The 128,074-nt window shown below is 45.8% G+C and overlaps 2 protein-coding genes across 2 annotated transcripts; both read right to left on the bottom strand.

Annotated features, from left to right (window-relative positions):
* Nucleotides 1–39,222: 39,222 nt before the first annotated feature.
* LOC129556545 (putative guanylate cyclase soluble subunit beta-2) lies at nucleotides 39,223–99,513 on the bottom strand. The gene is given in 19 exon segments (XM_088842830.1): nucleotides 39,223–39,327; nucleotides 39,770–39,975; nucleotides 40,790–40,882; nucleotides 42,951–43,102; nucleotides 46,253–46,407; nucleotides 53,685–53,846; nucleotides 54,594–54,630; nucleotides 54,632–54,740; nucleotides 56,372–56,692; nucleotides 59,885–60,101; nucleotides 61,594–61,697; nucleotides 63,351–63,462; nucleotides 64,486–64,506; nucleotides 64,577–64,737; nucleotides 65,797–65,896; nucleotides 69,617–69,777; nucleotides 83,571–83,665; nucleotides 97,829–97,902; nucleotides 99,442–99,513. Coding segments are annotated over 19 exon segments (2,457 nt in total).
* Nucleotides 99,514–109,954: 10,441 nt separating this feature from the next.
* Nucleotides 109,955–127,209, bottom strand: C13H13orf42 (chromosome 13 C13orf42 homolog). Its single transcript, XM_055426807.2, has 4 exons — nucleotides 126,805–127,209; nucleotides 113,878–114,025; nucleotides 111,107–111,338; nucleotides 109,955–110,129 (listed from the first exon to the last, which is right to left on the bottom strand). Exons 1-4 carry the CDS (start codon nucleotides 127,207–127,209, stop codon nucleotides 109,955–109,957), a joined length of 960 nt encoding a protein of 319 aa, XP_055282782.2.
* Nucleotides 127,210–128,074: the final 865 nt, after the last annotated feature.

Genomic DNA, 128,074 nt, shown 5'->3' with positions numbered 1-128,074 from the left:
CTTGATGTCATTTGATGAGCATTTTCTTAGGCTATTCTTCAAAAATATACTTTTTAATGACAGTAATTTTTAATTATTTGAGTGTTTCATTATTTAATAATCATGGCCCTGTTTTTTTTTTAGATGTGGGCTTACTGATTCATAACTAAGTTTTTCAAATATATACTTGTGGGAATATATTTCAGAGAAAGGTTATAGGATCTTGCACTCTAACAAATGATGGTATGAGTTCTTATTAGCTTTGAACAGTATCTTTGCAAGTTAATGGGGGAAAAAAGTAATGTTAGTGTGACTTTAACTTATATTTTCCTGATTAGTAATGTCAATTGAAGAAAAACCCACACAACCTACAAGTTGAGTTACGTTTTATTCGAGGCCCTTACAGTTTACCTTGTGTATCCTCTTGATTAGATTACCTTTTGAGCACCCACAGAAGTAGTGCTGTGTCTTTCTTAATGCACCATGTCAAGTCAAGAGTCACATGACCCAATACTAGAGATGTTAACTTAAATCACTTAGTTAAGGTGGTGTCCACCAGGTTCGTTCACCATATTATTTTTCTCTTTGCAGTTAATAAGTAATTTGTGGGCAAATACTCAGGGACTTAGAAGTATTATATTCCTCATCCAACACTCACCTACATGTTTTAAAATAAACCTACTATCAGTTTTTCCAACTCCATCATTTCTTCCAAATTTATTCCTTTTACATTTAGTTGGCACTCCATTTATTTATTCATTTATGAGTTTATATCAATATGGACTTGTAGGTTATTTTATCCAGTGAGTTAAATTACAATATTCTGTTCCTCATCTTGTTCCAGAAGGGTCAGTGAGAGTCCCTTCAAGCTGGCCACTGTATCTTTTTGCTATGTTTCCATCATTTTTAAATACTTATTTCTTTTGCAAGAGAGTATCCCAGGCTCTTTGTGTATTTTCCCTATCCAAGCCCTGGAATCAGCCTTTTTCCTAAGGAGTCAGGGTTCCTTATAGAAAAGAATGGTATTTAGAAACCAAGATCCAGGCAAGAGGTGTGCTCATTGCTGCTATTGATCTATGTGTGTGATTTTTTTGTAGATTCCCTTTATCACGCTGAAGAAGTTCTCTTCTGTTCACTGAGAACAGAATCATGAACAGGTATCAAATTTTGTCAAATAATTTTTCATCATTTATTGATGATCATACAGTGTTCTTTAGTAAAGGAATATCTTTCAGTAGGGCTACCCAGGTGGAAGAGAACCCGCATGCCAATGCAGGAGACACAGGAGAACGTGGGTTCCATACCTGGGTCAAGGAGGACCTCCTGGAGGAAGAAATGGCAACCCATTCCAGTATTCTTGCCTGGGAAATCCCAAGAACAGAGGAGCCTGCCCATGGTGAAGAGGAACTAAAGAGCCTCTTGATGAGGGTGAAAGAGGAGAGTAAAAAAGCTGGCTTAAAACTCAACATTCAAAAAACTAAGGTCCCATTACTTCATGGCAAACAGGAGGGGGGGGAGTGGAAACAGTGACAGACTTTATTTTCTTGGGCTCCAAAATCACTGTGTGTGGTGACTGCAGCCAAGAAATTAAAAGACGCTTGCTCCTTGGAAGAAAAGCTATGACAAACCTAGACAGCCTATTAAAAAACAGAGACATCACTTTGCCAACAAAGGTCCACCTAGTCAAAGCTGTAGTTTTCCCAGTAGTCGTGTATGGACGTGAGAGTTGTATCGTGAAGACTGAGTGCTACAGAATTGATGCTTTCAAATTGTGCTGGAGAAAAGTCTGGAGAGTCCCTTGGACAACACGGAGATCAAATCAGTCAGTCCTAAAGGAAATCAACCCTGAATATTCATTGGATGGACTGATGCTGAAAGCTGAAGCTCCAATACTTTGGCCACCTGATGGGAAGAGTCAACTCATTGAAAAAGACCCAGATACTGGGAAAGATTGAAGGCAGGAGAAGGGGATCACAGGATGAGATGGCTGGGTGGCATCACCAACTCAGTGGACTTGAATTTGAGCAAAATCCAGGAGATAGTGAAGGACAGGGAAGTCTGGTGTGCTGCAGTCCATGGGGTCACAAAGAGTCAGACACGACTGAACAACTGAACAACAACATCTTTCAATATGTGAAATACAATGATTGATTTTTGAATGTTGAACTTTACATTCCTGGGATAAACTCTACTTGGTCTTTTCATATTTAGTATTCTGTTTTACTGCCTAATATTTTGTTAAGGATTTTTGTATCTCTGTTCGTGAGGGATATTGGTCTAGTTGTCCTTATTTGTAATGATTTTGTCTAGTTTTGGTATCAGAGTAACACTGGCTTTATTAAATGAGTTGGGGAATATTATCTCATCACCTGTTTTCTGAAAACATTGTGAGATTAGTATTGTTTTTATGTTGGCCATAATTTACCAGTAAAGCCATTTGGCCTGTGCTTTTTATTTTTTCTGAGAAACTTTTAAATTACTAGTTCAATTTCTGTACTAGACATAGAACTATTCTGCTGCTGCTAAGTCACTTCAGTCGTGTCCAACTCTGTGTGACCCCATAGACGGAAGGCCCACCAGGCTCCCCCGTCCTTGGGATTCTCCAGGCAAGAACACTGGAATGGGTTGCCATTTCCTTCTCCAATGTGTGAAAGTGAAAAGTGAAAGTGAGGTCAGTCAGTCGCGTCTGACCCTTAGCGACCCCACAGACTGCAGCCTACCAGGCTCCTCCATCCATGGGATTTTCTAGGCAAGAGTACTGGAGTGGCTTGCCATTGCCTTCTCCGAGAACTATTCTAATTTTCTCCTTTTTCATGTGCCAGTTTTAGTAATTTATGTTTTTCAAGAAAGGTATCTATTTCATCTAGTGTCAGATTCCTTGGCATAAGTTGCTTTTTATATTTTTATGTCTGTGAACCTGTAGCGGGAGTCCTTCTTCCGAACCCGCTTTGGTTATTTATGTCTCTGTTTTCTTGATTATTCTCATCAAATTGGGATGTTTCTGGCCAGTATTCTTTAAATACTATTCTGTTCTTCACCCGTCGCCCTTTTTCTCTTCACCCCTTGGTTTTTGGGACTCCGGTCACAGGTATGCTAAACCGCTTGATGTCCCATAGATCCTTTCACTGATTTCTGTTCTTCTTCACGTTCAATTTTACTCTGTCTTCAGCGTTTCATCTTCTGTTAACCTCAGTTAGTGAATTTTTATTTCATATATTGGAATTTCTTCTCTAGATGTTCCTTTTTTTTGTATCTTCCCATTTCTCTCCTCATTGTGTTCTCCTTCAGATAGTTTGTTATAGTTCCAGTGCGTGTGTGCTAAGTCACTTCAGTCATGTACGACTACGTGTGACCCTATGGACTGTAGCCTGCCAGGCTTCTCTGTCCATGAAATTCTCCAGGCAAGAATGCTGGAGCGGGTTGCCATGCCCTCCTCCAGGGGATCTTCGCAACCCAGGGATCAAACCCATGTCTCATATCTCCTGCATTGGCAATAGCTGCTCAAATCGATGACATTTCTGTGTTTATTTATTTCTTCTCTTTTGTCTTTATCTTTTGAAATAATTTTAGACTCATAGAAAAGTTGCAAAAGAGTAGAGAGTTTATATATACGCTTTACCCAGCTTCCTCTAACCATAACATCCTGTGTAACCAGTACAGTTAAAACCAGGATCCTTACAGTAATACAGTTCAGTTCAGTCACTCAGTCGTGTCCAACTCTTTGCAACCCCATGGACCACAGCACTCCAGGCCTCCCTGTCCATCACCAACTCCCAGAGTTTACCCAAACTCATGTCCATTGAGTCAGTGATGCTATCCAACCATCTCATCCTCTATCTTCCCCTTCTCCTCCTGCCTTCAATCTTTCCCGGCATCAGGATCTTTTCAAATGAGTCAGTTCTTCACATCAGGTGGCCAAAGTATTGGAGTTTCAGCTTCAACATCAGTCCTTCCAATGAACACTCAGGACTGATCTTCTTTAAGATGGACTGGTTGAATCTCCTTGCAGTCCAAGGGACTCTCAAGAGTCTTCTCCAACACCACAGTTCAGAAGCATCAACTCTTCAGCACTCATCTTTCTTTATAGTCCAACTCTCACATCCATACATGACCACTGGAAAAACCATAGCTTTGATTGGAAGGACCCTCGTTGCAAAGTAATGTCTCTGCTTTTTAATATGCTGTCTAGGTTGGTCATACATAACTTTCCTTCCAAGGAGTAAGCGTCTTTTAATTTCATGGCTGAAGTCACCATATGCAGAGATTTTGGAGCCCAAAAAAATAAAGTCTGACACTGTTTCCACTGTTTCTCCATCTATTCGCCATGAAGTGATGGGACCGGATGCCGTGATCTTAGTTTTCTGAATGTTAAGCTTTAAGCCAACCTTTTCACTCTCCTCTTTCACTTTCATCAAGAGGCTCTTCAGTTCTTCTTCACTTTCTGCCATAAGGGTGGTGTCATCTGCATATCTGAGGTTATGGATATTTCTCCCAGCAATCTTGATTCCAGCTTGTGCTTCATCCAGCCCAGTGTTTCGCATTTTCTATTCTGCATATAAGTTAAATAAGCAGATTGACAATATACAGCCTTGATGTACTCCTTTTCCTATTTGGAACCAGTCTGTTGTTCCATGTCCTGTTCTAGCTGTTGCTTCTGGAGCTGCATACAGATTTCTCAAGAGGCAGGTCAGGTGGGGTGGTATTCTCATCTCTTGAAGAATTTTCCACAGTTTATTGTGATCCACACAGTCAAAGGCGTTGGCATAGTCAGTGAAGCAGAAGTAGATGTTTTTCTGGAACTCTTGCTTTTTTGATGATCCAGCAGATGTTGACAATTTGATCTCTTGTTCCTCTGCCTTTTCTAAAACCGGTTTGAACATCTGGAAGTTCACAGTTCACATATTGCTGAAGTCTGGCTTTGAGAATTTTGAGCATTACTTTACTAGCACGTGAGATGAGTGCAATTGTGCAGTAGTTTGAGCATTCTTTGACATTGCCTTTCTTTGGGATTGGAATGAAGACTGACCTTTTCCAGTCCTGTGACCACTGCTGAGTTCCCAAATTTGCTGGCATATTGAGTGCAGCACTTTCACAGCATCATCTTTCAGGATTTGAAATAGCTCAACTGGAATTCCATCGCCTCCACTAGCTTTGTTCGTAGTGATGCTTCCTAAGGCCCACTTGACTTCACATTCCAGGATGTCTGGCTCTAGGTAAGTGATCACACCATCGTGATTATCTGGGTTGTGAAGATCTTTTTTGTATAGTTCTTCTATGTATTCTTGCCACCTCTTCTTAATGTCTTATGCTTCTGTTAGGTCCCTGCCATTTCTGTCCTTTATTGAGCCCATCTTTGCATGAAATGTTTCCTGGTTTCCTCTAATTTTCTTGAAGAGATCTCTAGTCTTTCCCATTCTGTTGTTTTCCTCTATTTCTTTGCACTGATCACTGAGGAAGGCTTTCGTATCCCTCCTTGCTAGTCTTTGGAACTCTGCATTCAAATGGGTATATCTTTCCTTTTCTCCTTTGCTTTTTGCTTCTCTTTTCACAGCTATTTGTAAGGCCTCCTCAGACAGCCATTTTGCTTTTTGCATTTCTTTTTCTTGGGGATGGTCTTGACCCCTGCCTCCTGTACAGTGTCATAAACCTCTACCCATAGTTCATCAGGCACTCTGCCTATCAGATCTAGTCCCTTAAATCTATTTGTCACTTCCACTGTATAATTGTAAGGGATTTAGGTCAGACGTAAATGGTCTAGTGGTTTTCCCTACTTTCTTTAAGTCTGAATTTGGCAATAAGGAGTTCATGACCTGAGCCACAGTCAGCTCCCAGTCCTGTTTTTGCTGACTGTATAGAGCTTCTCCATCTTTGGGTGCAAAGAATATAATCAGTCTGATTTCGGTGTTGACCATCTGGTGATGTCCATGTGTAGAGTCTTCTCTTGTGTTGTTGGAAGAGGGTATATGCTATGACCAGTGCGTTCTCTTGGCAAAACTCTATTAGTAATACAGTATTATAACTAATCTACCTTATTTGAGTTTCAGCTATTTTTACACTAATGTTTTTTCTATTCCAGAATCCAGTCCATCCTTCCACTTTCCATTTAGTGAGTATATCCCCTCTTTTTATAATGTGTCTCTCAGTTGTCTTTCAGTGACCTTAACACTTTGATATTACTAGTCTGTTGTTTTCTGACATGCCTCTTAATTTTTGAGATACCTTGAAATTGTCCTGATTCTCATATGATCATTTCATAATACTAGTAATTAATGATACTAATGACAATAAATACTGTGTAGCTTTTATGTGTTTGATACTGTTCTGAGCATTTTACAAATAATAACATTTAATCCCTACAGCAGCTATAGTTGTAAGGCAGGGTGCCATAGGAGCCAAAGAGCACAGGTTGAGGGAAAGGCTGCTTAAACTCCTGGATTATCAGCCCTGCTGTAGGTAAGCTCCTTCAGAGCAGGAACTCTGCACTATTCACATTTGGTTTTTTCCATAACATTTCATGGAAAAATCCAAACTTTTGGGCCAACCCAATACATGATAGGTGGACAGGTTGAGTAATCTAACCGGTGCCCTCACTAATTGAGACTTAACTTTTTTCCTCCAAGGGTCAGAGTCATGATCTTCGTCTGTCTTGGTCTTTTAAAATGTCTAAGCTATTATATGACCTTCTTTTTGGTCCTTGAATGTGCCACACTGTTCCCACATCGGTGCCTTTGTGTGACCAGTTTATCTCGTATGCCCTTCCTACAGATCTTCACGTGATTGCTTCCATTATGTCATCACTTCTTATCTCAAACATCAATTCTTCAGAGACCCAGTTCCTGACCTTCCTCCCTTGCTGCCAGCCCTCCTACTTGTCACTCTCCATCCCATCTTCCTCCTCACCCTCCACAGAGCCTTGCCTAAGTCACAGTTAATGTCCAAAGCACCTCACATGGGGCAGCACAGAGTAGGCCTTCTATAAAGGCATGAGATAATCAGTTGATCAATTAATCAGTGTGAACTGAACACCTCCAAAAATGATCTGCAGTACAGCATTGGGTTCCTTGACATGTTATGGCTGAACTTTGAAATTCAAGTTTGATTCGGATTTGTTTTCAGTGGTGTGTTTAAATTTGAAGTCTAAGGACATATTCATAAACTCCTTGTGTAGGCTTAATAGAAATGTGTGTGCTAGCTCAGTTGTGTCTGCCTCTTTGTGACCCCATGGACTGCAGCCCACTAGGCTCCCCTGTCCATGGAATTCTTCAGGCAATAATACTGCAGTAGGTAGCCAATCTCTTCTCCAGGGTGTAATAGAAATAAATAGGTGTAATCTTCAATCTCTGGATGGAGGGCTGTGAATTTTCTTCTGTCAGTTGATTAAACTGCTCTTACTGTAATCATTTTATCTGTGTCAGAACATCCACAGTTAGAATACATTGTTTATATCTGTGCTAGTGTTAATAAATTTGCCTTTACATGACATTTAGAGATTATTCATATAAAGCCCATAACCTAAGTTATTGAAGTTTGAACATATATGTGGTCTGTATATCCCGTCTTCACAGAAGTTTTTATATTTTTCCGGCTTTATTGAGGTGTAGTTGACAGATTTCCGTTCTGTACTTGAAGTGCGCAGTGTGCTGCTCTACTGCACATGCGCATTGTGGAGTGCTGACCACACGCAAGCTAAGCAGCCTGTTTATTACAGCGCACGTGTACCCATAAGAGGAGAACCCGAAAGACTGGTATTCTCTCCAAATTTCAAGCATATAATACAGGGTTATTAACTGTAGTCACTATGCTGTACATTAGACTCCAGGAGCTTTAAATAAGCACTCACGTCATGACTTAGATTAAATGGGAAGTTGTGAAATCATCAGTTTTGTCTTCCATATTTGAATTTATCCTTGATGTCAAGATGAAGATTCTTACTTGCAGTGTTAACTAGGAGTTGACTAGTAACTGAAAAATGAAATACTAAACGTGTTACACACGCCACGTGCTCTTTGGGGGAATAATATGAGGAACAAATCAATGTGGGCTTATGTATACATGCCAGTAGACACAAATAGACACACTTCTGGTGGCTCAGAGGTTAAAGCGTCTGCCTCCAATGCGGGAGAGCGGGGTTCGATCCCTGGGTCGGGAAGATCCCCTGGAGAAGGAAATGGTAACCCACTCTAGTATTCTTGCCTGGAGAATCCCATGGACGGAGAAGCCTGGTAGGCTACAGTCCACGGGGTCACAAAGAGTCGGACACAACTGAGCGACTGAACGGAACGGAACGGATGGAAACCCCAGACTTACACAAAAAAAGACACGTGCACACATATATCCTATCCAAGTGTAAAGAATTTCAAACTAGAGACTTTAGACTTTATTACTCAAACACTGGGGTTCCATACCTTCCTCAAATCCTTTGGTGCTTTGCTTCTCTTACCTACCTCATTTATCTTTTTTATTAATGTGCCAAGTTTGGAGAAAGCTTCGAAAAATTTCTGCCAACTGTAAATCCGCTTGTGTACACACAAAAGAGCCTCCATCATTTTCATCAACCACATGCATTTCTGAAACTGATCTCAGATTAGCAGCCTTCTCTCCTTTTTTGTGCCTGATTTATCTTCAGTTTAAATTTTCCTTGTGCTCTGGCTCTCAGGCTCTCTCATCTTCCAGGTTTGTGCTTCTCTGGCTCTGACTCCCAAGGAGAGTCCCTCCATCAGGTTTAACGTGGATGTCAAGTGGGGCCCTGTTTCGTCGGTTCGGGTGTTTTTACTGTGCCACGGTCCATTCCCAGGATTCTGTTTCTCTTTTGGGGTGCCTTAGCTAGACACCAAGGCGATTTGGAAATGAGAAGCTAAAACGGACCCATTTACTTAGTAAATGCAGTGTCTGCACTGCATGCAAACTTACAATAACAGTAAACAGATGGAAGTGAGTCAAATGAAGCATGACCAGCCGTGTTTCAAATTAAGAAGTTTACTTTTAAAAAAGTAAAATAATTGGTCTGAAAAGACCAATTAATTTTAAAGAACTGGATTTAGATTCCTAATCCTGCCTTAACTCTGACCTGAAGACAAGCTACTAGCAGGGCTGGCCCTCAGCAGTGTCTTCCATGTGAGATGAGACTAGGTCACTGGGTTGTTTGATGTTCTGCCCTGTGGTCGCTGGCTGCTCCGGAAGCCTCTTCTCCATACTGTGAGGAGGATGCTGTTAGATGAGCATCTGTTTCAGGCTCACCGAGCATCAGGCCCTCCTCTGAGCTCCTTGGGTGGATTATCTCATCTATTTCACTGGAAGGAAATACACCAGCATGCTCTCTCTGGCTGTTGTGTTCCTGGTATAGATTCGTTTCTTGTCTTCATTTTCCATAGATTATATTACTTTGCAGTGGAAAGAAAGCAAATTCTTGGAAAGTAATAATAAAGATCGACAACGTGTTTTGCCCTTCTTAAGTGCTTTTCACATGCATTTATGTGTTTAAAATCCTTCCAGAAACCATGTGGCACAATTGGTATTATTTCCCCCATTTTACAGTTTAGAAAGTAAGGTCATCTTATTTGCCCAAAGTCGCATGGCTAATAAATGCACCAGAAGCTAAACTTAGGACTTCTGGCTCCCAAACTCCATACCAAATTAATTCCCTTTCCCCTAACTTCAACTTTTGTTATATGCTGAAAAGTCATCCCTTCACCAGATTTGAAAGACAACCTTTTCACATAGGTTAAGATTGACTTTCTCAGTTCTTGCAGGTGGTTGAAATTAACTAGCTGCCTTGTATCACATTTTTTTGTTTTTTGGTGTTTTGTTTCTTTTTCCCCAAACAGTCCTTTCTCCAGGACTAACCCAAAATTTGAAGCTCTCCAGGTTTCGTTGCATTATACAGTTGAACCTCTTGGTGAAAAACAAGAAGCTCTGAGTCTAGGAAGGCAGGTAAAAGGCTATTTTTAGTGTCCTTGGAAGATGTCCACAGGCTTTGACCTCATCTTAATAAGGAAGAAACGATTAGATTCATACACCTTTTTATACACAGATTTATATACTCCTTGGGGTCATTAAGACTGATGAAAAGTACCTTGTTTAATAGTTTTACAGGTTTTATAGCAATCCTGTATCGTTAGTTAAATTAATCTTTACCACAATCTTCTAAGGCAGACCAGAAAGGGGGTGCATCCCTGTTTTACAGATGGTCAAAATGAAGTCACCCAGACCGAGTGGCCACGCCAGACACTGTCCTTCCACCCTCAAGCCCAGCCCTCTCTCTTTTTTGCCTCCCCAAGGTTCTTATCATTGTGTGTACAGCTTTATGGCCATTTATCCTTCAGTGCCTGAAGTAGGAAATGGCAACCCACTCCAGTATTCTTGCCTGGAGAATCCCATGGACAGAGGAGCCTGGCGGGCTGTAATCTTTGGGGTCACAAAGAGTCGGACATGACCGAGCACAGATCCCTCAGGAATCTGTTTTAATTGTGAATTTTATCCTAAGAAAGGAAAATCAGATTTAATCCTGCTTCTGTTCATAATGAATTCTGCAGGTCACTTTATCCTCAGCAGTGCTGAGCCAGAATTCAAGTAAAGCTTCCACTCAGCCCATGCATTTGCATGTCAAGTCTCTAATTCAGCTGTCAACTTTTTAGCAGTTACTGTACTTTGGTTAATAAATGTTTTTGATGGTCTCACACTAATCAAGGCTATTTGAGGCAGGGAGGGGGCGGAGGGAAGCACCAAATTTACAGATAATCGGAGCCTCTTTATGATATTAAGAGAACTGTTGCCTTATACATGTGTTTTGATCAGAATGTGTAAAATTAAAGTTAGTCAAGTTCTTAGTTCTTTCAAATAAAAAAGGAGCCAAGGAATAGGGCTAAGATTCATTTATTCTTTTAAGAGCACCCGCTTTTTGCCAGGGTTGTCTGGGCACTAGAAATGCAGCTGTCCACATGGCAGACAAAAATACCTGCCTTCAAGAAGTTCTGCTCTAGGGAGGTGGAGAGAGGGGCTGTCAAGCGTTGCCCGGGGCTGTGGAAGAAGCCAGACAGGGAGGTAGCCAGAGTCCTGGTGAGGTCGGTGGTCAGGAAAGGTCTCGCCTCTGCCCCATCTTATCCGCATTATGGCATAGAAACCTGGCTTCCATCAACATCTTTTTTGATAACATAGCTCCACAATAATTATGTTTGATGTCTAGTCCTCAGAAACCAGCTTTCAGTAGTCACACTTGTTCCGTGACATTCTTCAGGGGGATATTAAGGACTACTACTTCCACCAGCAAGTCTGTATTCGTTTTTTTATACATTGGATCTGCATGAGCAAAGAGAAAAATTGTTTAAGAATTATCCATCTTAGAACCTTTCTTCATGTATTTCTTGAATTCTTTTTTTTTTTTTTCCCCTAAAATGAGGGAGGGTGTCCATTCCCTGACTATGGGCAACCTGAGTGTTATTTTGTATTTCACTCCCTTTGAACACTGGAAGGAAACTGGGTCTCACCCTGCTCCTGCATTGTAACATTGACCCTAGAATGAGGTTGCTAGATGGAAACCCCTTCCTTTGTCCGAAGGCTTCTTTTTATTTACCATCTGAGCCACCAGGGTAGCCCGTTTATATGCATATATATACATATATGAAGAAGTGAAGTCGCTCAGTCGTGTCTGACTCTTTGCGACCCCATGGACTGTAGCCTACCGGGCTTCTCCGTCCGTGGGATTCTCCAGGTAAGAGTATCAGAGTGGGTTGCCGTTTCCTTCTCCAGGAGATCTTCCCAACCCAGGGATCGAACCCGGGTCTCCCGCATTGGAGCAAACGCTTTACCATCTGAGCCACCAGGGAAGCTCATATACATATATATATGTATATATATACATATATATGTAGGAAATGGCAACCCACTCCAATATTCTTGTCTGGAGAATTCCATGGACAGAGGAACCTGGTGGGATTTAGTCCATGAGATCGCGAAGAGTCGGGCACAACTGAGAACTATCACTCAATATATTTGTTTTTTGGCTGTGCTGGGTCTTAGTTGCTGCGCGGGCTTTCTCCAGTTGCAGCGAGTGGCGGCTACTCTTCATTGCGGCGCGCTGGCTTCTCACTGTGGCGGCGTCTCTTGCGGTGGCGCACAGGCTCCGTAGTTGGGGCTCCCGGGCTCTAGGGCGCAGGCTCCGTAGTTGGGGCTCCCTGGCTCTAGGGCGCAGGCTCCGTAGTTGGGGCTCCCTGGCTCTAGGGCGCAGGCTCTGTAGTTGGGGCTCCGGGGCTCTAGGGCGCAGGCTCCGTAGTTGGGGCTCCCGGGCTCTAGGCACAGGCTCCGTAGTTGGGGCTCCCGGGCTCTAGGGCGCCAGCTTCGTACTTGGGGCTCCCGGGCTCTAGGGCGCAGGCTCCGTAGTTGGGGCTCCCGGGCTCTAGGGCGCAGGCTCCGTAGTTGGGGCTCCCGGGCTCTAGGGCGCAGGCTCCGTAGTTGGGGCTCCCGGGCTCTAGGGCGCCGGCTCCGTAGTTGGGGCTCCCTGGCTCTAGGGCGCCGGCTCCGTAGTTGGGGCTCCCGGGCTCTAGGCCGCAGGCTCCGTAGTTGGGGCTCCCGGGCTCTAGGGCGCAGGCTCCGTAGTTGGGGCTCCCGGGCTCTAGGCACAGGCTCCGTAGTTGGGGCTCCCGGGCTCTAGGGCGCAGGCTCCGTAGTTGGGGCTCCCGGGCTCTAGGGCGCAGGCTCCGTAGTTGGGGCTCCCGGGCTCTAGGCACAGGCTCCGTAGTTGGGGCTCCCGGGCTCTAGGGCGCAGGCTCCGTAGTTGGGGCGCACAGGTTTAGCTGCCCCGCAGCAGGTGGGATCTTCCTAGATCAGGACAAACCCGCCTCTCCTTCACTGGCAGGCAGATTCTTTACCACTGAGCCACCAGGGAAGCCCCGAGGGCTTCTCTTTGAAGCCCAAGTGACAGCTGCTGGTCTCAGGACTAAAGCCGCCAGCCTTGCATTCCTGTTTTGAAGGTGCGGACGGTCCTCGGGGTTGCAGGTCTCCTCACCAGGATACAACGTCTGCTTTCCTTTTCTCCCTAGGTGGCAGCACGAAGACAGAAAAGGGACAGGTGACAGCAGATACACGCAAGGCTCTTCTTCTCCTGTGATTTAAGACACTCCCAAAGAGCTACATACAACTTCTTCTGCACTTTCTAGAAAATCACCAAATGCCAAAAGAAGCATTTTAAAGGACTAACCAGGAATGCTTTATTTCTATGAGCAGTACCACTAGTCCCTTCAAGCAATGGCAACTCCTCGTGGAGGTGACTGTCATGGAACTAGAAAGCACCCCAAATGTGAACCTGCCCTGAGGAATTCAGGCCACACCAGTGCTCTGCTGATCTACCCGCCATAAAGCTGTGGACTTTTACAGCCTAGTGCTTCAGACTGCAGCACATCGGGAGGAGAGGCTCATTGTGTTTCAGGTCATTTCTTATGCCCAACCCCACTGACCTGCTCTGCTTTCCTGGGGTTAAGAGCACTTTTAGGTTGGCATACTGCAAGGAGATCCAACCAGTCCATTCTAAAGGAGATCAATCCTGGATGTTCATTGGAGGGACTGATGCTAAAGCTGAAACTGCAATACTTTGGCCACCTCATGCGACGAGTTGACTCACTGGAAAAGACTCTGATGCTGGGAAAGGTTGGGGGCGGGAGGAGAAGGGGACGACAGAGAATGAGATGGCTGGATGGCATCACCGACTCTGTGGACATGAGTTTGAGTGTACTCCGGGAGTTGGTGGTGGACAGGGAGGCCTGGCGTGCTGTGGTTCATGGGGTCGCGGAGAGTCGGACACGACTGGGCGACTGAATTGAACTGTGGTGACTGTAAGCACTAGGTTCCACACCAGAAGCTTTGACAAACGAAGTTTCTAGACTTATTTAAGAAAAAAAAAAGGGATTTCCCTGGTAGTCCAGGGGTTAGAACTTGGAGTTTTCATTCTGTTCCCCGGGCTCAATCCCTGGTCAGGAAACTAGGATCCTGCAAGCTGCTCAGTGTGGTTTAAAAAAAAAAGCCTGACCTTTCTTTACTCTTTATCAATTTTGGCAGCTTCTAGTTCATAACAATACCTGAACATGTGCATTTTATGATCTGCTGGGGTTGTAAACTTTGCTTCATTTTTAAAAGACTTGTCCAATATGTGCATTATTATTATTATTTACAGTGAGGGCATTAGATATGGGGGAAAGTTAGAAGTAGATGCCAAAAAGTAATTTGGCGGAGAATTCTGTGCGTAGTGAGTATGGTTAAGGGGCGGTGGGAGGTTTTGTGCAAACAGGTCAAGGAGTTCATGAACCTGGTGAGCTTGCTCTGCAAGAGGTGGAAGCCATGCGGGTGATCGTCATGCCTCAGACAGGACCCCAAACCTCTTCAGGAAATAATTTTGCTTCTGATTGTCTTCCTCCATCAGGTAAGTAGATTCTGGAAAGTATGCTGTAATTTTTTATATATTTCGTTCACACAGGGACCTTCAACACTCCCAGGCTTCTGGAGCTGATGCTGTGTTATATTTGTAGGGAACCCTCACCTCCAAGGACTTCCCTCGAAGCTCAGTCGGTAATGAGTCTCCCTGCAATGTAGGAGTCCCAGGTTCGATTCAAGGGTCAGGAAGACCCCCTAGAGAAGGGAATGGCAACCCACTCCAATATTCTTGCCTGGAGAATCCCATGGACAGAGGAGCCTGGCAGGCTACAGTCTATGGGGTCGCAAGTGTCGGACAGGACTGAGCAACTAAGCACACACACATACTAGTCTCTAAAAACCCAGTTCTAGAAGTCTGTTGTGGAATTCAGGATGTATGTACCACAGGCTTCCAAGAGGGGCACTCCATAGACCTCATCTATTTGATAAGCCAGACCACGTGGATAAGAGTCAAGAGCCTAACATATAGTTTAATACACAGTTGTGGAGTTAAAATCCAGCTTTTCTGCCCTCTCCTCGCACAATCTGAAACTCTGTTCTTGGAGGTAAGTGGCCATGTATTTTGGCCCCAAGTTTCCTTCTCTAGCAGACGGTAACCAAATAACTCAACTCTCGGGTGGGAACTGAAGACCCCGTCCGCCTCCCCATACCCACACCCCGGCCTCACTTCCCGTCTCAGCCATTCCTCGCTTACGGTGAAGCGCCCCGTCCTCCCAGGACCTCAAGGCCTTGCCTGCCGGACCTCCAGCTCTGTGGTGTGTGCCAGGCACCTGCTTTCCTTCCGGGACTCGGAACTTGGGAACGTGCTGGCCAGGGGGTGCCCACGTGCCCAGCGCCCCAATAAAGACCTGAGCCCAGAGTCTCCGCTGGGCTCCCAAGCGGTCACCACATGCCTGTGGCCGCACTTGGCTGTGGGGTGTGCTCTCAGGGGAGAGAGGGACCCCTCTCTGGGGGAGACAAGCCTGAGGCTTGAAGCCTGCGCCCGATTCCTCCCACTCCGGCTGCTCTTTTCACTTGCTGCTCGGCTCCGTGTCCTCACACCATTGCAGTAAATCTCCGCTGTGAGGACAATTGCACAACTCCTCTGAGTCCCCACTGCAAATATTCGAATGTCAGAATAGTTTTGCTCAACACACCATGGTAACCCAGAACCCTGCACAGTATCTGACACCTCATAAATGATGTACTGGGCTTTCCTGGTGGCTCAGACAGTAAAGAATCTGCCTGCAATGCCGGAGACCCAGGTTCGGTCCCTGGGTTGGGAAGAGCCCCTGGAGACGGAAATGGCAACCCACTCCAGTATTCTTGCCTGGAGAATCCCATGGACAGAGGAGCCTGGCGGGCTCCCTAGGGGAAAGTTAAGTCCATGGGGTCTCAAAGAGTCGGACACGACTGAGCAACTAAATACTTCACTTTTTCAAATGATTTACTACCTACTTTTTGAAACAAAAATGACCTCAGAAGCCAAGGGCTAAGACTGTCCCAAGGAAATTCTCAAAAGAACTAAGAAATATAAATTATCAACTACATTCTAATGACCCAAATAAAGAATGTACATACTTCTGAAAAAGGAAGAATAAAAAATGGTTCAGGAAATTTAGTAGCGTCAAAGCCTGTCAGAATGTCTTTCTCATGAAGATGAATGTTCTTTATTTGTGATGGGGGTGAGGGAGCCCTGGGCCAGGACCTGCACCTCCCCCCAACCCCAGGCAGTTTCCAGCTTCCCTGTCCCCTCCCTCCCTCACCAGGTCTGTACATTGTCAGCCAACTGGATCAGGCAGAGTGAAACTCGGTACTGGATGCAGAGAAACTTTGGAATCATCTGGAAGCTTTAAAAAAGACTGATGCTGGGCCGCAGCCCTAGAGATTTGGGTATAATTAGTGGGCAGCCCGTCCTTATACCTCCATTCCCCTTCCTTTCCTCCCTCCCCCCATCTCCACCTTGACAATCGTATTTCCCAAGGTCCAGGCTCACACTCAGGGCCAACCGATTCTTATTTTTGGAAGAGTTCTTATAATTTCTGTTTTCTGGTCTTCTAGCTCACAGGTAACAGGCAGGCACAGTGATCAGAGGGAGAAGTAAGTCCTTTTATCTCAACAGTACCCAGGGGGAGCCGCTAGGGCAAGCAGGTGAACCCAAAACTGTAAAAATCAGATCTGTGTCAGCGTGGTCACAACTAAGAACATCTTGACAGTGCAGAACAGTCATTCCTGAGGATATTTCTAACAGTGCATGGCTGCCCCCTCTCCCCATGCATGCTTCACTGACCATGCTTCACTAACTAAATGAAGTTAGTTAGTTTTATTTTGAATTTTTGATAAGAGCTCATTGTCCATGATGAGGGTGTACATGTCGTTTACTGTCTCAGGGAAGTGCTGTCGTCCAGTGAGTGTAAACCCATCCCTTGCCAGTCCTCCACTCTTCTCTGTGAAAGACAGCCAACCCTGAGATGCATCAGTGCTAATTGGCAAAGCTGTGACTTCTCCTTTGTAACATCCAGCAGGGCTGCTTAGGGAACCCGGTGGGGAATAAACTGGGTGAGGAAGGTTGTCCGGGTCTTCAAAGTCAGCAGGAGAGTTTGGCTTGTCAGTGGATGAAAATATAGGTTCTTGAACAGAAGAGAGGATCTATGAAAAGATGGAGGGCTCCATGGAGAAGCTGGACCTGGGCCGGAATGATAGGATTTAGGCAGGCATGGCCTAAGGCCAGGTTCACAGGAGCAGAGAGAATTAACAGTGAATGCACCTACGGGGACGGGCAAGCCTGGTGGGCTGCTGTCTATGGGGTCGCACAGAGTCGGACATGACTGAAGCGACTTAGCAGCAGCAGCAGCACCTACTGTGTGGGCTTCCAGTAGGTGGCGCTATTGGTAAAGAACCTGCCTGCCAATGCAGGAAACCGAAGAGACAGGTTCGATCCCTGGGGTGGGAAGATCCCCTGAAAAAGGAATGGCAACCCACTCTGGTATTCTTGCCTGGAGAATCCCCATGGACGGAGGAGCCTGGCAGGCTACAGTCCATAGGGTTGCACAGAGTTGGACACGACTGAAGCGACTTAGCACACAGACACACACCTACTGTGCACCCCCCTGCCCTTTGCTCAGAAGGAAAACTGGAAATCCCTTCAGAATATGATTTCACTTCTCTTCTGCTGGATGCCGTGGCCTAAAGGTGGAAATGCCAAGGTAGGCTGTGGTCATAACCTCTGCCCTGGAAGAGTCCACAAAGGCTACTGAGGAGGCCTGGGAGGACATGGCCTGTCCAGGGGCCCTGGGGTCAGGCAGCCCAGGTGGGACAGAAGCAAAGTCAGGAGACCTCATTCACTCAGGTGCTAAGAAAGGCTCACCTTTCAAAGCCCTCCAGTCGCTTTTACATTTTAATAAGGAGGGCAGAGGTGACAAATCATTGAACAGGCACTAATCATTTTGTGGCTCATTTATCTCCCCAGCAAATACTTTTCAACACGAGCGTTTACATTTCCAGAGAATAAAGACTTGTAAAAAGACTGTTGGAGTTTATGGCTGCAGGAAACTGGCTCCCAGTTCGCTCTGCTGACAAATTTATAAGGCCAAGGAAGTTCATAAGGTAAAATCAATTTCTAAGTAAATGTGTTTTCAGGAAATGAATTTTTTACCTTTTATAAAAAAAAAAATACCAAACTTATTTACATTGATTTCATCAGTGAACAAATGAAAAGTGGTCAAAATGCAGTGTCTTATTTCAACATGCTCAAAAGCACCAGTAGGTTTTTGTCATCTTTTTAAAGAAATGATTGGGGTAAAATATACTTTGGAGACAAAGGTATCTATTTGGTCTATTTTTTAAACAGATGATTTGTGTAAATAATTTGGTAAAGTGTTTGTAAATGAACACCCTGTTGTTTATTTTTTTTAATTTTTATTGTGTATCGGGATATAGCCAGTTAACAATGCTGTGATAGTTTCAGGTGAACAGCGAAGGAACTCAGCCATACAAATACATGTATCCATTCTTCCCCACACTCCCCTCCCAGCCAGGCTGCCATGTAACATTGAGCAGAATTCCCTGTGCTGTACAGTAAGTCCTTGTTGGTTATCCATTTTAAATACAGCAGTGTGTACATGTCCATCCAAACTCCCTAACTATCCCTTCCTTCCATCCTTCCCCTCTGGCAACCGTGAGTTGGTTCTTTAAGCCTATGAGTCTCTATCTATTTTGTAAATAAGTTCATTTTTACCGTTTCTTTTTAGAGTCCACATGTAAGGGTTGTCATACGATATTTCTCCTTCTCTGCCTGACTTCACTCAATTACCCTGTTGTTTAGAGCATAGTTTCCAGAGCACTGGCCTGAACAAGTAGAACCCGTTCACTTTAACACAGTCTGGATCTACTCATCAAGGAACCAAGAGCAGAGGGGATCTTGTTATTTTGGTTCCATTTGGGGCTAGAAGCTAAGTCAATACATATTAAAAGTATGAAAAGGCCTGGTTTTTAAATAACTGCTATGGAGATGGGAAGGAAGGCAGGAGGCAAGGGTCCTGGAGCCTGGGAATGTTCCCTCAGTCCATGCATGTCTTTACAGGGCAGGTTTACACACATGTGAGACTTGCTCTGGGAAGAACATTTGACCCCCAAACCAGGAAAGCCAGGATTTCAATCCTGGCTCTGCCATTCTGGATAAATTCTCTAACCCCTTGAGCCCCTGTTATCATGCCTCTAAAATGGAGCTGGAAAGAATACGTGCTCCCAGGAACATATGTAAAGCTCCTAGCCCAGAGCCAGGTCCTAGTAACTTCTCTCCACAAGTTAAGTTCTCTGCTTTCCACTTTAGAGCCCCAAACTGTTCCCCCATCCAAGTAGCCTGGAGCCTAGATTCTACCACTCAAGATTCATGTCGTGCTATTAAACCTTAGATTATCCATCCTGTCTGAAGGTTTTAGAGAGCCCTTCCCCTCATTGGAAAAATGAGGTCCAAAGAGATGAGATGGCTTGCTCAAAGGACAAGTTAAGAAAATACCCTAAATATTTTAGCTCTGAAACCGTGTCATCATCAGTTAATCCATTTCGCCTGTAACCCGTCTTCACACATCAAGATGGTTTTAATTGTTGCTACAAGACTTGCATGTCCTCCAAGAAGTGTGGAGCCTAAACAAGGTTTGCCCAGGAGTTATCTTCCAGAAACTTGGCTTCACCTGTGTCTAGTTGGAGCCAAGCCAGTTAAGACTGGTTGGGACTGCTGCTGCTGCTGCTAAGTCACTTCAGTCGTGTCCAACTCTGTGTGACCCCATAGACGGCAGCCCACCAGGCTCCCCCGTCCCTGGGATTCTCCATGCAAGAACACTGGAGTGGGTTGCCATTTCCTTCTCCAATGTGTGAAAGTGAAAAGTGAAAGTGAAGTCACTCAGTCATGTCTGACTCGTAGCGACCCCATGGACTGCAGCCCACCAGGCTCCTCCGTCCATGGGATTTTCTAGGCAAGAGTACTGGAGTGGCTTGCCATTGCCTTCTCCGTGGTTGGGACTACCAACTCTCCAACTGGGCATATGCAAGTGTCCTCTAGATGACCTTATGATTTCAGAGGGCCAAGAACCCCACGCTCAGATGAGTCCAAGTGCCTACATTTTTGAACTTGTGAAACGTGTAACTTAGTTGCAGTTACCCACCTTTTCCCAATCACTTTGTCGCAAGCTCCCCACGCCCCAGACCGCCCAGCTACTTTATTCTTTATCCCATAAGTCTCTGCGCCCCGAGCCTTTGACAGCCAAATTGGAGACCTCTTTGCTCGGCTGCCTCTGTGCTGCAGGCCTCGGCATCTCGGCGTTTTAGTTTGCTGGGCGACAGGGAAATGAACCTGGCTCAGCAACAAATCTACCTGAGGCTTCAAGATGTCTATATACTCTGGACAAATGAATCCTCTATCCTTTTCTTTTTCTTTAAAAGATGTTGAGAATTAGCTGCTTCAAGCCTTTAGTCTTTTCATGCCGGAGTTTGCAAGATTAAGGTCTAGGTAGTTTTCTGGCCTAAGATGAAGGGGGAGGGGGCTGTCTTTCTTCTTTGAAGTTGTAAAAAGCAAAAGGAAAACAAGAAATGAAGATTAAGTTTCCATTTTTGGGAAAAAGTAGGAGGGGAGTTAAGAACAACAAAGCAGGTGGAGATGGGCTAGAAAAAGCATGCAGCAGTTAGGAGGAAGAGCAGAGGTGAGTGCCTGACTGCAGGTATCAGGAGAAGTCAGCAAAACGCCTTTGGTTAAAGAGGTGAGGAACAGAATCTAAGCCTCCTGTTTACAGCAGAGGGACAAAGTACAAGCAGGGCAGCAAAAACTCTCCTGGACTCAGTTTAGTTGTGTAAAGTAGAGGTGATGGGGTTTTAAAAATCACACATTTGCAGGGAACGCCCTGCTTGCATGCAGCAGGGGAAAGATGGATGCTTTTTGACATAGGGAACAGACTTGTGGACACAGCAGGTGGAGAGAGTGGGACAGACAGTACCATTGCCGTATATACACTGCCGTGTGTGAAACCACAGTGAGAAGCTGCTGTATAGAACAGGGAATTCAGCCTGGTGCTCTGTGACCGAGGGGGTGGGGGAAGGGAGGTGGAGGAAAATTGGGGTGTAGGGGGCATTGGGAGGGAAAGTGGGTGTGGGTGGGAGGTTCAGGAGGGAGGGAATATATGTATACTTATAGCTGGTTCACGTTGTTGTAGCGTAAACCAACATAACATTGTAAAGCAATTATCCTCCAATTTGAAATACATTTTTTTTAAATAAACCAAAAAAGATGCTTTTTGAAAAACCCCATAGCTGCTTATCTTCACTGGCTGGGGAGAAGATATTAGTATCTATAGCCAGCATAAGGCCTTGGTTCATAACGACAATTCCCACTAGGCTAGGATGTGATCTGCAAATTTCTGGTCCAAGAAAAACTTACCTGCCTCAAAGATGAGACGTCGAAAAGAACAAACCCAGCTTATTTCAAAGCTATAAAACCAGAAAAGATCAGGAAAAGTAAATGGCAGATAAAATGTTGCCAGAGAGCCGATGAAAAAACTGTAAAATTATTTACTACAAATGTAAAATACTTAATGAAGCAGTTACTGCTACAAAGGCTGGGCACAAAACAGACACAAATCTATTGGCAGTGATAACAAGACAAGACTGTGTGAACTGGCCGGGTCCAGGGTAGAAATGGGAGGACAAGAAAGAAACAAGGGTAAATTGGAAGGAAAAGGAGACAAAAGTTTAAGTAAGGAACTTAGAGAATCAAAATGAGAAAAACCAAGCAAAATGAAATGGATATGAGTATGCTGCTGCTGCTGCTGCTAAGTCACTTCAGTCGTGTCCGACTCTGTGTGACCCCATAGATGGAAGCCCACCAGGCTCCCCCGTCCCTGGGATTCTCCAGGCAAGAACACTGGAGTGGGTTGCCATTTCCTTCTCCAATGTGTGAAAGTGGAAAGTGAAAAGTGAAAGTGAAGTCGCTCAGTCGTGTCCGACCCTTAGCGACCCCACGGACTGCAGCCTACCAGGCTCCTCCATCCATGGGATTTTCTAGGCAATAGTACTGGAGTGGCTTGCCATTGCCTTCTCCGGGATATGAGTATAGAAAAGATTTATTAAACAGGACACAAAAGGTGGGCATAATAGTGATATAAAAACCTGGTAATGTGTACAATTGAAAAAAAAACTTAAAATGATGCAAAAATATGATCAAAATATTACCAAATGTGAGACTTCCTTGGCAGTCCAGTGGTTAAGATTCCATGCTCCCAATGCAGGGACCCAAGTTCAATCCCTGGTTGGGGAACTAGGATCCCTAGCACATGCCTTGGGTGCCCTGCCTGCCAAACGATAAATTTTTTTTTAATTACCAAATAGACTCCAGCGACTGAAAAGAATTAACACAGTGTGACAAAGTGGGTTTTTTTTCCAGTGCAAAGGTAGCTCTGTTATCAAAAGTGGGGTCGGGCTGCTCGCCACTCAAAAGCTAAGAAAGAGGCAAGGTTGGTAGAAAGGGAAGTTTGCTTTAGTTCGGAGGCTGGTGACCAGTTGGGGTGAGGTGGTAGGGTGGGGTGGGGAACTCCCGGCCAAAGGCCACCACCCCCCACAACCAGCAGGCAAGAGCCTTTATAGAACAAAGGGAGGGGCTCCATGCAGAAGCAGCAGTCAGCTCTGACAGTCATCTTGAAAGTGGTCTGATTGTTTTAAGTAGTTAGTCTTCATTTGCAGGGTTGGTTTGTTCCCATTTCCTTGAGGCTAATCCTTAGAATTGTGACTGCTTATGTCTTGGCTCCAGCCTGGTCATCTGTGTCCTTAACTTCTTCCACCTGGTAGGGGTTTCAGTCTCCACAAGACAGCTCACAGGATGTGGCTCAGAATATTCTCTCTAGCCTTGAGAAGGAAGGTCCTTAACTTCGCTTACTGACCATTGTCCTTTTGTCCTGTTTGACCACTTCTCTTTCTTTCTTCTCTGATTAGACTTTATTCTTTGGCTAAATTTTTTCCACAGACAAAAGGCAGGCTGAGGATATAGCAGAGGTAGGGGGGAGGACCACAGGGCCCTGCTCTGTTTCAGTTCAGTATTAGGAAGTCTAGTTTATATGAATTCACCATATTAATGATCAAAGAAAAATATGTACTAATCTCTTTAGATGCTTAAAAGTAAAATTCAGTGTCTCTTATTGATGGAAATTCAGCAGTTAGGAACAGATGTGTTCTTCCCTAACACAAACCAAATTGAACGTCAGCGTGTTTAAAGGAGAAATACCAATAGCATTCCTATTGAAGTCAGGAATAAGATTTAAATGTTACAAACAGCAAAGAGAGAAATTAGACATATAAAAATTGAAAAGTAATCATAATTTTTATACTTGGATAACCCAAAGGGATCATCTGAAGAAAATTATAAAAAGATTTCGGTAAGGTGGCTTAATAGAAAATCAATATACAATTTTCAAATGCTTTCATGCATTTAAACAACTTGTTAGAAGATGTAACCCAAGAAAAGACTTTTCTATACTTACAGTAAGGACCAAAAAAAGTTAAAGTAACTGAGAATAAAGCTAAGAAACATTCCAGTATGTGTGCTCAGTCGTGCCCAACTCTGCGACCCCATGGACTATAGCCCATCAGGCTCCTCTGTCCATGGAATTTTCCAGGCAAGAGTACTGGCATGGGTTGCCAAAACGTTCCAGATCTATATGAAAAAATCTTTTTAAATTGATCCTGAAAGATACAAAAGCAGACTTAAACAAATGCAGAGGTATACCATATTCTGGAATAAAAGGAGTGAATTTCATTAAGATGTCAAATCCCCCTAAATTAAATGTCCCTATGTATAATACTACCAAGATAATTTTGTAACTAGTAACTATATGTATGCATAAGAACAAATTCCAAGTGGATCAAAGATTAAATACTAAAAATAACAGAAATTTGGTAGACAAAATTCTTTATTGCAAAAATCAACATAAAGTTCAAAGACAAGTGGGAAAAAAATGTACCTCATATCACACAGAAGTGATTTTCTGGAAACTGAGATGTAAAAGAACAAGCCAATGGAAAAATGGGCAAGGAAACGGACACCAAATGAATAGAAATAAAGCAGATTGCAAATGCATTTTTGGACTCAGTTTCAGTTCTGGGAAATTATATACTTGCAACAGCATAAAAAGATATACAGGCAACAAGATGAACCATTACATCTTTGGTTGAAATAAAAGACTGGCAACAACCTGAATGTTCATCTATGAGGGGTTAATTAAATAAATCACACGTACCTGCATATTGTGTTCAGTTTATCAACTGCTGTGTGACAAAGGACCTCACAATATAGAATTGAGAACAACAATGTCTTCTTTCAGGGTTCCATGGGTTGATGGGGCTCCGCTGGCAATTCTCACTTAGGAATTCTCATGGAGAACAGCTGAGCTGGAATCATGAGTTCTCTAGTTGTCCCTGCCCTGTCTGGGGTGTGAGCCAGCATGGCTGAAATAGCTGGGGACCAGCAGAGCATCTCTGTTCAAGGTCCCTCCACATGGCTAGCTTGGGCTGCCTCACAGCATGCAGGTTTCAGGGGCATCAGACTTCTCCCCGGGGACTCCTGACTCAAGTGATGGGAGGCAAGAACAGACCGCTTCACTCCTGACCTACAAACAGCCTCACTTGCACTGTATTCTGTTGGCCAAAGAAGTCACTAAGGCCACCACATATTCAAGAATTCACCTGTCAATAAGACAAAGAGTTGGGGGCCATCTTTAACGTGCCACATGATGAAATCATGCATGCATGCTAAGTCACTTCAGTCGTGTCCGACTCTTTGTGACTGCAGGACTGTAGTCCCCGGGCTCCTTTGTCCATGGAATTCTGCAGGCAAGAATACTGGAGTGGGTAGCCATGCCCTCCTCCAGGGGATCTTCCAGACCCAGGGATCAAACCCGCATCTTCTGCATCGCAAATGGATTCTTTACTCACTGAGCCACCTAGGAAAGCATATGCAGTTATAAATCCTCTATATACCAGCTTGGAAAAACTGGGTTTTGTTGTTGAGTGAAAAAAGATAAGTGGAGAACAGTGTAAATAGTATCTTTTGAGTAACACGGGAAGTGGTGGGGAATACACGGGAAGTGGTGGGGCACACAAATGCCTCCATGTGTTTACTTCTGTTTTCTTAAAATAGAAACAAAGCAATAAAATAATGAGAACAATGGATGCACAGGTGTGAAGATAGAAGAGAGACCTCATAAAATATGCCCTCTATATTATTTTGACTTTTGAAGTGAATTGACAAAATACTTGGATCTTAAATCCAAAGCAGCTCAACTTTGCTCCTTAGAGCGCTGGAGCTACATAGGAAAGTAACATCGGGTCCTACTTGTTTCATAATCCTAGATATTTTCAAGGAATCTTCTCTTTTAGTTACCTCCACAATAATTAAAGTTAACTCAGAAAATGGTCCATCAGTTATGGCTAGTTACAGCTGGTAATATTGCCTACAAACTGTCATACTTGCACTGGCCTGAGGTTATGGCCATTGTCCTTCATTAAACTACCCTTTAAAGTGCAATTTATAAAATTGTCAAAGTGGAAGATAGCCAGCGGTGTGCTGGCTCATGAAAGCCATTTGTTAAATATTCACGGTTTCACAAGCAATTTGTTAAAAACAATTGGTAGCTTAACATCAACATGACAGCTAATCCCAGTATATAAGGAAATGAGTTTCAGGGTGCATTGAGTGTTATGAATGAAAAACACAGGGAAGTGTATCAGAGAAGGGACTGGAGGGAGTGCTCACTTATACGTGGAAATCAGGCAGTGTAGCACATGAAAATAATACAGTCTTCATCAGTGAGACAAGATTTCCACTTTTTGCCTGTTTTTGTAAGAAACCATACAGACATGGGCTGGACAATGATTTTTTTTTTTTTAAAGCTAACTTTTATGGCATAATGTGCATGGCACTGTGTGCTTTGTTAGCATTATCTTGGTAATGATCATAACTTTTTGATGTAGGCTGGGTTGGTTGCCATTCTTCAGAGAGAAAACTGAGCATCCAGAGGTGGGAGGTGACAATGAGCAGCAGAACCAGAATCCAAATCTGGTGGCCTGGCTCCATTCCCCCTCACTTCAGTATCTCACTGAAAGCCCATTACATTATAATTTGGAAAACTCAAAAACACATAAAGGAGAAAAATAAAGTCACCCATAATTCTCGTTCCTAACGATGACCACTATTAACAGTTGATCTAAATCAGAGGCTTCCAACCATTTCTCCACCCTGGTCCATCTGAGAACTGTGACACTTCCATGAGTAACCGTGGCTCGGTCTAAATAGATTTTCTCCAGGGTATGAAGACTGAAATCTGAAAAATCTCACATGTGATTTTTATATGGTCTGCCCCATCTCATTTTCTTTCAATAAAGGGCATGTTTTTTCAAAGGTCACATTTGCCCATGATCACGAGTGAAGAAGTTTGATATGTTTTTATTAGGATGGTTAATGGAAAGCTTTCCTGCTCTGTTGCAGGCAGGTACTGATTTCAGTACTTTCATGGGCCAGCAATTTGCTTTACTTTTCTTAAGATGCTAAGGTGGGGACTTCCCGGTGGTCTCGTGGTTAAGACTCCACGCTCCCAAAGCAGGGAGCCTGGGTTCAATCCCTGGTCGGGGAACTATATCCCACATGCTGCAATTAAGACCCAGAGCAGCCAAAAAGATGCTATAATAGAGTATGCACATACATACAGAGTCACGATACAAACGTTACCTGAGAGGTTGGTTAATATATTAATACACACACATTCTTTTTTTTTTTTTTGAAGAGCTGGGTCAAAACCAATTCTGATATTGCCAGTCAGAATCACTTTGAAATAGTCACAATCACAAGATTATAATATTTTCAAATATGTTAAAGAGAAAGTGAAAGTGATATTTTAAAGAGAAGGAAAGGTAAAACCAAGTCCTTTTTAATCAGAGGGTTTTAAATTGTTTTCTGACATTCGTTGATGGCCACAAATTTTGAATGGTTTTCTAAATGTGTTTAGATATTTGGGAAGCTAAACTGACTAATGATTTTATGCATGTGTGTAAATTTCTGATGCTCAGTAAGCACAGGCAAATTCATAGACTGTTCAGGTTCAATTAATTATCCCTGGAAATTTGGGCATCTTAACCTTTCAAAATGGCACTTGTTGAACCTGAGAAAGTGTTAGAGGCTTCTCTATAAACTGATAGTTCTTTTGGTCAAATGCTTAATTTAAAAAAACTTCTTGACGTGTGAAGAACTTATAATGACAGTTTTCTTTGTGGAAAGATATACTAATAATTAATCACAGACGTTAACCAGTTGAATCACATTAGTTATGACAATATACTTTGAGGCAACCTCTTGATTTACTTGATTTAAAAAATTTTAAGTTCCTGATTTTTAATTGGTTTTCCCATTTTCTTTGCTCTGATTTTTTTCCTTTTAGTTTGTTAGTGCTCATCAGCCCTTCCTGTGATGGGGGTGGTTCAGTCTGGCGGGTTCCACCCACGAGATGATACTCTCCTTGCTTTGTTGAGCTCCTGAGCGATCCATTTCTTGAATGATTTGTGACTTTGGTCTCCTTTTTGCTTGTCAGTCGTGTTTCCAGCCCTTTTAAATTCAGTCCTTTATTGAAGAAGATATTTTAATGATGTTTTTCATTCCTGCAATGCAAGTTTATAAGAGTATTTCCAAACAAATGTGTTCAATAGAGATGAAGAAAGTCAAACTAGCTTTTCTGTAAGCGGAAATTTTTTCCTGACAAAGCTAATGCTCTAAATGATTTCGGATCTCCTTTAAAGTTTTTCTACCCTTGAATAAGATAAAACAAGTCACAAATGGACTGGTGTTTATGAGTCGCTGGCAAACTAGTGGACGTTTCTGGACACGCCCTGCTTTGTTTGATTGATATATTCTTTCTATCATGGGACCTCATTGGCATTTGTTGATCTGAGAAAGCATTAGAGATTCCCACATAAACCTATTTTATTTACTTTATCCTATGCTTAGTTTACAAAATGCCTTTTTATAGAAGATAAAATGTCCTTCCTTTTTCTCAGTTCCAATTGGCATCAGCCTAGCCTAGTCCAAGGCCATGACGTAGTGGGGGAACTCACAGGCTGTGAAGTCCAGAGCCTCGAACCAAAGCCTGCTCTGAGTTTTTTCCTCCAGGACACTGAATAGCAATGGCCAGGATTTGGGGACACCTGACTTTTTGGTAATATGGTTCATTCCAATCTGGTCTGGGACACATTGACCAGTAAATCTTACTGTATGTTTCAGGTTCCAAACTAACCATTTGTTTAAACAGCTGGATATTTTAGGGGAAAAATTCAAGTTCAATCTTTTCTTTTTTTAGGTCTCTCCTGTGTGTGTATTGTGTGTTAGTCACTCTGTCGTGTCAACTCTTTGCAACCCCATGGACTGTAGTCCACCAGGCTCCTCTGTCCCTAGGATTCTCCAAGAAAAAGTACTGGAGTGAGTCACTCCAACTCTATGCTTGTAACTTAGGTGCTTTCTAAGGGTGCACGAGCTACCATGTGTCTGATGTGTCAGGAAGGTACAAACCACTGGCCAAGAGCTAAGACCAGAGTCAGGCAGGGCCAGACCTGAAGCCCAGTTCTTAACTCTGTGCCCATTTCCCCATCTGTAAAATGTGGGTAATGGTGGACCTACCTCACACACACAGGATCGTCCTGGTGCCCAGCAAGTAACAAGTACTGGCCCAGTAGCCGCCACGATGATATTACCACCATAGTTTCCTGCACAAGTGCCTGTGTTTAACACTGACCATGGACCGGAAGCTGCTCTATCAGGTAGATACCAGGCCAGGACCAGCCCCTCTTCTCCTTAAGCCCACTATAGCCCTCTCCACAGGGGAAGCCAAACAAGAGAAAATACTGTGAGGCTTTGCACTTGGAAGCTGGAAAACACATGTGCAGAGCAGCACCTCTGTTTCAACTGCACATGTGACGGGTGGGCTGATGGCGCCTTTACACGGATGAGTTAAGTGCTTCGTTGACATATCATCATCACGTTTTGAAGTTAAACTGCCACGGGATCCATGAACTCTCATCACACAGTCAATTATTCCTGGATTTCTCTGCGCTCTTGAAACATATTCTGTTTATTTAACCATCCCCTGGGAGTGCGGGCTGCCTTTGTCCCCACGACACAGCCAGTGGTGTAAAACCCCTGCATCTGTCAGATTTCTGCGTGTGCAGCATAATTGCCTGATTTCCATTTGAAAGTACAGCCCTGACGTTACCACCGCATAGACCCACCAATGATCACAATGATGTCCCGACACCTACAAGGGGATAGGGGTTGCGGGGGTGAGGGCAGGGGCCTGATGCCATAACAAACGTGCACCAGATGAATACTCGCCTTCAGACAGACCAGGTCTGAGTTTACAGCTGCAGCTGAAGTGTGCCTTGGGAACAACAACAAAAAAAGAAAAGACGAAAGAAAAAGAAATCAGCAGATTAGCATCAGCGTGAGTCTGGTGGAGCCAGATGGCTCTCTGTGGAAATGGATCTTTCCCGCCTTCTTCCAGTAACCCTGACCCGCAGACAGCGAGCGTGCTAAGAGGAGAGAAGAATGATCTCACGCCTCAGCCAGGCACACGATTCGCCTTCTTTCTCTCACACACAACTCAAGCTGAAGGAAAGTTGGAAAAGAAGAAGGGATGAAGAAAGAAGAGAGGGCGGGGGGTGTGGTGGTTGGGTTGCACTGAAGAACGAGCTGGTCAGAGCCCAGAGGAGGGTGAGGCGCACGCTCCCTGGCCAGGCCAGGGTGCCGGAAAGGCAGGCTCAGATATCCACGGAGGGGACAGCCACGCCGAGGGAGGACCGGGCGGCGGGAGAGACCCCTGGCGCGTTGTTAGCCTCTCTGCACATGTCCTCAGCTTGTCCACGGGGGCGTGGTGTGTAAGAGGCCGGAGGTGGGTTAAGAAGCAGTGGGATCAAGCTGCGTGCTCCCTTGGGAAGCACAGTGGATGGTGTTTTCAAATTTTTGCAAAGTCACTTCAGTCTTTATCTGACTCTTTGTGACTCTCTGGACAGTAGCCCACTAGCCAGGCTCCTCTGTCCATGGCAAGAAGACTGGAGTGGGTTGCCATGCCCTCATATCCACCTCTCTCTGAGGGCTGGAGGCCAGAGACTTTGTAATAGTCCTTGAGCTGCCAGACATGGTCAAGAGCTGGACCAGAGATCTGGGGTTCCAGTCCATGGCATCCTGGGAAAGGGGTTGGAAAACCAGACAGGGTTACTGGGGAAAAGGAACCTTTCACAGGCTGTGGCTGTGGGAGGGGGCGTCTCCAGAGTCGCTCCACCTCTCCGGCTGAGCGGAGCATTTGCTGCTCACAAACAGAAAAGAAGTCTGTTACCTGCAGTGACAACCAGACCTCGGACTGCTGGCCACGAGGCGGGCCACCAGATGTTGGTGCCCACACACAGCCCTGGCAGGGGCCAGCAGGTGCCGGGGTCCTGCCAGCTAATCTAATGTGCCCTCTGAGCAAGTGTGCACACACACCCAACCTGGCACCAAGGGCTCCAACCCAGAAAGAATGCTCCCCTGAGAGTGGCAGGGGCTCGCAGTCAGCCTGGCGAGGTTTCCTGGGCACCCGAAGTTTGTCTCCACCAGTGTTCACTCCAAAGAATAAATAGTGGGCTCCAGGAGAGGCCAAATGCAGGCTGTAGTCATTCAGTTACAGCTGGAGATGATTACCTTGATCATAATAAACACAGAACAAAATCCTCCCCATTTTCAACCAGGGCTGGGACACCTGCTTTGCCATTTCTGGCAGCCTTTGGTGGAGCTGAGCATTAAACTGGCATAGTCTGTCTGGGCCAAGGAGGCAAAGCAAGCTGCCAGCTGGGAGCCGGGGCCGCAGGCTCCAGCTTTTCCCCTTCCAAAAACAAAAAACCACTACTCAACCAAGCAACTGTTTTGCCCTTCATCTCTCGGGCAATGCTACCACCTAACCATGTTCCTAGTTCTAGGCGGGCTTCTCTCCCTCACAACTGGGCTGAAGGATTTTGAAAAGAAAGCACACAGGGAAAGTCACAGGAATCACAAGGTGGATCAGCTCTCCTTGGCCCCACTTGAGCAAGAAGACCACTTAACAGGAGGAGCATTTAAAAAATAACATTTACAAAGGGATAACTAAATGTCAGTAACTTTAAGTGCTTTGTGGATGTGTCATGTAATTCTCATGACACCCCTACAGGGCAGGTCCTCTGATTACTCCCATTTTACAGATGGAAACTTCAGGCACAGAGATGTTAAGCAACTTTCCCCCAACACACGCAGCTGCCGAATGGTAGAGCAAGGATTCAAACTGGGCTCCAGGGTCCACATCCCGGCTATTCTGCCTTTTTGACCATAAATGTGTTCCACTTAAGCTGTCAGCCAGTGCCAGCACTGTGGGCTAATGAGTCTCCTGCAGTTGACTTTCTCATCTGTCAGTCAGGGACTGGAAACCCTGGCTTATTATGGGGTTGTTGCCAAGAGCAGAAATAACGAGTCACATACATGCAAGGTCAGTGCCTAGCATTTGGTCGAAGATCTATACATGTTAGTAATTACTATTGTAAATATCAAGGGCAGCTTTGTGCTTTTGCAGTTCACTGTGAGCTCGGTGGAGCAGCTGTCCCTAACCCCATTTTACAGGTGGTGAAATTGAGGTACCAAGACATCCAGCAGCAGAGTCTGGACAAGAACCCACATCTCTCAAGGCTGCATTCAGTCTAATCCTGACTCACTGTGAACTACGGGCCGCACCCCCTATTTCTAGAAACAAGACACACTGTCATCTAAAAGGACAGCAGAGCAAGGAATTCAGCTCTTGTCACCTTCTCTTCCTCTTCTGCTTCCGGGATTGGTGGCCACAGAAGTCAAGTCTGCCCTCCCGGAAGACAGTTAATGCCTCTGGGGACGAGTAAGGTTCTGGCAAGAATGAATCGCAAAATTCTGGGTGCCCTTCGTGTGGGTTAAAAATACTTGTCTTTTCACCAAAACCAAGTGCAGATGCAGAGACCCCTGGACCACTTCTCAGTCTCTCGCACCCAGGCCTCCCAGAGCGTGTCCAGCACTGACCGCCACCCAGGTGTCCCCACGCCCACAGCTAGAAGCAGCAGAGGAAACTCGAGGCAGAAGAGGGACAAGGGACCTGGTGGGCCGGCCGCACTTTGCCTTATTTCCCCATCTTCCCTGACTCTGCCCTTCCGGTGATTTTCACATTTTCTCCTCCCTTTTACTTTCAGAAAAACCTCTGGGGAAGGCAGCTTTTGTTCCGTGGCTTCATGTAATTCCCAGGGCTGGGGATGAAAGTGATTTCCTTTCGCAACCCCTGGCTGAGTGCCTTTCACATCCTGGCTGTGTTGTGGGGTGATTTATCAACGGCAGGGGCCGTGGCTCCTTCCTCACCCTCCCCGCTCCCACCCTCACTTAGAACAAGACCGTGCCCACGCCCGGCTCCAAGGCCAGGGCGTCCTCTCAGGTCGGCTCTGAAGCCGGGCCTCGGTGGAACCACCGTGATGAGAGGCCGTTCACTCTCCTCCGAGAGAACAAACACGGCCTGAAGTCTCCAAGTGTTGGGGCTGGCTTTGAACCGAGACTGTGAAAGCACATTTTCCCAAACTTGTCGGGATCGTGTTTCATTTCTAGACCTTTATTCTCCGAGGGACAATGAGAAAGAGACGCAGCTTAAGAAGTCTTGGGCTGAGAAATGAAGTTCCTTTTCTTTGCCACCATTAAACCGAGCAGGGGAAAAGAGAAGCCGAGGGGCTCAGGTTTCGCTGTCACAACGAAGCGCAGAGGCCAGACAGCAGCGGCCCACTGGGAAGGCCGCGGCCTGGCTGCTGCCTCCCCGGGTTCCCGTCCCTCCACCAGACTCCCTTTGGGTGTCGACCAGTCAGAAGCTGAAACGAGACAGAGTGGTGAGCTGAACGGTTGACCCCAGACCAATCCCCGGTCAGGGGGGTTCTGTCTGCACCTGGCCCTGGGATACAGTGTGGGCACCGTGGGGTTACCATACCACCTCCTGAGGCCGAGAACATCTTCCCAGTGAGGCCCGAAATGTCCATTCAGACCTCGGCCTTGTTGCTCAATTATTGGTCTAACACTGTATCACTTTGTTGGCCACTTATCAAATCCTGACTCGTGCACAGCTCTCATAAGAGCCCCAAGCCTCCAGACCTGCTGCCCCATGACTGTCTACACGAGGCCTGAGCGTCACCACACACAGAGTTCAGAGCCACGGCTGCCACTGCTCATCACTACCCTCTCCAGGCCTTGTTCATCCTCATCTAAAAAGTAGGGAAATGCTGAAGCTCCAATACTTTGGCCACCTGACGCAAAGAGCCAACTCATTGGAAAAGACGCTGATGCTGGGAAAGATTGAGGGCAGGAAGAGAAGGGGACGAGAGAGGATGGGATGGTTGGATGGCATCACCAACTCGATGGACATGAGTTTGAACAGGCTCCGGGAGATGGTGAGGGACAGAGAGGCCTGGTGTGCTGTATTCCCGGGGTCGCAGAGTCAAACACAAGTGCGCAACTGAACAACAGCAGCAGTTATACCCTCCTCCCGGAGTCGTCGTGCTAATTCAATCAGACACCTTTTATAAAGTGAGTACCCCGTGCCCCCCACAGGGCACAAACAAAAAGATGCCCATTCTTATTTTGAAGTGTGGGAAGGGGCCCGTGGAGGAGGTGCTGGGAAAGAACCCGGGACTGTGAGCCTCAGCAAGGATGGGGAGGGAGTGGGACTCAGAAGGAGTGGAGACCGGGAGGCTGGGTGGAGAGCATCTCCTGCTTGCCCTGCAATTTCATTTGGAAACGTCCACATTGAAGATTTTACAGTCGTCCATCATTTCCATTTCTTTCTCTTTTTACACTCATCATTGTTCCAGAGACATTCAAGTTCAGAGGGGCTCCTGTATTTGATTTGAGGCTCTAATAGTCTAGAAATCAGGGAGTGCAGGCGGGGCTTCTGGCTCCAGCCTTTTATCCTCAGATAATGAAAGACTTCCTTCACCACGGGGGCTGCCACTGTCTCCCTTCCTCCCCAGCCTGGATCGGTTATCACCTCTGCTTTTAGATTCTAAAAACTATGGGTAATGTTCAGCACAGAGAATTCAGGCGGCAAGTTCCATTTGCTAATGGACCGGTCATTAATGAATGTAAGTGATGACACACACGTGGGAAAATGTGGGTGACTGGACCTGTTCCCAGGCTCGCTCAGGCTCAGGATAAGGTGAGAACTTGGCAGATCTAGAACCATGTCACCGGGGCAACTCTGAGGGATGATTCATATGGAGTATTTAACTCCTGCAGAAGCCGGGGCTAAGCTGATAAGGTCAATAAACCCCTCAAACTCAGCATTTGTATAACGTATGGCTTGAGACCAGAGCTGGCTAAGTGACGATGTCATAAACTACAGGTTCATTTGAGCATTGTGGTACAGCCCACTCCACACTACCCCCCACACACACCCACACCCACATGCAAAAGACTGACTCCTGCTCAGCAGTATTTTATGGTCTTTGGAAATAAATTATTCCAATATGGGGTAGGATTTGTGCTTTGTTTTTGCTAATTCTCTGCTAGTTTTATTATTCCACATAGCCTTTATCCCTTTCACTTTGAATTACAGAGTTGATTGCAGTATTGTTTTTCTTTGACATGTAAGCCCAAGGATGAGTTAGAAAGGAATTGAATTTTTCAAAAAGGGAAATACTCGGGATAAATGTTAAAGACAGTGTGTTTGAAAAAGCTGAGTTCAGTTTTGTTTGGGCATCATCGCAAATAAAGGAAAAAAAGGAACCGGTTACAGACAGAAATTGTAGTGTTTCGGTTTTTTTTTTTTCCTACTAAGTGTAGCACAGCCTCCAGGTTGCCCATCAGCACCAGGAAAGGCTGAACCCTCCCCATCTAGCTTCTCCCTGTGCCTCCCCTGTAATGGGTTCCTAGACCATACGTCGTCTCCTACTCAACCAGGGAAATGTTATAAGAACCCGCGAGAGTAAATCTCCACAAAACAGTACTGTGATCACAGAATGTATTCTGTGTCTTTGTAACTATACCCAAAATAGCGGTTACCCTGATAAAAACTGAACAAGAAGGAGCTGGAGTTTTGTTTTGTTTTTTTAAAAAGAGGGAATGCAGCAAAGAAAAGCTGCGTCTTTCCGTCAGCAGTCAGGCTCTGTTTCTGAGGTGCTCCGGCATCGAGATGGCACCAAGACTTCTTTTGTAACCAAGAGGAATAATCTATTTTATGACTTAACCTCTCACAGGTAATCCTGGAAGTAAACAACACTAGGAAAGAACATTTACAGACCTCTTAGTCTCCCCTTTATGCAACGCCTTCCTTCTAATTTCTCTTGTCAAAAACAAAAAAACGTACAGCTGAGCTTTTCACTTCTGATTTCCTTTCCTTGCATCCGCAGCACAGTTTTCTCTCGCCGTACTTGGACGTGTCTTGCTTTCTCACTTAGGTCTTAACCGCAGTCCCCCTCCTCCTCTCCCATTTCTACTGCCGTTTCCTGTGCTTTTGAAGCCTGTTCTCCCCTCTTCCTTTCTCTCCTTGAGGACAAGTTTCTTGAGCATTAGTGAGACCGAGATGACATACTAGGACTGTGTTGGGGAAAGAGCTGAGACTGCCTATTGAAAGCTGCTGCTGCTGCTGCTGAGTTGCTTCAGTCGTGTCCGACTCTGTGCGACCCCATAGACGGCAGCCCACCAGGCTCCCCCGGCCCTGGGATTCTCCAGGCAAGAATACTGGAGTGGGTTGCCATTTCCTTCTCCAATGCATAAAAGTGAAAAGTGAAAGTGAAGTCGCTCAGTCGTGTCTAACTAGTAGCGACCCCATGGACTGCAGCCTACCAGGCTCCCCTGTCCATGGGATTTTCTAGGCAAGAGTACTGGAGTGGCTTGCCATTGCCTTCTCTGCTACTGAAAGCTAAACAGGCCCAATTTGAATGATGCTGCCTGACAATTTCAAATGAGAATTGGTCAGCACAGAATTGCAAGACTCTCTTGGAATCTCTACACATATGTATTTGACATTTTAAGTTCAGTTCAGTCGCTCAGTCGTGTCCGACTCTTGACTTTTTACCCCAATCCAATTTCACAGTCTGGATGGTGGAAGAATCTCCTTGTTTACTTGAGATAAATTCTCACCCATCATCCTTTGTTCCCATGAGACCACTGCTCATAGCCCTCGAGGACTGCCTCGCAGGACCCTCACGTTGCTACAGTCGAATGCTCATTATTGTGCACAGCTAGGAAATGCAGCATCCTGATTAATTTCGTGTTCTAACTGAGAATTACAATGTACATCTTCTAATCTAAATACAAAACCTAAATGAACTAGCTAAGTCCTTGGAAAACTCAGAGGCAACTCAAGGAATATCAAGGTCACCACAGAAGTGCTGCAGATCTGCACAAGGACAAGATAATTGGGGTTTCCACTGGATACAAAGTAAATGTAGCTTTTGGTGTGTAGCATCAGGGAGCGAAAGTAAGTGCACCATTTCGAGAACATGATATATATATAAAATTCGAAATGTTTTGAAACATTTCATTTCAAAGGAAAGAAATTCATGGCCTGCCAATTTACAAAACAATCTCTGCGTGATAATCCCAGGACTGTAAGAAAAAGTATATATGTACACACATATACACATACCCTCACGCACTCAAGTCTGGGAAAACAGCCACCAAAAATTTAACAATAGTCTCTCTGGGTGATGGAATTAGAGAAGCTTTTGTGTTCTTCTTTTGTTTTAGCTGCACTTTCTAGTTATAAAAGATAAGAGTTAAATATTCCTTCCATAATGTAAATGAATAAATAACCTTAGTTGAGCAAACCAACGTGGCCCAATAAATAATTAAAGGCAACACAGAAACCCATTTCAATGTAGATTAAGAATGGATTAAATGAAGAGTGGTAGCAGAAGAAACCTTCCTGTTCAGAAAACAACCATCACACGAGCCGTGCTGTCAAACGTGGACCTGGCTGGGGAGGGTGGCGCAGAAGTGACATTGAGGTGAAGTGTGGGGGACTGCCACTGCCTTGGGGAGTATACACGGGATTTGGGTCATTGCCTGGTTGTTACAGGCAGGGCTTTGCGAGTCATAAAGGGTATGATTATCTTGGGGTCACAAGAAGGGATTCTTACGTTTGCAATGAAAACAATTCCTTGTCTGCATTTCTGCATCTGTTTTTAACTTCCTAAACAGAATCAGATATGGGAAACCACATCTTGGTTTCAATACTGATTCTCCCCCACTGAGGGGGGAGGGGGTTTGACTTGAGCCTGAAGTCAGATGCCATCGGGTCTCCCTAGGATCCTGTCCTGCTTCCCAGCACAGGGATGCTTGCTGGCCTTCCCATCCCACCGGTTCCTCCCACCCCGGCTTTTACTCTCCAGGGTCTCCACGTGTTGGGGGCATGTCATCTCCTCCCCCTTGGTTCCATCAGGGTTAATGTTCCAAGAGACTGACCTGCTCTGAGGAAAAGGCAAGCTGATGATACCACAGTGTTCATAGGTGTGAACAGAGAAAGGAGTCACGGGTTCTGGAAGTATTTGTGGAGGGAGACACCATGGGTGAGGGAATCTTATAAAAGGACTCGATGGCGCTTCCACATTTAGGGCAGGCGTTGCCATTCTAGGATCACCTACCCGCTTGCTTCCTACATCTGTCCGTAAGCAAAAGAGACCATGCCCTGGAGGAACGACATCTCCAGCTTCCGGAAGCCCCTGCGTTCTCCAGGGGTCAGAACAGAGGCCCCACCCCCGCTCTGCCCTGTCCTGCCGTCACCTGCCCTCCCCTGTGCTGTGTCAGACTCTTTGCGACCCCACAGACTGTAGCCCGCCAGGCTCCTCTGTCCAAGGAGCCCTCCAGGCAAGAAGACTGGAGTGGGTCGCCATTCCCTTCTCCAGGGGATCTTTCTACCCCAGGGATCGAACCTGGGTCTCTTGCATTGCAGGCAGATTGTTTGCCATCTAAGCCAGGGAAGCCCGCACCTCCCCAAGAGGCTCTCAAGTCCTCAGTGTACTTGCTGTTGGCCCTGTAACACCTCGCGCTGGCCCGCGGTCCTGAATTCCATGGGGCTCTGCTACACCCGCTGATCTAAAGCTCCCTGTGTATGGCAGACCAGTGTTCTTTTTTTAACCCCTGTAGTACCTCTTACAGTTTTGTGCCAAGACTCACCTATTTGTTAAGTGAAAGGATTCTCAACAATAGAGTCCATAAGTGATGAAGAATTGGCATCCTTGACCTTTATGTTTTTTAGCACTTTACAGCTTTCAGATGATACACAGCATCTTGCATGTTCCTCAAAGCGACCTCAACCTCTTACAGCAGGCATTCTATCACCCCTGCTCTCCAGAGAAGAAAAATGAAGCAAAAAGGGTGGCCCAAAGCCACCCAGCTAGTTACTGGGAGCAGACCTGGGAATTCTGATTAGGGGCTAATGCTCTTGCCACTATGACAGTGGTTCTGGAGCCGGGTAGCTCATCCGACTGCCCTGGGGAGATGGTAGAGAAACCAGGGTAGGACACACCCCGCTCTGGACCTGCGGAGACACTCGGCATGAGGCCCTGCCACCTACATTGTCAACCATAGGTGACTCTGACACCGCCCCCCCCCACAGCCTCCCCACACCCCCAGCTCTGACGCTACACCCCCATCTGTGACACCAAAGCTGACAACCAGCGACTTTACAGGCTAGCCCTGACCCGGAAAGCCAGTTCATTTACACCTCCCAGGATCTTCCTCCTTTAGAACATCACTGGATTAACAGCTCAACTTCTAGAAAGCCCGAGGTTAAAAATGACCATGCCTGTTCATCAGCCCCCAGCAGAAGGGGTCAGGAGAAGGTGATAGCCGTGCTTATGAAGGCCTCAGAAAAGCTGCTGAAAAGCTTTGGAGCCAAGAATAAGGGCCCAGGTCTGTCAGCCTGGCTCCAAAGCAGCTGGACCTCAGCTCGTGGGACAGGTCTGGGAAAGACCCTTGTGTTCTCAAGACTCTGTAAAGCCAGGGACAAAGACCCTGACAATTAAGTGACTACAAACCCATCCAAGAATTACCCATGGAGGGTGGAGGATTTGCGTATGGTGGAAAGTTCTTCCCGTCAGGAAGGAGTATGTTAAATGTGAGGGCAGCCTCCCCAGCAGGCAGACTGCTAAGAGCTCAGTCAGGAGAGAGACCTTTAGCACTCAAGTCTCCAGGACAATTAAGAATTGGTGCAAGAAGTCCTCAGAGCTGACTTAACCTGCCCTGAACCTGGCGAGTGGACATCCTCAGCCCATGATTTATGGGGGAGCCCGGGCTCCCTGCCTGAGCACCGTATATGGGTCAGCCTGTAACCCATTATAATAATCGTCGGGAGAATCAGCTTGGAGACAAGTTGAAGCAAGCTGAAATTTGAAAAACACATTAACAGGGGTCTGAAGGGATGCCAGAAGAGCCTGCCAGCAGGGGCAGCTGGAAGGCCAATTTTTCAGTCAATACTGAAAGGTGGTTGCTTAAATCTCTGAGTCAAATACACAAGATTTTCTCTCCGGCTCAATACTCCCATTTAATTGCTCTGGGGAGTCTCTCCACTGAGAGACCCAAACACCGAGCATCGAACACTCAAATACCAAGCGGGGAGGGAGAGGAAAGCATGTCATTGGCGTGCACATGAGGACATGAGGTCCTGGGTGCAGCCTGGGTCCTGCTGAAGCCTCTCCTGCACTGATTGCCCCACCCTCCCCAACCCCAGGGGGGTCACCAAGGCCCCCCTCAGTAGAGATGGCTGGGGGTGGGCGGGCGTCACCCCTCAGCTTCCCTCAGGACTCTGGGGGGGCAACTCCTCACCCCTGCAGCTCCGGGGGGGGCTGACCAGGCCCTGAGACAGTCTCCAGGAGCCAGGGTTTTCCCAGGGGAGAGAGTGACAGGGGGCTCGGAGCCCAGAGCGAAGGAAATGTTTGCCACTGGAGAGCAGTCCCACACTTGACGCCCAGGCAACAAGCTGGTGAGGCTGACGGCAGATGTGACGGGTGAGCGGAGCCTCGACAGGGGTCCTGAGATTGGGGAACAGAGGGGTCTCTGAGGGAGTGAGACCCAACAGCCTGACCTTCAGAGGGAGTCCTGACAGGAGCCCTTACCGTGATGACGCCCACAGAGGAGCCCGGGGCTTGGTTTTCATTTCTGCGAGCCTCTGGCTCACACAGCACCGTTTCTCATTCACCCACAGAGTGGGGGCCATTCCTTGTCCACACCTCGGCTAATCACACCCAACAATCAGAAATCCATTCACATGGGGCCCAGATGATCTGACAGAAACATGGCCGTCCTGAAGCCAAGAAGTCCAAGTGCAGCTGCCTACACTTGGGGGCCTTGACTGTGTCCGTTCCTACAGGAGGGCTCCCGTGGTCTGTCCCAGACTGACAGCCTGAAGGGCGAGTCCAGCTTCACCCACTCGCTGGTTATGGGACCTTCGATAAATCATATAACCATTCTGAAATTCAAGCTTCCCACCTCTCAGGGGATTAGCCATGTGACTGACATATAATGTGACTTTTATGGAGGGTACCACGTCCAGAGAAACCTCATTTTGTGGGTTCATGGGGACTAATAAGCTTTTCTGAGTATTAGAGGTTCTTCTGGAGGAGGGCAGCAAGGGCCCTTTCAGAAGGGGGGGCCCCTACTTGGGACACTTGGGATGGGGAGGCGGATTGGGTGGAGAGCATAGAGAAAAGCTTTCTCAAAACACAGAGAACAACCATCAGAAGCATCCTGCCCAGGGGCCCCTCTCTGGCCCTTTCCCCTCCCCTGGGAGCCGGGCCTCTGGCCCAGTGCAGTCTGGGGATCTCTGCAGCCATCTGGGGTACTCACCATGGGCTGTGTCACCCTTGGGCAGCTGCCAGCTGTCCGCATATCTCATGACAGCCAGAGTCTTGCCATCCTGACTTCCCTGATCACTTGCTTCTGCAAAAAAGGTATGAGTACGGGTCAAGATGGGGCCTTTCTTTGAGCCCCTAGGGACTCCCCCATGCACGCGTGCACACACACACACACACACGACACAGAGGGTGCCCATACCTCCCCATTGCACACTGGAGATGCCTCCAGTGCAACCCTATCTGACCATGAGGGGGAAACTCCCACAGCCCCTGGAGGTTCAGGGGTCACATTCTCGAGTCCCCCCAGACCCCAACCAGTGTCAGCGTGGGGTCTTTCCTGAGGGATCCCAGTCTTCCTGTTTCTGGTGGGGATAGGAGGGGCAGACACGCCAGAGCCTGACAACCAAGGCCCAGCATCAGAAATCCTAGACTGATGGGGGGAAAGGTGAGGGGGATACCGAGAAGCATGAAAATCAAAAGAGGTGGAGATACTCCTGCTTCTAGGTTCCACACACAGGGTTGTGTTTCTCTGCACAGGGATTCCTAACCAGGGGTTTGGCTGGGGCTGGCATTCACCTAGAGGAAGGGGGGTGACTTTCCTCTATTATAAGCCATGTCTGGGGGCCACCTATGCCCAAAGAATGCCTTTTCCCGTTTTACACCCACACGCTGTTTGGGGTCTGGGAGGGGCTGTCCCCTCACCTTTTCACATCCTTTCTTCCTCCTCTTTCTAAGGGTCCATCACAAGATCTGTAATCAAGAGACCCTTACTCATTCCTCTTTTGTTTCCAGCTCAGAACTGAAAGTGGGTTGGATTCTACTGGCCTAGCCCAGGTACTAGAATCCTGTTTCTCAAATCTCCAGCTCAAGCACCCTCACAGGGAGAAAATGGGAAGAAGTGGTCCAGGGTTTGAGCCAGGTACACCTAGAATATTTATCCTGTACAGCCCTCCATCCTTCAGGGAGGACGTGCTGGTGAGAAGGACAGGTGATGTAGACGGGTGAGGCACCCAGAGCCTGGAAATTCAGAAACTGTATTAAGGGTACCTCCTGGTCTTTATTAACCAAAACTCTTTCTACTTTTTCATTTAGATCTTTCTATCTCAAGTGTCTCCAGCAATAAAATGTGGCCAAAATCAATTACAGCTCCCAGGCACACTAAGGTGAGCTGGTATTAGAATGACAGTGCCACCAAAGCCATTGAAAAAGTTCTCAAATTCCCATCTCTTCATTGGTATAACCCCACTTTTAAAAACAGGAACCGTAATTCATGTGTCCCCAAGTGACCTCCCGCATAAATGAGGGAACAGGGAACCTGTGGATTTAGAAATTTTTCTCTGCAGGCCCCAGGAGCAATTAAAGATTAGTTCCAATCAGAATGAATGCATTTCCTTCACCAGTTTGCTTCAGAGGTTCAGGAAGCTTTGCTACTGGATTAGTTTTAACCTAAACTCACCCTCTTGCCATTCCTGGAACCAGGTGAGTTCACAGATTTTATCTTTCTTCCCAGTTTCGGAAGCCAGCAGACAATGGGGAAGGTAGAACCTTCCAGTGTGTGAAGAGAAAGCCTGTCTGGAGCCTCCCTGGAGGCTGAGGACCAGAGGGAGGCTCTGAAATCCTTCCCCAGCTGCAGGAGAGGCTGAAGGGGAAAGCCCCTTTCTTAGACCCGGAAGAGCCTTGAAAATGAATACATGAGGGACCCTTTAGGCTGGGTGTGTCAGCCCAGCTTGAGAAACACCTTAACATCCAGGATGCAAGAGAGGATTCAGGCACACTGGTCACATGACTCATCAGGGGCTGTGACTGAGTACAAGGTCATAGCCTGGGGGTGGGCAGGATGGTACCCAGGCTGGCCCTCAAATACGTTTGTTGCTGTTGTTCAGTTGCTAAGTCGTGTGACTCTTTGTGACCCCACAGACTGTAGCCCACCAGGCTCCTCTGTCCATGGGATTCACCAGGCAAGAACACTGGAGTGGGCTACCATTTCCTTCTTCAGGGGATCTTTCTGACCCAGGGATTGAACCTGCATCTCCTGCATCGGCAGGCGAGTTCTTACCACTGAGCCACCAGGGAAGCCCATTAAACAGAGCTGAAGCTGTCAGTGGGAAAAATATCCAAAAGGAGTATTGATGAGGCTTCTCTTTCTTGCTTACCCTTGGGATCAAGCCGAGCCTCAGGTTTCCCCATGATCTCATCCTCTGAGGCCTTCAGGTTTCGGATCAGAAAGTATGTGGTCATCTTCCCTTTCCCTTTCACTTCAATTTCACCCCGCTCAGTTGTTTCAAACCCTTGATTCTCCAGGGCTCTGCACAGAGAAGAGAAAATAAAAATGCCCCAGCTCTGTGACTCAAGAGTGGGCTGCAGTGGGCAGGGTGATGTGCGAGGAGAAGCCTGAGACCCAAGTGAACAGGGAGGGGCCCGTGCAAAGGGACAGGGCTGCGGGGTGACTAGGAAACTGCACGTGTCCATGTATTTACTGCCTGTGGAGAGACGCTGAAGACACACCGCCGACCAGTGCAGACTAACATCACGTCCAGTTCAGTCAGCTGCCTCAGCCAGGACCGGCACTCGTCAGTCTTCTTGTCCTTGGCTTTGGCTGGTTTCGTGGAGATTTCAGACCTTCACCAGGCTCCCCACATCCCTCGTTGGGGGATGAGCTCCTCGCCCACATGCTGCTGACCGTGCATCCTACCGCGTGACTTGTTTAGTTGCTCCGTCGTGTCTGACTCTTCACGACTCTATGGACTATAGCCCACCAGGCTCCTCTGCCCATGGGGACTCTCCAGGCAAGAATACAGGAGGAGTTGCCATGCCCTTCTCCAGGAGATCTTCCCAACCCAGGGATCCAATCTGTGTCTCCTGCATTGCAGGCAGATTCTCTACCATCTGAGCCACCAGCGAACCCACTTTGTGACCTGATCTATCCACAAACTGGAACCCTTAGAGTCAGGACCCTGCACCTTCTCATCCCATTGACCACACCTGCCCTTTCCTCCAACTCCAGAGGTTGAAGTATCTTGTTGAAGGGCACCCACCCAAGATCCATTCCCACCTCCTCAAGGCCCAGCCCCCGGACCACCTCTTCTTTGATCTTCAGCTCCCTCTCCATTTGCCTCCTCCCCTAAGCCTAACCAGCTTGCTAAGGTCTCTTCCATCCTAAACAGAAGTAAAAATCTTCTTACTTGTTCATCTTCTGCTTTAATGCCATACAGATGCTCGTTCCTTTTATCCTTCAACCCACAATCCAGTGTCTATTCATTCCCCTGCCCCTCGTTGACCACAGTTACTTCTGATAATGTTCCCTATCCTCTATTTTTCACTCCTGGCCAAGGAATCCATCAGAGAGCCACCAGGGAAGCCCAATTATAGTTGATATTTTTGTTCCATTCTTCCTCCATAAAAAGCCAGAAGGGTGCTTCTCTTCCTGAATTCTCTGCTTCTCCTGCCTTTTCCATGACTCCTTCCTCCATCTGCCAGTGAAATGTTGGTTCTTTCCATTGTCCTTCTCACACAGCATCCCTCTGCAGGTGATCTTACCAACTCTCATGGTTTAATTACCACATCTGTGTTATTACTCTAAGTCTGGTTCTGCAACCAGCAGCCTGACTCCAAATCGCACCCAGCGAGTTAATGCCACCTCTCTCTGGATGCTTCCCAGTTCCTTTTATTCAATATTTCTAAACCTGAGCTCATCATCTGCCTCCTGGACTGGAATCCCTCTCCCTGGTCGCATCTCAGATGATGAGATTCAGGCCCAAGTTGCCCAGGATGGAGACCTGGGAGACAGTCAAGGCTCCTCCCTCTTTCTCAGCCCCCTTTTCTAGCAATTACCAAATTTAATTGATTTTATCCTCAGATTCCTACAACGAATGTTCTGGTTCAAACCAAACTCCTAGCAAGTCTTGTCTTTCCCATCTCCTGATGCTCACATCTGCCCTTACGTGGCCTTGAGTGGTCAGAGTCAAGCAGGACCCTGGCCTTGCCATTGTGTCCAAGCTCACACTCCTTAGGGGCTCATACTCTTCACGGTTGGTGTGAACCCTGCTCCTCAGGGAGGCACACACAGCTCTCCTCGTTTTCTGCCTCACAGCTTCCACCCCAGCAATGCTAAATCATTTGCAGTTCTCTGCAGTCCATGGGGTCGCTGAGGGTCGGACACGACTGGGCGACTTCACTTTCACTTTTCACTTTCACACATTGGAGAAGGAAATGGCAACCCACTCCGGTGTTCTTGCCTGGAGAATCCCAGGGACGGGGGAGCCTGGTGGGCTGCCGTCTGTGGGGTCACACAGAGTCGGACACAACTGAAGCGACTGAGCAGCAGCAGTGGCAGCGGCCCTTATTCTAGTCTGTGTGGATATTCATTCCAATACCCCAGTTTGGACTAAACTCTGCTCTGGAACTCCTTGTTCAAGACTCAGGTCAGGAAACTCCCTTCTCCACACAGAATCTCCTTGCTGGGCTCCCGTGCTCTACAACACACACAGTAATTCCCACAGGCGTGGGAATGGATGGTTAAAGCCTGACTCCCTGGGTTATATCCAGGTCATTTTCCTTCCTAGCCAACTTGTGACCTGAAGCAAGTGAATTACCTCTTTGTGCCTGATTTTTTTTTTCTCATCTGTAGATGAGAACGATAATAGTATATCTTCATAGGGTTGTTGCAACAGTAAATGGATTAACACGTTGACGAGGGCTTCCCTTGTAATTCAGCCGGTAAAGAATTTGTCTGCAGTTCAAGAGGCCCGGGTTCAATCGCTAGGTCGGGATGATCCCCTGGAGAAGGAAATGGCAACCCACTCCACTATCCTTGCCTGGAAAATCTCATGGACACAGGAGCCTCATGGGCTGAAGTCCATGGGGTCACAAAGAGTCAGGCACGATTGAGCAACTAACACTTACTTACTTATGTTGACAAACTTAGAGAATATGGCCTCTAACAAGTTCTCAGAAAACTCTAAGTATTGTTTCATGCATATCGTGACCACTGCACTTCTCACACTTTAAAAATAATTATCTGTGAATATTTCTTTCTTCCTGCACTACACAGGGGTCAGCAAACTTTTTTTCTTCATAAAAGACCAGATAGGAAATATTTTCAGCTTTAGGGACCATGGTCTTGTTACAACGACTCAGCTCTGCTGTGGTAGCATGAATGCAGCCATGGATAAGATGCAGATAAAATCCCGGCTGAGTGTCAATAAAACTTTATTTACAAAAGCAAGCAACAGCTGAGATAACGGCCCATGACTATAATTTGTCAGTTCCTGAACTGGACCACATGTTCTGTGAGAGGAAAAATTATCTCATGGTAGAGGCTCAACAACATTAATTGTCTGCCACAAGGTCCTCTGTAAGCGTGGCTGGAAGTACACTGCCCCCATCTGATGGCTGTGAGGTACTCTGTACCTTCTGGAAGAAGAAGGGGCAAAGAGAGGCATGAATAAGTGGTCACCTGTAGGTCGTAGGGCTGAGATGCACTTTGCCGGGAAGCCCATGACTTTCCATCCGAGAGGCTGTGTTCACAGTGTCGCCAAACAAGCAGTACCGTGGCATCTTGTCCCCTACAACACCTGCCAAGACTGGTCCCGTGTGGATCCCCACTCTGATCTGCGCAGAAAGAACCTGACTGAAAAGGGACCATCAAATACCCTTGCTTTTACTCTTAAGTTGAGGCATAATTTACATAAGATAAAAAAAGACTTTAAGGTATTTAGCTCCACCAGTTTGGCAATCAATCAAAATTGACTGAGCCACCAATCAAAATCAAACACAGACTGTATTCATCACCTTGCAAACTTATCTTGTCCCCTTTCTAGTTCCATCTCTCCCTGCAGAGGTCACCACTTTCTTATTTCCTCTCCCCAAGAGGAATTTTCCTGCTCTCCAACTTCACATACATGGAGTCATGCAGCATATTCTGTTTTGTATCAGACTTCATTTATCAAAATCCAGGTTTTTTAGATTTGCCCACATTATATGTATCAGCAGTTCATTCTTTTACTTCTAAATACTATTCTTTTGTAAGAATTACATCACAATGTATCAGTCCAGTCTTCTCTTCATGAACATTTAGGTTATTTCCCATTTGCAGCTGTTATGAACATTCTCATACAGATCTTTTTGTGGACATATATTTTTCATTTTTCTTAGGAAAATATCTAGAAATGGAACTCTTGAATCACAAGGTAGATGTATATATGGAGGACAAATATTTTTCCCATTCTGTGACTTTATATATACCTTTTTCCTTAATAAGCAGACATTTTAAATTTTGATGAATATATTAGTCTGCTAGGGCCAATAAAATGCCACCACTAAGTGGTTTAAACAACAGGAATTTACTTTCTCACAGCTCTGAAGTCTGGAAATCCAAGATCAAGGTGTCGGCAAGTTTGATCCTGAGGTCCCTCTCCTTGGCTTGCAGATGGCTGCCTTTTTGCTGTGTTCTCACACTGTCTCTTCCCTGTGTGTACACCTCCTTGGTATCTCTTCCTGTCTCCAAATTTCTCTTCTTCTTAAGGACACCAGTCAGACTGTAGTAGAACTCACCCTAACAGCCTGATTTTGACGTGTTCACCTCTAATAAGGCCCTGTCTGCCAATGCAGTCCGATTCAGTCACCTTCACGAGGTAGCAGGGATTAAAGCATCAGCATATGAGTTTCATATGTACCTCAGAGCAATGTGTCATGGTTCTCTTTCCCTAACAATACCCTTCCATGGGCCAGCGACTTGTGTTTGGGGAAGGCCCCATATACTTCTGGAACTGGAGATCTCTCTCAGGTCTCCTCCCCTATCCATAGCCTTTGACCGAATGAACTTATACATTCGTGAAGATTTGTGGGGAAAATACTGGTAAATGTGTAGAGACTCTGTGGCTAGAACTTATCAAAGTTGAGCTCTTTGGGACTCTAAACCGTCATTCCAGCTCCAAGGTGGCCATGAAACTGTCACTAAGCTTTAGGTGGGTTTCGTCTTAGCCTCCCTTTGGTGGCTTATTTCTGCTGCTGTTTCCTAGGGAAGAACCATCATGGGTGTCCTCTTGAAAGGTCTTGCCACTTTCTGGAATTTGGTTCTTTTCTATTTCTTTGCTATGTGATTTTTTTTTTTAACTACTCCAGTGGCTCAGCAGTAAAAAATCTGCCCTCAATGCAGGAAACACGAGAGACTTGGGTTCTTTCCCTGGGTCGGGAAGATCCCCTGGAGGAGGGCATGGCAATCCACTCCAGTATTCTTGCCTGGAGAATCCCATGAACAGAAGAGCCTGGTAGGCCATAGTCCGTGAGGTCACAAAGAGTCGGACACAACTGAGCATGCGTGTGGAAGCAGAATTCTCTTGCAACTTTCTGCATCCCAGTCAGGTTTACTTGTCTTTTCATCTTTCCATGCCAGATTTTCTTTTCCTTAAAATAAGCGTTTAAACTCTTTTCTCTGAATCCTTTAAAGCACCTTACTTTCATGCAAGGGTGACCTCAGCAAATGTGGATTATAGGCTTTACAAGTGACAGAATGAAAGATCTCAATGAGTATTAATTTTTAAACTGTAGAGGTAGCAGCACAATTCTCTTAAGGGAGAGGATGTCTCCAGCCTTTTCCTCTATTTCCTTAAATAAGCTCACATGATATGCAGTTTCTGGTGGATATTTAATGAGGCTCCTATGTCACTTTTTTTTTAATATTTATTTGGCTGTGCCAGGTCTTAGTTGCACATATAGGGTCTTTAGTTGCTGCATATGAGATCTAGTTCCCTGACCAGGGATTGAACCCAGGTCCCCTGCATTGGGAGAATGAAGTCTTAGCCACTGGACCATGAGGGAAGTCCCTATTCCCTATTTCTATCCTTAGAATTGATAACATCTTTTCCTCTTTTTTTTCCCCCTTGGTAAGTCCACTCTGAAAGTTTCCAGGAATTCATTGTTCATTTTCAATCATATTGGTGTAACACTATTACCATCTCTGCTGCCATGCCTCTTTCACAAGCAGACACTCTATTTACACAACAGTGTATTTTCCATATTCTTCAGTGGCTTTCATTGGGGGTTTTTTGGTGGCGCTGATGGTAAAGAACCTGCCTGCCAGTGCAGGAGACATAAGAGACACAGGTTCAATCCCTGGGTCAGGAGATCCCCTGGAGGAGAGCATGGCAACCCACTCCAGTATTCTTTTTTTTTTTTTCTCTAATTATTTATTTATTTGCATTACAATAGTTTAATATGAACAATCAGAACTAATGAACAGTATAACAATATTTTACAACTGAAATAATTAAAATAAACTATAAAATTACTACATAAAACAGGTCTGATCTAGCTTATTTACTTTCTATAATCTCTTCAGTGCTGCAAAACCATTTATTTCTTTTTTTTTTCATGTTTTAATAAACACTTCGTCTTTTTGTATTGCTTTCTTTTTCATCACAATAATAGAAATATAACACCATATATCACTGTAAAACACATTTCCACATAAATGCTGATAAGCACAAAATATTTTTCATCATTTACATTTTAACTGTAATAATATATGGCAGGATTAAAGCTGCATCCATCATGTGTCTAACTAACCTTGCTGTAATGAATTTTTAAATGTAATGGTTTCTGTTGCAAAGTAAAATCGTACATAATGTCTAGTGACACAGTACGCTGGTGAATGGGTGGTTTTGGAAAATGGAAATGCAACTTCATTTTTAATTAGATTAATAAACTTCACCACCTCCACCTCCACCTCCAGCCAGCTTCCCAACCCTCCCTCCCACCACCATTATTTATTTATTTATTTATTTTAAATGAGGCTTTTAATTAATGTTTGACAGAGTTGATTCAGGTTGAATAGACTAAATTTCTTTAAACAAACTTACTTATACTCCAGAGTCCTTTAAAAACTTAATAGCATTTATACATTGAAGGTATTTGATTTTCTTGTAACTAGCACTTCAAATGCAACAAGCATTTGAAGCAACAAGCATTTGACCCAACAAGTAAAACTTTCTACAGTTCATAACTTTTATAAATAAAATAAATTAAATGTACAGTGAATAAGTTCTCTGAAATATTTCAATATTTCTGCAGGTTCAGTAACATCATAAAATACATATCAACTAAAATTCACAAATCTAAAAACCTGTTAGGCATTTTTAGGAGTTTTAAGTTGGAAATGAAGACCAATGTTACATCGTAATATGCCAGTTACAAATAGTACTTCAAATAGCAAATACTAGTTTGTCCCAAACTTTAAAAACTATTCATGAACTCAACACTGAACTATTGATGGCTATGAGAATTGTTTCCTAGCCTTTTTGAAAATTTCAACCCATTTACGTTTAAGGTAATTATTGATAAGTATGATCCCACAGCCATTTTCTTTATTGCTTTGGGTTCAAGTTTATACACTCTTTCTGTGTTTCCTGTCTATAGAAGATCCTTTAGCATTTGTTGGAGAGCTGGTTTGGTGATGCTGAATTCCCTCAGCTTTTGCTTGTCTGTAAAGCTTTTGATTTCTCCTTCATATTTGAATGAGATCCTTGCTGGGTATAGTAATCTGGGCTGTAGGGTATTTTCTTTCATCACTTTAAGTATGTCTTGCCACTCCCTTCTGGCCTGAAGAGTTTCTGTTGAAAGATCAGCTGTTATCCTTATGGGAATCCCCTTATGTGTTATTTGCTGCTTTTTCCTTGCAGCTTTTAGATTTGTTCTTTGTGTTTGATCTTTGTTAATTTGATTAATATGTGTCTTGGGGTATTTCGCCTTGGGTTTATCCTGTTGGGGACTCTCTGGGTTTCTTGGACTTGGGTGATTATTTCTTTCCCTATTTTAGGGAAGTTTTCAACTATTATCTCTTCAAGTATTCTCTCATGGTCTTTCTTTTTGTCTTCTTCTTCTGGGACTCCTATGATTCAAATGTTGGAGCGTTTAACATTGTCCCAGAGGGCTCTAATATTGTCCTCATTTCTTTTAATTCGTTTTTCTTTTTTCCTCTCTGTTTCATTTATTTCTACAATTCTATCTTCTAGTTCTCTAATCCTGTCTTCTGCCTCTGTTATTCTATTGTTTGTTCCCTCCAGAGTGTTTCTGATCTCATCTATTGCATTATTCATTGTATATTGACTCTTTTTTATTTCTTCTAAGTCCTTATTAAATCTTTCTTCCATCTTCTCAATCCTTTTCTCCAGGTTATTTATCTGTAACTCCATTTTGCTTTCAAGATTTTGAATCATTTTCACCATCAAAATTTGAAATTCTTTATCAGGTAAATTCCCTGTATCTTCTTCTTTTGTTTGTGTTGGTGGGCAATTATCTTGTTCCTTTACTTGCTGGGTATTTCTCTGCCTCTTCATCTTGCTTATATTGCTTTGCTTGGGGTGGCCTTTCCCTCTTCTTGCAGTTTGTGGAGTTCTCTTTATTACGTAGTTTCTTCGCTGTGTGTGGGGTTGGACGGGTGACTTGTCCGGGTTCCCTGGTTAGGGAAGCATGTGTCGGTGTTCTGGTGGGTGGAGCTGGATTTCTTCTCTCTCCTTTAGAAGACAACGGGCTGCTTTTCTGGGAGCCTGATGACCTCTGCCAGTATTCAGAAGTTGTTTCGTGGCCTTTACTCCACGTTCAAATGTTCTTTTGATGAATTTGTGGGGGAGAAAGTGGTCTCGCCGTCTTATCCCTCCGCCATCTTGTTCCTTCCTCCCCAGAACACTGGATTCTTATATTCCACTTGGTCGTGGAGTATCTCTTCCCAGCTGCTCCAGCAAGGTGCAGCCGCTGTACCTTACCTTGGACGAGGGGTATCTCCTCAAGGCTGCCCTCCTGCTTTGAATGTGGATCAGCTCCTCTAGGCCCTCCGGTGCCCAAGCAGCCACCGCCTCCTGGACGTGGTACAGCTCCTCTCGGCCACCGCCCTAACCCTGGGCGCGGGGCAGCTCCTCTCAGCCACGATTCTGCACGTGGTCGGTTGCGCCGGAGCCGGGCGTCTCTCGCGTCTGCGCCGCCGGAGCCGGGCGTCTCTCGCGTCTGCGCCGCCGGAGCCGGGCGTCTCTCGCGTCTGCGCCGCCGGAGCCGGGCGTCTCTCGCGTCTGCGCCGCCGGAGCCGGGCGTCTCTCGCGTCTGCGCCGCCGGAGCCGGGCGTCTCTCGCGTCTGCGCCGCCGGAGCCGGGCGTCTCTCGCGTCTGCGCCGCCGGAGCCGGGCGTCTCTCGCGTCTGCGCCGCCGGAGCCGGGCGTCTCTCGCGTCTGCGCCGCCGGAGCCGGGCGTCTCTCGCGTCTGCGCCGCCGGAGCCGGGCGTCTCTCGCGTCTGCGCCGCCGGAGCCCTAAACCCACTCTTAACTTGACGGTTACAGGGTGAGTAGCTCACACCAACAAGCTTAATTTAGCCAAGCCCTAAAACCCCACTCCAGTATTCTTGCCTGGAGAATCCCATGGACAGAGGAGCCCGGGGGCTACAGTCCATAGAGTCACACAGAGTTGGACATTACTGAAAGGATTGCACAAACGTGCGCATGGCTTTCATTAGAATTCTTTAACCAAAACACTTATCTCATTTCTGACTTTCTTGTCTCTTCTCTCTCATTACCTCCCTTCCGGATTTTTTATATATGACATTGGGGATTTTATACATTATACAACAGCTGTCTCTGTGTGTTAGCAATGGGCCGGTATCATGGACATGACGTGTGACCAGCTTTTGCTCTGAAGACTGCCACAGACACCACTGCCAGTACCTGCAGTGCTTCTCAGCTTCTAAATCGTTAAGGTGATGGTGAATGTGGCACATTTCAGAATCCCCCATCCAGGGGCTATCGCTAGGGAAAATCCTACTCCATCTCATAGTCGGCTTTGTTTTTAGCTGGCTGTCTAGTTGACTGCACAGAACTGACTGACAGGAGCTGCGAAGGGACTTCGATTTTTAGAGGACAGAGGCTCTGCTCCAAACCACCTCGGGACCGCTGGGATCAGCTGAGCAGACAGAAGATGGCATTTACTTTTCATCATCAAAAGCGTCCAACTTTTATGGTGTGAACAAACTTCTATACTTGGAAAAGCAGCTTCCTGTGTTCCTGTGAGAAAGGCGAGCAGATGTCTCGCTCGTGGCCACGTGCTGGAGGGAAAGCTATTGTGAATATCTTATGGCACCATGGTGTCTGGCCTGCTGGCTGGAGGCAGTTTCACACCTCAGCCTGAGTTCTGAACCCGTCAGACGGCATGTCGGATACACAGCTTCCCTAAGCAAAGACAAGTTGGCTGTTGAGTCAACCTGAACCACTTGTTGAAAATGTTCGAGCAAAAAGGCAGAAATTGGAAACGAGCTGGCTCCCTAAGGATGGAGATCCACAAAGCCAGGGTTAGGGACAAAGGAAGCCTGTGTTAACCCCATCATAACCCCGAACTCTGAAGCCTCTTCTCAAATTTGAGAGAAGCTGAGGCAATAACCTGGAGAAGGACATGACAACCCACTCCAGTGTTCTTGCCTGGAGAATCCCAGGGACAGAGGAGCCCGGTGGGCTGCCATCTACGGGGTCGCACCGAGTCGGACACGACTGAAGCGACTTAGCAGCAGCAGCAGAGGCAATAACACCCTAATATCTCTGTTACTTTAACAGTAACAGTTAGTTCAGGGTTATGATGGAGTTAAATTTGGACTGCCTCCAGCCAGCAGGCCAGACACCGTGGTGCCGTAAGATATTCACAAGAGCTTTCCCTCCAAGAGAGGGAAAAGGATGCAAGAGAAGAGACGAGTTGGGAGAAATGACCCATTTTAATTACTGTCACATACCCAGGAGCCATCTGAACAGACTAATAGAACTTTACTATAGGATAGGGAGGCCTGGCGTGCTGTGATTCATTGAGTTGCAAAGAGTCGGACACGACTGAGCGACTGAACTGAACTGGTATTAAGCAAAGAACTTGGTTCCTCTCTTCCTGGATGGGTTCTCCGGTAACAGGATTCATCACTTCTTTTGCAGAAATCCTCATCCCCAAGGCAAAGTTCGCTACCCTCTGAGCGTGGCTTCCAACAGGCACTGGTACACCCCCCACCACCATATAAGCATCTCCTATTGTTTCTACCTATAAGGGGGGAAATATGAGGGAATTCAGAGGGTTTTCTTAATGGTCTAAATATAACACTACATATTTTTTTTTGTCATTCTCTGGTAAAGAACCTGCCTGCCAATGCAGGAGAACCAGGTTTGATCCCTGGGTTGAGAAGACGGCCCCCCTGCCCCCGGAGAAGGAAATGGCAACCCACTCCAGTATTCTTGCCTGAAAAATCCCATGGACAGAGGAGTCTCGTGGGCTACAGTCCCTGGGGTCACAAAGAGTCGGACATAACTGAGTGACTAACACACACATATGACAGAAGGACCATATTAAAAGCTGGTGGTTATTTTCTATGGATGTGAGGAGCATGAGGGAGGGTGAGGTGAGAAAAAAAAAATGACTCAGGAGATGCCACAAAGGAGCCAGAAGTTCTTTCTGCTTTTAGCAGAGGCAAGTCCCAGCGAGGACGAAGCTGTCTATTAGATCCACATATAATGCTATGTATTAGATACACATTTAGGTTAGACTTGCTGCTGAAGTGAAGGCATAGTATTCTCTGGGAAAACAGTATGCCTCTTGAAGGCAAGTTTAGCATTGGGCAGTATAGAAGGATTTTTTAAAAACTTAAATTTTTAGCTCTTCCTCCCATCCCCTCTGGCATCCACACCAAACCCTAGATCAGTGAGGGGAGAGGAAAAATAAAGACCCAACACCAGGTTCGCGCCCTGCCCCGGCACACAGGGACACACACAGCCCAGGGCACCACATGCTTACCTTGTAGACCTCATGGACGCTGGTTAACCTGTCAAACGGAGTACATTGAATTCAGCATGTTCACTATCTGGATAGGCTCGCAGGCAGCACAGATGTTCGTAAACGTCACCACGTCGCTAAAGAGAATCGTGCAGGTTTTAAATTCTCCTGCAACATAAACCAGGTGTCAGGGAGAGTCAAGGATGCAGAATAACAATTCTATTAATTCTGGATTCGAGTAGCCTTTAGGAACCAAATTTGACCATGGCACAGGGAGAAGGAGCCAGGTCCGCATCGCCATTCACAAGCCACCCACCAGACATCTGTTGCGTGTCTGTTACGAGCTGGTCATCGTGCTGGGGGAATCGTGTGATATGAAGCAGACGGGGGTGCTCACCCATAAGGAGTGCCTAGTCTAGGGAAGGAGACAGAGTGCAAGCAAACAATAGGATATGCAGACCGCCAGGGGATGTCAGGATGGTCTGGTGGGTGCTGGCTTACAGAGAGGTCGGTGAGTTAAAGCAAAGCCTGAACTACATACAGGAGACGCAAGGGGAAGGGAAAGTTCCATGGAGGGGAGACTATTACCAGAGGTACAGCAGGCACTCAGAGGTACACCCAGAACTCAGCAGGCACTTCACCATGTACCCCTGTACCCAGGTACAACACCCTGCAGCGTTTACCCTCAGAGTGCCTTACCTTGACTCTTGCCATTCTCTCGACATGCCTTTCCTTCTTTTCTTTTTTTGCAGAACTCAAGGCACCCCAACTCAGGTGCCACACTCTATATCAGCCTTCACCCCACACCTAACCCCTGTCGCTTTCTCTTCGGACATTTATAAACCATGAATTTCTGTGTTATCTGTGTTTCCAGAGGAACTTCCATGGTGGGGAAAGAAGGACGAAATTTGGAGTTAAATGGCCTTCTGATCGGTTTCCTGCTCTTTTACTCATGAACTGGAGTGAATTTGCTCCACCATGTTAGCTAATAACACCTCCGTTCCGGAAATGTTCAGAAGATTAAATGAGAGAGCTTATATAACCTGTCTAACAGAGATCCTGGCAAGATAACTTCTCCTTAATGCACATAAATTTCCTTTTTTTCGGTCACCCCCATTAATGTATTCTGTAGGTACCAGTCAAACTCACAAGACTTTAAGCTTCTTTGAGTCCCAGCACCCAGGACAGCACCCTGGCACTCAGCTTCCCATGCTTGCCTGGTGAAATGAACATTCGCTGGTGACCAGAGGAAAGTGAGTTTGGAATAAACATGGCCTTCTTCCCTCTAGAAAAAGGTTGCTTTCCCAGAATGGTTCTTAGGGACATCCCTTTATTTATTTAGCATGAATGTATCAGCTTCCCTAGTGGCTCAGACAGTGAAGAATCCGCCTGCAATGTGGGAGACCTGGATGCTGGGGACCTGGCTTGGGTTCCATCCCTGGGTGGGGAAGATCCCCTGGAGAAGGGAAGGGCTGCCCACGCCAGTATTCTTGCCTGGAGAATTCCATGGCAGAGGAGCCTGGCGGCTACAGTCCATGGGGTTAGAGAGAGTCAGACATGACTGACCCACTGACACTTCATTACCATGTCATTTCCAATTGTGGTGAAGAACCCTGTATGGTCACTGCATTATTCTCAAGGTAGAAAGAAGAGAGCTAGGCTATGGAGCTTAAGTTAAGGAGCCCAAGACCACAGTTGCTAACAAGCGATGGAGACAGACTCCAAACCCTGATCCGCCTGGTTTCAGAGTGGGCTCCCCCAGCCACCAAGGCGCCCTGTGCGGGCCTGGCACCCCACACCTGCGGCGACCTCCCTGCCCTCCTTCAGCTGGTTGGCCACACGCTCAGGCAGCGTGGCGTACAGCAAGCTCTCGGTCTTCTTCTTCTCTGCGGCCAAGTGCGTGCAGAGGACCCGCAGCTCCTCCTCCTTCATCTCCAGCTGGTTGGACAACTCGATCTCCGCCAGGCGCTGCTGGTTGAGGAGGAGGAGGTCCCGGGTGGGGTCGTGGGGGGCGATGTCGGAGAGGTGCATCCGGCGCTCCTCCAGCTCCTGCAGGCTGCAGAGCCTGGGGGAGCACAGGAACAGCATGCAGCGCAGGAGCTCCATCCAGATCATCTGGCCTTCCCGCCCGGGAGAGAGATGGACAAGGCGGCCTGTCACACGGCGCGCCCCGCTCGCTAGGCTCCGCTCTCCGCCCCTCTCCTGCCAAGGTCCTGAAAGGCCTCTCCTCCTTTCTGTCTCTGCGGCCTCCACTCCCGCTCTGTCCACGGCAGCTCTCTGCACGGCTGCTTTTCTTACCTTGAAGGGACTCCCGTCCATGACCTCCAAACTACCCTTCCTGTAACACAAGTCTTTTCCTCGCTCGACCCTTCCGCCATTTAAGGGCGTAGAGCTAATCCTGCTTCCTCGAATCTCACTTCTGGGGACTTTTCTGACCCTGCTTTCACTTAGATTTCCCCTACCTCTTTCCATCTCTCCTTTAGGACTTTCACTCACCCCTTAGGTGCTGGCGTCAGCACGCCCCAGCTGCACTCCTACAGTGAATTTATGGAAAAACCTTGCTTCCTGGGCTCAAGACACCTATTACTTTAAAAAATTGATGTCTATTCTCATTATAAAAGCAGTAGACATTCACTGCAGAAAATGCAAAAAAGTGGAAGAAAATAATAAAAACCACCCACGATCACACCACTGATAATTACTGTTAATATTTGGAGGTATATCTTTTTACTCACCAAAAATGGGATTATCAGCCATCTTTGTGTAATCTGAATTTTTCACTTAAGTCCTGTAAGTATTCTTTTATAGCATTAAATATGGGTAGGTGTTATTGTTTGCTGGATACATGGATTATACTGTATTTAAGCAATAAGCTAACATTGATTATATTATGTCTATTTCATCATTCCATATACAGTGAACTACCTTGAAGTACATCATTGTGCATAATTGTGGCTATTTTGTTAAAGGATATATTCTTAGACAAAAATATGCTCATTTTAAGATTTTTGATACATATTGCCAAATTGCCCTCTAAATTGTGACAGTTTACAGTCCTTGTTACAATGATTTATTATTATTATTGCCTATTAGGTGTTTATACATGGATGTCTGCAACTGGACTCACCTTTAGTCCCATCTACAAATCTCTTTTTTCTTAACTCTTTTATCACAGACATTTTTAGTTCCTATCATGACTCAGGCACACTGCGTAGGTGTGGAAGAGGATACAGCAGTGACTCAAACTGACAAAGTTACACTCAAGTTGTCAATACCATTTTTCCCTAATCACACCTTTATGACCAGTTACCTAAGCAAGAAAGCTAATAATTACCCAAATATTCTCTTTTTTAACCTCTACATCCAGTCACCAATTTCTGCCTTAACTCCCTCATGAGTCTCTTCCCCCGTCACCACCCCAGAGTCCCTGATTGGCTGCACTCAGCACTCTAAGCTTCCCTCCTGCTCTCCAGGGGCGGCATCCCCTGGCCTCCCGGGATCCATCCTCTCAACACACTGGTCCATCCTTCACATGGCTCCAGAATGACCATTCTAAATCTCAAATCTGATCATGGTAGACACATTAAAAAATGTCTCCAACTACAGGGTAAAGCTCAAGTCCTCATCTCAGCAGCCTCTTCTTCCATGATTCCACTCTAAAGTTCAATCAGGGTTCCCAGAGCATGTCCCCGCCACTCTGCCTGTGTTTATGCCTACAATACCTACTAGTCCAGTAGAAAGCTCAAAGTATGTGCGCCTTGTAACATGTTAAAAAATTAATTTAGAATGGGTCAAAGACCAAATGTAAGAGCTAAACCAATAAAACCCTTAGAAGAAATCGTAAGAAAAGCTTCACGACTTTGGATCTGGCAATGATTTCTCTGATGTGACACCAAAACCACAGGCAACAAAAGGAAAAATAGGTAAATTGGAGAATATCAAAATTAAAACGTGTGCAAACAATACAATCAACAAAGTGAAAAGAAAACCCACAGGGTGAGAGAAAGTATTTCCAAATCACAAAGAGTTAATATCCAGAATATATGAAGAACTCTTACGAAACAACAATAAAATCCAAACAACCTGACTGAAAAATGGGCAAATAATTTGAATAGACATTTCTCCAAAGAAGATATACAAATGGCACTCTACATCACTAATTGTTAGGGAAATGCAAACTAAAACCATGGTGAGATACCACTTCATACCCATTAGGATACTATTATAAAAAAAAACCCAAAACAAACAATACAGAAAAGAACAAGTATCCATGAGAAAGCAGACAGATGGGAACCCTTGTGGACTACTGATGGGAATATGAAATGGTACAGCAGCTATGGAAGACAGTATGGCAGTTTCTATTAAAAATAGAATTAAATTCTGTTAAAAATAGAATTGCCACATGGTCCAGCAATTCCACTTTCGGATATAAACTGAAAGGAACTGAAAGCAGGGACTCGATCAAACATCTGTACACCCATGTTCCCAGGAGCGTTATTCATTATTCAAAAAGTGGAAGCAACGCAACGATCCACTGACAGATGAGTGAATAAGTAAAGTATAGTCTACACATGTGGGAATAATATAATAGTAATTCAGCCTTAAAAAGGAAGGGAATTCTGACATGTGACACCATGGATGAACCTTGACATTATGCTAAGTGAAAAACGACAGTCACAAAAGGACAAATGCTATATGATTATATGAGGCACCTAAATTAATCAGATTCATGGAGACAGAAAGCAGAGTGGTGGTGGTCAGGATGTGGGGTTGGGGAAAACAAGGAGTTGGTGTTTCATGAGCATAGAGTTTCAGTTTTGCAAGATGATTCACTTCTGGAGATGGATGGTGGTGTTTGCACAACTTCGTGAATGCACTTACCACTACCAAACTGTACACTCAAAAAGGGTTAAAATGGTAAACTTCACATTCTGTAAATTTTACTATAATTGAAACAAAGCCAAAACAAAAATGTGTGCCCTATTAACAGTAGGGCAGATGATCATGTTACCATATAAAGGATTACTTGAGTACAAATAGTACCACCTGTATTCTGAAAATTCTGGTAACAGAAACCAGAACTTTATAATTACATATAAATATAATCAGAGTTCCTTTATGCCTAAACTAGACATGGTTTGAAGAAATAAAATATATTGCTACCAGATGAAGCCAAATGGAAAAAACATACGCTGCTGTCAATGTAGTCCCCCAATTTTTAGCCAACTTTTTTGAGGAAATTAAAAAACTGCTTCTTCCCTTTCTGTCTGGTCTCCCAGGGCAGAGAGCAACCGGGAGGAGCAAGTTACTACCTCGGAGTTTGAGCACGGGCTGACTTCTCCAAGCTGCAGGCAGCATCTCCCTGCGCACCTTCAGGACAAATTGACTGTTGATAAATTTGCAGATGCTGAAAATGTTGAAGGTGACTTGGGGATGGACAATGGAGAAGTACTCATCTAATCGAATCTTCTGGGTTTGGAGACCTGGGACGTACTTCTGAATGCTCACGCCAGCTTGTTTGACCTGCAGCTATCCACAGGGGACACACGTGAGACCGCAGAAGAGACAGCAGCCCGAACAGTAAACATTCCCCTAGACATAACACACCCCACCATGCTTTGTGACTTGCTGGGGGTGAAGGGAATGAAATAAATACCACGGTAGTAAGGAAGCATTTAAAAGGCAAACCTGCAGCTGACCTCTGAAAGAGGAAAGAACAGCACGGGAGCGACTGAAAGCACATTCATTCCTTGACTCACAAGAAAGAGGTTAAAGCTGCCCGTGGGGTAATAGTTCTTTCCGAGCTTTAGTCCTGCCTCTCTTCTGTCTTTGCCTCTGTCTCTTTGGAATTAACCATTAAAGGAATGAGAAAATTCTGTAGCTTGGACCTGACACCTAGATCTGGATGAAGAAAGGAATTCATGATGGAGATGGGGTCACCTTTCACTGCCATCTCCAGGGAACACACAGAAGGAAAAAACAAAATAATAAGTGTATGTCCTTTACATAAAAAGTCCAATACCAACCCAGGTTATCCAGGAACACTTAAATTAACTTCACTCTGTCAGGCTATAGAAATCAACCTAACCATATGGAATAAGGGTCATTAAGTTGTCTATTTCTGTGCCCAGAACCTAAAAAGAAAGGGAGTGTTTAAGTAGATCAGAATTTTAAATGTTAATAGTAGCAGTAATAATAATAATAGTAAATACTAATATCCTCATGGCATTGGGGGAAAGTCACAGTATATAGCTTTGTAATGTATAGTTATTTCACACAGGGGTGTTTGATTTTCTCAGATCATAAATTCTTTTCAGCCAGAGATGACCCTCACGTGATGTTTACTCAAACATCACAAAATCTGTATCCAGCATCTACTGGTAAGGGATCATGTGACATATATATGCATTCACATAAATATCAGAGGAAGTCAGAATGGCTGAAGGCATTTTTAACTGGCAATTTTTGGACCAAATTTATTTTGCCCTTAAATGAGTTTATAATTCAATTTTATCAATCACTTTTATCCAAGGAAATTGATCACACTTAAATGGTCACTGTCTACCACCCCTCCCACAGAACAGTGGGTACAGGCCTCGCCCCTGCTTCAAGATGCAGAAAGACAAGCCTGGTGGAACTCAGCCATCCACGGTGGCTGCAAAGAAGGGGAGTGGTCACATTTAGAATCCCACCCTGCCACTGTTGCTGTGGGCTTTTGTCTCTTGCTGGAGTGACTTCAGTGTCCCTTTTCTTTTCTCTAATGGCAAATATGCTCATGCACCCACTGGTTCAAACCCCCTGGAACTGCTCCCTTCCGCACACATCAAGAAGATGCTGCATTCTGGTTTCTGGAAGATGCCACAGTGAACAGGAAGGTAGCAGTCCTGCCAAGCTAAATCCTAGCCTCCCAAACCCTGGGTACTCCTCAGGGACTTGAAAGTCCCCACCAGCTGTCAAAGACTATGAGACTTACTCCCTTCCCCAGCCTATCCCTCGTTCAAGAGAGACAAGTCCCCCTTACTGATTCATCAAATACCACGTGGAAGGGAAAAGCAGTGCAGAAGGTTTTCTCTTCTATCCAGAGCCGCTCGGGATAAACTGGCTCAAAGGTATCCCTGAGATGCCCTGGATGGAGAAAAAGAATCCTGTTCACTTACAGGCAACACTCAGGCCACCAACCCCAGAGACTATCTCAAACGTTTTCCCAGTGAAGCGCAGTCCTGCCCCTCAGCATCTCAAGCTCCCTCAGCATCTCCAGATGGCCACGGCAATTCTGCTTCCAAATTAAAATAAACAGAAAACTTGCTACCAGGTTGAGAAGCGCCCCCCTGCCCCCTGCCAAGTTTCTGCCCACCGCTCAAGGGTTCCTGGGCCAATTGAGTGTGTCTCGCCATGAAAACAGGGCTGCATTGAAACGCTGACAGCCAGACAATGAGCTCGCAGAGTGCAGTGCGCGCGCCCTGCCGGCGTCAGGGACATTTGCCATGGAGCTCTGCAGACTGACAGTTTTGGGTGGCACATGAAAATTTCATCCAACAGCCCTGTTTGGCAGGGCATGGAGATTCGAAACGGAGCCTTTTTGATATGAAAATCTCCTAGACAAAGGATGTCAATTGCATGTTTGACTCGCTTGCAGAGGCCTGAAGGACTCAAAATGCAATCCTTTGAGTGCAGTTGATCTTCTCCCAGACACATGTCATCACGACCCATGGTTTATGACCAGGGGTCTCCAGCCCCCTGCTCTGACTCAGGTCTTAGGTGCTGATCATGAGACTGGACATGGCGGGACGTGGGGGAGGGGGCTTCGAGAGCCTGATACCTTCACTTCACAGGTGGAAGATGGAGCACTTAGGCTCCCCAGGGACACGGCCAGAACTCTGTGATCCTGGCTCCCAACACAGTGTCCTTTATACTCCTGGACATCATGGTTTTTATCTACAGACTTCCAGGCCAGAAATGCCTTGCAGTCCCGAAGGCCTGAGGAGCTGCGACAAACTCCTGTTATTGCTAATACGTCGGCATTCATCTGCCTCCTCTTCAACAGTCACCAACGGGAGCTCCGTCCTGTCTCCCCTCCAACAGCCTCCCCCGATTGCAGGGGAGACTGTGCCTCCATGTCACCCCCAGCACAGGTGAAAGGGGCAAAGGAAGGCAAGTTAGAGCTAGTGTTTTGAATCTATAAACCATGCCCACCAAATCCAAGCTCTGGAGAAATCAATGACCAGCCTCAGGATTCACGCCAGGTGGGTCTTCCACCAGCTTGTACCCTATCCCAAAGGGGTTAACCTTCCATATCTGTTTCCCATTGCTTCTCAGGAAATGTTTGTTTTTTTTTTTTAGTAGATTTAAAATGTTGTGTTGGTTTCTGCTGTCACAAGGTGGGGTGAAAGTCGCTCAGTCTTGTCTAACTCTTTGTGACCCCGTGGACTGTAGCCCACCAGGCTCCTCTGTCCAAGTAATTCTCCAGGCAAGAATACTGGAGTGGGTTGCCATTTCCTTCTCTAGGGGATCTTCCAGAGCCATGGATTAAACAGGTCTCCTGCATTGCAGGCAGATTCTTTCCCATCTGAGCCACCCTGCTGTACACCATGGTGAATCCGTTATACGCATACATATATCCCCTCTCTTTTAGATTATTTCCTCTGAAATGCTTTCAATTGATTTAGTAAACTAGATGAATCCAGGGTTGAATCCTGAGGGTAGAGGACTTGGCCCCTTTGTGTGCAGGAAACCATTAGCCTGGTCTCAGAGCTGAGGTCAGGAGAAGAGCCCACTCACCTTTTCCGAACATGAGTATGTTCCTCACAACTTCCCAGCGGGACTTTTTCACGGCATGAATAGAGACACTCAGATATTTCTCTTTCATCCTAAGGAAAGCTGCCTCCGGGGTCTGCAGATATCAGGGAGAGAAGCATACACCGCTGGTCATGTGACTGGTCATGTGACAGGAGGTGCACGAGCCCCTTTGGCTAAGATGGGGCCAGAGGAACAATGGGGCCATGCAAGGTCAACTTTAGCAAGATTTCATAAGACCCAAGGCTGTTATCCAATTAATCCTCATGCGGTTCCTCCACCAAAGGCTGCATTATATAAGGCAGCAGATTATAAAATGTCAAGGCGGGTGGTGTTGGTGACAGGAAAATCACCTGGTGACTTCTCTTCCTGTGGGTGAAGATTCTGCTGTGAGCAAAGCAAGCTTTGAACACTCTGCGATGCAAACATTGTGTGCTCTAGGGATCACAGACTTCTCTGGATATTCCTATGAGCTCTGTGGACACAGAGAGCCTTGCACCTGATAGATACGGTACCTAAGCTAATAGTCACTCCACAAGCTGCAATCAAGGCAGCCAATCACAGGCTTCTGGGTTCACTCCAGCCCCCAGCGTGGCCCCACCTGCAGAAATGGGCACTTAGGACTTGAAAGGTCAATTTGCATCATGGGAATTGCAAAATAAGCCACGAGCTCCAAATTTCAAGGCCTTTATGTTGATATTTTTTTAACAGGCAAAAATGTTCCAGGCTAAGATCCATTCCCAAAGACCCTCCCAGTTTTTATTCAAATAACCTTAACCCAGTGGTTCTCAACCAACAGTAAATTTGTTCCCCACTCCTACCCTGAGGACATTTGGCAGTGCCCAGAGACATTATTGATTGCCACAACCTGGGATGGTGGGGGAGAGCTAGGTGACACTATCATCTAGTGAGTAGACCAAGGATGCTGCTAAACTCCCACAGGACCACCCATCATAACGAAGAATTATCTGGTCCAAAATGTCAGCAGGGCTGACTGAAACACCCTGCCCTAACTCCACTTTTAGAAGTTCTAGTTGATTCTGCTCTTTGCATCAATTGTTCTAGGACTGGTCGCTCCACAGAGAAACTACGCTTCCTGAAAACACAGCACACCCGGTACCTCTTGGTCTCTCTGGCTGTCCTGACTATCTTGTGATCCCTTTGGCTTTGCCCTTCTCATCTGTCTGTGTGACTTTTGCACAATCAGAAACACCACGTGGCTTTGCCCTTCTCATCTGTCTGTGTGACTTTTGCACAATCAGAAACACCACGTGCTCCTTCTTCCCTGTCCTCTCCTCCTCCTGATTCATGTCAAGGATATCCATGGTCACATCAGTGTCGAAGAAATCCTTGGCCACAGCTTCAATGATCCCTGCAGCAGAAAGGCAGGTTGAGGGATGGCAGAAGGCAAAATCTTAAAGCAAATTGTTATACAACTTTTGATATATATTCCTGAGTCCACCAAGCCCAGGCCCTGTGTCAAAGCAGGCAGCACATGACAGATTAATAAACTAAAAATAATAACTTATAAGTGGAGATTTCTGTAACTAGGCACTAAATATATTCCCACCACTCTTATTTCTAGTTTGGCATCTATTCATTGGTTTGTTTTTTCCAGGAAGGCATGCAACTCATTAAACAAACTCTAGAGAAAATATAAGAAAAAGTCCACTATAAAAGTATTAATGATCATGTTTTTAAAAGTGTTCCTCTGGGAATCTATCCCAGGGTTTTAATATAAAACATCAGAAAAGCATACATGAAGATGTTCGTTTCAGCACTGTTTGCAATAGCAAAAGAGTAGAATCCACTGAAAATCCAATGATAGGTGACTAGTTAATTACGATATAGAATATGATTCAGCCATTGAAGATGTGGCTTTAAATACTCTGTGAGGGGCTTCCCTGGAGGTCCCAGTGGTTAAGACTTTCCCTTCCAATGGAGGGGGTGTGGGTTTGATCACTGGTCTGAGAGCTAAGATGCCTCTTGGCCAAAAAAACAAAACATAAAACAGAAGCAATATTGTAACAAGTTCAATAAAGACTTTAAAAATGATCCACAGCAAAAAAAAAAAAATCTTGAAAAAACAATAAAGACTGTGAAAATCTGAAAGGATACCTTTTCTATAATACTGAATACAACCAAAGGATACAAAATAATATGCAGAGTTATCACAATTACGTGAAAACTCACATGATGAAAATGCTGAAATGAAGATGAAAATCATTCCTTCGTTTGGTACTTGGAAACTTATTTTAAGGCTCAACTTTGGGAGTTATGGTCAAGATAGGAAAAAGTCAGGCTGCGAAAGAGATGGGACTTGAACTTCCTGCCCACAGCTGACTCCTACTCATCCTGGGGAATCCATGGAGAAAGACATACTTACTCCGTAGACCTCACAGCTCTGGGTCTGGTTAAACCATCCCCATACCTGGTACAATGTGGCACAGACCGCTTCTATCAGAGTAGTAATGGAGAAGCATCTTCCCCTCTGCCACTCTCTCCACACGAAAGGATGGTGCATTCATCTCCTGTTTAAAAGAGACGGCACATTTTTCTCAGTGGATACGGGTTGTCTAAATTACGCTCTTGAGACTTTGTGAAGCAACAGTACTTACTTATCACGTCACATAGAACTGTGTCCCCAAACCCCTTCCAATCACATCCAGTGGAGAGTGGCCTAGGTCCCTACAGGTCCTTAGAACAGTCAGGGAGGAAATTTCTACACATCTAGGATAGTCTTTGACCCTTGTCTAGCAGGAAGAAGTTTCATAAGAAAAGACCTCCAGCCCCATACCCCTTAAGAACAAGGGTATAGAGTCTCTCCAGGGGAATGAGACAGGCTGGGGCCCTTTGCTGCAGTTCCTGCAATGCTTGAAACCTATACACACCTCTTCTCAAGCAACAGAATACAAAGAAACTGTATGGGGCTAAAAATAACCATGTGCATGTAAGCGGTTGGGGCAAATTCTGTACAAAAGATACAAAGACATCCAAAACCCCCTACTGCTACTTCTGAAGAGCCAGGAGCAAAAACTGGGTGTCAGGAACAAAAGCAGGGTCCTGAGCGAGCCCCTGCACTCAACACCACCAGAGGGGTGGGCAAAACGCCTAAGCCAACCACCCAGCTCAACCCCTGGACACACCCCTACCCTCACCCCATATGAGGAACAAGCTTTGCTCCCTTTGGGGAGTAGGCAAGCAAGGGAACCTGTCATTTGTTCTTGCTTCCCCCTGCCTCAGTGTTAATAAGTTCAGTCTTGTCTGACTGTGAGATCCTGTAGACTGTAGCCCGCCAGGCTCCTCTGTCCGTGGGATTCTCCAGACAAGAATACTGGAGTGAGTTGCCATGCCCTCCTCCCTTGCTGCAGTAGGGGCTCCAATAAAGCCTTGCCCCCCCCAAAAAAAAACCCACGATTTTTCAGCCCCTTAAATTTGGGAATTTTATATTATACCTAATCACCTAACTAACTCTATATGCAAGTATTGTTGCTATTGTTGTTTAATCACTAAGTCATGCACAACTCTTTTGTGACCCCCTGGACTTTAGCCCGCCAGGATCCTCTGTCTGTGGGATTCTCCAGGCCAGAATACAGGAGTGGGTTGCTTTCTCCTTCTCCAGGGGATCTTCCCGACCCAGGGTTTGAACCCATGTCTCCTGCATTGGCAGAAGGATTCTTTACCACTGAGGGACCAGGGAAGCCAAGTGCAAAGAGGGGGAAATTATGGCTCAGGGAGGCTAAGGCCAGATTCACTGCAGAACATTCTGGACCCCAAATGATTCTCTCCACCATACCATGCTGCTTCTGTCTGTACTCTAAGGGGTTGCTGGCTGCACGCTTGGCCCATGACCAAGTGACCATGAGCATCTTCAGTATGAATGGTCAGGAGCTTGGAGGAACTGGCAAGTGGAGAAAAGTTCGTCTCTTGCTCCGGAAACATAAGGCCGTCTGTGCTGCAGTGTTGCACATCAGAAAAATCAAGGCTACATCTGAAGGGACCATCTTGCTCTGGGAATAAACGTTGACCTCCAAGTCTGCACCATCTCACGATAGATGGTGCCAGGATGTCAGGGTAATCCCTAAGCATCTGTGAAAATTGTGGGTGTTTATTTTTTGGGGGGGATGTCTAGGGGAATCCCTGAGAGAAGCTCTTTTCTTGCTCGCTTGGGTAGTAAGCAGCTCAGCACCTGGGTTCCCAGCTTTTGGCCTGAGTGAGGGAAGAGATTAAGGAAGTGGGTTCCTTCTGAGATTTTTGTTCTCTCCCATAGTGGTGGTGGTAGTGGGGGGTGGGGGTGAGAGAGTCAGAAGGCGGTAAAGAGGGGTGCTGCTTAAAATGAGGGCTTTCCCCAAGTATCTATCTTTCCAAAAGCATATACATAGAGTACGGATGGGCATGCTTACATTTGAATCATCTGAAGAAGATTTGAGGCAGCGCAATGTAAAAATACGATAACACAGAAAAAATACTTTAAAAAATTATATCCAAATCTTCCCTAGTGAAAAATAACAATAATAATAGAATGCAAAAGGGCTGAAATGAAACACAAGCTTTTGCTACCATGTCTACCCTCACTTCACACTGAAGCCTCAGCTACTTCCTAGACACAGTTCTTGAAGCTGGTGTTTTAATCCTTCTGGTCATGTCTCCAACTCTCTAAATATTAAGATTGTGCTTTTATATTTTACTTGAAATGTGGTTTTATAAAAGTGGAGAATCAAGGCAATGGGAAAATACTGAGAAGCCAACTAGAACATTGTTTTTGGAGACAGACACACCTGGGGATGGGTCCTTACTCAGCCCCCACAACCTGGGCAATTTGGGACAGTTACTTTGCCTTTCTGGACCTCAGTTTTCTCATCTGTATAATGGGAAAAATGGGAGTGCCTAATCTTAGGGGTAAGAGGATAATTCAGTGTTTTTACACTACTTAGCCCAACATCTGTCTCATAATTGGCACTCAAATGAAAGTCAGCTAAAAAATAACAAGATTAATGGCACAGTTAAAACCAGAAATACAAGCCTTAAGATTCTACCAAATTACTGGAGATTAAGAAAAAGTCAGCTTTATCTTATTGTACTTTTGCCTTAAAGAGATAATTCATAATCTTTTGCCTGGAAATCTATCAGATATCATTGCATATATTTTATTTCAGCTCATATAACATTTATATATTTTATTTATCTCATTATGTGCAAAATGTCCTCACTGACGCCAGAGAAGTTCTAGTCTATTGCTTCTCTGATTATTGTTTAGTCGCTAAGACATGTCTGATTCTTTTGCGACCCCATGGACTAGCCCACCAGGCTCCTCTGTCCATGGGATTTCTCAGACAGAATGTTGGAATGACTTGCAATTTCCTTCTCCAGGGGATCTTCTCGACCTGGGGATCAAACCCTCATCTCCTGCACTGCAGGTGGATTCTGTACCACTGAGCCACCTGGAAACTCCCTCACGAGTAGTTTGAGCATTCAATATAGAAATGGTGAAGAAAAAGCTTAGCAAACTGTAAAGGGGCCTAAAAACAAATATCAACTCTTTTTATATAAAATAATAAGCTATTATTATGACATGTGCAAATACCACTTTGCCTCTTTAATACAGCATTTTCTTTTTTAAAAAAAGGAAAAGTGAGTCTGGCCATTTAAATTTCCACCCATGCCTACAAACAAGAAAACCAAGAACTCAACTCCAGCAGGACAGATCCCAGTAGGGAAATCAGTTTAGCACCTCAGGCAGTCACGCCATGGGTTAGTCAGAGTTGGGTGGTATCTGATTCCAGCTCTTGGCCCTGTCAAGACATTGCGTCTAATACATGAATAGATGAATCTGGCTGCACAAGTTATTTATCAGCTCCTTCCAGGCCAGGAAACCTGAGGAGAGATTTTGCAAATCCCCTGAAACCTGACTAGTTCCCAGTCTTTGCTCCTGTTGTAATCAATCTTTAAATCTTCTGGACTTAATGTCAAACCCCCAGCAGCTACCATCAACAGAGGCTGTCCCCCAGCACAAAGTCAACCTCTCCAGCATGCCCTTCTTTGATCATTGCAGCCAGTTTATAAAAGTAGCCAACAAGTTTTCATTTTCCGTTCGTCCCCCCAGAAAACTCAGCCCACTGATGCCATGTACCAAGGATTCCACAAACCCCTGGCTACTGCAGCCTCTTAGGGGAGGTGGCGAGATGACCCAGGACTACTAGAAGCACCTGCTTCCCCTCAGGGCCACTGAGCTCTGACCCAGATGGGCTTACCTGATAGGAGTGCGCCAGGTAGCTGTGGAGGGCGTCTAGGTTTTCAATAAACTCTGTGAGGTTTCCTCCCAGTGTCTGTAACATCTGGTCATAGCCAGACATTTTGCAGAATTTAAAGAAGTATTCCCCAAAGAGTTTCAGAATGGCTTCCATGGAGACCCCTGTGGAACCCAAAATAGAAGCCCCGGCCAGGTGAAGTACTAAATTCCACTCATGTCTTTTCCAAAGGTGATGAGCCCCTGGGAAGAGACCTTCTGAAAAGTGCATGGACACATGTGGAATTGTTCCTGCCTCTTTCCTGCTTCCACCCGTCCTTTCCTGCTATTAATAAATCTAGCTTGTTCAAGGTGAGAAAAAAAACAGCTGTGTTGTGGGCCCCCTAGTTTGGAGCTCTGAGCAGATGCATCCTGTCACCTGCTGGGAAAACATAACCCCAGAGGCCTCCCCATCCCCAGGACCTCTGTCAGGAGGGCTGGGCTGTTTGCAAGACAAGCAAAGTTGGGTCTTAAAATGGCACTGCGCTCTGGGCTGGTGAACTGGGACGACCCTGAGGGAGGGGATGGGGAGGGAGGGGGGAGGGGGGCTCAGGATGGGGAACACATGTACACCTGTGGTGGATTCATGTCAATATATGGAAAAACCACTACAATACTGTAAAGTAATTAGCCTCCAATTAAAATAAATAAATCGGAGATGAGCTACCCCGCACCCAGGGTTAGGGCGGTGGCCGAGAGGAGCTGTACCACGTTCAGGAGGCGGTGGCTGCTTGGGCACCGAGGGCCGAGAGGAGCTGATCTACATTCAAAGCAGGAGGCGCGGCCTTGAGGAGATACCCCTCGTCCAAGGTAAGGTACAGCGGCTGTGCCTTGCTGGAGCAGCTGGGAAGCGATACTCCACGACCAGGTGGAATATAAGAATCCAGTGTTCTGGGGAGGAAGGAACAAGATGGCGGAGGGATAAGATGGCAAGACCACTTTCTCCCCCACAAATTCATCAAAAGAACATTTGAACGCGGAGTAGAGTCCACAAAACAACTTCTGAATACTGGCAGAGGACATCAGGCTCCCAGAAAAGCAGCCCATTGTCTTCTAAAGGAGAGAGAAGAAATCCAGCTCCACCCACCAGAACACCGACACATGCTTCCCTAACCAGAGAACCCGGACAAGTCACCCGTCCAACCCCACACACAGCGAAGAAACTACGTAATAAAGAGAACTCCACAAACTGCAAGAAGAGGGAAAGGCCACCCCAAGCAAAGCAATATAAGCAAGATGAAGAGGCAGAGAAATACCCAGCAAGTAAAGGAACAAGATAATTGCCCACCAACACAAACAAAAGAAGATGATATAGGGAATTTACCTGATAAAGAATTTCAAATTTTGATGGTGAAAATGATTCAAAATCTTGAAAGCAAAATGGAGGTACAGATAAATAACCTGGAGAAAAGGATTGAGAAGATGGAAGAAAGATTTAATAAGGACTTAGAAGAAATAAAAAAGAGTCAATATACAATGAATAATGCAATAGATGAGATCAGAAACACTCTGGAGGGAACAAACAGTAGAATAACAGAGGCAGAAGACAGGATAAGCGAACTAGAAGATAGAATTGTAGAAATAAATGAAACAGAGAGGAAAAAGAAAAACGAATTAAAAGAAATGAGGACAATATTAGAGACCTCTGGGACAATGTTAAACGCTCCAACATTCGAATCATAGGGGTCCCAGAAGAAGAAGACAAAAAGAAAGACCATGAGAGAATACTTGAGGAGATAATAGTTGAAAACTTCCCTAAAATGGGGAAAGAAATAATCACCCAAGTCCAAGAAACCCAGAGAGTCCCCAACAGGATAAACCCAAGGCGAAATACCCCAAGACACATATTAATCAAATTAACAAAGATCAAACACAAAGAACAAATATTAAAAGCAGCAAGGGAAAAGCAGCAAATAACACATAAGGGGATTCCCATAAGGATAACAGCTGATCTTTCAACAGAAACTCTTCAGGCCAGAAGGGAGTGGCAAGACATACTTAAAGTGATGAAAGAAAATACCCTACAGCCCAGATTACTATACCCAGCAAGGATCTCATTCAAATATGAAGGAGAAATCAAAAGCTTTACAGACAAGCAAAAGCTGAGGGAATTCAGCATCACCAAACCAGCTCTCCAACAAATGCTAAAGGATCTTCTATAGACAGGAAACACAGAAAGAGTGTATAAACTTGAACCCAAAGCAATAAAGAAAATGGCTACGGGATCGTACTTATCAATAATTACCTTAAACGTAAATGGGTTGAAATTTTCAAAAAGGCTAGGAAACAATTCTCATAGCCATCAATAGTTCAGTGTTGAGTTCATGAATAGTTTTTAAAGTTTGGGACAAACTGTAGTATTTGCTATTTGAAGTACTATTTGTAATTGGCATATTACGATGTAACATTGGTCTTCATTTCCATCTTAAAATGCCTAAAAATGCCTAACAGGTTTTTAGATTTGTGAATTTTAGTTGAAATGTATTTTACGATGTTACTAAACCTGCAGAAATATTGAAATATTTCAGAGAACTTATTCACTGTACATTTAATTTATTTTATTTATAAAAGTTATGAACTGTAGAAAGTTTTACTTGTTGGGTCAAATGCTTGTTGCTTCAAATGCTTGTTGCATTTGAAGTGCTAGTTACAAGAAAATCAAATACCTTCAATGTATAAATGCTATTAAGTTTTTAAAGGACTCTGGAGTATAAGTAAGTTTGTTTAAAGAAATTTAGTCTGTTCAACTTGAAAAAAATAAATAAATAAAATTGAAAAAAAGAAAAAAATAATAAAATAAATGAATCTAAATTTTTTTTAAAAATTAATAAAGTGGCAGTAGCAGCCTTGTGTAGAAACACTGTCTGCTTGAGTCTTAGGTTCTATAAAGGTACAAAAATCCATGAAGTTGCTCTTCCAAACACTGGTTATTCTGTTTCTGGCCATCCCGCTCTGTTCATAGGAAAGGACCTCTGACTGTTTCTTGAGCAAGCATCTTGGGTTTGGGTGTGGTCTTTTCCATCCGTGCTGGGCTTGGAGCTTCCTCTAGGATTCGTAGTTGAGAATGCTTGTCAAGGAGAAGACAAAGGTCACTTTTCAAAACCAACCCCTGCGTTGTGTAGTTATTAGACAGTTTCCCTTCAGTGAATTTAGGATTCCCCGAGTTTTCTAAGTCACAGGACCTCAGGAATGTGTAGGAAATGATAAGACAATGCAAGAAAGAACTAACCACAAGTTGTAGATGCCTTAGCATATTTTTTGACAGTGTATAGGAGAGTCTAAGACATACCTAGCATTCTGTCTTTTGTGTAGCAAATAAGGGGCAATAAGGAAATATGCATCTATCTGCTTATTTGTGTAAAGATAAACTCCAGAAACTACTGAGATTGGCTACCTATAGCAGTGGTCCCCAAACTTTTTGGCACCAGGGACCAGTTTTGTAGAAGACAATGTTTCTACAGACCAGGAAGGAGGGGGATGATTTCAGGTTTGTTCAAGCACATTTGGAAAGCCCCTGATGCTGGGAAAGATTGAGAGCAGGAGGAGAAGGTTGGTTGGCATCACAGACTCAATGGACATGGGTTGGGTGGACTCCGGGAGCTGGTGATGGACAGGGAGGCCTGGCGCGCTAAGGCTCATGGGGTCGCAGAAAGTCGGACACGACCAAGCGACTGAGGTGAATGAGCAAACTTGTTTCCATTATCATTACATCAGCTCCACCTCAGATCACCCGGGATTAGATCCCAGAGGCTGGGGATCCCTGACCTACAGGGCACTGGGAATGGGTGGAAATAGAACAGTCGTGGAGTGTGCGTGCATGGGCAGGGCACTTCCCCGAGCAAAATTTTTGCACAGTTCTGGTTTGGGGCATCATGTTAATGATCCTTATACTCGAAGAAATAAATAAGGATAGAGAAAACTCTAAGATGGAATACAAACAGAAACAAATGAACAAAATAGTATTTCAACAGAATAGTTCTGAAGAACCTAATAACCCAGGGGGCAACCAAATAGCCCAGGCAGCAAAAAATTAGTGAACTCTGAACATAGGATTTCGACTCTGTCCTTTAGGCTAAAGACAAAACGAACTTTAAATAAATATTTGACTATAGTGAGTAGGCTTCCTTCCCACAGCGATGTGAGTTAGCAAATCTGAAATGACTTTCTGAATGCCCAAGGATTAAACCTATAAGTAAATATGTGGGAAATGATGGGAACCAGGTTTCTCTTTGTATGAGAAAGAAGAAGAGCAGAAGGAAGCCTGTGGTGTAGATTAGGAAAGCTACCTAAGAAGACCACAGAACCCGTCCCAGCTTCGGACAGGTACAGATAGAGAATCTGAGTGTTAGAATAACAAAATATAAGATTATAGCCTATTTAATAAAATAAGAGTAAACAGTTCACACTGGCATAGATAGGGAAAATTCTTCCTGATAGTAGAAATTCAATTAATGAATCAAAAGGAATGGTACGCTTAGAAAGAAAATCACCACTTGACCGTATTATAATTATTGATTCAAATAAGAATCACCAGTGAATACTAAAATTAGGGAAGGGAGAGTTTGAGAAGCAAAAAGATATAAACATAGTCTGAAAGTATCTCTCACAAGATACTGATTTCAAAGGGGGAAAAATAATAACTTGACACTGGAGAAACCTGGCAGATTCCATGTAAACCCAGCAATCAGATCAGCACCACCGATGGGACGAATAGGCATAAGACGCCTCCTCTGATGAACTGGGAAGGACAGAACATAACCCTCTGGTCTTCCTGCCAAGAAAGCACAGCCCAAACTGAATCACGAGAAGACAGCAGATAATCCTGAACTGATGGGCATGCCACAACACAGCTAGCCAAGGGGACTTCCCTGGCAGTCCTGTGGTTAAAATCTTGCCTTCCAGTGTAGGTGTGCAGGTTCAATCCCTGGTCAGGGAACTAACTCCCACATGCCTCGTGGCCAAAAACAAAACAAACCTCACAAAAACAGAAGCAATATTGTAACAAAATCAAAAGAGACTTTTTAAGAAACGGTCTACATCAAAAATTTTAAAAATAGCTGACTAGAACTTTCTAAAGATGTCAACGTTATAAGACACAAAGACTCAGGGACTGTTCCAAACTACAGAAAGTCAAAGAAATGTGACAACCAACTTGATCCAAGGTTTTCTTTTGTCCTACAGGACATTACTGGGAAAGCTGGGAAACCCTCAGTCAAGTCTGTAGGTTAGATAATAGCACCATAACAACATTCATTTCCTGAACTGAACTGGTTACATAAGAGCACTTTTGGAATAAAGAGACATCACTTTGTTAACATACCAGCAATTGAGGGAAAAAATACAAATACAGAGAGAAGGATAGAGCCAACGCGGTAAAATGTTAACATTCTGGGAATGTGGATGAGGAGCGTTCGGCGATTCTTTGTACTATTCTTACAATCCTTCTGCGAGTTTGAAATCACGTCAAAGTAAAAGGTTCCACTGATTGTCCTGAAAAAACCTTAGGAAATCTAACATCGGAAGACCACAGTTCTCCACCACCAGCTGAGGTACAGCTGGCTCCCGGGTCTCTGGAACATTCAGAATTTTGCTAGGTAAAATCAGGGCATTACGATTATGCCTTAAAATACCTTTATCTTGTTAGAGATTCATACTGAAATATTTACGGGTACAATTATGGGAAACTTGAGATTCGCTTGAAGATTTTCCAGCAAAAACAAAACCAGAAGTAAGGGTGGAGGAACCACAGGGAAGATACGAGATTGGCAAAATATGAATACTGATTGAAGCCGGGTGAAGGGGACGTGCGCTTCGGTGTGAAAAAATCTATTAAAAAGTGTTGGTTTTGGTTTTTTTAAATAGAAGCGTTCTTTGATGGCAGGAAAAAAACAGCCACATCGTGTCTGTGCCTGGCTTCCCAGGAGAGAGAGAGCTGTGGGGCCTTCTGGGAAGCTTTTCAGTTGGAACGATGTATAAGTTCAGACTTTCTGCTTAACAAGCTTGGCTCTTCGGCGTCACCAGGAAGTGTTTACTGCTTGCTGGGTGACAGTTCAAGGGACTGGAAAGAGCAGAGGTAGGCTATGAAGGGTGGGTGGTGGGAGGGGACACCTGCTAAGGTCCAGTGGGGGCCCAGAGCCACTGCCACCCATGCTGGGCCTTCTCTGGGCAAAGGGCCCTCTCCAGGCTGCCCTGCCCACAACCTCTGCCCACCTTCCATCAACCAGAAACAGGTGACAAGAGCTGCTCCTCACGGGGACCCCCCAGAGGCACCCAGGAAAGTACATGCTCTTCCACAAGACAGGGAAGAGACTGCCACTCATTTTCGAGATTGTTCCTTTGAAAATGGGTCTTTTTCCCCCCAAAGCTTGGATATCCAAAGGAATAAGCTTCAGATACCTGGAAAGAACCATTCTTCTAGAGCACTCTTCTTCCCAACAATATTACTTCAAGCAGGCATGAGATAACGGATGGGAAAATCTTCTGTGAGGAGTTAGGGGCCTTTAAGAAAGGGAAAGGCGGACTGCCCTGGCGGTCCAGGTGGTTAAGACTCCAAAGGGTGGGGCACAGGTTTTGATCTCTGGTGGGGGAACTAAGATCTCACATGCCACAGCCAAAAAATAGAAGGCAAAGAAGAAAAAAAGGAACAGCTCTCCATGTTGGTACCATAGGTTACAAGGAGGAAAAGTGAAAGTGTTAGTCACTCAATCATGTCCAACTCTTTGCAGTCCCATGGACTGTAGCCCACCAGGCTCCTCTGTCCATGGAATCTCCAGGCAAGAATACTGGAGTGGGTTGCCATGCCCTCCTCCAGGAGATCTTCCCGACCCAGAGATCAAACCCAGGTCTCCTGCGTTCAGGCAGATTCTTTACTGTCTGAGCCACCATGAGAGCCCCACAAGAAGGAAGCAGATTCTTAAATGGGAGGAGTTGATTCCTGGTATAGCAATATGTTTATCAGGTAGTAGAAAAAAAAAAAAAAAAAGAACTGGGAAAGGACGCAGGCAGCTCAGGTGGGAGACCGTCTATAGCCAAGGTGCCGCTTCACTCACACCTGTTACGAGCTGCCTGCTTCCTGGTGAGCTTTGGAGCAGGAAAGTCTGCCCAGCAAGGGGTTCACCGGTTGGGCTCAGGAGGGAGGGGCCTGCTTTGCTGAGTGGAAGGCACTTGGCTCACACGATCGAACTTCACCTTTAGGATAACCACCCAATGTAGGTACCAGCAATGTTTACCAATGAGGAATTTGCCCCAGGTTACTCTATTAGGGGGTGATGCAGCCAGGGAGCACACCCAGGGCTGACCAGTTCCAAAGACCTTGCCAGGAACGTCCCTGGTGGTCCAGCAGTTAAGACTCTGAGCTCTCAATACAGGAGCCCAGGTTCCATCCCAGGTCAGAGAACTAGATCCCATATCTCACAACTGAGACCCAGCACAGCTAAATAAATAAAAATAAGTATTGTTAAAAAAAAAAAATCAACCTCATGCCTACCCAGTCCACTGCTCCTCCTGCCCACGGGCTGCAGTGCTGGCCTGGGCGTCAGGACACCTGAGTGTATCCCCATTTTTGGTTGGTCCCAGGATCTGGGCTGTTTATTCCACCTCAGAGAGTCACAGTAAAGACCAAATGATAGCGCCTAATTTCAGGACCTTGTAAAATAAGTTATGTTGTTCCGCTTCTTTTTAAAGAGCTAGGTGCAGAGAAGGCTTGCTGGCACTTGCTGATGGCTAACTGTTGAAATGTGTTTTACTGCTGGTTTCTTAGCAGGCGAAGTCTAGACGGGCACAGCTGTGCCAAATGGCTATGGTGTGTTGTTTTGAATTTTGTCACTTCAGATCACTAATAACCCACTTATACGCTAAGTAGGCACTTATTCATACACAGAACAATTCTTATGCAAGGCTCAACCTGCCATCTGGTGCCTTCCTGAATTATGCTAATTAGAAAGCTCAGCGCTATGCAGTGGCAGAGTGGCCTGGAAAAGTCCCAACAATTGCTTAAAGGTAGAGAAATGGCATTCTGGAGCCCGTTTGGGAGGCAAAGTACTAACTAGTACTTTGTAACGGAGCACATGCTTATCCTTTGTCTAAGGGAAGTTTGTCTCGACTGACAAGTGTCTTTTGTTAAACAATGAAATGCCCTTCCTGCAGACTTCTCTCCTCCATCAGGGCCTTGCTCTCTCTGATTTACGTAAGATAGACAGACAGCCAGGACATTCACCCAGATCTATCTGATTCCAAAGGCTTTTCTAAAGTCCTAGTACCCACCCAGTAGGTGGGCACTGTTTATATACACTATGGTGGGTGCGTGCATGCACATTCAGTCATGTCTGACTCCTTGCAACCCCATGGGCGCTTCTGTGAATGGAATTTTCCAGGCAAGAATACTGGAGGGGTTTGCCATTTCCTTCTCCAGGGGATCTAATCCATGTCTCTTGCATCTCCTGCACTGGCAGGCAGGTTCTTTACCAGTTGAGCCACCAGAAGCCCCAATATCTGAATCTATATTGGTATATCTATAGCCATACCGACATTGTACAGGAGACAGGAATCAAGACCATTCCCAAGAAAAAGAAATGCAGAAAAGCAAAATGGATTGTCTGAGGAGGCCTTACAAATAGCTGTGAAAAGAAGAGAAGCGAAAAGCAAAGGAGAAAAGGAAAGATATACCCATTTGAATGCAGTGTTCCAAGAATAGCAAGGAGAGATAAGAAAGCTTTCCTCAGTGATCAATGCAAAGAAATAGAGGAAAACAATAGAATGGGAAAGACTAGAGATCTCTTTGAGAAAATTAGAGATACCAAGGGAACATTTCATGCAAAGATGGGCTCAATAAAGGACAGAAATAGTATGGACTTAACAGAAGCAGAAGATATTAAGAGGTGGCAAGAATACACAGAAGAACTGTACAAAAAAGATCTTCACGACCAGGATAATCACGATGGTGTGATCCCTCACACTCACCTGGATGCCAGACTTCCTAGAATGTGAAGTCAAGTGGGTCTTAGAAAGCATCACTACGAACAAAGCCAGTGGAGGTGATGGAATTCCAGTTGAGCTATTTCAAATCCTGAAAGATGATGCTGTGAAAGTGCTGCATTCAATATGCCAGCAAATTTGGAAAACTCAGCAGTGGCCACAGGACTGGAAAAGGTCAGTCGTCATTCCAATCCCAAAGAAAGGCAATGCTAAAGAATGCTCACTACCACACAATTGCACTCATCTCACATGCTAGTAAAGTCATGCTCAACATTCTCCAAGCCAGACTTCAGCAATATGTGAACCGTGAACTTCCAGATGTTCAAGCTGGTTTTAGAAAAGGCAGAGGAACCAGAGATCAAATTGCCAACATCCGCTGGATCATGGAGAAAGCAAGAGAGTTCCAGAAAAACATCTATTTCTGCTTCATTGACTGTGCCAAAGTCTTTGACTGTATGGATCACAATAAACTGTGGAAAATTCTGAAAGAGATGGGTATACCAGACCACCTAACCTGCCTCATGAAAAACCTGTATGCAGGTCAGAAAGCAACAGTTAGAACTGGACATGGAACAACAGACTGGTTCCAAATAGGAAAAGGAGTATGTCAAGGCTGAATATTATCACCCTGCTTATTTAACTTATATGCAGAGTAGATCATGCGAAACTCTGGGCTGGAGGAAGCACAAGCTGGAATCAAGATTGCCAGGAGAAATATCAATAACCTCGATAAGCAGATGACACCACCCTTATGGCAGAAAGTGAAGAAGAACTAAAGAGCCTCTTGATGAAAGTGAAAGAGGAGAGTGAAAAAGTTGGCTTAAAACTCAACATTCAGAAAACTAAGATCATGGCATCTGATCCTATCACTTCATGGCAAATAGATAGGGAAACAGTGGGAACAGTGTCTGACTTTATTTTTGGGGGCTCCAAAATCACTGCAGATGGTGATTGCAGCCATGAAATTAAAAGATGCTTACTCTTTGGAAGGAAAGTTATGACCAACCTAGACAGCATATTAAAAAGCAGAGACATTACTTTGCCAACAAAGGTCCGTCTAGTCAAGGCTATGGTTTTTCCAGTGGTCATGTATGGATGTGAGAGTTGGACTATAAAGAAAGCTGAGCACCAAAGAATCGATGCTTTTGAACTGTGGTGTTGGAGAAGACTCTTGAGAGTCCCTTGGACTGCAAGGAGATCCAACCAGTCTATCCCAAAGGAGATCAGTCCTGGGTATTCATTGGAAGGACTGATGTTGAAGCTGAAACTCTAATACTTTGGCCACCTCATGCGAAGAGCTGACTCATTGGAAAAGACCCTGATACCGGGAAAGATTGAGGGCAGGAGGTGAAGGGGACGACAGAGGATGAGATGGTTGGATGGCATCACTAACTCAATGGACATGGGTTTGGGTGGACTGCGGGAGTTGGTGATGGACAAGGAGGCCTGGCGTGCTGCAGTTCATGGGGTCTCAAAGAGTCGGACACGACTGAGCGACTGAACTGAGAACTAGAACAGATGTATCTATATCTATCTATCTAGATCAATAAATAGATGTGAAGAGAGAGAAGCCACACAGTCCATGCTTCCCAGGGTCATCCTGATTCCAAGTCTCATGCATGTGTTTACTCAATTTTGAATCCCGACTTTTTATTTGAAAAATGCACTCACCATACCTATACACCCTTTCAGGGATAGGGCAATAGATGTCACTGTGATAAAGAAGAGGAAAATACCCTTCTGATTTTCAAAGCTAGACAGAAAATAAATCACAGCGCTCAACTTTGGCCTTTGGTAGGAAGGCAACCTGAGTCAGCCAACACATTGGTCTATACACGTGTTGCTGCCTCTGAACGTGTTGGTTGGTTTGGAAGTATGAGTGCACTGGGGCAGGCACGTGATGGGATCTCTCTGCTAAAAGTACTGCTATACCACAATGGCATCCACAATCATACATAGTCACCAAAACAGCCTGGGTGTGATATTTGAGGTATGTAGTATTTCTTTCTGGACACATAAATACTAATTAGAATTCCTGTACTGGTCTGCTAGGACTGCCTAAGCAAAGTACTGTAGCCTGGTGTGTGGTCTAAAACAGACATTTAGTTTTCTCAGTTCTGGAGGTTAGAAATTCAAAGTCAAGGTGCCAGTGTGGCAGGTCCTAGTGAGAGCTCTCCTCCTGGCTTCTCTGTCTCTCCCTCCATTGTGTGTGTGTGTGTGGTAGGGAAAGACAGAGACAGACAGGCAGGCAAGAGACAAGCTCTTCAGTGTCTCTTCCTATCAGGGCATTAATCCCATCATAAGGATCCTACCCTCATAACCTCGTCTAAATTATCTCCCCAAAGGCCCCCTCTCCAAGTCCATCACATGGGGGGTTGGATTTCAACATAGGAACTTGAGAGTGGACACAATTCAGTCCACAGAAGTTCTCAGTTTAAAAGGGATTTTCAAAATCTTGAAAAATACCTGTTTCTTACAGCTCCACTCTCCAGATCATGAGATGACCAAACTTTCCCTGGAAAGGGCAAAGAGTCAGCAGTTTCTGTTTTGCAGGTCATGTGGTCTGTGGGGTAGTATGTGTTTGAATAAGAGGGGGTCTACCTGTGAGCTTTGATGTTTAACATCGTAAGTGAAAGTGAAAGTCGCTCAGTCGTGTCCAACTCTTTGCAACCCCATGGGCTATACAGTCCATGGAATTCTCCAGGCCAGAATCCTGGAGTGGGTAGCCTTTCCCTTCTCCAGAGGATCTTCCCAACCCAGGGATCAAACCCAGGTCTCCCTCATTGCAGGTGGATTCTTTACCAGCTAAGCCACAAGGAAACCCCAAGAATACTGGAGTGGGTAGCCTATCCCTTCTACATCTTCTCTAACATCATAAACACATGTGTAAAAGACCTAAGAAGCCATGTTTAAGGAGATGACCCTCCCCCCAGCCCCCAAGATCTCTTGGGCAGGTATGCTGAACAAGAAGACGGAGAGGTGGCACCTGGGGTGAGCATGTGGCTGTTGAGGAGCAGAGTTGAATCTGGCAGCCCGATCTCTGGGTTCCCAGCCCCGGGGGCGGCCCAGAGCCCTCTAAACTGCCCTCGCCCTGGGGTCAGACTCCCACGGGAAATCCTCGCCCCACCTGCCTCTCAACAGCCCAAGCCCCACACAAACTCCCACCCAACCCCTGGCATCGGCTGCATGATGACAGAGGGTTCTGGGAGCCCACCCCCCGCAACAGGCAGGACAGGGTAGGAGCTGGGTGTGGACAGGAGGTACTGGGCCAGCTTTTCTCTGGGAAGTCTCCCTGTGAGCCCCTTTAGAGAGGGGGAGTGGGTGGGGGGTCGCTCAACTGTGACCAGCAGGAGGCTGCAGGAGCCCTGCCTGCTGGCCACCCGTGTCCTCTGTCACAGGGTCACTGCCCAGGGAGTGGGGCACTGACTTGGGAAGCTGTCTGGAGATAGTGCACCCTCGAGCCCAAATTCAAGGAGCCGAAGGATCAACTGCACGTTTTACTCCCTGCACCTTATTTGCAGCCTCAGAAACAACCTTATCGAGTTCTATCAGGAGGCACAGGTGACAAGTGACTAGGAGCTAACAGACATCCGGCTGGACTAGTTGGTGCCCTGAATTCCTCCTCCTTCCCATCACCATCGTCCCCCCAGTTCTCACTGGCACCCTTGGCCCCTGCTTGGCTCAGGCAAACGGCCTGATGAACCAGAGGCAGCAGCGCCCTTGGCTGGGGCGGGTCTGCTCATCACACACGTCAGCTCCCTAAACCTCAATGGGTTCAGGCTCTGCAGACACTCCCAGCTTCTCCCAGGTGCGATGCCCAGAAGGGTTTTCTGCATCCGGGAGTTGACCGGGGACAGGAGAAGAGAGGCAGATGTCAATCACATTGCTATGTGAAAATCCAGGGGAAAGCCTTCTTTTCTATTGGGTCCAAGTGCATGAGATTAGGGCTGGCACATTTGTTTGTTTGTTTTTTATCAGAGAATTCTTCTGAGATTCAAAGGGAGGGGAAATAAACACAGCACCTCACCTGACAGGCACATTACACATTCCTGCCTCACTCTAGAGGAGCCCCTTGTCCCTGTGGGTTGAGTGGCTGCCCTGGTGTGTTTCTGAGCATACCTGCTGGGCTGGTTATGCTGATGTTCAGTTCAGTCATTCAGTTGTGTCTGACTCTTTTCGACCCCATGAACTGCAGCATGCCAGGCCTCCTTGTCCATCACCAACTCCTGGAGCTTACTCAAACTCATGTCCAGTGATGCCATCCAACCATCTCATTCTCTGTCGTCCCCTTCTCCTCCTGCCCTCAATCTTTCCTAGCATCAGGGTCTTTTCAAATGAGTCAGTTCTTCCCATCAGGTGGCCAAAATATTTGGAATTTCAGCTTCAGCATCAGTCCTTCCTGGCCTTAATCTATAACCATCTCAGAAAGAGGTCCCCAGGATGGTAGATCCGTTGGCTGGGCCCTCAGGGGTATCGTGAAACCAGCTAGAAACCACATTCCTGCCTCCTGACCCTCTAGGGGTTGCACAGGAACAGGCCTGAAGGCCCTGAGCTCCTGCCTCACTCACATTTCCAACACATCTGCCCCAGGGTCTTAGGTGCCAGGTGACGATCCTGATGTCATGTCCACCTGCAATAATTCCTAAATGCCATCCCAGCATGACCCAAAGCTATGGGTAAGGGAGATATAACTTGGACTGAAAGAAGGGTGTTATCAAAAAGGCTGGAAGTGCTGCAGGACTTCCTCACCTCCCTGCTGGCAAGCTCCCTAGAGCTCGGGGCCAGAGAAACCACCTGCCCCTCCTTCCTCTCCAGGCCCTGGCTCACTGTATGCTCCATGTTGGGGAGAAGGAAAGAGAAAGGAAAGGAGGGTGGATTGGGTTGAACAGTGTCCCCATCAAACTCTAGGTCCACTGGAAACCAAAGAAAGCCCTGTTTGGACTTACCGAGAACCTTGCAGGCCTCTTGAATGAGCTTAATGGTGATGATATCATCATACACCGTGTAAGTCATGAAGGCGTCTTGCACGTCTGCAGAAGCTCTGAAAGATAAATCATAGTGCCATGGAAACCCAGCAACAGGAGTTCTGCCCCAGGAATACATCCATCGACCTGGCCAGATACAGCAAGAACATTCCTGATTGTAAGGAATGGAAAGCATTGGTGTGTGCGTCTCAGCTCTCCAATGACACTTCCCCCTGGGCCCTGGTCTGAGCCAAGAGCTCCCTTCTCGAGTAGAAGGTAGCTCTCTTCACAGAGGATGTGTTTCCCCAACTTCTGTCAAGAACATTGGTCTTACCCGCTAGCCTGGGCTGCTGGATCATGACTTACTGTGAACGATCTTTGCATGCTCACACTCAGTCACTTCAGTCATGTCCACCTCTTCGCAATCCCATGGACTGAAGCCCATGAGGCTTCTTTGTCCATGGAATTCTCCAAGCAAGAACACTGGAGTGGATTGCTATGCCCTCCACCATGGGATGTTCCCAACCAAGGGACTGAACCTGCGTCTCCTGCATTGCAGGTGGATTCTTTACCTCTGAGCCACAGAGGAAGCCCAAGCACCTGCAAACGGCACTGTCTTGGCGCGTGTTAAGGACCTAACACATGGCCGTGAACTTGGAACTCAGTGTTCATGGTCCTCTGAAACAAGTAGAGCAGCTGCTTCAGAATCTCACGGTTTTGCAACGTACTTGCCTGGGTTGTAGGAGTTGCTGCTGGACTTGGGTTTTGTAACATCTGACCAGATCTGGTGAAGAGAGACTGAACCTGGGAGTCAGAAAGCTGCCACTCTTGGCTTGGCTCTTGTGTGGATCGCTAAGGTGTGGTTAGCAATCCAGGGAAGGAGGCAGGTCAGGGAATGCTTCCCTGAGAAAGGGAGGTTTCATCAAAACTGAGGAATGGGTAGGCAAAGAGGTGCACTCTGGACAGAGAGTTTATGCTTTGAGGCAGCAGAGAGCATCTCTGAAGAGCGGGGATGAGTACAGAACATTTGAATTTATCCCAGAACACATCACAGAATCTTGGGATTGGGAGAGGTGAGAAATTTCCTAATTGTAGAATTTCCCACCCTACACAACTCAGTTTCTTCTTAACAAGAAGCTCACTGCTCTGCAAGCAAGACATTGTATTCAGAGACTGCTCTCTCTGATAGAAGGTTCTTTCTTAGGTTGAGCTGAGACCTACATCTGAGCCTCATTTTGTTGAGCATCTGCTTTTGGATAGAGATTATTTCTAATCAACCCTTGTCCTATTGAGGAAACTGATGCTCAGAGGGATCAGTGTCTTGCCGGCAACAGCCAATTGACAAATGAAGATCTGGGCTCTGAAGCCCATAGAGCTCCTGCATTTTGCTGCCCCCTGCATATGCCTCCTGCATAGTTCTGCCCTTTGGGGAAAGGCAGACTGGGCTAGTCCCACCTCCAGATACCAAGCCTTCTATATTTGAAGATTCTTTCTCACTCCTAAATCTTCCAGTTTTTCCTGGCTGAACCCTCCTTTATCTTTCTAGAACTCACCTTCCTCACTGCAAAATGGGATAACGATCCTTGTCCCATATTTCTGGTGGGAGTAAGTGAAAGTGAAAGTTGCTCAGTCGTTTCCGACTCTTTGTGACCCCAGGGACTATACAGTCCATGGAATTCTCCAGGCCAGAATACTGGAGTGGGTAGCCTTTCCCTTCTCCAGGGAATCTTCCCAAACCAGGGATTGAACCCAGGTCTCCTGCATTGCAGGTAGATTCTTTACCAACTGAGCCACGAGGGAAGCCCCGCGGGAGTACGGATGAGGATAAAATAGGGTGAGCAAAGGGAAAAGCCTGGGGGCAATGAGAAGCACCCTCTCCTGTCGCCGGCAGTGGCTGCGACAGTGCTAAGGACACTGAGGTGGTCTGGGACACGGTGGGGGTGGGTGGGAGGGGGAGGCCAGTGCGGCCGGGAGGCAGGAAACGTCCCAGGCCCACCCCGACACAAACGAGCTCTGAGGGAAAATCACTTCCTCCCTGTAGGCCTCCATTTCCTTATCTGTAGGCCTCCATTTCCTTATCTGTTGGAGGCCTACAGGGAAGAAGTGATTTTCCCTCAGAGCTCGTTTGTGTCGGGGTGGGCCTTGGACGTTTCCTGCCTCCCGGCCGCAGTGGCCTCCCCCTCCCACCCACCCCCACCATGTCCCAGACCACCTCAGTGTCCTTAGCACTGTCGCAGCCACTGCCGGCAACAGGAGAGGGTGCTTCTCATTGCCCCCAGGCTTTTCCCTTTGCTCACCCTATTTTTTAAAAACGACAGAATGATTTCTGTTCGTTTCCAAGGCAAACCATTCAATATTACAATAGTCCAGGCCTATGCCCCAACCAATAATGCTGAAGAAGCTGAAGTTGAACGGTTCTATGAAGACCTACAAGACCTTTTGAACTAACACCCAAAAAAGATGTCCTTTTCATTATAGGGGACTGGAATTCAAAGGTAGGAAGTCAAGAAACACCTGGAGTAACAGGCAAATTTGGCCTTGGAGCACGGAATGAAGCAGGGCAAAGGCTAATAGAGTTTTGTCAAGAGAACGCACTGGTCATAGCAAACACCCTCTTCCAACAACACAAGAGAAGACTCTACACATGGACATCACCAGATGGTCAACACCGAAATCAGATTGATTATATCCTTTGCAGCCAAAGGTGGAGAAGCTGTATACAGTTAGCGAAAACAAGACCAGGAGCTGACTGTGGCTCAGATCATGAACTGCTTATGGCCAAATTCAGACTTAAATTGAAGAAAGTAGGGGAAACCACTAGACCATTCAGATATGACCTAAATCAAATCCCTTATGATTATACAGTGGAAGTGAAAATAGATTTAAGGGACTAGATCTGATAGAGTGCCTGATGAACTCTGGACGGAGGTTCGTGACATTGTACAGGAGACAGGGATAAAGACCATCCCCATGGAAAAGAAATGCAAAAGAGCGAAATGGCTGTCTGAGGAGGCCTTACAAATAACTGTGAAAAGAAGAGAAGCGAAAAGCAAAGGAGAAAAGGAAAGATATAAGCATCTGAATGCAGAGTTCCAAAGAACAGCTAGGAGAGATAAGAAAGCCTTCCTCAGTGATCAATGCAAAGAAATAGAGGAAAACAACAGAATAGGAAAAACGAGAGATCTCTTCAAGAAAATTAGAGATTCCAAGGGAACATTTCATGCAAAGATGGGCTCGATAAAGGACAGGAATGGTATGGACCTAACAGAAACAGAAGATATTAAGAAGAGGTGGCAAGAATACACAGAAGGACTGTACAAAAAAGATCTTCACGACCAAGATAGTCACAATAACGTGATCACTGACCTAGAGCCAGACATCTTGGGATGTGAAGTCAAGTGGGCCTTAGAAAGCATCACTACGAACAAAGCTAGTGGAGGTGATGGAATCCCAATTGAGCTATTTCAAATCTTGAAAGATGATGCTGTGAAAGTGCTGCACTCAATATGCCAGCAAATTTGGAAAACTCAGCAGTGGCCACAGGACTGGAAAAGGTCAGTCTTCATTCCAATCCCAAAGAAAGGCAATGCCAAAGAATGCTCAAACTACCGCACAATTGCACTCATTTCCCACGCTAGTAAAGTCATGCTCAAAATTCTCCAAGCCAGACTTCAGCAATATGTGAACCGTGAACTCCCAGATGTTCAAGCAGGTTTTAGAAAAGGCAGAGGCACCAGAGATCAAATTGCCAACATCCTCTGGATCATGGAGAAAGCAAGAGAGTTCCAGAAAAACATCTATTTCTGCTTCATTGACTATGCCAAAGTCTTTGACTGTGTGGATCACAATAAACTGTGGAAAATTCTGAAAGAGATGGGAATACCAGACCACCTGACCTGCCTCTTGAGAAACCTGTATGCAGGTCAGGAAGCAGCAGTTAGAACTGGGCATGGAACAACAGACTGGTTCCAAATAGGAAAAGGAGTACGTCAAGACTGTATATTGTCACCTTGCTTGTTTAACTTATATGCAGAGTACATCATGAGGAACGCTGGGCTGGAAGAAACACAAGCTGGAATCAAGATTGCTGGGAGAAATATCAATAACCTCAGATATGCAGATGACACCACCCTTATGGCAGAAAGTGAAGAGGAACTCAAAACCCTCTTGATGAAAGTGAAAGAGGAGAGTGAAAAGGTTGGCTTGAAGCTCAACATTCAGAAAACAAAGATCATGGCATCTGGTCCCATCACTTCATGGGAAATAGATGGAAAAACAGTGGAAACAGTGTCAGACTTTATTTTTTTAGGCTCCAAAATCACTGCAGATGCTCATTGCAGCCATGAAATTAAAAGATGCTTACTCCTTGGAAGGAAAGTTATGACCAACTTTGATAGTATATTAAAAAGCAGAGACATTACTTTGCCAACCAAGGTCCGTCTAGTCAAGGCTATGGTTTTTCCCGTGGTCATGTATGGATGTGAGAGTTGGACTGTGAAGAAAGCTGATCGCCGAAGAATTGATGCTTTTGAACTGTGGTGCTGGAGAAGACTCTTGAGAGTCCCTTGCACTGCAAGGAGATCCAACCAGTCCATTCTAAAGGAGATCAGTCCTGGGTGTTCATTGGAAGGACTGATGTTGAAGCTGAAACTGCAATACTTTGGCCACCTCATGCGACGAGTTGACTCACTGGAAAAGACTCTGATGCTGGGAAAGGTTGGGGGCGGGAAGAGAAGGGGACGACGGAGAATGAGATGGCTGGATGGCATCACCGACTCTGTGGACATGAGTTTGAGTGAACTCTGGGAGTTGGTGATGGACAGGGAGGCCTGGCGTGCTGTGATTCATGGGGTCGCGGAGAGTCGGACACGACTGCGCGACTGAACGGAACTGAACGGAGCGGAACGGAGAGGTGGTGGTGGGTGAAATCAGCGTTCCTCTCCTTCTTCTCAATCCATGCTCCTCCACCTCAGACACACACTCACCGGAGATTCTGAGAAAGCCCCCGGGGCCCTGTCCTCACGGTTGCTCATCACTGAACCAGAAGCTCCCAGCCTCCCTCTGTTGGTGTATTTTCCCTCTTGGGTCCATGTCAGCACAGGGGTCCCTGAGCTTCAGTGGATCCAGCTCTTCCAAGAAGCTGCATAAGAGCCCCCCCAGGGCAGATGGGGGTCTGAGCCCCCACCGCTCCCTTAAGTGGGGTGCTCTCTGCCGTGTGGCCATCACCCTCCATCCCTGCCTGAGTCTGCCAGCCTCTTCTTTCCTGTAGGCTGAGCTCACAGTGTCAAAGGTGGATGTGGTTTGTGCACAGGTTGCACGTCTGTGGAATGCCAGACATGCCCAGACTGAGAGGATTATTCGGAGACTGTCAGCCTTGTTTATTGATCCCAGAATCTTGCATCTAACACCTCCCCAGAGTCAGTGCACACTGGCATACAGAGTCATTCGAACCGCTTTAGTGAAACAATATGTTCCCCAAGAATTTAAAAAATAATAAACTAATGGATGTCTTGCCAATGAGATGACAAAGCCTCTGGTAAGAAGAAGAAAAGGAGAGAGAAATGGCCATCGGAAGATATGCTGATGAGATTGGGGTTGGAAACATTGATGAAGGAAGAGGTAGCTGACCCCAGCTCAAAAAACGCCAAGCATGTAGGTGGCCACATGGACACATATTCAGGAGTTCCGACAAGTCGGTATTTACCTAAAACAGTCAGCCATTAAATGTATTTCTCTTTAGTTGGTTCCAGCTAGTGACACCCAAAACATCTGGGCAGGAGACTAGGGCCAGGTCACCTTTTCCACAATAACTTGGTGAGCAAAATAAACATACAGATTCCTGGGCCCTGGAGGTAGGGTCTGGAAATTAATATTCTTTTAACCACTTGTCTCCACTGACTCTCCAGTCTTGGACACCACTGCTCAGTAACACTTTCTAGGATTCAATCTGGCAAGGCAAAGAATTACAAATTATAGATCTTACGTTGTTCGACACGGCTAAACTGATGTAATGGTTTCTAAGGGTTCAGAGTGAGCTGTAAAGCCCACAGGAAAAATAAATAGCACTTTGTAGCAAGTTTCAGGCCAAGAAAATGGGATTGGTTCTAAAGCCTGGGAAACCGTTCCTTCAAGAGTTCCCTTATGGCAGGTGGGGATTCATATAACAGATTTGAGTGTCACCATGTGACCCAAGGGCTTCCCTGGTGGCTCAGACGGTAAAGAATCTGTCTGTGATGCAGGAGACCCAGATTTGATCCCTGGATTGGGAAGATCCCCTGGAGAATGCAATGGCTACCCATTCCACTATTCTTGCTTGGAGAATTCCATGGACAGAGGAGCCTAAGAGTCAGACATGATTCACTGAGAAAGACTCTGATGCTTCAACTCTGATGCTCTCAAGCTGTATTCCGGGAAACGCCTGTGGGTCCCTAAGATGCTGTAAGGGGCCCATGAAGTCAAAACCACTTTCATAATAAAATGAAGATGTTATTTGCCCTTGTCACTTGTTGATATTTGCGATAATGGTGCAAAAGCATTGGTGGATAAACTATTCGTGCCTTAGTTCGAATAATAGTGGTATCAATCTGTACTAAATGGTCACTATAGTCTTCACTGCTATATATTCATGGTTTAAAAAAGAAAAAAACAAAAAAAAAGCCAGCTTCACTTCAGATTGTTCTTTGTGATGCAGTAAAAAATGTCAGCTTTATTAAATCTTGGCCCTGAGTCTACCTGTTCTGAACATTCTTCATGACATGGTGGGAAGCACACATTCACAGAAAGCACTTTGCTGTATACAGAAGTGTAGGGGGTCACCTCAGGGAAAAGCACATCTACGATTGCTTTTGTGAGATGAATTAGCTACTTTTTTCATAGGACATCATTTCTGCTTGAAAGAACCACTGACAGACAAATAACGATTACTCAGACTTGGATATTTGGCAGACATTTTCTTAAAAAAAAAAGAAAGAACAAAGTTAGCTTGTCATTTCAAGGAAAATAACTGACAGAATTTGTTGCCAATGATCAAACTCAAGCTTTCAAGTGAAAATTGGAATTTTGGAAAACTTGCATCTGCTACTGTGAGCTCATTAGCTCCCCAATTCTAAGAGGCTCTGGTGGGATTGTGGTGATATTGACAAATGTGATTTTGATATTGTATAATGTACTGTATCATGTCAACATTCATAAGATCTGCATAACTCAGGGAGCTAGTATTTTTCGAATGAGTAGTGCATGACAGCTCAAAATGATGGTAAAAGATTTATTTCAAAGGGTAACACAGGCCACGGAACTTTCACTTAATAGAGTATGGAAAAGGTCGTTGGTGTTTGGTTTCAAGGTCACTGAAATCAAGGTCATTGGTTTCACACTCAATATTGTAACTGTGGGCTTCCGAGATGGTGCAGTGGTAAAGAATCCTCCTGCCAATGCAGGAGATACAGGAGACATGGGTTCCAACCCTGGATTGGGAAGATCTCCTGGAGGAGGGAATGGCAACCCACTCCAGTATTCTTGCCCGGAGAATTCCATGGACAGAGGAGTCTGGCGGGCTACAGTCCATGGGGTCACAAAGAGTCAGACACAACTGAGCACACATGCACACAGATTGTAACTGATCTTTGAGAAACGACTACCGGTGGAGCTTTGGTGAGGTATAAATGAATCTCCACAATTATCTAAATAGAGTGTTAAAGTACTTCCTCCTATGTTTTCTTCACATCGCTCAACCAAAAACTCAGATCACAACAGACCAGGGTGCAGAGGAGAACATTCAACTACCTTTCAGCAATTCAAACATGAAAGTGATTGCAAAAATCTAAAAAGAGTGACATTTCACTCTTTAATTTTTTATTTGAATAATACAGTTATTTTTCATAAACATAAATGTTATTTGTGCTGACATGTAATAAGCTTATTACAGTATTAATTTAAGTAAATTAAAATTAATTTGCTATTTTAGATGATTTATAAGCAGCCACTTAAAAAAAGTTTCTCAGTTTAAATTTCTAATATGGTAAATACTAATAAATAAACAAAAGTTCTTGGGGTTTTCAATTGTTTTTAAGAGCAAAAAAGTTACCTAACCCACTGTATAACACGTGGAACTCTGCTCAGTGTTATGTGGCAGCCTGGATGGAAAGAGAGTTTGGAGAGAAAATGGATATATGTATGTCTGAGTACCCTGTACTTTTATAGTACTTAGCACAATCTGAAAGATTTTCATTTCATTTATTTTTTATTTACTTGTTTATAGTCTGCCACCCCACCCTGGAATACACATTCCCAGAGAACAGAGCCCTCATCTGTTTCCTTCATCACCATTCCCAAGGCTGGGAATTCTGGCTGGCACATACTAAGGACTAAATGAATATTGTTGAGTAAATAACCTTGCCCAAGTCAAACAGCTAGTAAATGATCTAGGCAAAAAGGAAAAGTTTATATGACTCCAGGGACCTTACTCTTCTTAATCTATTAGTTGCTTCTCACTGTTAAGTCTTGATAAAGTTTTAGCCAGGAGGTTATGAAAGAGCGTTCATAATTAGAAATCTATAAATCTAGGGTATATGAGAGAGCAATAAACAATGGAGGCAAAGGAAGAGAAACATCTGTTTCTGATTATTTCAGACAAAGTAAAATTTGTGTCGTAAAGTCTGGAGACATACTTCATGTTACCTGATCGTTGCTTCTTAAAATTTGTGTAGGAATTGATGGGGTTTTCTTTTTTTGCTAAAATTCTATTTAAAAAGCACCAGGGGACTTGTTATTTAAATGTAGCCTGAAGGAGATCTTTGCACACAAATAATCTTGCCTTAATTTGCACTTGATGAGTTGAGTTTTCTGCACTACAGTTTTTTTTTTTTTTTAATGAGTTATAATGTGCAATTTTTGTTGGGGGCTAAGCTTGTTAGATGTAAATGGCAACCCACTCCAGTGTTCTTGCCTGGAGAATCCCAGGGGCGCTGCCATCCATGGGGTCGCACAGAGTCGGACACGACTGAAGCGACTTAGCAGCAGCAGCAGCAAACTTGTTAGATAGATTTTTTGCTTTTGGTTTAAAGATGCCTTTCCAATGCGATCACATAGGTGTCTAGTGCTCAAACACATCCTTTGAGATTTCAAGATTAAAGATGTGAAACCTAGCAACACAAACTCAGGATATGGCCCCACCCGGTTCTCTGTCCCTGGACACATTCCTCTGATTGCCTGGCACCTTTCCCCACCGCTTGTTCGAATATCTCAGTCACCTTGTCTTCCTGCGGATACCAGGGCAGCCTGCTTGTTTGGGATGCTGTAAGGAGTGCCCTTCTGGGGCAGGAAGGAAAATGTGCCATTTTCAGTGAGGTCACATCAAAGGTGGAAACTGGGAAAAGCTTCAGCTTCTTCCATCTACTTGCTATACATGTGGGAAGCTGGTTTTTTTTCCCCTCTGGATTCAACCAATCAAGGTCCTGATATTTAATAGCTGGTCGTGCTATATCTGTTCCATACATAGAGGAAGGCAAGAGGCATTCCGTAGGGGCTTCCCTGGTGGCTCAGTGGTAAAGAATCCACCTGCCAACACAGGAGACACGGGTTCAATCCCTGATCTGGGAAGATTCCACATGCCTCAGAGCAACTAAGCCTGAGCCCCACAACTATTGAACCTGTGCTCTAGAGCCCAGGAACCACAAATACTGAAGCCCGTGAGCCCTAGAGACCAGGCTCTTGAACAAGAAAAGCCACCGCAATGAGAAGCCTTTGCACCGCAACTAGGGAGCAGCCCCCACTTGCTGCAACTAGAGAAAAGCCCGTGCAGCAAAGGCCACCCAGCACAGCCAACAATAAATAATTAACAAATACAAAGAGGCCTTCTCTAAGTAACACCAGTCAGCTGCCTGTCACAGGCAGACAACACTTGCTGTTTTATCTCCACTGATGTCTAACTGCTCCAGCTATTTCTGGTTATTTTCAGTTATTTCCAGAACCCTGCCCACTCTCCTAGTCAGGATAGATTCTTCTGGGCCAACCAGCTGAGTGAAGGCTCAGACGGTACAAGGTTCACAGTCAAAAATCAATCAACAAAAGCTTGTCCTTCCCTTCCTCTCCCAGGCTGGTCACTGGAGAGTTATGGGAGTCCTCCAGGCAGGTCTGGACAATGGGTGTCGGGGAGATCAGTCTGAAGACAGAAGCAGAGGCAACGCCATCCACCAAATGATGCTCATTTTAGGAGCCAGGTTTCCTCTGGGCAGAGCAGACACCCTAGAGGAATGTCTGCCTCTTCCAGATGGAAGGCAGGGTTATCCGACCAGCGGTAAAGTGGTGCCTGTGAATGTCAAATATAACCTGACCCCGGCACAGCACCTGGATTCTGGAGGGGGAATCACACCTCCTGGTACCTACTGTGTACTTTGGGGTACCTTAGGAGATCCTGGAAGACAGGATCTTCACCTTTTATCACGAGTTTCAGAGAAGTGAAATGGCCTACCCCAAGCAGTAGAAAGTGAATGTGTTAGTCGCTCAGTCGTGTTCGACTCTTTGGACATTATGGACTGGAGCCCGCCAGGCTCCTCTGTCCATGGGATTCTCCAGGCATGAATACTGAAGTGGGTTGCCATTCCCTTCTCCAGGGGACCTTCACAACCCAGGAATCGAACCCAGGTCTCCTATATTACGTAGGCAGATTCTTTACCATCTGAGCTACCAGGGAAGCAGCAGAGCCAGGACTCAGTCCAGTCCAGTGGGAGGCAAACCCTACCACCCCTGGACCTCTCCCCAGCCCACCGAGCACCCGTCTCTGGAAGACAGTGAGCATCGGCTTCTATCACACAGCTTACGTCTGTTCAGTACTTGCCACTGACCAGGCACTCTTTTTCTAAGTGTCTTGCTTGTATTATCTCATTGTGAAACAACACTTACGAGGTTAGCTACTATTTTTTTTTTTTTTATGTTGAAACGCCTGGGTCACATCCAGGTGCATCTGGGCTTCATCTCCAAGCATTGTGGCCTCAGAGCCCCTGCTGAAACTGACCTTGACTTCCTGGGACATGCAGCCACACCCTTGAGAGTGCAACCCCCTATTCCCAGAGTTGGTTCCTACCCGCCCCTGCCAGCAGTGTCCACCTAGGACAGTGTTCTCTGTGCTCACCACCTGTCCTAGGACTGACCGCCACCTGGCAGGCAAAGGGGGCAGGGCTGTGGCGTGTCTACCCTTGTCTTGCTATGGCAGAGCAAATGATACCAGTTTCTGTCTGCCTTGGGCCCAGGGCAGTAGTCCCCATGTCCCAGGTATATAGGCAATTTCTACAGACTATAAAACCATCCAGGCAAAATGGCTTATCTGAGTCATTCATCCTCCAGTGTTTTCCACAGAAGCAGACATTCTACAGGAGCTCAGGAAAACCACGTTTAAAGAAATGCCCCTTGCTTTTCACTCAGACAGGTCTTCCCTGGTGGCTCAACCAGTAAAGAATCCGCCTGTAATGCAGGAGACACAGGTTTGACACCTGGCTCAGGAAGATCCCCTTGAGAAGGGAATGGCTACTGACTCCAGTATTCTTGCCTGGGAAATCCCATGAACAGAGGAGCCTGGTGACTCAGTCAGACATGACTGAGCGACTAACATTTTCACCCAGACTCTCGTTATGAATCGAAATCCATGTTGCCAGTCGCTCGTCCTTGCTTCAGGCAGTGTGGCCTATTAGAAGGAGGAGCTTTCACAGTCACAGGTCTGGGTTTGAGTCCCAGTCCTGGTACTTAACCTTGTGACCTTTGGCAAGCTTCCTTCTGGACGAAATGAGACAAAAACCTGCTTTGTAGTGTTCTTGTTGGGCTACTAGGATCAATTACAATAGGGGTCCAGCCCAAAGCAAGGGTTCAGTTCAGTTCAGTCGCTCAGTCGTGTCCGACTCTCCGCGACCCCATGAATCACAGCACGCCAGGCCTCCCTGTCCATCACCAACTCCCGGAGTTCACTCAAACTCATGTCCATCAAGTCGGTGATGCCATCCAGCCATCTCATTCTCTGTCGTCCCCTTCTCCTCCTGCCGTTAATCTAAGACTATTCTTTTCCTTCCCCTTCTTACTAAGTTCACCCTTTACAATGTAACATCATTAAAAAAAAAAAAATCCTCAAATGTTTCTGTTCCCAAGACAGGTTAGTGTTACAGTCACTCAGTGGAGTCTGACTGTTTGTAACCTCATGTACTCTAGCCCGCCAGACTCCTCTGTTCATGGAACTCTCCAGGCAAGGCCGCTGAAGGGGCCGAGAGGGAGCACTTCAAGCATCTGACATTTCATCTTGGCTCTGTTGCCCACTTGCTGCGCAATCTTGGGCAAATCCCCTAACCTCTCTGGGCCTTAGTTTTCTCAGCTGTGAAAATGAAGAGATCTGGGCTAGATGATCTCTCCAGCACCCTCCAGTTCAAGTATTCTCTGATCATAATTACATAAGTGTTCCTCTCGAAATACTTGGAAATGAGTTTCCTTGGCCTATACAGTCCAGAGCTCCTTTTTCCCACCCAAACTTGCAACACTCTAAGCGAATTACCCCCGGGATGCTGTGGAAAATGGCTCAGGCTGCCTTTCCCTAAATGAGGGGTCAGGGCACATGCGTGAGCCGTGTGTGGTCAGAGGGGCTGAGGCTGTGCGGCCCGCTGGGCTCCTCCTCAATTCAGCCTCCTCTTTGCGAGTCTCCTCAATTCTCCGCTCTATCTAATTATTTCCTTTGTAAAATGGGGGTAGGAGTGAGGAAAGTTTGCACTAAGCATTTTCAACAGTTTTTACATTACAAAAGCAATGAAAAATATAGGTATTCGGGAGAAAGGCAGTCATAGGGCATTTTATCTCTAATTCAGTTAGTATGAATAATTCGTTATTTTGTTCTCTTTTTTCATTTATGTCTTTGACTCAGTGGTTATGTAAATTTTGTCTTGTTTTGGGGGTGCTTTTTCTTCATTTGTTTCTTGTTGTTTTTACTTACACTGGTGTAAAATCTTACAAGTTGCTTCATGATCTTTGTCATTATCTGAATAATGGTACGTTTCTTTTGCCATTCCATTTGTTAGCTGGTTTGTTTTCGAACATTTAAAGGATTTTTTCTTTTATTATTTATAAATGTAAGGCTGTGTTTCATATACGTGCACACACACACATATACATGTGTGTCTCTAAGGGAGTCAATTCTCAAGAATAAAATTACTACTTCAAAAGATCTCAATTTCATGGTTTTGGTACATGTTGTCAAACTGCTTTCCCAAAGGGTTGCAATAATTTAAAATGCCATCAGCAAGTACCCATTTTGCTGCATCTTAACCAGAATTGGTTATTATCATTTAAAAATTTTGGCGATTTAATAGGCAGAGCAGCACCTAATTGTTTTCATTTGCATGCCTTTGAGTAACTGAGGAAGCTAATAATTTTTCCAGATTTTTCAGTTCTTCCCTCTTCATAAGACCAGGAGATTTCTGAGACCCCATTCAACCCTATTGCCAAATGTTGGAGCCTCCAAGAAAGTGGAAGAGCTGCCTAAGATTACAGGAACCAGACAGGAGACTATATGGAGGTGTCACGTTAAGGGCTTAACAGACAGAGGCAGAGAGGAAAACTGTAACAGTTATCTAAAGAAAACCTAAGGAGAGATTCTAGCTAGATTTAAAAGGGGGTATCCTCTCTTCTGTGGGATTTCAGCAGCTCCATTTATGTGCCATGCGAGTAATGTAGATGTTTTCTCTTCTGTGATTAAAAACAGCTAACTCATTGAAATAAAAGCTAACACTGAAACTCCAGTACTTTGATGCAAGGAGCCAACTCAATGGAAAAGACCCTGATACTGGGAAAGACTGACGGAAGAGGAGAAGGGGGCGACAGAGGATGGCCTCACTGACTCAATGGACATGAGTTTGAGCAAACACCGGGAGATAGTGAAGGACAGGGAAGGCTGCTGTGCTGCAGTCCATGGAGTCACAAACAGTCTGACACAATTTAGCGACAGAACAACAATAATACAACAATGTTGTATTAGTTACAGGATAGCCCTATTTCAAGGCTGGTTTGGGGAATTGATGCAGAGACCTTCCTTAAAGACAAATTTGAGATACCAGGCTTTTTCTGTATTTACTTGGTATGTTCAAGGAATTTGATCACCCTAGTAACAACTAATTGAATTAGTCAAAAGGTTAGTAAAAGCCTTGTAACCTTCAAAACACCAGAGGCTTACCAATTGTACCTGAGAGTTTTCAGTTTTCCTTTCATAGACTTACTTCAGTTTTTCCCAGGTCTCTTCACCAAATTTCTCTATCACAAGTGACTGCAGACAGGTGTTGATGAATCCATACTAAAACACAGAATGAAGGAGAAATGTGGTTGATGAAGCACGGAACCCCCAGTCACAGATATCTGAAGGGTCACTTTTAGGAAACACACAATAGCCTCCTCTTGGGGAGATGAGTCAGACCTTTCCCTGTTTCTCATGAGCTTGTGTACTCATTCCCAGCTTAGGACAAAGTCATTTCCATAGAGAAAACATATGAGCTAAATTTGAATAGGATTAGAACTAGAAGATGTTCATTGTAATCATCTTGGAAATAGGGAATCATTTGGTTAAAACAAAGGGTCCAGAAACACAAAGGTGGCAAGGGAATGTTTAGAAGGGTCAAGACAGGATCCCACCTACTGTCACATCAAAAAGCAGACAGAAGACAATTTTCTTTATAAAAATGAATCTAGGGCTCTGTGTGTCTGTGGCATGTATGCGTGTTCAGCTGCTCAGTCGTGTCTGACTATCTGCAACCCTGTAGACTACAGCCCACTAGGCTCCTCTGTCCATGAGATTTCTCATGCAAAAACACTGGAGTGGGTTGCCATTTCTTCCTCCAGGGGATCTTCCTGACCCGGGGATCAAACCCGTGTCTCCGGTATTACAGGTAGATTCTTTACCCACCGTGCCATCAAGGAAGACATAAAAAGTGGAGGAAAATAGAGGCAGATACCAAAAACAAAGAGCAAACACTGTAATTAACAAAAAGAACTTACTACTCGGTTTGCTCTTTCATCTGTGAGATTCCTCCTTCCTTCCTCCTTCCTTCTGATTAAAAAAAAACTTTTTTTTAATGTAAAAAAGAACCGATGAATGCCTCTGCTGAGTGAAGAGCAATGCCACCCACACAGGCCACCACACTGTCCACAACACGGGGCTCCTAACCTGGGGGATTGTGGATGAATGGAGTCTGCTTAAAAGCACCAAGGGTGCTCAGTTTTTAAAAAAGCATCTTCATAGAGTGAAGAATTCTCCTGTCTCACAAATATCAGCCTCAAGTTGTCTTATAAGCTTGGATTTTCATCTCTGGGGATTTCTTGAAGGGAAAGAGGCCACTGCCACCAGGAAGGAGAGGGCTCTAAACCCTAGCAGAGGACTTCCCTGGTGGTCCAGTGGTTAAGATGCCAAGTTCCCACCACCAGGGGCACAGGTTCGATCCCTGGTCAGGGAACTAAGATCCAACAGGCTGCACTATGTGGCCAAAAAGTAAAAAAAAAAAAAAAAAAAAAAAAACACCTAGCAGCTCTTTTCTGGAACAGAAGGTGTGTCCTGATCGGCTGTGCTTCCAGCCCCCACCACAGTGTGACCTGGCCCCCTTTGTTCATCTTCTCCTAGGTCTGCCCACCCCGCTGTGTGTGACCCATTCACAAGGTCACACCCTGGCTTGGCCTTCAAAGCACCCTCTAGAACTGTCTTCATTTATGTTCATTATTACCTATTCCTGCGGGCTTAGGCTCACCCCAAATACCTCCTGCTCGTCCCCAAACAGACAACACTTCTCCGATCGTCCTTTCCCCCTTTTGTTCAGTCACCTGTGGCAAGTCTCAGCTCCATTGCCGTCTCGCCTCTGAGGCTGTTCTCACTCCCTGCGTTGGCCATGGGCTGGCCTTCCCTGGGTCCCAGGCCCATTGCTCACCCCCCTGCATCCTTGTCACCATGGGATTGTCTTATTAAAATATCACATGCACACAGCCCACATTTCCTCTCTATCAACACATGCACCCATACACACACACAACACATAAAATGTTTGTGTATATACACACACACACAAATATACTATTTTCCCCTCTCCTTTACTAAATCACAAGCTCCCTGGGATCAAAAATTAGATATAATTTATCTATGTTTCAACTAAAGTGACAAGACAGTCCATGGTACATAGGAAGTATTTAATAGACACTGAATAAGTACTGAATTGAAGCCTCAAGTATGAGCTCAGGAAAATCATTAAATACCTTTTGTTTGTTTTCAGTCGCTAAGTCGTATACCACTATTTTCAACCCCATGGACTGTAGCCTGCCAGGCTCCTCTGTCCATGGGATTTCCCAGGCAAGAATACTGGAGTGGGTTGCCATTTCCTCCTCCAGGCGATCTTCCCAACCCAGGAATTGAACCCGCGTCTGCTGCATTGGCAGGCAGATTCTTTACCACTGAGCCACCAGGGAAGCCCTTTGTTAAATAATTTTAAAGGCATTTAAAATCAATCCAACAGTAACAAAGATAGCAACTATTCATTCTAGTCATCTTTCAAAACAAGTGCCAAGTCCAATGAAAACATCCTCCCTAAGGCTCTTAGTGTGTGATGAAGGAAACCCAGACCCGGAGAATCCAGCCGTCTGCTGCTGGGTTATAACCACATGCGGTAATGTAAGTCGCTTTGAAGACTTAGGGGTCAGTCCAGCACTTGGTGTTCAATGGTCCCCAGAGCTGGTGGCATAACTAATCACTGGGGACCCCGAGCATACCGTCTGAGAGCAGCCGCCTCACCCTCTGCTGATTATAAATACACCTTTTTTCTGGGTGCTGAAATCAGGGCACTTCCTCTATCCCCAGAGAGAGCCAAACAAAAAAAAAAGGACGGTTCTGCAGAATTCGTCCAATGTATGTGTTAGGTCTTTTGTATTTACTTCTGGCATACCAGGTCACAGGGCTTCTCCCTAAGACATTTGAGGGTCCCAGTGAAATGGGGAAGAATGACAAACAGCACCCACGTTTTCAAACACTTGGGAACTAGCCCTGATAACAAGTAGATCATCAAGCAGGTAGGTGCTCTCATTGGCTGACAGCATCCAGATCTTTCCAGGACTCTTTGAGCAGTAACCACGGTACCTCTGAGAAACATCAGTATTCGAAAGAAGCCATTTTTTCAGTTTATCTGAAGTCCAGCAAGTGTTAAGTTCTTGCTAAACCTCCTTTGTGCAGTCCCTACCCAATTTTGCTCACCATGCCGCCCATCTTTTTTCTGGGGGATGGAGCCCACAATGTAACACAGGTCTGGACCGGGGGTGTGGCTTAGAGCAGGGGTCCCCAACGTCCAAAATCTAATGTCTGATGATCTGAGGGGGGAGCTGACATAATCAAAAGAGAAATAAAGTGCACAATAATGTAACACACTTGAATCATCCTGAAACCATCCCCTCACTCACTCCCCCCTCTCCCAGTTTGTGGAAATATTGTCCTCCATGAAACCGGTCCCTGGTGCCCAAAAGGCTGGGGATCACAGAGAGGAAACAGCTTGGATCCTGGAGCCACAGTGGTTTCTGTCTCTGTGTGGCTTTGGGTAAATTACCTAACCTCTCTGAATCCAGCCTACTTACTCACAGGGTAGCCTGGAAAACAGAGTGCTTACTCTTTTGGAGGATCGTTATTTAGGTATATAGAGAGTTCTGGAGTTGGGCTATGGGGGTTGACTGGCGAACCCATATCTCATCAGCTGTTGGACCCCAACCCTTCACCAAATCTCACTGGTCTTTAGTTGTGTTATCTGCAAAATAGAAATGAGAATGGCCCCCTCCTACAGGGTTGTGCTTGCAATGTGTGCTAAGTCACTGCAGTTGCGTCCAACTCTGTGCAACCCTATGGACTTCAGCCTGCCAGGCTCCTCTGTCCATGGGATTCTCCAGGCAGGAATGCTGGAGTGGGCTGCCATGCCCTCCTCCAGGGGGTCTTCCTGACCCAAGGATGGAATCCCAGTCTCTTACATTTTCTGCACTGGCAGGCAGGTTCCTGACCCTGAGCGCCACCTGAAAAGACCCACAGGGCTGTAGTCAGGATTAAACAAGATAATAGATAAGAAGTACTTGGTGCTTAGCAAGTGCTCAGGAATTTGAGACGTTAGATGGATGCTCTTCTTAGATGCTAAGTCTTACAATTAATAACTGCTGGACAAATGGGAGCTGAGGGGGGAGTCAAAACAGAGGATGCTGAGAGCTCCTTACCATAGTGACGCTGCGTCTTCAGGTCTGAGCGGTCACCACCGTCCTGTCTGCCCCCAGCGGCTCAGGAGAATCCCAGGCATCTGCAGAGGAAGCCTGTCTTGTAGAGGTCGGGCACCGCCCACCTCCGCCCCCCAGGGAAATCAGAGCTGATCCCCAGCCCCCAGGCCAGGAGCTGATGATGGGGCCCTGACCTGCCGAGGGAGTAAAAAGTAAGGCTGCTTCCCTCCCCTGAGCCCAGGCAAGCATGTGGGACCTGCTTCCCAAGGCTGACCCCCAACTTCTCCCTGAGGGGCCAACAGCACTGCTGTGACTTTCTGCCCAAGTGTAGCTCATGGGCTCAAGTCCAGAACCGGGGAGGCGGCTCTCGCCCATTACCACCCTGGGTGGGAAAAGTCTCCGAGGATCGGGAAAAGGCATGTCCTGATCACAGCCGGACACGGGTTTCTGGTCGCTTTCCACTTAATCTCGCTGCAAATTCGGAAACTCACTTTGATCTCTCTCCTGTCAAGTCAATTCCTCCTTAACAAGGTCCGCGCAGACTCTCAACTGAGGCCTTGGTTCCTGGATTGGCTTCAGTGGGAGGTAAGGATTCCTGGACCATCTGAGGCCTTTTTGCACACATTCGTCCTTTCCTTGGACACGCTGTTGGCCGCCTACCTGCGTGATGATGAGCACCTGGGGAGCGTGGATGCTGAGGGTTTGGGCTGCGCTCTCAAGTGGCCCCCCATGGCCCCAGAGCAGGGCCTAGAACCTGAACTTGACTTTGAGGATGCCCCTGGGATCCTGCTGGGAGACCGCCTCCTGGATGAGATTGCCTACTGAGAGGTTCTTTAATTAAACCTCCTTGGATGTGGTCCAGAAAAGGCCGGCCTTGACCTGAACTTGACTCTCTAATGTCATAATGTGAAACTCCCTGGGGCCTTAAAGCTTTACTCCCCAACCCCCACCACTGCTCCATTTCAGGCTCCGGCAGCCTATTTGCTAGAAGGTTTTTACATCCTGAGTGTTGTGATCAGAGTTGAGAAACCTGGGCACTAACCGTATCAGTGAACGTTGCCTGCAGCAGTTCCAATAGACATGCCAAGCTTTGATGTAAAAGCAAGAGTAAAAATAAATTATTATAATAAAAGCAAAGGCTTGGGTAAGCTCTCCAGGCTGCAGGGCTCTGTGGAGAGACAGGACAGTCACAGGGCCTCGTGGTCAAGCCAGCATCCTGTGAACCCAGGGAAGCCAGAGACAACAGGCATCCCCTGAAATGAATCCCCGGGCATCTGACACGCCCTCTTGAATGGTACGAAACAGCTTTATCTTTGTATCCCCAACATGACAGTAGGCTTCCCAGCAACGTTAGAAGACCTCTTCCTTCTCATTGGGCCCCACATCCCCGCCCCATCGGATTCTTCTCCCCTCCTGCCTCCCCTGCCCTCCTGCATCTCCCTTTAGGAAAGCCCCCTTGCTCCCCATCCTTTCAGTCCTTCTGGGCTCCTTGTCTGTTTCCTGTTGTCTTACTTGCGTTGCTCTCTCCCCAGAGAGACCTAATACTCAGAGAGGCTGGTGCTTGTTTAAGCTCCCTCTTCTTCCTTTCTGAAACAGACACTTTGCTTATTCTTGAAAGCTGGCCTCCCCATGGGCTGTTCCTATGTAGAAGGAACATGTGGTCAGGAGGAGGGGGGGGAAAAAAACAGCTCTGGAATAGGTGATTTCCATAATTATGCTTCCCAAGCCTTTGCCACCATTCAGCTGACAGTCTCCTTTCTTCCCTGCCAAGTGGGCTTGCTCTGGCTTGTTCTTATGCAACGTGCCCCCCCACAAACCCGGCCCCCAGCCCTGCTTTTTTAAACACACCAGCACTCTCACATTTCACAATAAGTAAATGGTTAAAAAAAAAATCTCCATTTTCTTTCTCATGCAGCAGATGGCAGGTCTCAGGAACTTAGTGGAAATGAGGCTTTCTGATTTTCTAATAAATTTCAGCATCTCACACAAAAGGCACAAGCTCATTCTGATTCTGATGTTAAGTACCATATGGCATATCTTGCTTGAGCTGTGGCAGCTTCATCCGCAGGGTAACAAGGAATCAGGGAGAGTCTTTCCTAGAACAAGATGGAGCCGGTAGGGACCAGTTGGCTGTCTCGGTGAATACCATTTGATAATAATATTGTATATGACAGTGGAGCAATTATCTCTCTTTTATGGTATGTGTTAATTTTCGCTGCCAGTTTTCCTAATTACAACTGCCACCCGGAGGACTACTTGCTGTAAATACTCTGTAAACATCTGAAAAGACATAGGCCGCGGGAGCGCCAAAACAAACGTCCTTGGATTTTGAAGCTGTCTGGAAAATTGGCTGACATTTTACACGTTTTTCCACTACGTAGACAGCCTGGTGAGAACTTGGATTACGTGGAAATTCCCTGTCTCTTCCATGACACAAGGGACCTCCTACACCTACAGGGACTGTGGTTCTTAGGCCATTTCTCACTGCTTCCTGCTTGACGTTCGGTGGGCAGTGCCATGAACATTGACAAATATCTACATCCATGTAACTCACACCCTAATAAAAATATAGAATGTCTCCATCATGACATAAAGGTCCCTCCAACCACTTCTCAGCCCTCTCCACCACCCCGAACCACTCCTGTTCTAATGGCTTTCTCTATAGATTAGTTTTGCTTGCTCTTGAATTTCATATGAATTGAACCATAGAATATGGTTCATAGAATATGTCTGGATTCTTCACTTTTAACCCATGTTTGGTGCATTGAAGGGTTCAAACCTCATTCCCCACCTTAAATATAAGTCTGTAAACATGCAGCCTCATTTGATGCATAATCAGTGACTCGTGGTGAGATCCTACAAGATACCTTCTTTTCTTCATCGGTCTGTGTCCAACGTCAGTGAGAAACACAGACCTTTCCTTTCTCACACAACAAGGAGGAAAGGGTGAGCTGTCAGAGGGGTGTTCCTGGGGTGAATCTCTAAAGATAGAGGGAAAGGGTAGATGAGAAGGAGAGGGCGAGGAAAGAGGCTCTGGGGTGGGGGGAAAAATCTTTCTCTGATAAAATATAACCACTCTCTAGTTGTATTTGCTTTTGGATTCCTGGGACGGTAGGTCTGTGTTCTTGCTGGGGACCCCCAGTCCACCTCCAGCTCCCTATTAGGGCCTAATGCAGCAAGTGGGGTGTACGCAGACTCCTGGGTTCCCAGAGGCTCTTATGACCAAAATTATCCCCATCCCATGGGCCTGCCCCAGGTATCTGAAACTCTCATCGCTTTTGGCTACAGCTTTGAAAACCCTGCCAAAAATGAAAACAGTCTCTATTCCTTAGGTTAGTAAGATCAGCTAGCATTCACCAGACTTGCTGAAAGGGAATGAGATACAACGTAGGTACATCAGAGAGAAAAGTCTCAATACCAGCCCCAGGTGCAGAGTGCCCGCTTGGAGAGGCAAGGGAGGCTCTGCAGAAGATAGCAAAGGGGGGCCCTGAACCCCAGAGGTGAGTTCAGCTTTACTCAGAGAACAAGTGGTACCGTGTCGGCCTTGATCTTCATCCTTGCTGGAAACAACCTTGCTGAAGGCAGGTTTTCGCGAGAAACGGCTTGACTGACGGCACAGCTGTGCTAGGTAGATGTCTGTCAGGCATATTTTCCTATCTGGAACTTGAGTCCATGGAAACAGCAGAGTCTCCTACTAGGAAGAATCTTCAGGAAAAAATTTCCAGGAGACAAAGCAACTATTTTCTAAATGTTCATAGTGAGGGCTTGTTGTCCTCTTGTCGTGCTGGCTGTGATAATAACAGCTCACTTCTACCAAGTCTCGCTGTGACTTGGCACAAGACCCCGTAGGATGAACCACATGAAATTGCTGCCCTTGTGGGTCAAAGACTGTTGGATGTCAGCAATTTCATTTGGCTCCACTTAATATTAATTCATCCTTAACACAATCCTATAAAGTCGAACAGAGGCTTTCCCTCGGTTATTGAACCCAGCTTACCTCTGCTCCCCAACAGCCCCTTGCTCTCAGGCAAGGCTATCTGTGTTGTTCTGAGAAAGGACACACCGCCTCCCCTTTCTATTTGAATTTCAAATCATCTGTGATAAAGAGAAGCCACGGAATTCTTAGGCGTGAAGCGCCATCGTGTGGCCAAATGGTCACATACCATTGGCTGCTGGGTAATTGATTCCTCCATCAGAGGTGAGGCCACTGCATATGGCTTTGAATGACCTCAAACAGCTCAGAGGACTGGACTCGGGTTCGAGTCCACGCTCTTGGATCCAAGATCTGGATTAATCATGAAAAATTTATTCAGTTTTCCCCAGCTGGTCGATTTGGGGGCCGGGGGGGTGGGCAATTCCAGAACTGCAAAGAAAATACACATTTGCCTTTGCACCTTACCTACAGAAACCAGGCAAGACTGGAGATGAGGCATCAAACAATGGCTTGGCTCTCCTCTTAAGTTTCGCTTGAGATCAAATTCAGCAACCTTCAGATCTAACCTAATCTATGCATGCGTGCTAAGTCACTTGTCATATCCGACTCTGTGTGACCTCATGGACATGCCAGGCTCCTCTGGCCATGGTATTATTCCAGGAAAGAATAATGGAGTGGGTTACCATTTCCTCCTCCAGGGGATCTTCCAGACCCAGGGATCTAACCCACAACTCCCGAGTCTCCTGCATGGGCATGCAGGTACTTTACTGCTGAGCCACCGGGGAAGATTGGACAGTTATAATCAAACTTAAAAGAAAGTTGGGCCAGATTAATAAGAACCAGAATATCTTGTGATACTATGTTTTTAGGCTGAATAATAGCCTCCCAAAGATGTCTCCATCCTAATCTTTGGGCCCTGGGAGTGCTAAGTCACTTCAGTCATGTCCAACTCTTTGTGACCCTGTGCACTAGAGCCCACCAGACTCCTCTGTCCATGGGATTCTCCAGGCAAGAATACATGGGCCCTGTGAACATTACCTTAATAGGCAAAAGAGAATTTGCATATTTAGTTAGATTAAGGGGCCAGAGATAGGGGGATGAGCATGGATCATCCTTATAAGGTGATCCTTATAAGAGGGATCAATCACCTTATAAGATTCCTATATCCTTATAATAGGATAAGGAGGTCCTTATAAGAAGGTCCTTTTAACAGGGAAGCAGAAAATCATAGTGAGTATTAGAGATGTGATGACAGAAGAAAAAGGGTGGGGGCAATGCAAGGAAGGGGTCACAAGCCAAGGAATGCAGGCAGCCTCTGGAAACAGAAAAAGGCAGGGGTACAGATCCTCCTCTCACAACCTCCAGGAGGAACCACCTCTGCCCACACCTTGATTTATCCCAGGGAGACTGATTTTGGTTCTCCTAAATGCCAGACACCAAGAGACTAAACTTATGATAAGTCCCTAAATGTGTGGTAGTGTGCAATGGGCAACTAACCCATCATGCAAGGGCCACCCGTGATGAGGGGACCGCAGTTTCCTGTTGGAATCTAGGCTCTAAGTAAGAGTGAGCACCAGGAGGCTCTGTCCTGGCAGCCATGTTCTCAGTTGCCTAGCAACCAACCAAGGAGCTGGATGTGTATGATTGGAACTAAAGGCTCCATGTCTCTTTCTCCCTGAAGGCAAAGACATTGAGGGGTGGGAGCTAGAATCGGGCTAAAGAACAAGCTAGATGCCCGGGACTCTCATCCTCTATTTGAACATTCTGTGTGGGGATAGGTAGATTTTCATACACCAAAACAGCCAGTCCTGGGAGAGCTGGGGCTGCTAACATTGTACCCCAGCAATGAACCGACGGAGTAACTAGTCAACTCAAGGCGGGGCAAGAATCACATGAGTTTATTTTACTGAGTTGACTTTTATTGTCTCAAATGTTACTAATTACAAGATCCCAGCAGACATTGTCTCAGGATTCCCCAGGCAGAGCCCAGATCCCGGGGTTTATCACCAATTTCGAAGACCTAAAATTACCCCCAAGACAAGCCAGCCTTATGTTTCTGAATCATGGAGTTTTTCAGGCAGTCTGTGTATAGTCTCAAAATATACAAAACACGAGGCAAAAGAAAAAAGCACAGTTTCATGTCCCATAAGCTATACATGCTAAAAAATAAAAAATCAAGACTCCAGTGATCCCTACCTGCCCTGCTCATTTTTCCTTACCTATACAAGCAAAATACATAAAGTGTGTTCACCACTTGATGTCGGGGTCGATCTATGATCAACTGGAGTTTGATAAGGGCAGAACCTAGAGACCCTCATGCAGAGTCTATCCTGGACAGTGAACACTCCTTTGTGAGGCTTCAAAACAAGGCCACATTTGGAGAAAGGAAAGATACACAGTGATGTGACTTGGCGTGCATTAATGCAGTTCATAAAACAGATCTCCCAAACATTTATTCTTCAGACAAGCCTCTGGCTCTAGTGGGCTTAGGATGAGCAAAATAAAACAAAAACAAAAGCTCCCAAACATTGACATTGGCACTCAAAGAATAAGAAAGGCAAGTATTAAAACATTTGCAGTACATTTTCATTCTGAAAATGTGTTGATATAAAATTTCTGGCCCCACAGCCATGCCAGGTTTTCATCTTTAACACTCAAACCCCTAAGTCATCAATTCTCAAAATATGGACCCCAGAATGGCAGAATCAGCATCAACTGAGAACGTTTTAAACATTTTTATTTAAACTAGAAAAAAACATTTAAAAATATCAGATAATTATTAGGTTTTTTTTTCTTTCTTCCTCACAGAAGTTACGAATACTTAGATTCAGAGTCAAATTAACATAAATAAAAGCTTCTTTCTAATAAAACTTGGACAATAAGAATATCATCACATGGGCCTGGGAGAAGGGAAGCTTTATTCAGTTCACAGAGAGACCCTTAACCTAAAGCAACTTTGGCTTAATTTCAGTTACTGATTTTTCCTAGTCCGTTTTCCTCCATTATCGCCGTTTTCACTCCTGCACCTCTCCCGCCCTGGGTGACTTCTCTTTTTTCTTCCAAGAAACTGCCAGAAGAAATAGATGAGACTGGACAAAGATCAGTGTAGTCTCCAAACCAGCAGCTCTCGAACTTGAGGGGGTCACACCATATGCAAAACGCGCAAAAAAGTACAGCAGAAATGAAAAGAATATGCTACATATGTAATTCTTTTTAAAACTGTATTTAAGAGAAGTTTTTTCTTTTTCTTTATTTTTACTTATTGGCCACACCACGCAGCACATGGGATCCTAGTTCCCCAACCAGTGATGGAACCCAGCCCCCTGCAGTGGAAGCATGGAGTTTGAACCACTGGACCACCAGGGGAGTCCCTGTAATTTGGACAGTTATGGAAATCAAAATCCTTTCTACTCCAGAAGGTTCTGATTGCCCTCGTAACTGGGGGAAAGGAGGGCCCTAGCTTTCACTCACAGGCTGGGTGAGTATCTATTAGGATTTGGGGCCTGAGAATTACAAATGAAGTATCATTTCATCTTCCTTCTCGCCCAGGCAACTATCTGTGAGAAGCGCAGCTGAACTTTGGGGCTGGGGGAGACAGCGTGTTCCCCAAGCAGGGACCTCACACACCACGTCTCCCCTCCCGCTACCAGGACACTAGCCTCATCTTCAGCCTAATCCAGCAGAAATTTCTAGAACACTGTGAAAAGAGGGTGGAAAAAAAAAAACAAGAAAACAGCTGCTTCCCAAACGGCATTCTGCAGAGAAGAAGCAATCTCAGTAGGTGACCAGAGGGTTTCTGAACCCCGGGGACAGAGGAGTCGCCGCTCTTTGAAAACTTTGGCCCAGAGATGAGTGGATGGATGCGTTTCTTGGTTTCCAGTACCAAGCGGGATGTTCCCCTGTACCAGGGGAGGCCAGGAGTGAGCCTGGACCTTCCGTTCCTTCTGCTCTTAAAGACCAGTAGGGTGGTAACGACCGGCCCTCCTGCCCATGCAGAGAAAGCAGAGCCCCGCGAGTGCCCTACAGCAGCCCTCCGGGAGGCCGCGCAGGTGTCTTTGGCACTGACCGGGCACCTGCAGGCCGCGTGTTCAAGGACCTGACTTGACTCATCTTTAACTCTATCACACACCTGCGGCTTCGCTGAAAGCAGACTCCTTCTGGGGGACCCAGCCTGAGCCGGGCTGCCAAGCTGAGGCTGTCAGGGCACCGTCCGCTCCCAGAGTCGCTCCCGAAGTAGCCACTGCCCTCGGGGGTTCTCCGCCTCATACCAGTCCTCCCCCGGGGACACTGGGGGCTCCGGCGCAAAGAGCTCCGAGTCCCAGTCCATATCTTCTCCCGAGAAGTTGAAGAGGATCTGTCTGGAGCTCCCGAGCCTGGAGGGAGGAATGAGGCAAAGGGCTTAAGTTTGGCTTGGCCGGTGTAGAGAGAAAGGATGCTCTGATTTACCCTCCTGACGGAGCCTGGTGGATGCTCCCCTTGTGCCGGCACTCATGGAGGACAGAGCTGTGTCATCACAGGTTGTGGGGGGACCTGACCTTGGAGGGGAAGGATGGGAGATGAGGCCTGAGTCCTGGTTTAATATGTCCAGTGCATGGTCCTTTATTATGGAGGAGGGAAAAGGCCATTTGGAAAACCCCTGAACCCATCAGAGCTAGAGGGCTCTTGCAGAGAAACAAAGTAAGACAGGTGGGTGAGCTGAGGCAGGCGCTTCTGCTGTGAGAGGTGAGCTCCCTGCAGGGTGGCCTGGGGTGGCCAGAGCAAGTGTGCACGTATTTCTCTGAAGGAGTGAGTCCCAGGGATTTGGGAGTTGGAGATGGAAACTCGTCTTGGGGGAGAGCAGGATCTGCAGGGAAAGAGGCCAAGAGATGATGACAAGACGGCCAGCACAGACCTGGCCAGGACGGCCAGCAAAGACCCGGCCAGCAAGAAGCCCTTCATCCCAGCCTGCTGATGCCTTTCTACGGCAGGACCATCTGATTGGTTCCGGGTTGGTTCCCTCATGGTGCTATGCCTGCTTCAGCCCCAAATCATCATTAAAAATCTGTAGCGCACAGAGTATCAGTGACATCTGGGGGAAACAGTGAAGCAGGATGGACAAAGCATGAGGCCTCAGTGGCCAGAAAGGGAGGCAGATCCAGAGCTAAAGGGACAGTTAAGGTTGGGGACAGAGTTGAACCAAGCTAGAGTGTAAGTGTAAGCTGTTACAAAAAGTTTTAACCAACACCTCCCTCATGCCAAATAGGAATAATTTGTCCATGCAGGATGGGGTTCAGGCCACCTAAGAAGCACCCTGCAAGAGTCTGGTGGACATGACAGCATCTTGGTTACAGTCTGTGGCCCAAGCACTTACTCTTTTTTGCAGGCTTTGGGCTTAAATTTCAAAGTGCTGAAGGCCCCTTCCACAGCCTTGGGCAAGTAAATGGGGTGCCTCTCGAGTCTCCTCTGCGTGCCGATGGTCCGGCGCTCCGTGCTCCTCCGGACCTGGCCGGCTGTCGTGTGCCCCGCGACGTCCTCGGAGCGCCGTCGGGGTGCCCTGAGGATCCAGTTGGAGTGCAGACTATGCTCGCGGGAGCTGGTGGCCACTGGAAGAGAGAAGCCGGGCCCCGGGAAGGGAGGACTCACCATGGGGAGAGAGGGGAGCAGAAGGTCACAGAGATGTCAACTCGGGCTGAGGACTCACAATAAATGCGCATGTAAAATAGCAAATGCTTAGGAAGGCCCAGCTGGGGCCAGTGTGCTTATGCGTAGTCGCTCAGTCACGTCCGGTCCTCTGCGACCCCATGGACTGCAGCCGCCAGTCTCCTCTGTCCTTGGAATTCTTCAGGCAAGAATACTGGAATGGATTGCCATTTCCTTCTCCAGGAGATCTTCCCGACCCAGGGATCGAGCCCAGGTCTCCTGCACTGCAGGCGGATTCTATACCATCTGAGCCAACAGGAAGGCCCAGAGAGCCGAGCAAAGGAAATGATTCAACTCTGCAGTTTCGGGGTAGGGAGAAAATGCTCGAGCGTGTGTCCATTAAAGATAAGCACATAGACCTATGTTTTTGGACTTGGAAAGATGCCCTCGATGTATTGTAAATTAAGTGAAAACAGTGGATGAAAAAAATAGGCAAGAGATCTTATTTTTGTTTAAAAAGAATAATAAAGTGAGTCTATGTTTAAACCTTTTTGAAAGGACATACACCAAAACGTTAACAGTGATTATTATCTCCGGGTGGTATAATTACAGGCCAAATGCTTTAATTTCTTCTTTATACTTTGCTATGTTGTTTGACTCACTTGATTCACAATGAACATATGTTATTCTTGTTGTCAGAGAAAAAAACATAAAGTCATTTCCACTAAAAACGTTTAACTCTGAAGCTAACACTTACGTCCTCAATGGATGTGCATGCTCAATCGCTTCAGTCATGTCCAATTCTTTGCAACCCCAGGGACTGTAGCCCACCAGGCTCCTCTGTCCATGGGATTTCCCAGGCAAGAATACCGGAGGGGTTGCCACACCCTCTTCTAGGATATCTTCCTGACCCAGGGATTGAACCTGAATATCGGGCAAGTTTCTTACATGGCAGGCGGATTCTATACCACTGAGCCACCAGGGAAGCTCTGAGGGCCAAATATTAGAGAAACTGACAGTTGAATACTGGATGTGGGCTCAACTCATGAATGTGGTGGAGTTATCTGCTCCCCATCAGGAGGCAGCCAGTGATACACCTTGGAGAGGAGACGAGCATCATCTTCAACCCCACCCCACCTTCTCCAACAATCCAAGCTGGGCTTGAGCAAGCACCCTGGCCCTCTTCTGCCCTCCACACCCTTGCAGAGTGGCGGCCAGTGGGGGCCACAGAGGGAACACTGGGGGGTTGGGGTAGGGTGCAGAGGAGTGACAAATGGTGAAGGATCAGAGTCAGGTCTAGCGAACAGTGCTGTCCAGGGCCAACCTACATAATCAAATATATAGGTTAGAGATAAAATATATATGTTAAATATAATTTGTCTATTCCCTTTTCCCTGGTGGCTCAGCTGGTAAAGAATCCGCCTGCAATGAGGGAGACCTGGGATCGATCCCTGGGTTGGGAAGATCCCCTGGAGAAGGGAAAGGCTACCCACTCCAGTATTCTGGCCTGGAGAATTTCATGGACTGTATATGCCATGGGGTTGCAAAGTCAGACGCAACTGAGTGACTTTCAGTTTCATCCTTTTTCTTCTTTTTTCAATTCTGGTAACAGATACATAACATAAAATGTGCCCTCTGAGGCATCTTGTACATTCAGTGGGGTTGAGTATATTCACATCATTGTGTGACAGGTCTCCACAACTTTTTCATCTTGCAAAACTGATACTCTGTACCCATTTAAAAACTCCCCACCTCATCCCTTGCTTGAACTGTTGCCCTATTGCTTTCCCTCTTCAGTTCAGTTCAGTTCAGTTCAGTCGCTCAGTCGTGAGAGGCTTAAAAATTCCACCCCACCTCTGCCAAGAAAAATGGACCGCAGAGAAAGATTCAGTAGTGTTCGACTCTTTGTGACCCCATGGACTATACGTGCATGCATGTGTGCATGCTCAATTGTGTCCAACTCTTTGCAACCCCAAGGACTGTAGCCCACCAGGCTCCTCTGTCCATGAAAGAGTTCTCCAGGCCAGAATACTGGAGTGGGTAGCTGTTCCCTTCTCCAGGTAATCTTCCACACCCAGTGATGGAACCCAGGTCTCCTGCATTGCAGGCTGATTCTTTACCAGCTGAGACGCCAGGGAAGCCCAAGAATACTGGAGTGGGTAGCCTATCCCTTCTCTAGTGGATCTTCCCAGCCCAGGAGTCAAACCAGGGTCTCCTGCACTGCAGGCAGATTGTTTACCAGGTAGCTACCAGGGAAGCCCCACAGAGAAGGAGTTTTTGTCCAAACAGGGGGCCCAGGGTTAAAGGGGGTACACCAGTGTGGGGGCAGCAGGGACAGCCAAAGCCAGGACCCCAAGGCGTAGAGCGAGCTCAGGGCCAGGCTCTGGCTTGCAGATGAGAGTTGCCCATTTCCCAGGGGAAGTCCAGTCCGCAGACCCCACCCCACGCCCACCTCCCGCCCCGGGGATGGCACTCACCTCCCGCCCCGGGGATGGCACTCACCGTCAAGGTCCACGTCTTCATCCTGCAGGCCCGCCTCCGCAGCCCGCGGCCGCTGCTCCGCATCCAGCTCTGCGATGATGGAGTCAAAGAAGGCGATGGCCTCCGCCACGTCCGCGCTCAACTGGGAGTACTTCTTCGGGGTGGGTTTCTGCTAGAGGTGAAGGGCAGGGGGAAGGGCAGAGCTGCGTGAGCCAGCCCAGCTCGGAGTGCCCTCCGCAAGGGATGCTGGAAAGGACCAAATGTTGCTAAAATTAAACGTTTAAGAGATGTTGCACATTTGCACCTAAATTTGAAGCAGTGCCCCTGAAAGGAAGGTAGATACTCCAGATCCACAGTTGCTATAGTCAGTGGATTTTCCGTTATCTCAAGGAGGGGTGGGGTATGAAAGGGTGAGTCAATCTGCCTCTGTGTTGGTCAGGGACTGTTATCCGCCATTAGGCAAAATAATTTGTCTTTCTTTGGCCTGTCCCCTGCAGATAAGCCCAATTAGGAGATTGCCCAGTTCCCCGGGGCAGGTGATGAGATGCTCACAGCAGGAAAGAGGGGATGAGATCTGTTGACAATAAAACACTCGAGAAGAGGTGCTGGTAGGAAAAGTGGCCAGTTCGGGTTCAGTCGTGGAATGCACTGAGGGCAAATTGGTATGACTGTTTGAAAAGTGAAAGCAATGATAGTAATACAATATAAAGTGTTTAAGAAATTGACTGAAAGTCAGACCAGGTTCCGGGTTCTGTCCTGATCCATTCTCCTTGAGGGTATCCTCCTCCTTCTCTTCATCACCATCATCATCTTCACAACAGCCCCCAGGCAGTCACCAGTGACTGGCATCATGGAAGTCCAAGCACTGTGGTGGACTTCGGGGGAGAACTCAGGAGGAAAGGCACAGAATCAACATGTGAACTAATTAAAAACTCCCCACAGAATGTAGCAAGTGAGAGCACTCAGGGAGGAAAAAGAGAGATGATAGGTGTTAACTGGGCTCTTTGGACCAAGTATAGTGATCTTTTATTGTTTGTGTGCATTGTGAAAGTAGTGAAAGTCGATCAGTTGTGTCTGACTCTTTGCGACCCCATGGACTCATCCTTGGAATTCTCCAGGCCAGAACACTGGAGTGGGTAGCCTTTCCCTTCTCCAGGGGATCTTCCTAACCCAGGGATCAAATCCAGGTCTCTTGCATTTCAGGTGGATTCTTTGCTAGCTGAGCCACAAGGGAAGCCCAAGAATACTGGAGTGGGTAGCCTTTCCCTTCTCCAGGGGATCTTCCTGACCCAGGAATCAAACCGGGGTCTCCCACATTGTGGGTGGATTCTTTACCAACTGAGCTATCAGGGAAGCCCTTTTGAAAGTGGGGTGGTATTTAAAATGAAAGTGATTTAATCACAGATTTGCATGTTAGGAAACTAAAGGATGACATCTTTATACATGCATAATTTTTTGGTGAAATATATACATTTTTTGAGCAAACTCTGGAAGATAGTGGAGGACAGGGGATCCTGGCGTGCTACAGTCCATGGGGTCACAGAGAGTCAGACATGACTGAGTGACTGAACAACAACAAAAATGCATTTTATACCACTAGGGGACTTTTTCTTTTGTTTGGCCGTGCCACAGCTTGCAGGATCTTAGTTCCCTGGCCAAGGATCTAACCCATGTCCCCTGCAGTGGAATCCCAGAGTCCCAACCACTGGACCACCAGCGAATTCCCAAGAAGCATCTTTAAATAGTGGATTTTTTTTTCCTCGTATATTTGTGAGAAGCATTCTTGGAGAAAATTTTGGAAGCACCTCAAAATATAGCGAACCTTTTCTGTTAAAAGTGGAAAACTGTTCATATGTGGTTATCCTGCCCCGTTCAAAGGGCAGATGAAAATGAAAGTGGTGGGGGGCGGTTAAAACTCGATGTCAAGGAGAACGAGAGAGAGGTCGTCAGTGAGACAGACACCCAAGAATTCCTGGCAGATGGAAAGCGGTTGAAGAGGAGGGACTGCGGTAACAGAGCAGAGGAACTTACCTTCCAGAGAGCTGCAGGGGGCGGGCGGGGGGCGGCGTGCGGTACAGAATTGGGAGCACTTGAAAAGGGGGACAGTTTGACCCTTAAAACCAGAAATGTTCTAGACTTGGCAGCACCAGGTACACCAAGGATTGGGATGGAAAACTAAGGGACTGGTGGACAGTCTCTATGGACTCAGCCAGCCGGGCCACCCTTCCACTGTCAGACGACCAGAAGGCTCATCTCTGGAGGCGGCTCCCTGTGTTTTCTCTTGCTAGTCCCTCTGCCTTGAACACCTTATCTGACCAGCTCCTATCTGACCATCAGGACATGGCTGAGACAGCACTTTCTCCCTCAGATGATGCTAAGCATCTGCATTTTTGAGTAGGAAGAGGCTTGTACCCTAGCTATGCCTGCGCAGAATGACAATTGCTCCCTTTTTCCCTTATTTCCAGTCATTTTCCCCCAAGCTCCCAAAACCTCAGGCCACCCTGCTTCTTTATCCCATAAGTGCCTGGGCCCCTTGCTTTCCTGGAGGCAGATCTGAATTTGTCCCCCATCTCCTCGCTTGGCTGCCTTGTGGACTCTTTGCTGCAAACCCTGGCATCACAGCGTTTGGGTTTCATGTGAATTAGGTAGACAAGCCTGGCTTGGTGACACCAAGGCTAACCTGCAAGTCCAGGCTCCCTGGGCCTTTTCAAGCCGTTTTTCAAACTCAGGCTGATTCTGACGTTTCCAGCCTTTCCTGCAGCTTCCCTGGGCCTTTCTCGCCTCTATTAAGACATTCTCTTGGTCTCCAAGTGAGATCACTAGCACAAGAGCTACATCAACTGAAGCTCAGGGTTTAGGGCTCAGGCTAAGATCACAGAAAATCTACTTTACAAAGCGGTAGTTGGACAAAATGGGACTTCAGTCACCCACACCATTGGGTGAGAGCCAAAATAGTTCTCCCTCTCTGAACTCAATACTCTTAAATAAAAGCGGATTGCCTTCCTTCCCATTTTGACTTTTCCTGGCCCAGAATTTTTCAGCTACTTCTTTGGAAAGACTGCTACATGCCTGCTTTCTGGGGCACCTGCTCAAGCCCGAGTGTCACAGGGCTCGTGTTCCTTCAGTCCCCACAGCCCCAGAGCAACGAGCTTTCTCTGAGAGCATCTATATTGCGTTGCCAACTCCACTCAGGTTTGCCTTTCACATTTAGCCTTCAGTGGTCTTAAGGTCATCATTTTCCAAGCCTCCCTGTCCGACTCCTTCACAACAAGCCTAGGTCTCGGATTACTTTCCCCAGATGAATCCCTTGCACTTTCCCAAACCAAACTCCACTGCATTTCTCACTGTAATGTTTGAGTCCCCCAAGGCAGTGTATTTTTCTGCATTTCACATCCGCTCCCATCCTGCCGGGTTTCACCTGCTGCTCTTTGGGTCCTTCAGCTTCTCCAATCTGTTTACTTTCTCCTGGGATCTGTCAGTATTTGTCTCCAAGAGGTTTGGATGCTCCAAAACGAACATGCAGGTGTAAGCAGCAACATTTTGTCAGAGGTTAGGGTAGGGGGACATTCTAAGCCCACCCAAAGCCAAGAGGATCCCCACTAAACTTGGAGCCGCCGCCTCCCTTTTCGTGCTTGGGGCCCTGCCCTCACCTCCCCAGGGGCCGTCTTACGGGGCCCCTCCTCCCTACGCTTTCACCCCGAGGCAGAGAGACACAGGCACGGTGTTTCTGTTTATGTGGAGAGCAACGTGGTATGAAGCCCTCATAGCCGCACACCAGGCCCATGATTCTTGTGGATTTTGAACCTTTCCTTTTGTTTTGGGGTGTGGCCGGGCAACAATGCTATGATCGTTTCAGGTGGACAGCGAAGGGACTCAGTCATACACATACATGTACCCATTCTCCCCAAAACCCCGCTCCCGTCCAGGCTGGCACATAACACTGAGCAGAGTTCCATGGGCTGTACAGTAGGTATAGGTCCTTGCTGGGTATCCATTTTAGATGCAGCATATAAATATATATAGTGTGTACCTGACCCTCCCAAACTCCCTATCACTGCCCCCATCCCTCCCCCCAGCAACCACAAGTTTGTTCTCCAAGTCTGTGAGTCTCTTTCTGTTTTGTAAGTAAGTTCATGTGTATCCTTTCCTTTTAGATACTGCATATAAGGGATGTCATACAACAGACTCGTGATTCTCAACCTTGTCTATGAAATAGTTTTGGCAAATGACACTCACAGATAGGCTGTCTTTGGATAGATGCTCATTGCCAAACACTATCTACACGAGAGGCTGTAGGATACACCCAACTCCCAACATTCTTGTAATTCTACCCATTTCTCTTCCAACACATCAGTGTGGTTCAGACAAGAGGCTGAGATTATGGCGCTTCAGATTATGGGTTGTATCAGTGCAGATGGCCTGTCTTTCCATCTATGAATGTCAGGCACCTATTTCAATGCCTGACACAAAGTAATTTGTTGAATGAATAAATATACCCTGTATACATGCCAACATCTAATGTTTATATTTTCCAACAGTTTGCATGATTCTAACTTATACATTTGGATTTAACTTGACAAAATTTGAGAACTCTGTACCCCTTATTTTCATGGAGTACTTATAATACAACCTTGAGCTAAAAACATCTGGAAATCAAAATGTCAATGCATTGCAATGAAATTTACAGGATCAAGGATGGAACTGGTCTGGCTGGCTTGGGGAGATCATTTTCCCTTGGTTCATTCAGCTGGGTGAAATGAAATGCAAAACAGTTTAAATTTTTCCATAAGCAATGTAATGGTCTCAAAAGAAGCCCTTCAGGATGTATTTAAAAGCTCAAATACATCCTCTTTGCTTCTGCTACCCTTGGAATGGCTATTTACAATCAAGTCCCAAGTTATAAGTTATACTTTTCCCTTTTATATCACAACACCTAGGGAAATGTGTACCCATCATTGAAGAGGGGTTCGTGATAAAAAGAATGGGAGCTTAAGAAACACGAACGGTATATGGCACAAATGAACCTATCTACAAACCACAAAGACTCATAAAGAGCAGACTCGTGGTTGCCACAGTAGAGGGAGGTGGGAAGGACTGGGAGTGTGGGATTAGCAGGTGGAAGCTATTAGATATAGGATGGATAAACAACAAGGTCCTATGGTATAGCACAGGGAACTATATTCAATATCCTGTGATAAACTGTAATGGAAAAGAATATTAAAAAAGAGTGTATACATGTGTATAACTGAGTCACTTTGCTGTATAGCAGAGATTGGCACAACATTGTAAATCAACCACATTTCAGTAAAAAAAAATAAGAACCGTAGATCTGACAAACAAACAACTTGGGGAAAGGTATAATCATTGAAATTTAAATATATATGTACACACGTCCACATCCACATTTTCAATAGATAAGCTATTGGTAGACTTGTCAGAGCTAAACAACAACCAAATAGTGATGTAGACAATACAGCTGAGAAAATCAGACCAAAAAGATAGAAAGGAGGGGCAGGGTTTGTCACAAACTATAGTGTAACTAAACCTGGGAATTACCTCTTACAGCTAAGTGTTACGATCATTTGGGAAGCATAGCTGTACCTCTTCTGTGTTTGGCGTTAGAGGCTGCAGACTCACAGGCTGACAAGCTGCCTTTTTTCTCCAGTATTATCATCTTAAAGCCATTATTTCCTTTGCTAGTACCTGGTACCTTCTCTACTCCTCCCCTTAAAGGTCACCTAAATGATCTTTTCACTTTAGCAAAACAGCAAGTGAGTGTTTTTTGCTCATACTTATGAAACTCTTCGAAGCCTAACTAATAGAACTGAATTAATAGCCTTGAAGCATAGTATAAAACTCTTCACACATGATAAATGAAAAATTACAATCCAGTGAGAGGAGGGATAGATTTGTCAATAAATGGTGTTGAATCTTTGCTATCTGGGAAAAATTTCAAATAGGATTCTCACTTCCCCCTATGTGTAAAAATAAATTGCTGATAGATAAGAGGGTTGGGGTCTTTATGGAACTACTGAAAAAAAAAAAGGAGGAAAATGGCAAATATGTAACTACCTTGAGACATACAAGGGATTTCTAAGCATGAAACAAGTATCAAAGACAAAAGGTGACATATTTAACTACATAAAAACTGGTAATATTTTTAATGATAAATAAAATTGTACTGTCAAGTAAAATTAAACTATATATAAAATTAAGAAAATAATTTTAACCATGTGGCAGACAATGTGCTCATATTCTTGATGTGAATCCATATAAATAAAAAAAGTTTGCTAGAACAAAAATGTATAAAGACATGAATGGACAATCCATTAATCAAGAATACACATTGGTTTGATAAAACAAGAGGGTCATTCTTTGCTCAAGCAATAATTTTTTTAAAAGTACATAAGATAATTCAGTTTATATATTAAATCAACAGACTTTAAAAATTAATGACACTGCTTGGTGTTGATAAAATGCAATAAGAAGAGCCTTCTAATTCACTGTTGATGAAAGCATAAATTATAAAATATTTCTGGAAAACAATATGTAGAAGAACCTTTAAAAATGAATGACTTTTAACCTTTGACCTGGTAATCACACTAAGGAATAACTGTCCAAAAGATGCCTTTATAGACAGAGTAAGATGAATTCATTCATAATGTTTAACAATTGTTTAAAGGGTTGTAAGTTAAATTTTTGCATTAAAACTTCAGTTTTCAAAAACAAGTTAATGATAGAAAAGAACCCAAAATATAAGTTATTTAAAAGTATATGGTATATGCCAAATTTAGTGAATTTATACATGTACATACATAAAGGTTGCCAAATTCAGGAACTAAAAAAACTTAATGGCAGTTAAATTTCAATTTTACATAAGCTATAAATTTTTGGTACTAATATATACCAAATATTATATGGACATAATTATATTTTTAAAATCCATCATTTATCTGAAATCCAAATTTAAATAGGCATCCTCTATTTTATCTGGGAACACTACTATACAAATCTACAACTATACAAGAAATAAATGATTGAAAGAAAATATATTTAAGCATTTTAGAGTGATTATTCTAGATGATATGATTCTAAGTTATTTCAATTTTCTTCAACTTATCTGTGTTTTATAAATTTCATTTAATGGGTAAATATAACTTAGAAAAAATGTTTACCAAAAAAAAAAAGTGCCCTTTTGATGATAAACTGATTCATTACACATGGGATGCTTTAATTATTAGGATATCATTTCGTATGAATACACCCAAATATATTCTACTCTATTAAAAACAAAAGATAATTTTCCATTCACTGAAAATCAAGTCTCCCATAAACTTTTCTGTTTTCTTCTTAAATTACAACTGGGGTTTCTTAGGTTATTTGTTTATTGAGTTACTATATGCCTGGAGCTTCACTAGAAGCTGGAGATAAAAAGATAAATAAGACATGGTGATTCCATTCAAGGAGCTCATGACCAGTAGCAGATACAGCAAATGAACAGACAATTACAGTGCTGCGTGCTGAGTGCTAGGTGCTGGGAGCTAAGTGCTGAGTTAAGGGCCAGACCCAGGGAAGGGAGAAATCCACCATGTTAGACTGTGGATGTGAGAAATGGCTTCCTGGGGCAGTGCTTTGTCTGCTGTCTTACAAAGACAAGAAGTTAGCCAGGTGAGTGGGGTGTAGCGGAGAGGAAAATGGGAGGAGGAAATGTTGTTTCTAAGCCGAGCAAGCAGCAGGTGTCTGGAAGATAGATTGGGGATATAATTACCCATCCTGTGATCTGACTGAGAGGGACTGCAGGAATTGGATACTCTGTTATCGGTCATTATTTTACTGTCTGTCATTTTCTGGGGAACTCTGCCAAGCATAATAGAAATTCTTTGCAGTTCATACTGAATGTTTACTGCCCTTTAACTCTGCCAACCAGATACGGGCCCAGGACTAGGGACCTCCAGTAAACCTGCTCACAGAAAACCTGCACTTTCATATCACCACGTTTGCAGAAATTCCCCGCAACAGAACTGAGAAATAACCCCCAATGGTAGATGGGAATCCAGGACCTGCTTCCCCATCCCATATGCCATTTATAGATGGATGATTTAGAATCTTCTTAGGTGAATTGGATTTAGATCTTTCTACTGTAGAGGAGAAAAAAAAATCTATTTGCTGTTGACATGGTCTTATTTCATGAACCAGGATTGAGCAGCCAATGACAGAAACTTTATTCTGAAAGCTATCTATTATCAGAGCAAAACTACTTTAAATAAAAATCAATCACATTTGGCAGGCATTCTCCAGAATTCCGCTGGTTCTGTTTAAGTTATTCTTATAGCAGGTGAATTTCTTTAGTTGGGGGGTGGGGGGTGGAAAGGGAATTGGTGCTGGGAGAGGTGTACGTTGAACAGCTGGTTCATTCACCCAGGCAGACATGTCGGGAATCCAAGCTGCTCAGAGCTAGATGACACACAGAAATAAAGACATTTCTTTAGACTGGGGCAGGTGACCAGGAACCTTAGCTTTGGAAAATATTTCCTCCCAAACCTTCTGGGCAGAGTTTCTTGGGTGCATGGCAGCCACCCCCAAACTGCCTCCCTGGGAGCCCAGACACTGTGGTCCACTCAGGTCCCCTTGGGTGGCTCAGATCTCACAGAGGGATGCCGGCTGTTCACCTGTTCATCTGGCCCTAAAAACATGGGAAGCAATCCTCAGGGAATTCCCCAAGTGCTGACACGCACTCCAGACAAAATCAGAGGGTAATCTCAAACTTTGCCTCCTCACCTCCCATCAAAACCCAAGCTCCCTGGTGGTTCAATGGCTAAGACTACGCACTCCCAATGCAGGGGCCCCGGGTTCGCTCCCTGGTCAGGAAACTAGATCCCATGTACTGCAACTAAGATTCCACAGATCACAACTAAAGATCCTGAATGCTGCAACGAAGACCTGGTGCAGCCAAATAAATTAAAAAAATAAATAAATATTTGAAAAAGCCCAAGCTCCTGGACTGTTAAAAAGGAAGGAGGTTCTGAGAACATGGATGAACCTTGAAAACACTATGCTAAGAGAAAGAAGCCAGTCACAGACGGACAAGTACTGTGCAATTCCATTTATATGAGGTTCCTAGAATAGGTAAATTCATAGAGACAGAAAGTAGAATACAGAAGTCGAGGTGAAAGGGAAAATGGGGAGTCACTGCTTAATGGGCCCAGACTTTCTGTCTGGGCTGATGAAAATTTTCTGGGAATGGATAGCTACACAGCATTATGCTTAATGCCAGGGAATTAATTGCACACTTAAAAATGGTTCAAATGGTAACTTTTTTTTTTTTTGTAAATTTTATTTTTTTAAAGAATTTTAAAGAGAGTTATATTTTAAGAAATAAAAGATAGTTGTCAAACATTTTATAAAAACATTCTCCTACTTTCTAAATGAAGTATTTTTAGAACCCCCATGACCTCTTAAAGGAATGTATTTTCTAGTTTCTACTAATTTACTTTTGAAAAGCATTCTAAAAATACGTTAATTAGGGCTTACTGACTTTGGGCTGAATTATCATGGGTCTATATAAATGATCATTTGGAAAAGCTTACAGAAAGCTCTGGGGTAAAGAGCTCTGATTTCTGTCTGGCAGTTAACCATTTGATATTACACAGGGTTGCACATTTTTCTTTAAAAGAAATGTATATTATATCAAAGAAAAGCACTTAATTTCATAATTCATTGACTGTGATAGACTTCATTACCCATAATCTGAGGGCACTGAAAATCATTCATTTAAGGTACTATGAAATCCCACGTTGAAAATGGTAAATGCTGTGTTATGCTTATTTTACCACCCCCTCAAAAAAAAAAAAAAAAAAAAGCCAAGCTTGAAAGAAAGTGATGAGTGAAAAAAAGAGAGACGGGAAGTAACCCAGAGACCTCCAGCGGCTTGACGACATTACTGTGGGAACAAGGTGAGGGGAGAAACACGCCAAGGCTGAGGTCGGTCTTGTCCCAGACCAGACCCCAAAGCAGGCTGAGCAATTTGCTTTCCAAAGTGCTGGGATGAGGGGGGAAATAGCAAGAAACACAGCAGGACAGCTTTTAACTTCTCACGGGCTTTTTTTCTCTCAGAGGGTGCACCACATCTTTAGGGGACTTTGACAGAGATTTCGGAAGGGCGCGTGGTTCCCCCTAACCCCCATGCCTCTGGCATCTGAATCCTCCACTGGGTCCCAAAGGACCTGCAGGAGTTACACAGCCAGGTCCCTTCCCCAGTTCCTCACTAGGATACGTGCCTTGTGCGACTTGGTGGTCACCCGCAAGGGCTCTGAGAAATCGCCTCCAGAAATCTGCCTCCTGGGTCACTGCCTGCCTTTCCCTCAAGAGTGATCACCGATGAAAGTAAGAACTTTGCCTCATTTAGCAGCATCTTGAAGAGTTCCTGACACATACTATGTGGTCAATAAACATGTGTTGTTAAGCGAAGGAAGGAAAGAAGGAATGATACACTTATTGATGAATTGTTACTAAAATATCAGTGAGGGCGTTACAAATGACATCACCCATGATTCCCGGTATCAGATCCTCTATGAGAAAGTTTAGAATTTAAAGCTGGGAAAAATCTGGATTCCCATAAGCAATAGGTATGGTTCTTCCTCTTAGTAAGAATTCTGAAATAAGTCCTGCTCTTTTTACGTTGTAGCGCCCAGGAAGTGCAAAGCCAAACCCAGCTGTACATTTGCATGTTTTCTTGAGCAGTCTTGATTTTCTGTGGATGCTTTTTCTCTCCCAGCTTTCCAGTGTCTGTTGCCACCTTATGCTGCTGGTATATGAATCCTCTCAGACCCTCTGTAGAATGATTAGGAAGTAAGGAAGTATTTCTGCTGAAATGATTTGAAGACACAGTACCTATTCATTACGAAGATCCTTTTATAGCTGGGCTCACACTCCATCCCCAGCTTTCTCCCTAGTACACAGTTGACAGAACAAACTCAATATTTCAAGGCTACAGAAAAAAGTATTACACAGGGCTTCCCAGGTGGTGCTAGTGAAACCACCTGCCGATGCAAGAGACCCAAGAGACGTGGCTTCGGTCCCTGGGTCAGAAAGATCCCCTGGAGGAGGGCATGGCAACCCTCTCTAGTATTCTTGCCTGGAGAATCCCATGGACAGAGGAGCCTAGCAGACTACAGTCCAGCGGGTTGCAAAGAATCGGACACGACTGAAGCAACTTAGCACACACATGTGCACAAAGTGCCTGGAGGTAATATAACTGGAGCTGAGAACCCCAGGATAGTCAACCTGGACAGGAGTCCAGAAGCCATGGTGACCCACTCTATCATTGGAGGTGATCACAAAGGAGGAGTTGGCCCTGAAGGAGGAGGTGGCCCCAAAGGAGGGGCGTCAGGCCCCCGAGTCTACAACTGGCTGGCTGCAGGATCAGTACCCATGCCTGAGAGTAGGATACTTCATATGGGCCCCAACACTGACCTACTTTGAGAGTTCAAATGGTTATCTAAACTGCTCCCACATGGGATAAAATGCAGACAGTTGAAACCAGTTGGGTGAGGCCAAGCCCTAGAGATCTGATAACAGACCAGATGGTCAGTGTTAATGGGACTTGCAGGCCTGCAGGACACTCTGGGGAGGCAGCCAGGATGGGGTAGGGGATGAGAGGGCAGCAAGGCCTGCTCTGAACACCTTAGCACTCAGGAGAATGATTGATGGGGATTTGAAACAGCCTCAAACTTCAGACATTTAAAAAAAAAAATTAGGGAACAAAGGAACAAGTAACAGTGAGATTTGGGTCTTAGCAAAATCTGGTCACCGAGACTCAGCTTGTGCTTCTGTGATCCTGAGGGACTTTCTTTCCCCTTCTCTTCTGGCATTATTGGAATTACCTCCAAAACACATAATGTGTACAAACACTGTGATAAGTACAAGTGAAAGTGTTAGTCACATCTGACTCTTGCGACCCCATGGACTGTTGTCCATCAAGCTCCTCTGTCCATGGAGTTCTCCAGGCAAGAACACTGGAATGGGTAGCTATTCCCTTCTCCAGGGATCTTCCCAACCCAGGGACTGAACCCAGGTCTTCTTCATTGCAGGCAGATTCTTTACCATCTGAACCACCAGGGAAACCATAAAATGCAGGTCCTTCCCTTCACTGATTTCCTGCTTGGTCTGCCTGGGCAGGAAGACGCCAGTGCCCAGAAAAGTTGCCATTCAGTCTCCTGGAGTCACAGACTCTCAGGCTGTGACTGAGTCCCCCCTGAGTACCTGAGCACCTCACACAAACACAGCAAATCCTCCCAATGTGCGCTTTTCACTGGGACTTTCAGATGTGACTGTCTTCATCAAAGTAACAGCAATAACTTGTTGAGAAGTGATGTGCTGAAGTAATGTGCTATCAAGCAAATGTCATAAAAGCCTCCTCTCACCCAGGAGGTGGGCTGTAAGTGACAGGCAAACTGTTGGCCTGAAGACCTTGCCCAAGCCCTCCTCCTGGGCTGCTCTGGGGATGCCAGAAACTGTCCCTCCCCTGTGGCTTCCACGTGAAAACTCAACATGGGACCAGCCACCCTTCCCAGGCCGGGGAGAAGGCCATGGAGACTCTCTGAGGTCTTGGAGCTGTTGCTCAGAACACACAGATTAATTAAGCTGTGCTTGGACAAACCAGGATTCCCACTTGCCTCTCAGAAAAATGCTCCTGTCCATAGTATTTCTTGGGGGCACTCGAAAGAAAGTGAAAAAGTGTTACTTGTTCAGTCATGTCCGACTGATTCCATGGACTGTAGCCCGCCAGGCTCCGCTGTCCATGGGATTCTCCAGGCAAGAATACTGGAGTGGACTGCCATTTCATCCTCCAGGGCATCATCCGGACCCAGGGATCGAACCCGGGTCTCCTGCATTGCAGGTCATTTCTTTACCATCTGAGCCACCAGGGAAGCCCACGGTGGTACTTACCTTCATTTCTTTGCCGGCGGACTTCTTTGCGCCCCTGGAGGATTTCGAGGAGGTGGAGGAGACGCCCTGGGCGCGGCTGGGCTTCAGGTCGTTGAGGCTGCTAAGGTACTTCTTGCGCAAGGCCAGCAGCTCCTGCAAGTACTGCAGGCAGTCCTGGGTGCGCGAGAGCATCCACGCGCGGTCCCCCTCCTGCTGCAGGTAGTACAGGCTGCTGTCCATGCTGCCGGCGCTCCGGTATTTCTTTAAGGACTCGCTGAACTTCTCGCCGTGGTCCCCGACCACGTACACGGAGCTGCTGCGGATCAGCCTGACGGCGGGGCTGGGGCCGTGGTAGTAAGGGCTCTCCGCCACCTCTGCCTTCCTGTGCGGGCCAGAGTGAAGGATGGAGTGGAGCTTTCTGAGCATGGTGCTGGGTTTCTCTCTGTGGGTGCCTTCCAGCTGCCTGCGCGGTGCCACTTGATCTAGCTGGGGGCGCGGGAGCCAACCTGCAGGACTGCCCCCATCTGCCTTCGCGGAGGCCCCTGAGTCCCGGAATCCCAGCGATTGTGGGCTCGGTCAGGCGGGCAACCCGGGCATCTCTCATGGGGGGAACTTTCACATCCAATACCCGAGATGCCATAAACCACCTGAGGACGTGAGGGAGTGCGCCCTGAGCTTTAGAAGCAAGCTCCCTGGCTGGCTTGAAGCACCCCAGAGGGGCAAATACCTTCCTCGCTGTTCCATCAAAGGTCCCAGCTGGATGGGGAACGTGTGACGCTGCGTTTCCCTGCTCAGCTATGTTCTCTCCTTTTCCTTTTGCATTTCTGGATGTGGTATCACTCCGTTTGACTGGATCTTGCTGTGGGTTTTTATGTTTCCACCTCTGTTGAGCTGGCCCTGGTCCTGAATTCCCCGTCGCCAAAACGCCTGAAATCCTACTTTGCAAAGACAGTGCTAAGCCAAAAATAGCATGTTGCTGGAGGTAAAATCCGGTCCCCCTGAGATGCCCCTGGGTGGACACAGCCAGGACCATTGGCAGGAGGCTCTCAGATCCCTGATAAGCTGGATCTGAGTAGCGTCCCAGCGACCTGGAGGTGCCTCACACTGCGGTAAGGAGACCTCACTGCTGTTACCGGATAGCAGTCTATTGTGGAGACAGGAGGGTTCAGATATCGTACCACAACTTTCTGCACAAAAGCCTCAGAGAGCTGAGGGTGGCCACGTGTATGGGGCAAATCCCTTTCTTTAGCTTGAACACATTTTCATTTAAATAAGACTCGCTATGTATGTA

This window comes from Moschus berezovskii, chromosome 13 (genome assembly GCF_049115385.1).
Source record: "Moschus berezovskii isolate FMDL1 chromosome 13, NW_MosBer_1.0, whole genome shotgun sequence".
Classification (NCBI taxonomy): Eukaryota; Metazoa; Chordata; class Mammalia; order Artiodactyla; family Moschidae; genus Moschus; species Moschus berezovskii.
This window is presented reverse-complemented; position numbering and strand designations above follow the sequence as displayed.

Bases quoted from the DNA above. Each gene is read 5' to 3' on its own strand.
- C13H13orf42 (XM_055426807.2), bottom strand. From the start codon at position 127,209: ATGCTCAGAAAGCTCCACTCCATCCTTCACTCTGGCCCGCACAGGAAG. The intron at 114,026-126,804 runs GTAAGTACCACC...CACCTCTAGCAG, and splicing joins CCGCCGGCAAAGAAATGAAG to AAACCCACCCCGAAGAAGTA. The intron at 111,339-113,877 runs GTGAGTGCCATC...TCTCTCTTCCAG, and splicing joins TGAAGACGTGGACCTTGACG to TGGCCACCAGCTCCCGCGAG.